At 46.0% G+C, this 122,768-nt stretch overlaps 2 protein-coding genes and 4 non-coding genes across 11 annotated transcripts; 2 read left to right on the top strand and 4 right to left on the bottom strand.

Annotated features, from left to right (window-relative positions):
- Positions 1-6,184: 6,184 nt before the first annotated feature.
- MIR9-1 (microRNA mir-9-1) lies at positions 6,185-6,274 on the bottom strand. The gene has a single exon (NR_030833.1). It is a non-coding gene; the product is annotated as a microRNA mir-9-1 (primary transcript).
- Positions 6,275-40,447: 34,173 nt separating this feature from the next.
- Positions 40,448-40,520, bottom strand: TRNAR-UCG (transfer RNA arginine (anticodon UCG)). The gene has a single exon. It is a non-coding gene; the product is annotated as a tRNA-Arg (tRNA).
- A 593-nt stretch (positions 40,521-41,113) lies between these two features.
- On the top strand, positions 41,114-58,528 carry POLG (DNA polymerase gamma, catalytic subunit). 2 transcript variants are annotated; one of them, XM_010816986.4, is made up of 22 exons: positions 41,119-42,420; positions 45,253-45,448; positions 46,340-46,504; positions 46,601-46,747; positions 46,895-46,974; positions 47,785-47,967; positions 48,073-48,227; positions 48,452-48,578; positions 49,497-49,733; positions 50,647-50,767; positions 50,920-51,006; positions 51,309-51,416; positions 52,851-53,011; positions 53,725-53,778; positions 53,883-54,000; positions 54,390-54,525; positions 54,615-54,861; positions 55,810-55,932; positions 56,048-56,216; positions 56,338-56,546; positions 57,333-57,493; positions 58,014-58,528. In XM_010816986.4, exons 1-22 carry the CDS (start codon positions 41,810-41,812, stop codon positions 58,070-58,072), a joined length of 3,654 nt encoding a protein of 1,217 aa, XP_010815288.2. In that variant the 5' UTR covers positions 41,119-41,809; the 3' UTR covers positions 58,073-58,528. The 2 variants fall into 2 exon arrangements, with proteins under 2 accessions (XP_059735257.1, XP_010815288.2); XM_059879274.1 differs by lacking the exons at positions 57,333-57,493; positions 58,014-58,528 and adding an exon at positions 57,035-57,326 and having other exon boundaries at positions 41,114-42,420.
- Positions 57,755-122,362, bottom strand: FANCI (FA complementation group I). Of its 5 annotated transcripts, none has more exons than XM_005221829.5 (38): positions 122,277-122,362; positions 118,359-118,460; positions 112,496-112,568; positions 107,362-107,492; positions 106,778-106,934; positions 106,640-106,697; positions 105,159-105,200; positions 104,713-104,836; positions 104,219-104,304; positions 102,563-102,689; positions 99,173-99,262; positions 98,366-98,502; positions 95,259-95,439; positions 93,806-93,893; positions 87,926-88,056; positions 87,396-87,466; positions 86,490-86,604; positions 84,765-84,887; positions 80,975-81,043; positions 77,277-77,378; positions 75,980-76,150; positions 75,782-75,903; positions 75,105-75,269; positions 74,350-74,529; positions 70,810-70,976; positions 70,398-70,474; positions 69,318-69,434; positions 67,162-67,213; positions 66,203-66,330; positions 66,035-66,103; positions 65,756-65,849; positions 65,290-65,477; positions 63,828-63,881; positions 63,688-63,747; positions 61,379-61,447; positions 59,749-59,844; positions 59,353-59,457; positions 57,755-58,438 (listed from the first exon to the last, which is right to left on the bottom strand). In XM_005221829.5, the coding sequence occupies exons 2-38, from the start codon at positions 118,440-118,442 to the stop codon at positions 58,358-58,360; spliced, it is 3,984 nt and encodes a 1,327-aa protein (XP_005221886.2). In that variant the 5' UTR covers positions 118,443-118,460; positions 122,277-122,362; the 3' UTR covers positions 57,755-58,357. The 5 variants fall into 5 exon arrangements, with proteins under 5 accessions (XP_005221886.2, XP_005221887.2, XP_010815265.2 ...); XM_005221830.5 differs by having other exon boundaries at positions 65,290-65,474; XM_010816963.4 differs by having other exon boundaries at positions 67,162-67,204.
- On the bottom strand, positions 98,793-98,866 carry MIR2363-1 (microRNA mir-2363-1). The gene has a single exon (NR_030947.1). It is a non-coding gene; the product is annotated as a microRNA mir-2363-1 (primary transcript).
- MIR2363-2 (microRNA mir-2363-2) lies at positions 98,794-98,865 on the top strand. The gene has a single exon (NR_030953.1). It is a non-coding gene; the product is annotated as a microRNA mir-2363-2 (primary transcript).
- Positions 122,363-122,768: the final 406 nt, after the last annotated feature.

The raw sequence follows: 122,768 nt of genomic DNA, 5'->3' as shown, positions 1-122,768 counted from the left end.
GCTGAAGAAGTAGGGTGAGACCAGTGGTCTGTGATAGGGTTTGCAATTTTTTTGTGGGGGCAGGGGTGGGGGTGGGATGAGGAACTTAATGGGTTTGAGGATTAGCGAAGGGAAAATTAACCCAATTCTAGAGAAGAGGCAAATATGCAAGCCCGTAATCATGTATCGATGTGGACTGTGTGTATTTAAACACCAAGAGAGCACACTTTGTGATAAGGAAGCCCAGGCGTGCACACATGCCACATGCATATTTACACATGAATCTAAAATATGCAAATCAGCAGAGGCCCAAAGAAAATAGGCTCTGGGCAATTAAAAATTGAAATAAAAATGGAAAATGTGATACACAGAGTTCTGTATCTCTTCAAAGTAACTTCTTCCTACTTATTCTACGTTTCAAGTGGGCAAACATGGTGCAGAATGTGGAAAATAATAAGAAAGGTAGAGAGGGTTTCCTTCACTGGTGACTACTTGGGAATGTTCCCTCCAGTACACACAATGGACCATGAAAAACAGGTCTCAATCAATGCAATGTTTGAAATGGGAGTGATCTTTTTACAGCTCTTCCTTAACCCTGCCGCCATCCTTTTAACATAACTGATTGTCATGTAAGTGTATGGTTCAGTTTACAGATCATATATATACAAAAATGGGTATACTGTACATACGGATGTTCACTCATTTGGTCCACGCACACACATATCTGGTACACCTCAAGACATAAAGCTCCAAAGCATTTATGTTATTATCTACAATAATGATAGACTTATCATAATACAATTAATGCTTAATTTTTAATGTAAAGAAATAGTTGACCCTTCATTTAAAAACAATAGGAAAAAGTACCTCAAGATTCCCTGTTTCCCATCTCTGTCTTGCTTGCTCATACTCAGGGTGGTGTAAGGACATTTCAAGAGACAGAAGTGGGTTACCTTAAGACCAACTCCACTGCCTGCCTCAAGAAGAGACCAGGATTCTCCCACAGTCTATAGACTAAATTTGGTCCAGCTCTGGGGTCAAGAATGAAAACTCAGTGATTGCTGGTTTCTCTTACTGGATGACTGCAATGGAAAAAAACAAGGCTGCTCCTCAAATAAGGCGGGCCAAAGGCGCAGATAAAGGGGCGCTTTTCTTGGCATAGCCATGTGTGTGAGAGAGGGTTAGTAGAACCTGCCTGCACCCATGAAATGCCTTATAATAACTCCCTGCCCTCCAACCAGAGGGAAATCTTGGCCATTAGAGCAGGATCATCAGCTGGAGACACCTGGCTCCCAGCCTTTTCGCCTGGCTCCAAGATCCTCAAGCCCGTCTCCTTAAAGCCGTGGCCTGGCTCTGGCGTGGGAAAGGCAGTTTGGAGCTTTTCACAAATCCAGTATCCCCTTGAACCAAAACCAATTAGCCTGGCCCAAGGTCCTGTCATTGAGGCCCTGGCCCTCTTTTCAAACCCCTGCGGCTCAATTGCGGTGAGGGGCTGGCCAGTGAATGCCGGGACCACTTAAAGTGGTGCTTAAGCCAAACCGGCCTGGAAGGAAGGAGCCAGCACTATAGGAACTGCAGCGGCCCATTCTCAGAGCCACTGACCAAGGTTTTGTTCCAGGCACAGCCCCTCACCCCCAACTCTATTTTGAAAAACCCTCCCCTCCTCTCCAGTTCCCAGCTGTCTAGAAGAGAAATGAAAAGCTGGCTCTAGGAAGCCATGAGACACCCAAACTTGGCTACCCCAGACAGAGAAGACATCCCTGAGTTCTGTCCCCAGTCGTCTTGCCCTCCCTGCTAAAGGAGGAGGTCTAACATTGACAGAGCTCCCACTATGCACTCAGTATGTTCCATCATGAGCCAGCACACCAGCCCACCTTATGGATGATATTAAATCTAAGAGGAAGTGACTTCCCCAAATCACAGCACCTAAGACAAGGCAATTTGGTGGGGGGGCGGAATCTCTGAGAGCCCCAGAACACCACTCTCTGAGGAAGAGAGACACAGAAGAGGGTAAGAGGTTGACCAAGATGAGAGACAGAGGGGAATACCACCTGGAGGAATGGGAAAACCCCTGAAAGAGCAATTCCCAGCACAAGCTCAGGTCTCTACCAAGGCACTGCCCACGTCATCCATTCTCCCCCTGCCTGACTCAAGCTGAACTGACCCTACAGAGAATGGGATAGGAGTAAGGATGAGGTGCCACAGCCTTCCTCCAACCCCCCACCTGTCACCACCTTCCTGTCCAGGCGGATTGAAGACTCACCCTCTGTGATGGGCGGCACTGCCAGGGCGCCCTGACTGTCGCCATGGTGACGCGCATCCCACCCTGGGCCGGAGCTGATTGGTCACTCCATCCAGGCTGATGGAGGGGGGCTAAAGTCTAGGTGGGATGGGGGACCGAGACACCCCGACACACACGCACACACACACACACACACACACACACACACACGAGAAAGAGAAATGCCAAGGGGGAACTGAAGGCTATTAAAATGGCGCCGCGGCCTCTACGGGGCCGCTGTTCTGGGTGCGCATAACCGGGTTGGAGAAATCCGGGCGGTTTCCTTGACCGCGCCGCGTTGCCTGGGACCTGGAGGGCGCATAAATCCCGCTGGGGCTGCTCCGGGGTTCGGGGCAGACTACTCCCTGCCTCTCCCCGACCTAGGCGTACAGGACTGCACACCCCAGCTGGCCGGATCCGCCCTGCGCACGGCACGTTCGGGCTGGGCGAGCGCGGCGGATTAGCCCTGAGCCCGCAGACCCGAGGGCGCGGGGCCCGCGCGTTTGGGGGTGTGAGGGCGGGGCGGGGCGGCGGCCGCGCCTTTAATCCCAGCGCTGCGTGTGGGAGCGGCCGGATCAGGGAATTAGCGCTGTAACTTCGGATTAGTAACGCTCGCTAAATGAGCGCCTAATTCCGACCCTTCATGCTTTTCAGCGTCGCGGCTGGGCCCTGAGAGGCCTTCTGGCCTCGCTCCCTCCGCGCTCAGGTCCCATTTCCCGGGAGGTCGGCCCGCGACCGTGGAGAGCTCCCTGACCAGCCTAGATCAGGCCTCTAGCCGCGCCGCAGCCTGATTTTCGGCGGCGCCCAGCGATGCCAGCTTTTCATTCGCTGGGCAGAGATCCCGGCAGGCATTCCCGGTTGGGAGTTCGTGGACTACTGAGAAGGCAACCCTTTATGTCTCACTCACCACGGTGGCTACCCTGATCCTTGCCCTACTAGTGGCTTGCCGTGCGACCTTTGGCGAGAAACCGGGCCTTACCGAGCTAGCTGTTATAGATGTCAAATGAAAGAGGTTAGGTAAAGAGCATCTTTGAGACACCAACCACTCCCAGCTCCCAAGCTCCATCTTTAATTGCAGTTCTCAGGCTCCCTAAAGCCTTTTTGAGTGGGTAGCGGAAACATGGGGCAAAAATGAAGCCCAAACATGGGGAGCCTAGTGGCCAGAGGAGGCTTGGGGGAAGGCCTCCCTGGGGCATGGAGAGAAGAGTCAAGAAGGGCCAAGGCCCAGCCGGCTCCTCCAGGCCCGGGCAAGCCAGATAAGGTTTGATGGGGTGAGGCATCGATTTTGACTCTGTGCTTCAGGCTTTCAGTGTCCAGAGGGGATGTCAACATGGCTCTGTTAGGGCCGGGCATTCATACTCTGGAGCGAAATCCGGCAGGTTGGCCTCTTTACGAGGGCCACTTCTTAGTGGGTGTAGGGTGGGGTCCGGGAGATTAGGATGCAGGCGCTCTCTGTCTGCCAAAGCCCCGCCATGATCCTTTCCCTGACCCAGGGGTTTGCATCAACGAATTTTCGTAATAAGCGGAAAGAAAACCGTATTCTCTCCTGCTCAGACTCCTCCTCCCCTGACCTAGATTTCAGGACTGACCAGAGGATTTGGGACCCTAGTGTTTAAAAACAAACAAACAAAAACTCATTTGAATTGTGTAGACACAGCTGTGAAGGTGCAAAGCCATCAGGCTACTAGAAAGACTAGTTCTTGCAAAACAGCAAAGGATAGGGATGGTGGGAAGGGAAGATGGAAGCCCGGGACCCAGGGCCAGCTGGCTGGGAACGGAGGCAGGAAGGGCTGTTCTGGTTTCTTCCGAAATGGGGTCACGATCATTGCACAGACTCCCAGGTGTGCTGAGAGGGGAGGGCCGACTCCAGGGATGCTGCCTGTGGCCTCCAGGATCCTGAAACAAGATAGCCATCCCCTCCCTGCCTCTTCCCAGGAAAAAAGGGGAGAATGGCCTTTAAAAATGGGAGGCAGATATCACACAGGATCCGTGAAAACCTTCTACCTGGTGATTATCTCTAGGGAGGAGGAGAAGGGGGACAGAGGGAGGGCAACTTGAACTTCCCTGCCTAATCTTTTGTTTTCTTCTTTAATTTTATGTTCAATAACTAACACATTCAAGTGGTTCATAATTCAAAAGGTGATGTAGTGGAAAGTCTCCGTCCACCATTCATCTCAGCCTCACAGTTCCTGTCCAGAGGGCTGATGGATTTCCCTTCTGTACTGTTTGAATTTTTGCATTTTACACATATAACCCATTTTCAAAAAAAATTTTTTTTGTTAAGCAAAGACAAAACAAAAAGGCTTAAAGGGATGAAAAATGGAAAAAGATTTCTGTAATTAAAAGAGGACTGGGCAGGTTCTGGGTAAGAGGATGGGAATGATAAGCCATATAAACACCTGAGGGAGATGGTCTGGGGAGTGAAGTGGGCAGAGGTGGGAACAAGAGCTGGCCCAGCTCCGCAATTCTGAGCTGGGAGACCCTGCAGGAATCACTCTAGGCCTCCTGATTTGTTTCCTCCTGTATAAAAGGGAAATAGGATGGAGGGCCATGTTTAAACAGTGGCTCAAGTTCATTCCAGCCTGCCTGTCATAGCACTCACACACGTACATTCCTAGAAAGCCCCCCAGACCATCAGGAGGTCTGAACCCACATTGGCTTCTTTCTTCTCTGAAGCATGGCAGGGTGCAGGGCTGGGTCTACAGCCACTCATCCCTGGGAGCCCGGGAGGTTCCAGGGCTTCCAGGACAAGTCAGTTGCCAGGGAGGAAAGTGACCTGGAGGCAGATGAGGACCGCAGGAGGGACCCCAGTGCTGTGTGCTGTGTGGGAGCCTGATGCCCATGCAGTGAGCAGGGGTGCATCCCCACACCCCCACACCCAGCTAAGAGGGGCTGGGAGCCTGAGTGGCCGGGTGTGCTGCATTGGGTTGCCATGGGAACGGAATGCAGATTTCCCCCAATTGCTTTTTTATTTGCTAGACATTGTAATACATCTTATGTTGCAAAGGGGTGGGGGGTTAGGGAGAATAGTGGGAAGGCGCCGGGAGCCTGCCTGCACCCTAACCACTCCGGGAAGCTGGGGAGGCGCGGGCAGGAATGGCCGAGCCAGGGCTAGTGCAGAGGTTGGCGGGGTTGAGCTCCGTCCTTCCCGCCCGCTGGCTGGCCAGCGCTCGGTTTGTATGCAGGGCAGAGCCGGCCCGTCGGGGAGGGAGGCCCCCCACCCCAGCCCCTAGCCATTGAGCGCACTCCTCGCCGGTTCTGCTCCGCTTCACGCTGCACACAGACCCCCCAACTGCACACAAAGGCAGCTGCCAGAGCCCGTGAAAAGTGATCAAATTATCAAGAACTTGACCTCACCGAGGGGCGAGGCTCCGGCAACCCCCAAGCCGTATGCTAATGACGCTCAGGGACTGACTCGTCGAATAATTCGATAAAGGGCGCATTGTTAGCGGCAGGGCAGCCCCCCTGCCCACCCTTTCACTTCTCCCCACTCCCACCCCCTACCGGCCACTGTCTCTCTCCGTCCACATTTGCATCCCAAAATCCCCGTCCGCAGCTCCGGGAGAGGATTGTTCCAGCCTGATTTATGGGGTGAAGGCGAAGGCTGGCGCCTTCCCCGCCAGCGACCCCTCTGCAACCCCAACCCCCTCCCTTCCCCCGGCCCTCTCCACTTTGGGGTTCCAACTTCGGCGCTGGGGGATGGGTGGGGGCGGGGAAAGAGGAGGAGGAGGAGTGGGGAAAGCGGGCGAGTTCCTCCAGGGTTCGGAAAGTGTCTCGGGAGACAGCCGAGGTCAGGTACCTGGTCCGGGCGCGGCCGTTCCGCCGGGCTGGAGTCCGCTGGGCCAGCACTGGGCTCCTCCTGGGTTCCTCGGGCTGGTGGGGGCCGGGGCGGCCGGCGGGACGGGCGCTCGCACGCAGAAGTTGTGAGAGTCATTTCTACTTTCGGTTATCTAGCTTTATGACGGCTCTGTGGCACTCATACAGCTAGATAACCAAAGAGAGAAACGGGCCTCCCTTCGCCACCGCCGCTGCCGCGCCGCTGGCCCCACGTGCCGCTGCCCACCGGGCGCGGAAACTGGAGCGGGCGCCGCTCTGAGAGCCGCGGGCGCACGCGGAGAGCCGAAGGGGACCGACAGACACACAGACACACTGACTCCCAACAGCCGAGGCCGGCAGCCCCCGCCCAGTCCCTTCCACCCCTCCCTCCTTCGCCCTCCTAGAGCGTTCCTGCCCGGCTCCCCGCGCTGTGCGTCCGGGCACCGGCGCCGGCTGCCCGCTCCGACGGCTCCCCGGGGCGCACCGAGGGCACCCGCGCGGCGCGCGTCGGCAGCCCCGGGCGCCCCGGCCGCCCCCAGCGCTCTGGACTGCCAGCCCTCCTCTCTCAGGCTAATCGCCCCGCGGGGAAGTGACGTCAGTCCAGGGGTTGACCAATCACCGGCTCTCATTCAAATCCCAGCCCCCTTCCCGCGCTCCGTACCACCCAGCCTTACAATGGCCTCGGCGTTCACAGCTTCCCCTCGGCGAGCGCAGGGAGCGCCCCCTCTGCTCTCAAAAGCGCTGGGGCTCTGCGCCTGGGTGCGCACCGTCTATCCTTTCCCCCCAACTCCTTTGCCTTCCCCCAAGTCCCTGGGAGCCTGGCAGCCACCGCGGACCAGCAGAGTTAGGGAGCTATGGTGACAGGTTTTGGGGACGCGCTCGTGGGGCGTGGTGAAGGTCTCCCTAGAACGGCCAGAGATACGCGCTTGGGAGGCCGAGAGCCGAGACTAGGCGCTATTTCACCTTTAACTTCCCTTTCCCTCCCCCACGCCCTACCCCTTACAGTCGACCCAGCCCACGCGCCTGCCGAGACTGAGTGAGAAGGGAGGGAGGAAGTAAATGTCCTGGTGCGCGTGGGTCGGTGTCCCACCCATTGGTGCGTGCCTGGCACCCAGAGGCTCCGGAGCCGTGCGACACTTGGGCCAGGCCCTGGCGCTCAGTACCAGGCTGCTGGGTCCCTCCTCTCTCTGAAAGCCTGGAAACATACAACCGATTGTGCCCGACCCCTTGGAGATGTCCTAGGCCCGAACTACGATTCTGGTTACATTTCTGTGTCAGTGAAAAATGAAAGCACAAAGCCTTGCCTCGGCCCTCCTTCTAGGACTCTCAGCACCCGCCTGGCCTACTCACTGCAAGTAGCTCCACAGGGGAAGGGGCTGCCACCCAGGACCTCCCAGAATCACCCCCAAGTAAGCCTGACACAGACCTGGAGGCCCCACTGTAGCCTTCCAGAGGTGCATGGCCAGGGGCGGCCCTTCTCACTCACTCCAGCCATCATCCCTTTCCTCCTTGATGCTGTGGCTACCCTCCAACCTTAGGCACTGAGATTCACCTTCCCACGCCAGCCATCCCAGGGAGGCAAAAGATTAAATGTGAAAAAAATGTGTTATATTTGCTCCCAGATACCCCCGGGGCGGGTAGTGAGTCCAACAGCTAGGGAGAGATTTAGCAATGGACTAGGCAGGTGGATTCTCCACTTTCAGCAGCCAACACACCAGTTTTCTCCGAACAGAGACTGCTGCCACTGAGCAGAGCACCGGGGAGGTTGTGCGGAGGTACCCATGAGGATCTATTTTCCTGGGATGCAGGGGTGCTGAGCCACTCTCAACCAGGCAAATCTCCACAGGATGTGTTCCAAACAGGAGGGCCAAAGCGGGTGGCTTGGAAAGGATTTCTTGATTTTTCTAAATATCCCTGATCTCCCTGATCTTCTCCTAAAAACATGACACATTTCCATTTTTCCAAGTTCTCAATTTTGTCAGTTCCTGTTGCCCCACCACTTGTCTCATCCTGAACCTAAATCCAAGGCAGCCTGCATCCCATTCCCATCCCAGTCCACTTTTGCCAGACCAGACCTGGTGTTTACATATCTCCCCCCAATCCCATTTTGCACATACATCCCTTTTTTCCCAGAACGTGAACAAGAACTAGACAGAACCACAACGGGTGGAGGAACAGAGCATCTGACAGCAGCCTCCGGGAAGGAACCACCTGAATTTGGGCCTGAGACAGTTAATTCCAAAGGATTACCATAATTGGGAGGCGCCCCTTGCTTCCCCTCCTCCAGCAGCTCCAGGAACCCGCACCATCTCCCCTTCTTGGTGTGTGTGTGTGGGTGGCCTCCAGAGCCCTAGTCCTCTGGGCCACCCCAGGGTGGGAAGGGTGGGGCTGCAGAGGCAGGAAGGGGTGGAGAAGCACTGCTCACCTGCGGGAGAGGAAGGAGAGAGAGGGAGCGTGGGGGAAGAGAGCGAGAAAGGAGCCCCTCGGAGTGTGATTTAACCAGGATGCTGCACAAAATGGCTCCTCAGCGAGGCTCACGGTAACACAGCGGCGGTGCCGGAGGCCCGACTGGCCTGCTGAGGGCGAGTAGGGGCTCTGGGAGGAAGAATTAAAAGCCTGATTTAGGCTGAGTTCAGATGTGAGAGGCCACTGTCTTCAGGGCCACGTATCCACTCCCTTTCTGAGAAACTGAGTCCCTTGGCGGGGAGCAGATGAAACCAGCCAGCAAAGGTCCCAGGCCCTGCCTGAGCGGGATGCTCCCAGAATGAGCGACCCCTACACTTCACTTGCAGCTGGCCCTTTGAGCTCTGCTCCTAGGAAGGAGACTACAGAAAAATCCGACCTTGAGGGCACAGGCATTGGGAAGGAGACCACTCTGCGGGGTCAGGGCTGACCGTGTTCTCCTCAGGCTCGTGGCCGGCCTCCACGCACAGCTTACACTGGGGCCCAGGAAATGGTCCAGGTTGGAGCCCTTCCGGTGGAGGTGCATTGTGTGGGCCTGACACGGACAACTGAGGTGGCAGGCTGTTGAGCAGGCCGATTCCAAGCCCGACTGGGGAGAACCCCATCTGCCCTGGCCCGGATTACTCTCTTCTCTGCACAGTGGACTGGGTCTAGCATCTACATACTTTGTCCCACGCCAAGCCTTGGCGCCAGGGCCCCAGCACAGGCCTTATGGGGAAGCACACACTGGGGCTGACTTGAGTGCTGGGCGGGGAGATGCAGGCGGCAGTGGTGCAGCTGGGCCCTGGCCATGGTGCTGAGAAGCACCGGCCGGGTCTCTCTTGCCCCCACTCCCTTTGCCCTGATTGTCTTCAGCCGCTTCCCCAGTCCTAAACCAAGCTCCAGGGACACAAGCAGCTACCAGGAAAAAAAGGGAGCGACTCCTGAAGAGAGTCCTGTTGGCAAGTGACTCCTCAAGAGGAGGCTTCCCTCCTAGGCACCTCCCCCAAGGGCCAGAGATTCCATTTTTCATACTTGAGTCTAGCCAAAGGACAGAGAGGCTCATGGGCCCCTCACACCTGCATCTACAGAAATGCTCATTCCTGCTTCAGCCACACGTGCCCTGTAGCCCTGCAGAGCCACGCAACCCGAAAACCCCACCTTCAAAACCTGGCCCAGGCACCCATCTAGCAGCCGGCCTAAGGCAGGTGGCAGGTCCCTTGCCCATCCAGGCACTTCTGTGCACCAGCGTTCTCATATCCACTGGCAACCTCAGCTGCTAGGGCTCCGAGCCGGCTTTGGCCCAAGTTCCTGTTTCCTCTTGGTTGTTATACCAGTCAGTGTGAGGGCCCTAACCATCCCACAGGAGTGTGACCCCCACTTTAAGACACAGTGAGTTAACTGGTTACATGGAAGGAGAGCAAGCAGTCCTGACTCCAGCCAGCAGCCTGTGCCAGGCCCGTTTTACCTGCTGCCAGACTGGCCCTTATCCAGAGGCTGGGAGCCTGAGACCCACAGGGCTCCCCAAGCTCCAGCCCAGGCAGATGCAGCCACCGGACCTGACATTCAGCCTGGCTCTTGTGCTCCCTTCCTGAGCTCTGCTGGGACTTAAATAGGAGATGACATCCCTGGTCACAACCCAGGCCAAGTCCAGAATGCCCTTTTCCCACTCCCTCTGTTCCTCCTCCCTCAGGCTCAAGCTTTGATTAAAATGATATTCCTGTTGTCTGGAGTCTGGAAGTCCAACAGTGAACTGCCTCGGATGGACCCAGCTTCCTGCACCCAGGACCTCCACATCACCTTCATGTCCACGTGGTCAGCAGAGCTGTGGTGCTCTCTATGGCTGCCACATCCAGCCTCCCTTTCCTCAGCAGCTAAAGCTTAGACATCCAGGGTGTGGGCGCTGGGGTGACCCAGGAACCCGGAAACAGCCCTTCTGAAAAGATGTGGGCAGAGCAGCACCCCTCTCCGAGGTCCAGCTAGCATCTTTGATAGAAGCTCCTGCGGTGGAGCTTTGCATATTACCCCCACCTTAGTGCCCACCTGTCTCACCTTCTGGCCTCTGTTCCTTGATTGAAAGCCAGGCCTCCAAACTCCATTCTCTCCCTCTATGTAGCTAGAGAAACCACCTTTTTCAGGGTAGGGGTGGGGGGAGCTCAGAAAGGAGTTCCCTTTCAGCCCCAGCATCTGTTTTTCAGTCACAAAGAATCACACTGTGTCTTTTCGGATGCATGTACAGTTCCCATGAACTGGCTGGGAGCCACTCCCAGCTTCTTCTACCTCCCTGCTTTTCTAGGGGGCCAGCCTGGCTACCGCCCCCACCCAGACTTCTCCCAGAGAAGGCCCTCACCAGAGCCTCAACCTCCACTGGCACCCTCATTCTTTCTCAGTTCACTGGAACCCAGGCTGGAGAAGGCTGCAGACACCCCCAAACAGATCCAAGAGGCCTGCTCTGGGGCATGGAGAAGGGAACAGACCAGAAAGGGTTTCCCCACAACTTCCCATTACAGAAGGGGACAGCCTGCCATAAATCTTGTCTAGAGTGGGTGCTGTGGGTTGCAATAGTCCTTAAAATATTTTTCCAGGAAACCACTTTCTGGATTGTTTTCTGTGAGGGGGGGGGGGGCAGGGATAAGAAGGAAGAGGAGCTTTAGGGGCGGGGGTGGGGTGGGAAAGGGGGTGGGTCGGGGACTCCAGGGAACCTCACTTCCGAAACATTGCCTCCTCTCTGCTCAACCTGTCGGCCATCCCACAACTTCCGTCGGCCGTGCGCCCCTCCCCTCCCTGCACACCCAAAGTCCTCACCTCTGGGCTCTTCCCACTGCCCCATGACCCTTGACCTTGGCCTGGGTGATTTGTTGGGGATGGAGGGGGGCGGTCAGGCTCCAGATGCCGATCCTGCCTTCCACCCGCAGTCGGAGCGCACCCCTCACCCCGCCCGGCGCCAACGGGAAGACTGGAGCCGCCCGTGCTGCCCAAAGGGGCTGAGCAGGGGCGCCCCAGGCCCCTCTCCCAGTCCAGACCAGCTTTCTGACGCTGCCCTAGGCGAGGCTACCGCCCTGGCGCCCGAGACCCGGCTCCCCAGCTTCACTGACACACAGCCGGCAGCGGCACTTACGGACCGGGAAGGGGGCCGGGGGCCCGCGAGGCGGCGGCGGGGGTGGGGCGGCTGCGGGGACGGCGGCTCCGCGGTCCCTGATGTGGCGCGTCCCCGGGCTCAGGCCCGGCTCCGGCCGCTCTCCGGACGCCCCGGCCCCGGCGGACGCACGGCCAAGAACCTCCGGAGGCGAGCGTGGCAGCGGTGGTTTGGGGGCTCCCGGCGGTACGCTGCTTCTCCGGCTCCTCCGAGCCGCTCTCAGCGCCGCCTCCTCGGGCGGGCACGGCCCGCAGTGACGTCAGCGCGGCTCCCCCCCGCCCCGTCCCCCCTCCCCTCACCCGGACCAGTGCGGAATGGAGGGGGCGGAGGCAAGCAGCGAGGGGCGCCCAGCCCCGCGCCCCGGCGCTTGCGCCCCCCGCCCGGCTCGCCTCTCAGCTTTTCCCGGGGAGTCGCGGCGCCATTCGAGCCCTCCTTTCCCCTCACGCCGCCTGACTCGTGCAGAGCCGACAACTGGAAGCAGCGGGCTGGAAGCCTCGCTGGCAGCTCTGAGCTCAGGGACCCGCGGAGAATGGAGAGCTGGGAAGATGGGGACGTCTCCTCTCCGGGCTGGAAGGGGACGTCTTACCTTGATCCCTACGCGAGTGTGGGTTAGGGTGAGGATATCCACGATGATAGGCCGGAGCCCCCGTGGGAGCTCAGAAGGGGTGTTTTAGCATGGGGAAACGTGTCCCGTGCGGAGCGCAGAGAGCCCTCCAGCCTGGGTCTTGCCTCTCCAACGCCCAAGGCCTCCGCCTCCTCTTCCTTGCCGGCCCGCCCGGGGCTGTGCACCTGCAAACTCCACGCGCTCGGCCGACGGCGCCCCGGAGCCGCTGTCCAAATGCTGAACCCGGCCTCCTTAGAGGCTGGCTCCTGATGCCTCGTTCCCCTCGCCCAGAGTGCTCACAGGCGCCGGCAGGGGGTTCTGGGACACCCAGCGCGGAGTCCCGGGAAACTTTGGTGCTCCACGGAGAGGTCGGAAAGCTTCAGGGAAGGAGGCGAGCGGTTAAGGAAAGGAGGGAGCCGAGAGGGCAGGCAGAGCCGCGCGCCGTGTCGGTCGCCCTGCCCTGTCGCCGAACCGCCGTCTTTCCCCGCGCGCCCTGGCCGCGCGTCCCGGGTCCTCACTGCTTGTGTGTTTCTCCCGCCGCCACAGCAGGGGAGGTCCCTGCGGCTGAACTTGTCAGCGGGTTTCACCATCCATCACAAGCCAGACAGACAGGCCAAGTTCACGAGCAACGCTGTTAACCCCTTGCAAACCGAGCGCCTCCCATAAGAAGCAGCTGCCTGGCTGGGGCGCGCTCTCTCCGATTCTAGAGGGATTCATTGCCTCCCCAAAGCTGTGGTCGCCACAGCACTTTTTTTCTTTCCCATTTCCCTCTTTCCTGAATAACTCGGGAAAAGGGCTGGAAGAGAGAAAGAGGATTTGTCTCCCCATCCCACCACCCCCAACGCATTTCCTGACCATTTTCCTCCATCATTTTGTTTACTGTTTTGGTCTCCATAATCTCTCCAGGTTCTCTTCTTCTAAATTAGTTTGACAGCAGTGTAACTGAGTGCTTTTCTAACTGACTCCCCCTTTTTCTGCTTTATGACTGTTCATGGTGGGGGGAAATGAGATTTAGAAAAATATGAGATAAAAATAATAATTGGCCCTGATTTCTAGCCTAGAGGCCTGACTTTCAAGGCAAAAGATATAGAAAAAAATATTTTCATTAGAAGAATCTCGATTGCTGGTCCTGTGGGGGTGGGGGTGGGGTGAGCCGAGATGGGGAGGGCACCCATCCTTCCTGAAACGGATGGAGAAAGGAAAACAAAAATAAGCTTTGAGGAAAGGATCATAGAGGGAGACCTCTCCAGATACATCCTGCTAGAGGAGCCTCGGAGAGAAACGGGGAGGTAGAGGGCTAGACACAGGGACCCAGAGGGAGAGGGTACATTTAGAATCTGTACTGGAGAACAAGGGCCGGGCCCAGTCACTCCATCCCCCCTGCCCCTTTGAACTCTAGCATTCAAAGTTCAAGAGAAGCTTTTGTAGCCTCTCTGGGAAGCCCAGCTCCTGAGTCTGGTCCACAGAGAAAGCCTGGGGTCTGGATCCCTGCACTGGGCAAAGACTCAGTCCTGCTCGGGAACCCTAGCTTCCTCCAGGAGAACTTTCTCAGCCTCTCCCTGCCGTCCGGCAGACTTGGTCTCCCCCCATCCCCATTTCCTATTGAATTCCTGGCGTCCGGTAGCTGGCGGCAACTAGGGCGACCTACCAACTTTTCCCCTGGGCATTTTCTCACCCCCTCCTCCACCCCCCAGTGCTTTCTTTTCTTCTCCCAGAGCTCTTTTTGAAAGGAGGCACCCAGGCCCAGAACGTGTTCTGCAGTTTAACTACTTCCAAATTCTTTGTTCAGGTCACCCCGGGACTCCATTGTCCGCTATTGAGAGCTGGGGCAGGCGCTCTCTTGCCGGCGGGCCTGAATCCATTAGGCCGCTGCTCGGGTCCCTGCCGCCCATTGAGTCACCCGCCAAACCCGGGCTCCTGCCCCACTCTGGTCCTCTCCACTCCCGCGCCCAGCTGCCCTTTTTGGAGGCCTCGGTGGAGTCCGCCCAAGGTTATATGGGTTTCTCCCCTTCCGGAGGGAATGGGCGCGGATGCAGGCCTAGTATGATTCTTGCTGACCCTGTCCCAGCCTGCGGGTTCTCACCCTGGGGGTTGCTGAGACCCTGTCGTCTGCCCCGCGGGGCAGCTTTTGAGGAGGCCGCAGTCTCGGCCTCAGGACTGGGCAGTGAGGGGACAGCCAGCACACACCACTGCGACTTCGCCACCCTCCCCTGCTCTCCTGCAACCCGAATTTCCCTTCCTCTCTTTCCTCCCAGCCCAGACCCCCAGCTTCCAGTCAGTTCAAGCCTCTCCTGAGTTAAGGGTGTGAAAAAAGGCAGCCCAGTGTTAGGGGAGAAGCACAGAAGGGCACATCAGCTCTGTCCTGCGCCCGCCTGGCGCCCCGTGTTCCCTTCGAAGGCCCGTCTCCTCAGCATGACAGGTCTCTCAGATCACTAGGAAAAGGATGAGAGAGAGATGCTCTGGTCTGAGGCATGACTTTCAGGCTCCCAGGGTGCCAGAGCGGGCTCCCCAGTGGCCTCACCTCTCCTGCCTCAGGACCCGAGGAGAGAGAGTGCCCAGGAACCCCTCTGAGAGCTCAGCTCGGTGGTGCGAGCCTGGGAATCCGACTCCGATGCCTAGGGCCTACCGAGCACTCCAGCGAGTGTCCCTCCCGGTCCTACAGGAAGGTGTTTGCACTCTGAGCCCCTAAAAGCCCAGGAGAGACTGAGAGTTCAGCTTGAACCCACGGGAAAAAACATCGAGATTCCAGAACCAGTGCCCACTAAAGAAAGGGTCGATTACTGTTAGCACTTCTTTTCCTGGCTCCCAGCCAGCCCTCCAGCCAGCCCCTAGCCTTCCAGCAGCCCCCAGCCTTCCAGCAGCCCCCATCCTACCCTTCTACTCCAGGACTATGGAGTCCCTGAGCCCAGGGTGAATAGACGCCTGGCCCCAGAGGTCACTCAAACCTCTGGCTCGACCTGCTTCGTCCATTTCGAGGATTGGCACGCCCTTCCCAGGAGCAGAACTGGAGGGAAAGCGGTTAGATGAGCTCATAGGCGGGCCGGGGATAGGAGGACCAGACCCTTCGTGGGAGAAGGGCCCGGGAGCGCAGAGGAAGAGCGCTGGATAGTGGTCTACGCAGGCCGCGGAGGGAGGGAGGACGGGTGGGCGACCTCTTTTGCACGATCTTCCCCAGGAAGCCCCGCGACTCGGACCCCCGGGCGGGGACCCCGGAGGGACGGGGAGACTTCGAGGAACCGACTGCGGCCTAGATGGATGGCGGAGAGGCCAGACTAGCGCTCCTGGAGTCTCTGCTGCAGCCCGCGCAGTGCCACCTGGTCATCCTCCTTGCCACAGGTTTCAAGACCCGAAGCTGGAGAGGCTGAAGCCCGCTCACGCCCAAGACCTGGCTATGCAATGCCAGGACTCTTGCAGGACGCAGGAGTTATGAGGATATCCCGGCCTCCCACCCTAAGCCCTCCTCCTGTTCTTTCCGTGTGTCCGCTGTCCTCCTGTTCACTGTACTGACCTCGCCGCCCTCCGGAGCGCGGCTCGGCGCGCTGTCCAACAACGCTCTCTGGCGGCAGTTTCCGGGAAGTACAGGCGCACTGTGGCCCGTGCAGGAAAGCCTCCAGACCAGCCTGATGGTTTAGGGTTGTCTCTTCTCACCCCTGGCTCCTCTAGTCTTCTCAGCCTGCACGTACATCACCCGCTCGCGTGCACCGGACCCTCTCACGGGAAACAGGCACTCAGGTAGTGGGAACAACAGTGAGGCAGCCAGTCTGCAAGCCTAAAGCTCACCTGTTCTACCTGGGACTGGGGTCTCTGCTATCCTAGCCTCCTTCAGGAAGATCCCATGAAGACCGAGGGGGATCAGGCAGTCTCAGGACTTCCCCCCCAGGGTTCTTGCAGCCAGGCAAACTGTGCTGCCCGTCACTTCCCAGCTTTCCCCTCCCCACCTCTGCAAAAAGCCTGAGGAATGAGATTAGGTCTGAAGAATGAGAGATGGGCCAAGGGAACGGTGGGACCTGTGGGCAAAGCCTGGGGTTTGGAGTCTTGAGTTCTAAGAGAGTTGGAGAGTCTAGGCTCACACCTCCAGTGGTAGGAGCATCTCTGCCCCTGCAAGCATGGTGTTCTGCTTTCTGCCTGACCATGTTTTGATAGGTTCTTGACATGTATTCAACAGAGCTGAGCTCCAACTACATGCCTCTGGGGACAAAACTCAGAGAGGGGAGGTAACTTGCTGGAAGTCACACAGCTAGAAATTGCTGGAGCCGGGATTCAGCTTCAGAAGCATGCCACCCTACCTCCATCTCTTGTCTTTCACCTGAATGATTTCAGAGGTCTCCCGGCTGGGGCTCCTCTTCAGAACTCAGCCCCCTCCAATATGTCATCCACACTTCTGGATGAGGACCCTTCTAAGATGCCAGTCTGATTGGTCATGTCTCCTCCTTGCTCAGAATCTTTCAGAGGGTTCTGTTACTTTCAAAATAAAAGCCCACGTTCCTCAGAAGCATTCAAGCTCCCCCCATGACCTGATCTGTGACCTCTTCTCTGGGTTCCCAACACTCCCGCCATCTCAGATGTCTTCATTTCCCCAAGGCCCACACTTTTGCACCACTCACTCCCTGCATTTGTGTGACCAACCCTTCCTCTGCCTGTAATACTCCTCTCTCCTGAGTATCTTTTGGAATCTAGGCAAATGTCACCTCCTGCATAAAACCTTCTGACTCAGACATGGCTCCCTTCAGATAAAAGAACAGATGGGCCTAAGCGGCCAGTTGGGGCTACTCTCTAGTTGCAGAGTGCAGGCTGCTCACTGTGGTGTCTTCTCTGGTTGCAGAGCACAGGCTCTAGGGCACGTGGGTCTCAGTGGTTGAGGCATGTGGATTAGTTGCCCTGGTGCACGTGGAATCTTCCTGGACCAGGGATCGAACTTGTGTCCCCTGCGTTGGCAGGCAGATTCTTATCCACTGGTCCATCAGGGAAGTCCTAAGTGGCCATGTCTGCACCTCCTGCATTCTTTCTTCTCCACGATGATCCATTGATTATATCAGGCATGGCCACTGGCCCCCTGAGGCTAGTTTCTGGCCCAGGTGGAGTCTCTCCTGAGCACTGAAGTGAGAGTAGGCTGAGCAGGTCTGCATGGGCCTGATGGATGCTGCATCAGCCCAGGCAATGGGAGCAGAGACGCTGAGAAGAGAATGGAGCCAATGGACAGAGAAAAGGTCCCAGGGCTCCAGGATGAGAGAGCCTGAGACTTCTCAGAGGGTTTCCGCCCCTCCCTGGCAGGAGAGTCTTGCAATAAGCCTGCATCCATTGGCCTGATTGGCATAGGATTCTGTTCTCTGCCCCTGACAGCTTCCTGACCCAGAAAAAAAACCCTCCTGTCAAGCCTGGCCTTCCTCCCTCGTGTGCGTGGGCACGTCCTGGCAATGGGCACATCTCGCGGAAGCGGCCCTCCTGACCACCTGGCAAGAATCACACCTGGCGTAATGCGGGCGCTTCTGTTGCGCCTGCTGCATAGCGCCACCGTGTGGCAATTCTGAGAAACACAGCCTGCCGTCCACTCGAGAGCCAGCCCGGGAAAGATGTGCTTATTGATTAACGTTTAAAATGTTTTAGGGTTTGCATTTTTCAGATTTGTTCACGGGGTGAGAGTTTGCTAACAGTTAATTGAGTGAGAACAAACCAGTCAATCCTAAAGGAAATCAACCCTGAATATTCATTGGAAAGACTGTTGCTGAAGCCAAAGCTCCAATACTTTGGCCACCTGATGCAAAGAGCTGACTCATTGGAAAAGACCCTGATGCTGGGAAAGACTGAGGGCAGGAGGAGAAGGGGGCAACAGAGGATGAGATGGTTGGATGGCATCATCGACTCAATGAACTTGAGTTTGAGCCAACTCCTGGGAGATGGTGAAGGATAGGGAAGCCTGGCGTTCTGTAGTCCATAGGGTCACATCCAACACAACTTATCGACTGAAGAGCAACAGTAATTGACTGAGTGTGCTGTCCTAGCACTTTATGATTAATCTTCACAGCCATCCTTATTCCAAGAGGTTCTTTCTCTCCTCATTCAACAGATAGGGAAACCGAGGTACAGAGAGGTTAAGTCGTTTGCCCCATCACAGGTATTCAGTCAGTGGCTGACGGGATGTGAATCCAGGGTCCACGTTCTTTACCACTACATTACACTGCCTCTTAGTAATAGTTTTCCATTGTTCCACTTCCTGTTCAAATCATCCAAATGTTCTTTTAAAAAAATAAAAACCAGGCAACACTTTTTATTGTTGTTGTTTAATCGCTTCAGTTGTGTCCAATTCTTTGTGACCCCATGGGCTGTAGCCCGCCAGGCTCCTCTGTCCATGGGATTTCCCAGGCAAAGTGTACTGGAGTGGGTTGCCATTTCCTTCTCCAGGGGATCTTCCTGACCCAGGGATCAAACCTGCCTCTCCGGCATCTCCTACATTGGCCGGCAGATCCTTTACCTTATCAGACTCTGTTGTACACCTCATCTGTTTGCTCTACACGACTGTGAGCCCAGTGAGGGAAGAAATCCTGTCTCATTCATCTCCACATTTTCGCTCCTAACAAGAAGACACAGGCAGCATCTCTAACAAATTACTTTTTTTTTTTTTTTACTCTTTTATCGATGGCTGCTCTGAGTCCTCGTTGCTTCTCGAGGGCTTTCTGTAGGTGTGAGCAGGGGGAGCTCTTCATCGTGGTGCGCAGGCTTCTCATTGCGGTGGCTTCTCTTATTCTGGGACGTGGGCTCCAGGGTGTGCGGGCTTCAGCAGTTGTAGCTTTTGGGCTCAGCAGTTGTGGCACACGGGCTTCAGTTGCTCCCACACATGTGGAATCTTCCCAGACCAGAGATTGAACCCGTGTCCCCTGTATTGGCAGGTGGATTCCCATCCACTGTACCATCAGGGAAGTCCAGGCAACATCTCTAGAAGCTGCACCCTTCAAGAGATAAGAAGCTGCCGAGATGCTCTGCGTATTTCTGCTTGTTTTCATTACTCCCGTGGCAAATTCTGGCATTTCTCTTCTAGAGACAGCAACAAGTCTTTGAATTATTGTTTGTAAATTTCTTCACGTGTTGTACTCTAGAGGAAAAGAAAAAAATCGGAGTGGAGCCTCCTTGTGGACCACGGTCTGCCCTCTCCTTCTTAGTGCATCCTGGGAGACTAGGATTATGCAAGTCAGAGATTTCAGGAACTTGATCTGCACAAACAGGAAATGGGCTTCCTGATGAGGTAGTGAGCTCCCTGTTGTTGGAGGTATGTAAGCAGGGTCAAGAGGTTGGGGGAGACAGACAGGGATGCCCTCAGGCCACAGTTCATCTGGGGCTTCAGGAACCGTGTTGAAGTTCATGTGTTAAGCATCCAGCCCGTGCAGACCCCTCCTGGCTTCATTCTTTAATGGGTTGCTGGTCTCCATCTCCTTGCTTTCATGCCCTCATTTTCTCCCTGCCAAGCCCTTGTGATTTGGCTGCCTCTCTGTCCCTTTTGGTGATTGAAGTCACCCTCTCAGCGAAGGCCAGGGGATGCCAGCCAAGGCCTGGATACCTCCCTCAGGCCTGAAACAAGGAGCCTCAGGTCCTTGCTCTGGCTTCAGAAGGAGCCTGGCAGGCACTCTTTCTCCCTGTCTGCAGACATCTCTGCCTGTCTTGGTGATTACAGCCCCCACACCTTGACAGTCCAGCTTTGACAGCTTGTAGAGCAGTCATGTTCAGCTAGGATTTCCTCCCAAGCCAGGGTCACAGTTGCATAGGTTAGGTGCTGCATTTCTCCAGGGGGTGCCATTCATTTGCACCCCAGTACTTCCCCCCAGGGTTGCATATTGCAGAGGGAGGGAATCCTATCAGAACAATGGTGGTGGTTTGGTCACTAAATCATGTCCAACTTTCCGACTCCATAGACTGTAGCCCACCAGGCTCCTCTGTTTATGGGATTTTCCAGGCAAGAACACTGGAGTGGGTTGCCATGCCCATCTCCAGGGGATCTTCATGACCCAGGGATGGAAGCCGGGTCTCTTGCATTGCAGGCAGATTCTTTACCACCGAGCCACCAGGGAAGCCCCTTTACTGCTGCCACTGCTAAGTCCCTTCAGTCGTGTCCGACTCTGTGCGACCCCATAGATGGCAGCCCACCAGGCTCCTCTGTCCCTGGGATTCTCCAGGCAAGAATACTAGAGTGGGTTGCCATGTCCTTCTCCAATGCATGTGCAACCCCATGGACAGCAGCCCACCAGGCTCCTCTGTCCACGGAATTCTCTAGGCAAGAGTACTGGAGTGGGTTGCCATTTCCTTCTCCAGGAAGCCCCTATAGATAAGGAGAAATGTCATTAAAAAACATATATATCCAGGGTCTTCCCTGGTGGTCCAGTGGTTAAGAATCTGCCTTCCAATACAGTTTGAAACCTGGTTGGAGAACTAGGATCCCACACGCCGAGGAGTAACTAAGCCTGAGCACAACTTCTGAGCCCACGTGCTGCAACTAGAGAGTCTGTGCACCACAGCAAAAATCCTGAGTGCTGCAACTGAGACCTGATGTAGTCAAATAAATCGATAATATTTAAAATATATATATATCCATTATTGGGATATAATTACCTTTTCAGAAAAATTAAATCCTTCATTGTTTAGGCAAAACAACCATACAGAGTAAAGGTGGACTAAGTCTTCTCTTCTGATGGTTCTGTGGAGAAGATCTTGATTTTCAGTGGTGTGTGCAGCTGGCAGGGGAGGGCAGGAGATGTTTGTGTCTGTAAAAGGTGATCAGAGGGGCTTCCCTGGCAATCAGTGCTTAGGACTCTGGGCTTCCACTGCAGAGGGCCTGGATTTGATCCCTGGTCAGGGAACTAAGTTCCCTGCAAGCTGTGTGGTGCAGAATGAACCCCCCCCCCCCAAATAGTGATCATAGAAAAATGTTGAGAAATCTGGTTGTCCCAAAGAGTGGACAAGCTCCTGGCTGACACCTCTGAGTGTCCAGCAGGAAGTGAATGCATTTTGGAGGGCACTGGACAGGCTGGGTGGGGGCCAAATGTGGTAAAAAAGCAGGGGGCCCAGCCACCAGCAGGAGAGGTCAGCCAAGGGGTAGCTTTAGGCCCCATGTAACCTCCAACAGCCTTCAATAGCCCCCCCAAAGCATACCGATAATCACAATCCTACACCGTCTAAAGGAGGAGGAAGAAAAGAACCGGCAGGGTGTTCCTGGCAGGGGTCACGTCAACCTATCCACGCTGCATCTTGCGTGCCCCACATGGTTCCAAGAACAGAGTCAGCACTTCGCAAATCAGAGTTGGTTTCCCCTGAGGCCCCCTCCTTGCGGATGGCTGTCTTCTCTTCCCCAAGTTTTCACATGGTCTCTCCTCTGCACTCTCTGTGTCCTGTCCCCTCTTCCTATCAGAACACCAGTCAGACTGGATTACAGCCCACTCTGAGGACCTCACTGCAACTTGATTACCAGCCTGTCAGGGCCAGTGTGGATTTGGGACAGAGGGGTCATCACCATGCAAAGACCATGGCCATCCATGTCCTAGGGCGTGCAGTCCACGTCCACAGGTCTTACCTGGTCACCAGGTCACTGGACTCTCTTGCTCCCTCTCCCCCGCGAGTCCCCACCAGCATCCTTGCCTGAAGCCTGGTGTGTGTGGCTCCTTGAGGGACCTGCTGTCATTTCCTGATCTACACTCACCTGTCCTCACCCTGCATGTGCTCAGAAATCTGCCATCGGCTCCTGTTAGCCCTCAAGTCCCACATTCACCCTGGAAACTGGGACGGTTCCAGGCTGACCCTGGCCCTGGTTTCAGCCTGGTTGAGAAGAGAGATTCTGTTATTTCATATTTCCCCTGTCCCGTCCCTGCTTGCTGGCCAGCCAGGGCCAGCAGTGGGCCCCACCTCACTCCTAGCTAGAGCAAGTCATAAGATGCATCCCCCCAAAGGCCTGTTTTCATCTGTCCAAAGCCCTTCTGTCCTAGAGACAGGCTGGTTCTAGATCAAGACAGATTTTATGGCATAAACCCGGGCCACATTCCCAGCAGCCTGTGCAGGTGGCATCCGTGGGTGTTTGCGTCTCAGCTAAAGGGAAAGGCAGCAATACCACCCTTCTGTGCCACTCGGGCGGCTCCCAGCCCTGCTCACGAGTTAGTCATCACCTTGGCAGAGCCCACGGATCCACATAAACCATCTGGAATGAGGAAGGCCAAGTGAAGCGAGAAATCAGTGGAAAACAGCAGAGTGTCCAGGCAGTCGCAAATATGCTTGTGTAAAAGAGTACGTGCAGGCACAGAAAAATAATCACTCGATAGTGTCAGATGACAGACAGGGGTGTGGGTGCACTGCTCACACTGAAAATGACAAATATAGCAACTTCACAAAGTGCACCCACCGAAGCGTCAGCTGTGATTATCTCCGGGTGATGGGCTTGGAATATTTGAATTCTCTTTTTTTTTGTTTGTCAGTGTGGGGGTGGTGGTGAGGACCAGCTTGGGTCTAAATGGGATTCAGACAGTCTGGGCTGGACTTGTGGACTAGGCTATTTGCATGTGACCTCTGGGAACTACAGTTCTAGTTCCGCAATCCCTCCAACCAGGATTCTTCTTCTTTTTTTAACATCTATTTGTTTATTTGGCTGCTCTGGGTCTTAGTTGGGTCATGCAGAATCTTTGTTCTGTGTGTGTGATCTTTACTTGCACCACATGGGAACAAGTTCTCTGGCTAGGGATTGAAGCCTGGCCCCCTGCATTGGGAGTGCAGTCTTAGCCACTGGGCCACCGAGGAAGTCCCCACCAATCAGGATTCTGGTCACTGTTTCTAGTGTGTGTAGGGAGTTCCCCCTCATCACCTGGCAATTTGTTGCTCACTAGCTGGGTGTCGTGTAATTCCACTCAATATGACACTGTGGAGATAGCATCAGATTCCACAGGTTAAGGGCTCGGTCCCACAAGATCACCCTCCACTGTGGGTGTCCCTTGCAAATCCATGTTGTCACCTGGGCTTCTGACCAACTGGCTATAAATCAGAGGTTTCCATGACCCCTTCCTTGGGTTTGATGAATTTGCTAGAATGGCTCACAGAACTCAGGAAACTCATTGACTCACTAGACCACTGGTGTGTTACAAAGGACATTAAAGAATGTGAGTCAACAATCAGGGGAAGAGATTCACAGGACAAGACCCTGAATAAAGGAGTCTGTGTCCTCGAAAAGTCTGGGGAGTTTGGGGCCCAGCAAGGTAGCATGTGGAAGAGTTCTGGTTCATCAACCTGGAAGCTCCCTGAACCCTCTCCTTTTGGATTTTTCTGGCAGCTTCATGGCATACGCAGGATTGATTAATGCATTGATCATTGGTGATTGATTCCTCCTCCAGCCTCACTGTCCTTCCTGGAAATCAAGGGGTGAGACTGGAAGTTCCACCTCTCTGTTCAGTGTTGGTTCCTCTGGCCACCAACTCCCCATCTTTAGAGGATTTCCAAAAGTCACCCCATTAGCATAAACCCAGTGGTGGTGGAAAGGGGCTTGTGAATGATGAGACAAACATTTATCTTTTACAGCTCTGAAGTCATTTCAGGAACTGAGATTGGCTTGGTGATGTTTGGTCACTAAGTCGTGTCCGACTCTCACATGGTTCTCACGTGAAAGCTGTGAGCCAGGAACCATGGATAAGGACCAAATGCACATTTCTTACAAATCACAACATCACAGGAATCTTCGAAAGTTTACAAATTCTATAATAATAATAGCTAACCTCATTATAAGGGTCTAGGTATTTGCCAAGCAGTTTGTTTGATTTTGATGCCTACATAACCTTGGTATGCTTATCTTACAGATGAGGAAACTGAGGCCAAGAGAAGTTGAGTAGCTCATCCAAGGTCACACAGTGCTAAGAACCCAGCTTTTAACCACTCACTCTGCATCTCCATGCTCAGTCATGTCAGACTCTCTGTGACCCCATGGACTGTAGCCCACCAGTCTTCTCTGCCCATGGGATTCTCCACGCAAGAATACCAGAGTGGGCTGCCATTTCCTCCTTCAGGGGATCTTCCTGGCCCAGGGATCCAACCCACGTCTTCTGTGTCTCCTGCATTGCAGGCGGGTTCTTTACCCACTGAGACACCAGGGAAGCCCCACTCACTCTGACCACCCTTCAGGTTCCCCCGTGGTTTTGAGAATGACCTCCCTCCATCTTCCCATCAGAGAAGCCAGGCACTCGGGGTGCCATGCTGGGGGCCAGCTGGCATGCAGACAGGCCTCAGTGAACTGACGGTGTGCCTTGTCCTTGAATCCATGTGAGATGCCCCCAGAGGTTCTGAGGAGTACCTGGGGGTAAGGGCTGGGGTCATGGGTGATCTCATCCATCAGAGGGCAGAAGGAATGAAAACCACAACCACAGAAAACTAAATAAACTGATCACATGGATCACAGCCTTATCTAACTCAATGAAACTAAGAGCCTCACCAGGTAGGGAGAATCAGTAATGTCAGTAATTCCATCTGTACCCACTAGGTGCCGCCACTAGCAGAAAGAGCTTACTGCTTTATTTATTTTTTTTTTTTTCTGTTGTATGGAACTTTGTTCAGTCGCTCAGTCATGCCCAACTCTTTGCGACTTTGGACTACAGCGCGCCAGGCTTCCCTGTCCTTCACCATCTCCTAGAGTTTGCTCAAGCTCATGTCCACTGAGTCGATGATGCCATCCAACCGTCTTGTCTTCTGTCGTCCCCTTCTCCCCAGTCTTTCCCAGCATCAGGGGCTTTTCTGATTCAGCTCTTTGCATCAGGTGGCCAAAGTATTGGGAACTTCAGCTTCAGCATCAGTCCTTCCAATGAATATTCAGGGTTGATCTCCTTTAGGATTGACTGGTTGGATCTCCTCGCTGACCAAGGGACTCTCAAGAGTCTTCTCCAACACCACAGTTCAAGAGCATCAATTCTTCAGTGCCTAGTCTTTTTAATGGCCCAACTCATCCTGATCCATCAGAGGGCAGACAGAATGAAAACCACAATCACAAACTAACCAAACTGAGCACATGGATCACAGCCTTGCCTAACTCAATGAAACTATGAGCCGGGCCGTGTATAGGCCACCCAAGACAGACAGGTCATGGTGGAGAGTTCTGACAAAGTGTGGTCCACCAGAGAAGGGAATGGAAAACCACTTCAGCATTCTTGCCTTGAGAACCCCATGAACAGTATGAGGAGGGATGGAACTTCAAAAATTCACAAAAGTGACACACACCTCTCATAACAAAGCAGAGGTGTATAAAGAAAACACTTCATCGTCCCCTCACCCCTTATTCTTCCCCAGGAAAGTCAGGTTGAACCTCTCCACTCTTCTCTGAGCTCCAACAAACATAAAACACAGAGGTGGAGGATTAAAAAAAAACTTTGCTTTATTTGTTTATTTACTTTTTACAATATGGGGTCATCCTGTGGTCAGTACTTTTCAGCCTTCAGTCTTCACTGAACTGTCACGGGCATACCTCTAAATTAGAGAGCAGATGATGCTCATTATCCAGTCGTCATGCTCTGTAAAGACTCTCGAAAACAGGGAAGAAGCGAAGGCTGACCCAACTCTCCTAGGGTAACGTGGAGTTGGATTCTTGCCAACCTTGGGTCACTGTATTTTTCTCAGTGGATCAATAGGTAAGTATATAGCCTTGTTTGGGGGGATGTTTCTACTTAAAGACATCTTTTTAATGTGTACTGCTGGTTCATTAATGTTGCACTCAGGGTCAATAGCTCTATGACTTATGTCTGAACAGAGCTAATTGAATGACCATATTTTCGCCTTAAGGCCCATCGCATGCTGAGTCTGCTTAGGAACACCTGATGGTACTTCATTCACCTTTAGGCTTGGGGGTTGTTATAAAGACCAAAAGGGAAAAGGGAAAGGGAAGTCGCTCAGTTGTGTCCGACTCTTAGCGACCCCATGGACTGCAGCCAACAGGCTCCTCCATCCGTGGGATTTTCCAGGCAAGAGTACTGGAGTGGGGTGCCATCGCCTTCTCTGATAAATCACATACCAAAAAAAATGCATAGATGTGAAAAAAGATCATCCTGCATAAAATACCAAAAGGACACTTGTTTGGGATCTGAGAGCTGAAAGGAGAAGGCAGAACTCTGTCTTACTGGACCTCAGCTAGAAACGCCAGCACCTGGCCACTCAGGTTCTTCTCAGCTCTGCCCATGTTGGAGAATGACTGTGAAAATCCCACAGGTATCGATCTTGGGGGTTACAAGTAAATGCTAGAGAATGGGTGAATTCACAAACACAGAATCCATGAATCCACGAGTATGGATTGTGTTTTTTTTTTTCTTTTTTTCCTTTTTTGGCTGCTCTGGGTCTTCCTTGCTGCGTGTGGGCTTTCTCTGGATCCAGTGAGCTGGGGCTGCTCTCTAACTGTGGCTCGCGGGCTTCTCATGGAGGTGGCTTCTCCTGTTGCCGAGCCAGACTCTAGGTGTGCAGGCTCAGCAGTTGTGGGTCACAGGCCTGGTAGTTTGGGGCATGGGATCTCTCTGGACCAGGGATTGAACCAGTGTCCCCTGTATTGCCAGGAGGTCTCTTTTCAAAAAAGAAATGTGTCTATTTGCTTTTGGCTGTGCGGGTCTTCGTTGCTGCACAGGCCTTCGTTGCTGCACGGGCTTTTTCTCTAGCTGTGGCGAGTGGGGGCTGCTCTCTAGCTGTGGCGCTCAGGCTTCTCTGTTGCAGAACACAGGCTCTATCTAGGGCATGTGGGCTCAGTAGTTGTGGCACATGGGCTTAGGTGCTCCTAGCATGTGAAATCTTCTGGGACCAAGGATCAAACCCATGTCTCCTGCTTTGGCAGGTGGATTCTTTACCACTGAGCCACCAGGGAAGCCTGGCAGGAGGACTCTTAACTGCTGGACCATCAGGGAAGTCCAGGATTGTATATTGATTAAGATATATTTTCAAAAATTTCTACAGTTCATCTGTGGGTTTTTTTTTTTTTTTGAATGGGAGGAGTGGTAAACAGAGAAAAAATATTGCTTACTTAATAAAAAAAAAAAAAGGCAAGGGTTGGGGGAGTGGGTGAGCTTTCGCCTCCGCTATTAATTCCATTTGCCACCCTGGTCCTCCATGCAGAATTAAAGTGGAAGCAGTCGCTTCAAATGGAGGTGGCCCTTGGCTTGGGCTGTGGCCAGGGCTGAGGGGGTTGGGGGAGTGGGAGGCCACAACTCTGTCCACAAGGCACAGAGAACTCTGATGAGGGCAGGGAGCTGGGCGGTGTCCCGAGTCTTCCACTCCTGAGGGCTCAGCTGGTTGTGAGGGAGGCAAGGAGGCATTTTCTCCCCATTCCACAGATGAGCGACGGTGGTTCTTAGAGGTCCCCTTCTGCGGTCACGTAGCACTGGATGTGGCCCACCACTGGCTCAGGCCTTTCACTGTGATGCTTTCTCCCAACATCCATGGAGTCAGTGCTGCTCTGGGGCCTCTGGGGGCTAAGGGAAAGTCGCTCAGTCCTGTCCAACTCATTCGACCCCATGGACTATCCATGGGATTCTCCAGGCCCGAATACTGGAGTGGGTAGCCTTTCCCTTCTCTAGGGGAATCTTCCCAACCTAGGGATCAAACCGAGGTCTCCTGCATTGCAGGTGGATTCTTTACCAGCTGAGCTACCAGGGAAGCCCTTGGAAAATTCTGGGGGCTAATAGTGGATTTTCCCCTTTCCTCCTAGGTGGGTCTGGCCTGGAGGGCCTAAGGGATTGCCCCCAAGAGCAACTGAGCCTGTAAACAAGGCCAAGTAGAGGCCTATGAACAAAAGGAGTTTGAACCCTGACACCACCTGTTGAAGCCGTGTGACCTCCAACAGAGTATGCTGGACCTCCCCAGGCCCGAGCCCTCCTCTCTAGAAGTGAGAGCTTGTGAGGTTTCACTGCAGTAACAGGGGCTGATTCCCTACTCGGAAAGGCTCTGGTTGTGTTCCCCCTTCTCCAGAGCTAGCTGGCCCAGCAGCAGGGCAGGTGATGGCAGGCTGGGGCTAGAGAAGGTGGCCAAATGCCTTTTCGTCATTTGGCCCATCCTTCTGAATGCAGTGTCCCAAGAATGAGCCATTAGGCCCGACACAGAGGGGGATGGTTTGTGTCATATCCAGGTCACACCCCGGCTCACTCCAGGGTGCAGGGCGTGGACTTTACAACGCCTGATACCAAAGCCACCAGGACACCCCCCTCCCCCACTCCCCAAAGCAGCCTGTCTAGCCCCTTTATTTTACAGAGGGCAAGACGAATCACTTACAGTTCTCTTGGCTGTAAGCACCAGAAACCTGATTCACACCAGTTTTGGCAAGACAAAGGGAAAATGTATTGGCTTTCTCAGCCAAACTGCAGAAAGGGAAGGACGACAGGAACCTGACGTCATCGGGGTCTCATCCGGCTCTCCTCTCCTATCCCCTCCCTGCAGGTCAGACCAGCTTTCTCCACACTGCAGATGCACGGCTGCAGCAGATTTGAGACCTGACCCCCTCTTCTAGCTGCCGTTTAAAGAAATTCCAGGCAAAGAGCCTGGTGGGCTGCCTTTGGTTCACCTGCCACCTTTAGATCAGTCCCTGTGGCCAAGGTGGGGTCTGCAGATCTTTACGGACCACCTGTGGGAATCCATGGCTCAAGTGGTAAAGAACCCACTTGCTCGGGTTCAATCCTTGGGTTGGGAATATTGCCTGGAGAAGGAAATGGCAACCCAGTCCAGTATTCTTGCCTGGAAAATCCCATGGACAGAGGATCCTGGCGGGCTACAGTTCATGGGGTCACAAAGAACTGGACACAACTGGACACACACACAGGCATATTGTGGGAAGCTGGGTGTGTGCTCAGGGTGGGTGTGAAGTATAGCATGGAGGGTCCTGCTTGAGGAACCATAGTGACTTGACCATTGCCTGCAGTTAAGTTGAATGTATGTTAACCATGGAAGTAAGTGAACGTTGCTCAGTCATGTCCAACTCTTTGCGATCCCATGGACTGTAGTCCGTGGAATTCTCCAGGCCAGAATACTGGAGTGGGTAGCCTTTCCCTCCTCTGGGGGATCTTCCCAACCCAGGGATTGAACTGAGGTCTCCTGCATTGCAGGCGGATTCTTTACCTGCTGAGCCATAAGGGAAGCCCTAACCATGGAAGTAGATAATAATAATATATGGAAGGGGGAAATCACTTCTTTTTCTCTTTAATCACTTCTTTCCTTTTTAGTTTTCTTTTTAGTATTATTTTTGAACAATAACAAGTTTATCATTCAACATTCAAGAGCTGGGAATTCTCTGAAGGTCTGGTGGCTAAGGCTCCACGCTGTCAACACAGGGGGCCAGGGTTCGATCCCTGGTCAGGGAACTGGATCCCACATGTCTTATATAAGAGTTTGCATGCCACAGCTAAAGACCCCACATGCCACAACTTAGACCTGGTGCAGCCAAATAAATACTTAAAAAACATTTTTTTTTTTTTTAATTCAAAAGCTACCGCAAGATTGAAGTGAAGATTCTCCCTGTGTCCCACCTGGGGGCATTGATGGCGCCAGTTTCTTGCATTTTGGGGGGAGGCGAGGAGCCCTGAGAGCTCCCCTCAGGACGTCCAGGGTGGAGGGGAGGTCACGGGGAGAACCAGGTGCCAGTGTTCGCCGCTCCCATTAGGCCCTGGATGTGTCTGCTTTCTTGGTGGCCCAGGCTCCCCAGTTGAGCCCTGGGAGAAGCGTGGGAGACCCTGGTGCTGTGGTGTGTCAGCAGCTTCCACAACGCCCTTCCCTTCCCACCCCTGCCTGCTGGGGAGCTTAGGTTCTAATTCCTAAGGCTGACCTGATCATGGCCTGCCCCACCACAGGGGCTCTTCACTGCCCTTCAGACCCAGGACTGGCAGGAGGCTGAAGCACCCAAACTGGTGGTCAGACTCTGCCATCTACCAGGTACGGGTAGCCGAAGGGACCAGACCCACTCAGGAGGCGCTGAAGCAGAACAGCCAGACCCCACACACCTCGATGGGTGAGGGGTGAGGAGCCCTGTGCCGGTGGGTAAGGGTGGCCGCCTTTGCTCTCTGATCCTGCAGCGAGGCCATCGTTTTCCCCTGGGTTCCTCCCTCTCAGACACCAGTCACACTTCAGTGACCTTGGCTTCCATTTGGGAGTCACTGAGTCTCTCTGCAAACCCAGGGAGGGGCAGCTGAGCCCTGTCTTCTCTTGCTGTGGGTCCTGGGATTACACACCCTGCCCAGGACCCCCACACTGGGGGCATAGCCCTTGTCTGGAACCACCAGGCTTCCCCAGCAAAGTCTTCTGAGTTCTTCTGTTTGCTTGAGCCAGGCCTGCCCTCCTGCCCACTTGTGTGCTCTGCCTTCCAAAAGGTCACTGGTCCCTGAGCAGAGCTGCCTCAGGCCAGGCCTTCAGCTGCTTTTCCTGCCGCCTCTCAACTCCTGTGAGTAGGGGTCAGGGGATAGGGGGTGGTTTGCTGGCACTTTTTAGGAGTAGCCCAGCAGTCCCTCTCCTAGATCCTCATGCTTGGGAACCCACAGAAATTTGTGTGAGAACTTGGCCAGAAACCTCAATGGAGCTCTTGTTGTCCTCAGAGCATGGGTCAGGCCCAGGGTAATGATGAAACAGCTCCTGCCCTCAATGCTGGGAGCCAGCGTGTAATTCCCAGAGGCCCTTGCAGCTGGGGTTCTGGCTGTAATTTATATTCTTCCTGTGAGACACACATACGAGAGGCCTGAGAGGCCAGGGAGAGGCAGGGACCGCCTTCCTGTGGCCTCTGCACAGACCAGCATGCTCTGGCTGACATGATGGCTGTCAGAGCCCAACTCCGTGTGTCACCCTCTAGTCGCTGGATTCGCATTGTGGCAGCAGCCACAGTGGTAGCCGTGGCAACACTGGCCTCCTTCCCTCTAGAATCTGGCTCCAGGTCCCCCGCTGCAGTGGTGTGACCTTGAAGCAAGTCACCCGAGATACCCACTCCGCCAGCCCGTCCGCCATCTTTATTCTTGCTGATGAAGTTCTGTACCGAATCTCCTCTTGCAAGAAATAGCCAGGGTGTTCTCTAGTTCCTACTCTGAATGATGTGGCTATGAAGGTGAAAAAGAATTTATTCTCACCGGGAGATTCATTGGTCCATGCAACAAATATTGGCCGGGCACCTTCTTCCTGCAGATTCTGTGCTGGGCGCTAGGGATGTAAGGGAAACCAGACACAGCTCTCAGCGAGCTTGTGGCTGGGGTGGGTGAGGGCAGCAGGGAACTTAAGCACCCCATGGTATGTGATCCACACCAGAGAGCGCGATGGGAGCCCAGAGGAGGGTCCTGGCATCAGTCAACGTTCAGTTTCAGGAAACAAAGGGCTTTCCAGATATTTCTGTTGTTTGTTCAGGCTCTTAGTCGTGTTTGACTCTTTGCAGCCCCATGGACTGTAGTACACCAGGCTTCCCTGTCTTTCACTCTCTCTCGAAGTTTGCTCAAACTCATGTCCATTGAGTCGATGATGCCATCTAACCATCTCATCCTCTGTTGCCCTCTTCTCCTCCTGCCCCCAATCTTTCCCAACACCAGAGTCTTTTCCAATGAGTCAGCTATTCGCATCAGGTAGCCAAAGTATTGGAGCTTCAGCTTCAGTGTCAGATTTTTAAAAATTTATTTTAATTGGAAGATAATTACAACATTGTGATGGTTTTTGCCATACATCAATATGAATCGGCCATAGGTATACGTGTGTCCCCTCCATCCTGAGCCCCCCCTCCCACCTCCCTCCTCACCTGATCCCTCCAGGTTGTCACAGAGCACCAGCTTTGGGTGCCCTGAGTTACACATCAAACTTGCACTGGTTATCTGTTTTACATACGGTAATGTATATGTTTCAATTCTTTCCCTTTCCAGATATTTTAATACACAGGGGACTTAGAGAAGGGAATTAGGTGCTTACAAATCTTAGGAAGGGCTGGAGGGTAGATTCTTAGTTGGGCCTCCGGAATGAACTTCCAGAACTGACCCTCCAGCAAAGCGACCATCCTGCCACAGTCACGGCCAGGCCGGCAATTCTGCATCACTGTAGAGCACCGAGCATCGTGGGGAGAGCTCACAGGGGTACAGCGGTAGCTCTGGTGACCTCGGGCCTCTTGTGTTCTCAGATGAGAATGGCCAGGGCCCTGTCACACTTCCTGAAAGAGGATGCAGCAGGGACACTTGGTCACTATTTGGTTTGGATCACCCCTGTGGGCTAAGCCTCACTGCATTGACATCTAGTCTCTTTCAGACCTGGCTGGTCCATAGCTACCTTGGCTCGGGTACCTGCCTGAGCTAGTCAGTTGTGGTCGGGGGAGCACAGCTGGTTTCCTGAGGGGTGGGTCTTTGGGCACGGCAAGTCTTTGGGCACCTTCTGGCAGGACCCCCTCCCCTGTGGCGGCTGACCCCACCAGCCACTAACCTGAGCTGCTTCCTGGTTCTACGCTCTAATGATTACCTGATCACAACTAACCTTGTTCAGTCACTAAGTTGTGTCTGATTCTCTGTGATTCCATGAACTGCAGCACGCTAGGCTTCCCTGTCCCTCACCATCTCCTGGAGTTTGCTCAAACTGATGTCCATTGAGTCAGTGATGCCATCCAACCATCTCATCCCCTGTCATCCGCTTCTCCTCTTGCCCTCAGTCTTTCCCAGCATCATGGTCTTTTCCAGCACAACTAACCTCTGCCATTTTAAAGTGTTTCTGGGACAAAGCAGGGAATAAATAAATAAATAGCCACGCCAGTCCAAACTGAATGGCACATTACAATTACCAAATATGTCCATCATTTCCCCCGAAGGACAACAGACAGAATCTTCTCTCGAAACCCTGACAATTAAATGCCAAGGCAGGATGACCATTTCCTTCCAAGAGTGGGGTACTAGAGATGTCCCCCTACATGAGAAAACCTGCTCTCAGAGTCTTGCTCTCATTTTTCCCCCATTGAATGAATACCTTGTTTGTTACTGGGATGGAATGGGGTGTGTCCTCTTTTAATAGGAGAGCAAGACTGTCTCTACAAAAATTCTTGGTGCTTGGAATTTAGCCCAGTATGACCCATAAATCCCATTACTGGGCATATATACAGAGAAAACCATAATTTAAAAAAAACATATGCACCCCAGTGTTCATTATAGCACTATTTATGATAGCCAGGACATGAAGTGAAAGTGTTAGTTGCTCAGTCGTGTCCAACTCTTGGCAACCCCATGGATTGTATTCCACCAGGTTCCTCTGTCCATGGGATTCTCCTGGCCGGAACACTGGAGTGGGTTGCCATGCCCTTCTCCAGATCTTCCTGATCCACGTCTCCTGCACTTCGGGCAGATTCTTTACCATCTGAGCCACCAGGGAAGCTTTGCCAGGACATGGAAGCAACCTAAATGTCCATCAGTGGAGGAATAGATAAAGATGTGGTTCATATATACAATGGAATATTACTGAGCCACAAAAAGGAACAAAATTGGGTCATTTGCAGAGATATGATAAACCTAGAGACTGTTATACAGGAAGTCAGAAAGAGAAAAACAAATATTTTATGTTAATGCATGTATGTGGAATCTAGAAAAATGGTACAGATGCTCTTATTTGCAAAGCAGAAGTAGAGGCACAGACATAGAGAACAAGTGTGTGGACACTAAAAGGGAACACAGGGTGGGAGGAGTTGGGAGACTGGGATTGACATATCTACAGTATTGATAGGATGTAGAACATAGATGACTAATGAGAACCCTACTTGATGTTTGTGATGATCTAAATGAGAAGGAAATCCAAAAGAAGAGGGGATATATATGTATATATATATATAACTGATTCACTTTGCTGTACAGTAGAAACTAACACCACTTTGTAAAGAAACTATACTCCAAAAAATTAGCTTAAAAAAGTAAAAGAGTTCAATCCAACATACTCCTCAAAGGAAATGTCTCTGCAAGAGAGAAATACACATTTCTTTTAATACCACAGCTTATATTTTGAGCATAAAGTCTTTAGAGACAAACTAATGGCAAGAAACGCATTTGCCGTCTCCGGCGGGCAGGTGGAGTGGCCACTGCGGGTCTAGGCTCTGTGCTGTTCTCACCCTGCAGGGGACACTGCTCGCCAAGCCAGGCCAGGCCAGGATCTAACAGATTAGGACGTGGGATTCGAAATTTTGCAGCTGGCAAAACATGCCACGGGGCCTTTGCCAGGGCTCCGAGCCCATGGATATTTCAATCCTTCAGGAGCTGAGGGTTTTGCCCTTCTCTGTCTGGAAGGACACATGGCACTGATGCCATGGCCCCCAGGGTGGATCCTTGTGGGGATTTTTTTTTTTCCCCAGCGATTTGTAGAACTGTCACTTCCAGAAGTTGGCATTTGTTTAGTATGTGAAATATGTGTAAGGATGCTAATGTCTGTCAGAGAAGGCAGTTCAGTTGCCTTTCTGGTGGTGTGTACATGTGGATTGAGATGCTTGGAGCTGATTAATATTATCATTATACATATATATATGAAATGAAATTATCTTGTTGACCCAGAATGTCCTCTTTATCTTAAACTAAGATATGTTAACTGTCTCCTTTCTGCAGAGTGTTCATAACATTTCATTCTTCTGATGGAAGAACTTACTTTCAGGAGTGTGTTTTTTTTTTTTTTTTAAGGATTTTAAAAAATAATTTTATTTTTGTCTGTGCTGGATCTTTGTTGCTGTGAGGCATACTCTCTAGTTGCGGTGCGCGGGCTTCTCATCACGGTGGCTTTTCTTGTTCCAGAGCATGGGCTCTAGGGCACAAGGGCTTCAGTAGTTGCAACGAGTGGGCTCAGTAGTTGCGGCTCCCGGGCTCCAGACCGCAGGCTCACTAGTTGTGGCACACGGGCCTAGTTGCACGCGGGATCTTCCCCAATCAGGGATCGAACTTGTGTCCCCTGCATTGGCAGGTGGATTCTTTAACTACTGAGCCGCCAGGGAAGCCCTCAGGTGTGGGTTTTTGTAAATCAGTTGAATTTCTTACTGGTGTTTGTTATTTTTAAATTTTATATGTTAAATTATAATTCAATGTATTTTAATGTATAAATTAGCTATTATATAGTCGTATATGTTGAAATTATATTTATGATGTGACAATTTTCAGCTTATGGTAGAAATAAATCGTTTTCTTTCTGAATGCTTCTCTGTATCAGAGATAGCTCCAGTATCACAAATCGTTGTGCAGCGAAGGTGAAATTAACAGCTGCAGAGCACATTGCAAATGGAAGAATCTTGTGTATTGGCCTGGCGAAATTTACTTCAGGGAAATTTAACTAAAGATATTTTTTAAAAAAAGCTCAATCATTTATTCAGCAAGTATTTAATGAGTGCTCAAGCTTGCTGGTTGCGACCACTGAGGCCCTGTGCCACAACTAGAGAATCCATGTGCTGCAACGAAAGATCCGACATGATGCACCAAAACCCTGTAACTGAGACCCGAAGCAGCCAAGTAAGTGATTATTGAAAACAGTTACCCCTCTGAAATATGAAGCACATTTTGAAACTAGCCTATGCCTCTCATCCCGATTTTTACACCCATGCCAAGGTGATCCCACGTGTGGTAGACAGAGACCTGGGACTCCACAGGAGCTGACCCCAAATGAGCACTCGACTCCCTTTACCATGTGTTTTTGGTAGAAACAGCTCAAGAGAGATGGTTGCCTTCTGCCTTCTGAAGCCTGGTAGTGAAGGCCTTGTTATTTCAGGGACAGACGCCCCGGAGGTGCTCATAACGCTGGTGCAGCTTTTACAGAGGTGCTGACGTAAGAATAATCACATGCTGTATTTTGTGAGCGATTACTCTGGGCCGGGCTGTGTTCTCAGAGCTTTACACTTAGAACTCATCTGACCCTCACAGCAACTGCATGGTGCTGATGCTATAACTGTCCCGTTTTACGGATGAGGAGGTTCATGAACTGCATAGTAAATAATATTTGGTTAAGACACCTCCCCTACCCACTGCTTCATCCTGGTCCTCTCGTTCAGCTCCTTGCGGGGGGATCCCACTGGGTCAAGCACAAAGGAGGAAGTCTCATGAAAAATATTGCTACATTCACATGTAGTACACAATGCTATCTTTAAAATGAATAACCAACAAGGACCTACTGTATAGCACAGGGAAGGCTGCTCAATATTATGTAACAACCTAAATGAGAAAAGAATTTAAAAAAGAGTAGAGACATGTATAACTGAGTCATTTTGCTGTATACCTGAAACTATCATGACATTGTTGATTAACTACATCCAATATAAAAGAAAAAGTCAAAAAAAAAAAAGACCTATATCACTCAGATACAAATGTAAAATGTTTTTTAAAAAATAAACTCACATTTGCTTTCTGACAAATATCAGAAGGGCCGCTATTGCTGTGACCTGGGGTCTTATGCCAGTCATTCTGGGGCGGGCTAGTAGCAAACCCAGGATCAGGGCTGGCTTTCTGTCTTTTCAAACTCGCTTTCTTGCTTGTGGGGGCTTTAGTGGGCTCGAAGAAATGCCTGGTGGGTTGGGAATCATACGGTGCTTGGGTCCTAAGCCAGGCCCTGCACTGACTGTATGATTTTTGGATAAGTGAGTCAACCTCATAGTTATTACTGGAGACTTTCTTTTCTTCCTCTGGTTCTCTGAGATGACCTAGAGGGGTGGGATGGGGAGAAGGGAGGGAGGCTCAAGAGGGAGGAGATATATACATAATTATAACTGATTTGCATTGTTGTAGGGCAGAAACCAACACAACATTATAAAGCAATTTCCCTGCAATTGAAAAAGAAATTTTTTTTAAAAGCAGAAAGACTGGGTATTAAAAAGAAAAAACAATGAACATCAACCATACCTTTCTAAGATTCAATTAGTCCAACCCCAAATTATTACTTTAATATAAATAATATTAATATAACTATTATAGTAATATAGTCATGCTAATAAAATAGTTAATATTGAAACAAACTAGTATTGTGTGCATGCGTGCATGCTTAGTTGCATCCAGCTCTTTGCAACTCCGTGGACTGTAGCCCACCAGGCTCCTCTGTCCATGGGATTCTCCAGGCAAGAATACTGGAGTGGGTTGCCATGCCCTTCTCCAGGGTATTTTCCCAACCCAGGGATAGAACTCAAGTCTCTTATGTCTCCTACATTGGCAGGTGGGCTCTTTACCATTAGTACCACCTAGGAAGCCCCATAAATATAGTAAAAAGAAAAATCAAATAATAATAGTACCCATGTGCTAGTGGTAAAGGACCCGCCTGCCAATGCCAGTTAGACATAAGAGACTCGAGTTTGATCCCTGTGTCTGGAAGATTGGCTGCAGGAGGGTATGGCAACCCACTCCAGTATTCTTGCCTGGAGAATCCATGGACAGAGGAGCCTGGTGGGCTACAGTCCATGGGGTCAGACAGAGTCGGACACCACTGACTTAGCACACACATCAATAGTACCAAAGGGGTCATTGAGCAGATGGAAGGAGAAGCTACTCTAAAGCGTTTAGCTTGGTTCGTTTGGCAGTGGTAGCTTTTGTTAAAGGTAGAACAGTGATAGTTTCTCTCTGAGGCAGAAACTGCTGAAGCTGGGCTTGGCAAAGATGACACAAAAAGGTCATCAGGAAGGAAGCTCCCTAGAGGGACCGTGGAGGAGAAGGCAGTGACCGGAGAGTCCCTTAGTCAGCAACAGTGATGCAGAGTCGCCCCAGCCTGCATCTCCAGCCTCAGCCTGTGTCTGGCCCACAGCCTAGGAGCAGGGGTCCTCAGCTTTCAGGGTTAGTGGGTGGTCACTGAGTAATACAGCAGAGCAGGTTTCCCTGGGTTCAAATCTTGGGGAAGCTCCACCACTTACCTGCTGTAGGGCTTTAGGCTCCCTACTTTATCTCTCTGGGCCTCAGTGTCCTCATCAGTAAAAGGGGATAATAACAGAATCTCTATCCTAGGGTTAATGCAAGGATTAATTAATTTAGATGCCACAACCTGACATCTTAATATGTGCTAGTAGTTATTACCAAGCTCCAGCCAGGTCCTGGAGCAGAGCATCCAATGAGACACAAGGTCAGTCTTCCTGGGTATTTAACAGCAGTGGAAGGGGAGATTAAAAAAATAAAATCAGCTTTTGTTACACCTGAGATTCGTGCTTTGCAAGAAAGTACAGAGTGTTTCCATCTGGGCAGGGGGTTCCTAATGAATTTGTCTCTTGCTCTGTGGGAGGAGAGGTCCAAGAAATTGTAGGGAAATGTATGTGGTTTCTCAGGTATTACTCCCTTGGACAGCAAGAAGATCAAACCAGTCAGTCCTAAAGGAAATCAACCCTGAATATTCATTGGAAGAACTGATGTTGAAATTGAAGCTCCAATACTTTGGCCACCTGATGAGAAGAACTGACTCAATGGAAAAGTCCCTAATGCTGGGAAAGATTGAAGGCAGGAGGAGAAAGGGATTACAGAGGATGAGATGGTTAGATGGCATCATCGACTCAATGGACATGAGTTTGAGCAAACTCCAGGAGATGGTGAAGGGCAGAGAAGGCTGGCATGCTTCAGTCCATAGGGTCACAAAGAGTTGGACAGGACTGAAGCTACTTAGCACAGCACAGTATATATACTAAATACATCTAGAACAATGTATAAACAAGGTTTCTTTTCTTTCTTTTTTTTTTTTTTTTTTTACAAGGTTTCATACTTAAAACTAAAGAAAGGGGAAATGTATGGGAGGATCTAGGTTCAGTGCTACTGTGCAGTCTTCAAGCCTTGTTCTGGGGCTTCTCACTGCTTCCCTGGGCGCGATCAGTTCACAGGACCAGCGGGGCAGCGTGTTTTCCCCCTTGTTCAGTGGCTAAGTCGCATGGGACTCTTTCTGACCCCATGGACTGCAGTGCACCAGGCTCCTCTGTCCTCCACTATCTCCAGGAGTTTGCTCAAATTCATGTCCATTGAGTTGGTGATGCTCTCTCACCATCTCATCCTCTGCTGCCACCTTCTCCTTTCCCTAGATGTCCCCAAACCACACCCCTGAAAAATACCGAAGTCCCTTGCTCAAGTCAGTCAGTTCAGGGTGTCCTGGCACACCTACGGCCTAGGAAGTGGGGGCCGACTTTCTGCGAGGCCTGAATTTTGTCCCTAATCAGCTGTGTGTCTTCAGGCGTGTCTCAAACCTCTCCCAGCCTCACTTTCTTCATCCGCGCGGCCGAACCTCCAGGATCCAGCCTCCAGGCTCTCGTCGTCTGCGTGGGCCTGATTCTCTGCAGCACTTTACAGTATATCAGAGGCACGTGGAGCAACAGGCGGTGGATTGCAGACAGGAGACCGCGAAGATGGAAGGCTACCTCTGGTGACTCCTCGGGCCGGTGGGGTGAGCCAGAAGCGTTGGCTGCGGCTGCTGCTGCTAAGTCCCATCAGTCGTGTCTGACTCTGTGCGACCCCATAGACGGCAGCCCACCAGGCTCCTCCGTCCATGGGATTTCCCAGGCAAGAGTACTGGAGTGGGTTGCCATTGCCTTCTCCATAGACGCGTTGGATGAGAGCTTAATACCCGGCGACAGATTCGGCTTCAAGGGAAGGCAGTATTTTTACTCATCAGAATTGTCCAGGATGAACAGAGGGAAGGGGCTTGCCTTCAAATGTGAATCTCTGTGATTCCCACGTATCAGTTCAGTTCAGTTCAGTCGCTCAGTCGTGTCCGACTCTTTGCGACCCCATGAATCGCAGCACGCCAGGCCTCCCTGTCCATCACCAACTCCCGGAGCCCACCCAAACCCATGTCCATTGTGTCGGTGATGCCATCCAACTATCTCATCCTGTGTCGTCCCCTTCTCCTCCTGCCCTCAATCCTTCCCAGCACCAGAGTCTTTTCAAATGAGTCAGCTATCCGCATCAGGTGGCCAAAGTATTGGAGTTTCAGCTTCAAATCAGTCCCTCCAATGAACACCCAGGATCCAGTTGATTTAAAATCGGAGTTCCCGCAAAGGATGCTCCTGCTTCTCTACCAGTGTGGGGGTATGAACACGGATGGTACCTTTTTAGAAATTGACCACCACTTCCGCTCACCTCCATGTAGCTGTAGCAGGTAGAGGAACAATTTCACAAGGACACTGCCGGGTGGGATGTGGGTGCAGTTACTTCTTCAGATCTGGGTGTTCCCAGACATGAAAGAGGGGTGATAATCCGCAACAGCGTTTCCCTACGGTCCTATTACTTGAATTCCTAAGAAATGATAAACCAAAAAGCAACTTTCCCCTTTGCGACCGCGGCAGGACTCGAACCTGCAATCTTCTGATCCGAAGTCAGACGCCTTATCCATTAGGCCACGCGGCCGCCCGCTAGCTAGTACTCTTTGGACAATCTAAAAAGTATTATTACCGCCCACCGGCTTGCCTGGGACTAACCCACCTGCTTCTTGAGCAGGGGAGGTCGGACCTTGATTCCCAGAGTTCCGCAGGGGAAGGTCCATCCGGAAGTCCTTTTTCCCCCCTACGGGCGGACCGGTCTACTTGTGGCTCTCCTATTGGTCGCGCTAGGAGTCTCCGGCCTGCCTCTTGGGTAGCCGCGGGACCTAGCAGGGTACAGACGGGAAGTTGCCCCTGCCTGTGAGGCGGATCGTTCGGGTGGAGGCCACAGGCCACCCCGAGGCTGCACAGGCCGCGCGGAGGGAGCCGGGGCGTCGCCAGCCTGGGTTCGGGAGCCGCAGACCAGAAGGCACCGGGCGGACTGAGGTTTCCGGCGGGTTCGGCGCAGGGGGGCGGGCGGCCGGGTCGCTGAGCGGCGGCGCGGCCCCTCCCTCTCCAGTCTAGGAGCGCGGCCCTGGGCTGGGCGGAGGCTCGTCCCAGCGCGCACCGCGGCGCGGCCGCCGGGCTCAGGCTGGCGGCCGAGGGCCCCTGCGGCGCGCTGGGCCAGGGCTCGGGCGGGGGTGGGGGCCCCGCGGGACTGCGGCCCCCTTGGCGGGCTCGAACCCGGGCACCGGCCCCTAAGGGCGCTAGGCCCTCGGGCTGCGGCGATCGGGGGGCACCGGCAGCCACCGTTTGCTGAGCACTTGCCGAGGGCCGTGCCCCGCGGCAGGTTCGCCCTGTGTCACCCGAACAGCAGTCCTGTATGACCGGTAGAACCCAGTCACCCCATTTTACAGAGTAGGGAAATGGGGGCCTAAGCCGCCTGCCCAAGGTCAGACGTCTCGGAAGAGCTGGAGCCGGGATTCAAACCCTGGTTGTCCCCACCAGAGTCTTGCGCTCTTAACCACTACCGTCTTCTTCTCTGATGAACTTAACGTGAACCTCGGTTTTCCGAGGGGTATTGGTATTTCCCAAGGTTGCTTGATGATCAACTGAGAACATGCACCTAAAGGCGCTAGTCACCCTGCTTTGGGACGCAGGCAGTGCTCGCGGAAGGAGGGCTGTTAAGATCGCACGTGCTCTGCATGTTGGTAACACTGTACATCTGTCTCCTTTAGGATTTGTGGGTGGAAGGCAGGCATGGTCAGAACCATTTCCCTGGCAGGAAAGCGGAGACAGGACGTGTCCCTCTCCACGTCTCTCAGCCAGTGAACGCTGCCAAGCTGGAGCCCAAAGCCAGGTGTCCTGACGCCCACCGAGGGGCTCCCTGCACCCACCATGAGCCGCCTGCTCTGGAGGAAGGTGGCCGGCGCCACCGTCGGGCCAGGCCCGATTCCAGCTCCGCGACGTTGGGTCTCCAGCTCCGCCTCCGACCCCGTCCCCAGCGACGGGCCGCCGTCGCCGCAGCCAGTGCCATCCTCGGTGGGCGGGCAGCTGCGGCACAACCCCTTGCACATCCAGATGCTCTCGAGAGGGCTCCACGAGCAGATCTTCGGGCCCGGCGGGGAGAGGCCCGACGAGGCCGCGGTGCGCCGCAGCGTGGAGCACCTGCAGAAGCACGGGCTCTGGGGGCAGCCAGCCCCGCCCTTGCCCGACGTGGAGCTGCGCCTGCCGCCCCTCCTCGGGGGCAGCCTGGACCAGCACTTCCGCATCCTGGCGCAGAAGCAGAGCCTGCCCTACCTGGAGGCGGCCAACTCGCTCTTGCAGGCGCAGCTGCCCCCGCGGCCCCCGAGCTGGGCCTGGGCGGAGGGCTGGACCCGGTACGGCCCCGCGGGGGAGGCCGAACCCGTGGCCATCCCCGAGGAGCGGGCCCTGGTGTTCGACGTGGAGGTCTGCTTGGCAGAGGGAACCTGCCCCACGTTGGCGGTGGCCATATCCCCCTCGGCCTGGTGAGTAGGGAGGGGCCAGGGTCAGGGGACTTGAGCCCTCGAGGGGGGCCCCCACTCTGTGTCTGACGGGTGGGTTTCCAGGGACTGTGGACTCAGTGGTGAACTGAAATCAGCTCGACCCCAGCTTTGATAGAGCTTACTTTATGGTGGGGAAGGTGTGGGTGGTAAAGGACACCCTAGCAAGTGTCAGGTGGTGATGGGCTCAGCAGAGTCCCAGTAACATGTACTTGAAGCTGACTGGGAGACCATTTGAGATTACCTTGATTTGATGCCTTTACCCCTTCCCCTAATAGCTTCCTGAAAAGTTAGTCCAAGACATTTGAACAGTGTTTCTGTTTGGGGATGTCTGGTTATTTTGGGCAGGAGAAACTTCCCTTTGGTGGGAATGTCCCAGGCGGTATAAGACACTTAGTGTCCCCAGCTGCTCTCTTAAGTGCCAGACCAAATCCCGCTGCCCCCCCATTTCAGTTTCCAAATACCCCTCCCCTCAGGTGACACCTTGCTGATCACCCCTAGTTGAGAAACACTTCTTCCATCTCCCAGCCTCCCAAGTAGGCCTGCAGGCATTTTGGTCCCCCAAATGTATATTCAATCACTCTTTTCTTTTTGAGTAACTTTCTAAGTGCTACCCAAGTTTCTTTTTCAAACAATGATGGCAGTACTGTTTCTCCCCTTTTTTTATTCTTCATTCCAGGATTAAAATACTATTTACAACCTTAATGCTTTCAGGCATGGCCAGCAAAAAAAAAGTTGGCAGTTTCTTTATTCCTATTGGAAGCTACATCTTTGTAAAGAAAGCTGCGAAATGTTAAATATGCAGTTGAAAATGGTGAAAACATGGCTAAATAGATAAGGTAGGCATTAATGGCTGAAAAGAGCAAAACCAGATGATTCCTTATTGATTAGTTCCAGTTAAGATGAGAATCTCAGAGCTTACTATGTAACTTGATGGTCAAACTAGAGGGAATACTCTCCATCATTTGAGAAAGTAAAGTAGGCTGTGGTGGCTGAAAGGAAATTAGGAAACCAGTGATAAGAACTGTTTTTTGATCTTTCGGTCATTCTTGGCCAGTTTACCTCTAGTCCCCTTTTTCTTTTCTCTTCTTCCTCTCCTGACGTTTCACCTCTTTCTCTTCCTGTCCTTTCCATCATCCTCTCATTCTCATACCATTCTTGCCAGTGGTACTGGGGGGCACCGCTCAGTTTGCCTGGCAGTGGAAGTCATTACTGAGGACCGGGCTCATACAGGGCCTTCCTCCTGGGAGCCTGACTGTGGTGGGGGCAGAAGGCTGGGGCCCTGACAGCAGCCCACTTAACTTTGGCATATCCCTGGCACCTGGCTGTCTAACGTCAGATGCCTGAGCAGCCCGCGGTTTCCAGTGGAAGGGAGAAGCCTTGCACAGGCCAGAGGGCAGCTTTCCCAAAGGCTGCAGGTGAGGGCTTTGGTCATGAGACCGGAGGGACACTGCACAGGCTGTCAGTGCCAAGCTGAGGCTCACAGGGAAAGTGTAGTGTTAATGGCGTTGGTTCTGACTCATCTTAAATATGCCAAAGGTGTTTGCATTTTGGCTTTCTTCTTTTTTATCACAAAAATTTGACAAGATGGCTCTCATGCACAGCTGCAGACCCAGATCTTGACACCAGTCTGGCTTTTTATTGCAACCAAAGTCCCTGTCATCCCTGCAGCCTCTGATATTTGACATCCTTCAGCCTTTTCTTCCGTGTTATTAAGGGCTTTGACATGCTGAATTGAGAGGGAAGGAGGTTGCAACTCGAGTTCCTGAGCATTTTCCCATCATTTGGGGTGTGGGTTAGATCTCACCAGGTTTAAAATTAGGAACCACTTTTTGCTGGTAATGCTCTCCCCGAGAGAAACTAGTTTTATGTTTGTCATTAGCTGTTGTGACAGATAACCCCTCCTCCCCTCCATAAGGGACACAGGGAGCTTGCTTGCAGCTGTGGTGGCCACACAGGTGGCCTCGTCACTCACTTTGGTGCTGAGTGGCCTTGACCCTTTGGCGTGATCCATGGTTCACAAGAGGCTTTTTGCTCAGTGGCCGTTTCCCTACACTTATCCTTGTGGATCTTGAGCAAACTCCGGCCTTTTCCCGAGTCAGTGTCAGGCCCCCAACAGACAGCACTCACCCCCTGTCCACCCCACCCCCCAGCTCTAGCACGTACTTCTAGAACATGTGCATACATCTCCTCCTTTCTGGCACTTTCCCTGGTCTGTCACTGGGGGTGGTTGCTCAGAGGCCCAGCACCTTCTCCAAGGTGCATGACTTGCTCTTTGTCCTTCGGAATCTTTCCAGCCGTCAGATGATTCATCCTGTACCTGTGTGCAGCGTTTGTCTTTTTTTGTTTTTTTTTTTTGCCACTTTCAATTAAAAAAAAATTCCACTTTGGGTCCTATTATAATTGTCTGTCCCCTTTATTAGCTCTTTGAACATGAGCTGTTTCATGCTCATAGATGTGAGGGGTTGGTAACATTCATTAAGACATCTCAGAGCCAAGCACAGACTTGGTGAGCCCCAGACCTAACAGACATCTTGATGGCCAGGCTGCATGCCCGTCTGGGACACCGGGGACTGTGGCGCGTAGCTGCCTTCCTCTCTGTGGAGGTGGAGAAGTAAAGAAGGCTTTGTAACTCCTCCTCACTCCCAGCACGGCCCCTGACAGCACCCCACCCGACCTCCAGCTCTGTGAGGGTTAGGAGACCTTGTCCCCAGCTGCTAGCGCAGGACCTGCATGTGGTGGAAGGTGTGCAGTGGGGCTTGAGGAGCGGGGCGTGCACGTCTCTGGGCTGAGCCTGCCTGCCTCTCACCTCCTCAGGTATTCCTGGTGCAGCCGGCGGCTGGTGGAAGAGCGTTACTCTTGGACCAGCCAGCTGTCGCCGGCTGACCTCATTCCCCTGGAGGTCCCTGCCAGTGCCGGCAGCCCTGCTCAGCGAGACCGGCAGGAGCGGTTAGTGGTGGGGCACAATGTGTCCTTCGACCGAGCCCACATCCGGGAGCAGTACCTGATCCAGGTAGGGATCCTGGGGCTGACTGCAGGTCCTGGCTCGGGGTGGGCTCGGAGCCCGGCTTCCAGTGGCTGGGGAAGGACTGCGTGTCCTGGCTAGTGCCTCCATTGCCTTTGTAGCAGCTCCAGGGCCCCCTGCTGACCAGCCCTGCCCGTGGTCCTTGTGCCCAGCTCTTGGGTCCCCAGCATCCCTGGCACAGGACCTGAGCTGTCACAGTACTGATGGCCCTTGTCTGTATGCGGCATTTTAGAGCTTGACCTGGGCTTTGGAGGCCGTGGGCCCCACAGCCTGGGCAAGCGTCCTGCCTCAGCCACTGGTGAGCAGCATGTGCTTCTTGACACCCCTGAGCCTCAGTTTCCTCTTTTGTAAAAAGAGGGAGATAGCAGAAGTTGCATCAAAGGATTGCTGAGAGGGTTTGAACAGTGCACATGTCAGACACCCAGAACCATAGTGTGGCACTTCCTGAGTTTGTGGAAAGTGCCCCAGGAGAGGTGGGGCAGGTGGGAGCAGCCTTGGCCTCCAGCTGCAGATGCTGAGGCTCAGACAGCCTTGTTAACTTGGCCAGGGCCTCATAGCTGGTGAGTGGCAGGGCGGGGCAGCCAAGCCTGATAGCTCGGAAGGCTTGGTTTAGGCCCCTCTGTTCCCAAGGTGCCTCTCAGCGCTGTTGCTGGGAAGGGCCTTGTGTTGGGACTGAGCCTGGCCTGTGCCTTCCAGGGTGGCTAGGATCTAGAAGGCAGGCCCCTCACAGGTGGAGGAACAAGCACCAGCAAGTTTGAAGACACTGCGTCTTGAGCATCTAGCTGTGTGCTGGGAGGGGGGCTATGGTGGGGCTGGTGGGCTGAAGCACTGAGCTGGGGTAGGCAGGCCCCTCCGCTGCAGCCTCTCCCTACTCCTCAGGGTTCCCACATGCGCTTCCTGGACACCATGAGCATGCACATGGCCATCTCGGGGCTGAGCAGCTTCCAGCGCAGTCTGTGGATGGCTGCCAAGCAGGGCAAGCACAAGGCCCGGCCCCCTACTCAACGAGGCCAGAAGTCCCAGAGCAAAGCCAACGGCCCACCGGTGAGGGCACAGTGGGCGTGGGGGGACCCCGTCACAAGCCTGCCCATCTGGCTCAAGGCCACGCTGACCTGCCATGTCCCTCGCTCTGGCCCCCAGATCTCGTCCTGGGACTGGCTGGACATCAGTAGTGTCAATAACCTGGCAGACGTGCACGGCCTCTACGTGGGGGGGCCTCGCCTGGAGAAGGAGCCCCGCGAGCTGTTTGTCAAGGGCAACATGAAGGACATCCGTGAGAACTTCCAGGTATGGCAGGGGGTGGGGTGCTCCGGGGGTGCGGGCAGGGGCAGGCCCCTAGAGGCCCTGGGAGTGTAGCTGTCACACCTGACCCTGGGCCCCAGCGGCAGTAGTGGGATGACTGCCCACCCTGCGCCTTCCTGTCGCCTGTGCCAGGACCTGATGCAGTACTGTGCCCAGGACGCGTGGGCCACCTATGAGGTTTTCCAGCAGCAGCTTCCACTCTTCCTGGAGAGGTGAGGGAGTGCCCCTCTGGGAACCCCTGGGGGTCAGTGGGTTCCCGGTGGTACCTGGGCCCATTGTAGCCAGGTGCTGCTGGGCCTTTCTCAGGCTGGGGCCCTCAGCCTTTCTGGCCTGAGAGCACGGAGCTGCTCTGTCCAGGGGTGGCCACCTGGGCCTTGGGCTCTCGGGTGTCTACAGAGTCCTAGAGGAGAGGTCCCAGGCTGTGCTTATTTCATGGTCTGCTCAGCGCCCTCTCTGAACCCAGATCCTGAGCCACGGGCTTCACGTCCATCTTGGTTATGTGTCCTAGTGAGTCAGTCTGATGATGCGGTCAGAATTGGAAGCCTCAGCCAAACCCGGTTCTGATCTTAATTGTCCGGTCCAGCTCATGTGACCTTGGGCAGGGCAGTTGGTTTCTCTGAGCCCTGGTGGTCTTGTCTGTGAAGCACACACAGGCATACTTGACTATCCAGTTGTGAGGCTCTTGTGTGACACTTTGTGTGTGTGGAGTTGTTAACGCAGCGTCTGGCTCCTGGTCATTACTCAGCATGTGGCAGCCACCTCCATTTTTGTGAGCTGTCATTCCCACATTATCCCTGAAGATGGAATGATATCCCTATTTTATAGATGAAGGAACTTGGGCTCAGAGAGATGACATCACTTATGCAGGGTCTCATGGCTGGGAAGTAGGAGAGAGCTGGGGTTTAAACCCCTGTCTCTCTGATGTGGGTGGTTGGGTTGAGGATTGCCAGGCCGGCTCAGGGCTTGGGCCAGAGCCTTGCCTCCCGTGGTCATTTATGGCAGCCCTGGTGTTTGTCCTGAAGGTGTCCCCACCCGGTGACTCTGGCTGGCATGTTGGAGATGGGTGTCTCCTACCTGCCCGTCAACCAGAACTGGGAGCGTTACCTGGCGGAGGCCCAGGGCACCTACGAGGAGCTCCAGCGGGAGATGAAGAAGTCGCTGATGGACCTGGCCAACGACGCCTGCCAGTTGCTCTCGGGAGAGAGGTAGCCAGGCCCTTGGGTGGGCAGGGTCCTCCTACAGGGGCCGGGCAGTGGGAGGCCTGGCCTCTGGCGTGGCCTTAGCCCTGCCCTGGTGAACTGGCTGTGCAGGTACAAAGAGGACCCCTGGCTCTGGGACCTGGAGTGGGACGTGCAGGAGTTCAAGCAGAAGAAGGCGAAGAAAGGGAAGAGGAGGGAGCCGGCTGCAGCCAGCAAGTTGCCTGTCGAGGGGGCTGACGCCCCTGGGGACCCCAGGGATCAGGAAGGTGGGGAACATGGGCGGGAGGCGGGGAAGGGAGGGGCCCTGGGAAGGGCCTGGGACCCTGGGGTCCCTTGGCAGTGGTGGCTCCAGCCTTCCAGAGAAGAACCCACGCCCCCTGCAGTGGAAGCACAGAATTCGAACCACTGGACTGGACCGCTGGGCAGGTCCTGGGAGGGTCTTTCTGAGATACCCTTCCCTGGTCCTGATTGTCCTCCCCACCCTGTGCAGACCCCGGCCCCCCCAGTGAGGAGGAGGAGTTCCAGCGAGATGCCACAGCCCGCACCTGCTTGGAGCAGCTGAGGGGGACCACAGAGCTCCTGCCCAAGCGGCCCCAGCACCTTCCTGGACACCCAGGGTGAGCCCTTCCCCTCACATGTCCAGAAGCCACCCTATCCCTCCCTCCACCTCGAGACACCCGTATTCTGGGCCCCAGCACAGAGGGTAGTATGCGTATGCGCCCCTGCTAACACGCTGCCATCTGTTCCTGCCATCTTCCTGTCCTGCTGTCACCCCTGGGTCCCTGGGCTTGTTCACTACAAGTGCACTAAGCACCTGCTGTGTTCTGGGCCTTACTGCAGCCTCTGAGGGGCAAAGAGAAGCATAACTCCTTTCTAGTAGCTTCTTCCTGGGAGGAGCCAGCCTGCGCTGGAGTTGATATCCATCATGAGACAGGAGAGTCATCAGTGTCGAGGCAGAACCTAAAACTCTGCCTGGTGAAATCAAGGAAGGCTTCCTTGAGGAGGTGACCTTCATTCTCACCCCACAAAGTGGCAGAGATGGGAAAATAGGGGCATCCAGACCGAACAGCAAGGGGCCAATTTTGTGTTTCCCTGAGAGGAGGCCCCCTTAAATCTGTGCCCTGAGTGCCTCACTTGCCTAGCTCTGGCATTGGCTTTGGTGAACAGCCCGTGAGGGATGGAGCACTGGGGGCCCTGGTGTGCTTCTGGAGCAGCAGAGGTCGGGTAGACCTGTGCGCTGCTCTGGGCAGTTCCCCTGGTGAAGTGGAGCTTGGCGAGGAGTCTTGCCCTTGGCAGTGTGTATGGGTCCTGGAATAGGGAGCTGACACAGGATCTGTCCTTGGGGAATATTTGAATTATTCTAGGGGCCTCCATGGGGGTCCTGGCTGAGTCCCAGTGGGAGGGGGTGGTAATGTCAGGCTGAGGTCACCAGCAGGCCTTGGGATGGGTGGGCATTGTCACGGGTGGAGAGAGCCTTCCTCGTTACATGCTGTCCTCCCCTGACTGCTGTGACGCACTCTCTGCTGGCGGTGTAGGTGGTATCGGAAGCTGTGTCCCCGGCTCGATGACCCTGAGTGGACCCCTGGCCCCAGTCTCCTCAGCCTCCAGATGCGGGTCACACCTAAGCTCATGGCGCTGACCTGGGACGGCTTCCCTCTGCACTACTCGGAGCAGCATGGCTGGGGCTACCTGGTGCCCGGGCGGCGGGACAACCTGGCTCAGGTGTCGGCCGGCAGTACTCCCACGTCGGCTGGGGCGGCCTGCCCCCACACGTAAGGCTCTGGCTCGGGGAGGAAGGGGCTGGCATCTCGGGACCCTTCCCCTTGTTGGAGAGGCCAAGCCCAGCTCGGGCTAGGGTGAGGAGCCTGAGTTGGAGTGTCTGGCTTCTAGTTCTTTTTTGATGGCAGTCTTTCTGTCCAGGCCTCCGAGCCCTGTTGAGTTGAGAGCGTGGGGTTGGAGTGGGAAGGGCTGAGGCCCTGCTCAGGAGCCTGCAGCCCGGCTGTCCGCACAGGAACACGTAGAGGGCGGGCTGGAGGCTGTTGAACGTGACGGGTCTATGGACTTCGTGTGCCTCCGTTGAGTATCATTTATCGAGCACTGGTTATCTTCTGTGTTAATAAACCCATTACAGTGCTTCCTCGTTTGTTCCCCAGGCAGCCGCATGAGACAGGGTGGTTATCTTCATTTTAGAGCTGGCAGAAGAAAAGGCCATGGGGAAGTCTCTTGTCTGAGAGCCCAAACCCTTGAGCCTTTGACAGGCAGGTGCTGGGGAGAAGCCATAGTGCGTGAAGTGGCCCAGAACTGAGGGCCCTGGCTCAGCAGGGCATTCTGACCCTGCCCGCCTGTGGGGCCTGAGGACAGAGGGATGGGGGTCGGCCTGCGCCTGTGAGCTGAAGAGTGGGTGCAGGAGCCAGCCTGGGGTGGGCCTGGCCCTGACTTCCCGCTGCCCTGCTCCCCACATGCTCTTCTCCCGAGTCAGCCTGGGCCTCGAAGCCCAGCCTGCCAGCAGCGTGCTGTCGTTCTCAGCTTGTCCCTCGCTATCTATGAGCTGGGGAGAGTGCTGTCCATTCCTGCCTCAGGGCCGCTTCTGGGGACTGAACAGGGAACGGTGGAAGGCACCCGGCGAGCGGCCTGGCCCGGAGGGGGCCCGCGGTAATCAGGCTGCGGCTGCCGTTCTCTGCACAGAGCCATCGAGTCCCTGTACAGGAAGCACTGTCTTGAACAGGGGAAGCAGCAGCTGGAGCTGCCACAGGCAGACCTTTCCGAGGAGTTCCTGCTGTCCGACAGCGGTGCCATGTGGCAGACGGTGAGGGCGGCTCTGGCTCCAGGACGGGGCAGCCTCTGGGTGGGGGCCGGGCGCCAGGGGCACTCATCTGCTCACTCACCCCAGAGTGGGGCTGGCGGACGTGGGCCAGCCCAGCCCCCTGCTTTACTCGCTTGGTACCTGGGCCCCTCCAGGTGGAAGAATTGGGCTGCTTGGAAGTGGAGGCCGAGGCAAAGATGGAGAACTTGCAAGAGGCAGTCCCAGGTCAACCGCTAGCTCCGGTGAGCTGGGCGCCTGCTCAGGGCTTCTCTGGGTGGGTGCTGGCTGGCCACGTCCTCCTGTTGCGCCCAGGTAGTGCTTTCCCCCTCAGTTCCCAAGGTTTTGGGGGGCTGGGAGATGACCACCATGCCCTTAGGCAGCCCCACCCTTGTTGGAGGCCAGAGAGGGAGCCTGAGACCGCATGGCCATCCTGTCTTTTCCCAGCTGCATGCCATTTCAGGCCCTTATTCCCACCCCTACCCCATGGCCCTCGCTGAATGCAGGTGCTGGAGCAGGGCCTGATCTAGGTGTGTGGCCCCCACAGACTGCTGCTGGTGGCCCCAAAGCCAGCCAGCCAGCTTATCACCATGGCAACGGACCCTACAACGACGTGGATATCCCTGGCTGCTGGTTCTTCAAGCTGCCTCACAAGGTGTGTGTGCTGGTTCACACCCTGTTTCGTGGTGTCCTGGGGCACATAGTAGGCCTGCAGAGTGACTCAAACCAGGAGACGGCCTTGCTGTGGGAATGCCAGGAGTAGAGGGGCAGAGCATGATCTCGGACAAAAGTTGCCATCTCTCTGAGCCTTTGTTTTTTTTCTAAAAATTGGGTGGCAAGGGGCCTGATGGCAGAGTTAAATGACATAAGGCTAGAAAAAAGAGAAAAATGACATGGGGCATCTCTTTGTGACCCCATGGACTATAGCCCGCCAGGCTCCTCTGTCCATGGGATTCTTCAGGCAAGAATACTGGAGTGGGTTTCCATTTCCTTCTCCAAGGGATCTTCCCCACAGGGATTGAACCTGGGTCTCCTGCATTGCAGGCAGATTCTTTACCATCTGAGCCACCAGGGATGTTTTCGAGCCTTTTTCTAAAAATTGAGTGGCAAGGGGTCTGGTGGCAGAATTAAATGACATAGTGCGAGAAAACAAAGATCATCGCATCCGGTCCCACCACTTCATGGGAAATAGATGGGAAAACAGTGGAAACAGTGTCAGACTATTTTTCTGGGCTCCAAAATCACTACTGATGGTGACTGCAGCCATGAAATTAAAAGACGCTTACTCCTTGGAAAGAAAGTTATGACCAACCTAGGTCGTATATTCAAAAGCAGAGACATTACTTTGCCGACAAAGGTTCGTCTAGTCAAGGCTATGGTTTTTCCAGTGGTCATGTATGGATGTGAGAGTTGGACTGTGAAGAAGGCTGAGCGCCGAAGAATTGATGCTTTTGAACTGTGGTGTTGGAGAAGACTCTTGAGAGTTTCTTGGACTTCAAGGAGATCCAACCAGTCCATTCTGAAGGAGATCAGTCCTGGGATTTCTTTGGAAGGAATGATGCTAAAGCTGAAACTCCAGTACTTTGGCCACCTCATGCGAAGAGTTGACTCATTGGAAAAAACTCTGATGCCGGGAGGGATTGGGGGCAGGAGGAGAAGGGGACGACAGAGGATGAGATGGCTGGATGGCATGACTGATTCGAGGGACGTGAGTCTGAGTGAACTCCAGGGGTTGGTGATGGACAGGGAGGCCTGGCGTGCTGCGATTCATGGGGTCGCAAAGAGTTGGACACGACTGAGCGATTGATCTGATCTGATCTGGGCGAGAAAAAAGAGAAAAATGACATAGAGCATGTCAGGGGCCTAGTACCACATCTGGTGACTGATGGCTGTTACTGGGAGGGGAGCTGGGTGTGTGCCTGCATGTGAATGTGTGTGTGTTTGCGCCCATGTGTGTGTGTATGTTGCAATCAGGGATTTGCCCCAGACTGCTCTGCTGGTGGGGCAGTCTGGGCTCAGTGTTGGGCAGTGCCTTGGGCACTGGGGATCGCAGCACACCTCCAGGCCCCGCTTCCTCTGCTCTCCGCAGGATGGCAACAGCTGCAATGTGGGCAGCCCCTTCGCCAAAGACTTCCTGCCCAAGATGGAGGACGGCAGCCTGCAGGCTGGCCCAGGAGGCGCCAGCGGGCCCCGGGCCTTGGAAATCAATAAGATGATCTCATTTTGGAGGAACGCCCATAAGCGTATCAGGTGGGCCGTTGGGGAGGGCAGAGACTTGCTGCTATGCGTGCCTCTGACCAGGTCACCGCTTTCCTGGGATCCCTTCCCCTCCCCCCTCCCTACCCCCCCAACCCCGGGGCCCTGACAGCCTGTACTACAGCACAGGGCTTGCCCGGTCTGGAGGCCAGGCTCTCTGTGGTCCTGTTGCCGTGCACCCACGGACCAGGCTCTTTCCCTCTCCAGCTTTAGTTTCCTTGTTATGTAAGAAGACTAGTACTGTAGGTCCCTGAAGGCCCCTCCCAGCCCTGTGAGGCCCCTTCTGTGAAGGGCTAGTGGCCTGTAAGCTGTGTTGGGGGCTGGGTCCTAGGCCGGGAATGGCAGATGGATCAAAGTCTAGTTCCATGGTGGAGGTGGCTGCCAGCAGCACGCTCCTGTGAGAAGAGTCTGGCAAGGGCTGGTGACGTCTGCCCTGAGCGTGGAGGAGGCAGTGGTGGCAGGGCTGCAGCGGGGTGCCTCACGGTCACCCCAGGATGCAGGCAGAAGTGGCCTCAGCTGCCTGGCCATCTCCTTGAGGGCTTGTGCTTCTGAGTGGTAGATGGCAGGGCCCAGCCCGAGTCAGGTCAATGGAGAGGGTTGAACCGGCCGGGCACAGAGGGCACGCAGCAGAGCAAGGTAGTTGAGAGCCGTGTCGTGAGGGGGTGGCTCCTGCCCCCATGGCTGTGCTCAGCAGCGTGTCCCCACAGCTCCCAGATGGTGGTGTGGCTGCCCCGGTCTGCGCTGCCCCGGGCCGTGACCAGGTATGTCCTACTGGGGTTGTGGGAACAGGAAAGCTGAGTGAGGCGGGTCCTAAGACCAAAGCCAGCTGTGGGGATTCAGGTCCTTCCCCCCGACACCCCCACAGGCATGCCAACTACGATGAGGAAGGCCGCTACGGGGCCATCCTGCCCCAGGTGGTGACGGCTGGCACCATCACTCGACGGGCTGTGGAGCCCACATGGCTCACTGCCAGCAATGCCCGGGTACGTGTTCTTTGTACGTCTGGTCTCCCTGGCCTTCCTCTCCTGTCTCGAGAAGCTGGGGTTGCAATGAGCCTGTACTAAGATCTGAGTCTGGCGGGACTCAAGTCCAAATCTGGCATCACAGCCCCTCCATTTGTTGGGCAGATAAGTTCTGGGCACCAGCTCCTGGCCAGGCATGCGTGGCACAACTTTTGTGGAGTCTGCATGGGGCTGAGTGTGAGCCAGGCATGGGGCAGGGGATCTTTACCTGGAACTAGCAGAGCTGGCTGCATTCCCTAAAACCATGCCTTTGGGAAGGGCCACCACATCTCAGTCTAGTCAGGCCCCGGGGTGAGCAAGAGGAGTCTCACCGGGTACCTACGTGGGGTATGACCTCCCTCTTCCCACAGCCTGACCGCGTAGGCAGTGAGTTGAAGGCCATGGTCCAGGCCCCGCCTGGCTACGTCCTCGTGGGTGCCGACGTGGACTCCCAGGAGCTGTGGATCGCAGCTGTGCTGGGAGATGCCCACTTTGCCGGCATGCATGGTGAGCGGGAGCCAGGGCTGGAGCAGAGTGGAGGCGGCCTGATGCCTGGCCGGCGGAGCCGCCTCTCTCACTGTCGCCCTGCCCCCCAGGCTGCACAGCCTTCGGCTGGATGACCCTGCAGGGCAGGAAGAGCAGGGGCACTGATCTGCACAGCAAGACAGCAGCCACCGTGGGCATCAGCCGTGAGCATGCCAAGATCATCAACTACGGCCGCATCTATGGGGCCGGGCAGCCCTTCGCCGAGCGCCTGCTCATGCAGTTCAACCACCGACTCACGCGGCAGGAGGCAGCTGAGAAGGCCCAGCAGATGTATGCGGTCACCAAGGGCCTCCGCCGGTGAGTGTCCCCCCTTCCCTACCCCTGGGCCTCAGGCTTGCTTTATTGTCTTTGCTGCGCCTGTCTTTTTGACCTTCCCGTTGCCTGAGCCCTCATACGGCCTCTGACCTAGCTCTAGGTGGGTTGTCCTTCGGTTGTGATGTTTGCTCGCTTCACAGTCCGTTTTCCTCATAGCCGTGAGTTATCACTGAGTGGTTGCAGGGTGCGTGCTCTGCTCCTGCAGAATAAACAGTAATGTGGGGGTTGCAAACCCACATGCTCACAGGGCATGAGAGCAAGTGAGAGGGGGAGCAGAGTGTTGTCCAGGGAGGTGAGAGGGGAGACGGGGTCGGGAGGATGCTCTAGGGTAGCGTGTACTGGCGGAGGCAAGGCAGTGACAACAGACATGGCTGGGTCTTAGTCGTGGAGACCTTTGAAAGCGTCATGGTGTGGACTGAGGGGTGGTGGGGAAAGCCTGTTGTACCTGTGAGCAGGTGAGTGACATGACTGGCCAGCAGGGGACTAGCCTGGTGTCGTCTGAAGCCGCAGTGAAGCTGTGAGTCTAGGGCAGCAGGGACCGAGAAGGGTGAGCCAGGCTGGCTGTATGTCCTGTCTTCTGCCTTTCTAAATGCTCTTCCCACCCTCACCCCAAAATGCAGGGTGATAGCCTTTGCTGCCTGCTGGACTGACATGACACCTGTTGGTCACTGGGCAGTGCAGGGTTGAAGGTTTAGGACAGTAATGGTCCCCTGTCCTTTATCGGGCTACCTTCAGGAAGCCCACAGAATCCTGGGATCCTGTCTAGGCTCTGTTTCTGCCTGCTGTGTGATCTCAGAGTCACTTAGCATCTCTGAGCCTTTTGACCCCAGGGCGGTTGTGGAAATGGAGTGGAGTTGAACACGCCTAGCCCAGGGTTTGGCACAGAATAGGCATTCCCGTGGAAATGACGGTTGTGACGCTGCCCCCCAGGTACCGGTTGTCAGATGAGGGCGAGTGGCTGGTGAAGGAGTTGGACCTCCCTGTGGAGAGGACCGAGGACGGCTGGGTTTCCCTGAAGGATCTGCGCAAGATCCAGAGAGAAGCTTCAAAGAAGTGAGACCCTTCTGTGTGTTCATGTCAGTGGGAGGGTTTGGGCTTGCCCGGGGAGAGCTGGCGTGCTTTTGCCCTGATATGGTGAAACACAAAGCTTGCCCTCTTTGTTCCCCAGATCGCGATGGAAGAAGTGGGAGGTGGTTGCTCAGCGAGCCTGGATGGGGGGCACAGAGTCAGAAATGTTCAACAAGCTGGAGAGCATTGCCACATCTGACATACCGCGTACCCCGGTGTTGGGCTGCCGCATCAGCCGGGCCCTGGAACCCTGTGCTGTCCGCGGGGAGGTATCGCCACCCTCGGAACGGGGCAACGGGGGCCTCGGAGGGCAGGGCTCCTGTGCCGCCTCCTGCTCAGGAGGGAGCTGCTTGTGGTCTGGCCCTCCTCACCTGTGCCTTCCCTCCCCAGTTTATGACCAGCCGAGTGAACTGGGTGGTGCAGAGCTCCGCGGTGGACTACCTGCACCTCATGCTTGTGGCCATGAAGTGGCTGTTCGAGGAGTTTGCCATTGACGGGCGCTTCTGCATCAGCATCCACGATGAGGTTCGCTACCTGGTGCGGGAGGAGGACCGATACCGCGCGGCCCTCGCCCTGCAAATCACCAACCTCCTGACCAGGTAGGCAGGGCCCACGGCTCCTCCGGCCTGAGCGTCTGTCAGCTACATGGGGCTTGGACCACACTGAGCACAATCTGAATTTTCATGCCCCCAGGAATAAGTGTTTCCACTTTTATCTCTGATTTTTAAAAACTACGAAGTCTTAAAAAGACTGGCTCAATATTTAGAAAAGATTTTTGGAGACTGAAAGTGTTGTATCGCCAGACTAGATCACTGGGGTGGTCAGGAGGTGGGAGGGGAGTTCTCAAACTGTGCTCCCCTTGGAATACAGCTTTGTTTTGAAAATCAGATGACAGGCTTTTCTCCAAGTATCTCAGAAAATTGAGGTACTTTTTCATTTGTAAACATTTATTCTTAAGTGCCAAAAGTTTGCTATTCTGTTAGTAAACAGAAAACATCGTTAACAGGGAAGCTCAAGTATACATATTGAGTTAATTTCCTTGTAGTAAAATCCCTAGTTTATATGATTGTATTAACTGATGTTACAGTTCCATGTTGATCTGCCACTAAGAACCAGTTTGGGAACCATGGCCTGTCCTGATTAATGGGTATATAATGAATGTTTACAATGATCAATACTGCTGCCCTCGTCTTCTGACCAAAGTGGGAAAAAAGGTGTGTTTTGAGTCCACAGTTGTACGCGAGTGTCTCAGCGGGAGGTGCTGGCCCATCAGCTTTCTTCGCTTGCACAGAGCCGGCTGGGCAGGCCCTGCAGGCCACCTCCTGGGAGATGGGTCTTGTTCATAGCGGGGGCGCGACTGCTGCAGGGGATCGGGTCTCTTTCAGGTGCATGTTTGCCCACAAGCTGGGTCTGAATGACCTGCCCCAGTCAGTGGCGTTTTTCAGCACAATCGATATTGACCAGTGCCTCAGGAAGGAAGTGACCATGGACTGTAAAACCCCTTCTAACCCAACTGGGATGGAAAGGCGATACGGGATTCCCCAGGGTGAGCACAACACCTTCCTTCCTTATTACACATGGGACGGGAGGTGGACTAGAAAGTGGTCTCAGACAACAGAGGCTTGGGGACTGGAGGGTAACCCCTATCTTGGGCTATGTACTGGGCTGGTTCGGTTTATAACGGGCCCTGAGTCCAAAGTGAGCATAATGTTCAGATCACAAAGGCATGTGTTTCTAGAAAGATGTTCCTAGTAAACGAAGTGTTTGACTCCGGTTTCTTTCTTCTTTAACCACACACACACACACAAAAGATTTAAACGAGATTTATTTTAAAGTCACAGTGGGTTCTTAGGTGACAAAATTATGCTCTGAATGCCAAACAAATTAGAAAGCTTAAAGTCTATTTAAAATGTATCTAAGACAAACATTTTATAAATAAAGAAAACAGATCCTCCCCAAATATGACCCTACCATTCTTGGCAATCCTTTTTGACCTTAACATTAAGCGTTTCTCACTTCTGACTGCTTCGTGAGGGGGCATCCTAACGAATTGCACTATTTTTCAGGTGAAGCGCTGGATATTTACCAGATAATTGAACTCACCAAAGGCTCCCTGGAGAAATGAAGCCAGCCTGGACTATAGCCCTGCCTGGAGGCTCTGTATTTGCTCCCATGGAGCTTCATTGGGGCAGTGCAGGCTCCTAAAACTCAGGCTTTCAGCTCTGCTTTTTGCAAAAGGGCTGGCCTGAGGCCAGCCATTTTTCAGTAGCAGAGCCTGCCAAGAATGATTGCCTCTAAACTGAAGGTGCAATTGAGTTCAGAACCAAGATGCCAATGTGGTGCAGGCAGCAGGACAAGGGGGCATTGTTGCTTGTTGGGTAAAAAGAAAGCAGAAGCCCCAAAGTTCACATTAACTCAGGCATTTCATTTCCTTTTTCCTTTTCTTCTTGGCTGGTTCTTTGTTCTGCCCCTCATGCTCTGATGCAGTGCCCTAGAAGGGGAGAGAAGTAACGCTGTAACATGAGAAGCCTGTTCAGAGGCAGTGGAAATAAAAACAGAAATCCTTTATCTTCTCATCAAAGCCTGTGTTGGTCATGCTTTCTCCCCCGTCCCACTCACGGGAGGTAACTGTTGGAGATGGGGGCAAGCTCTGCAGTAGAGCAAGGTGGTGCTGACTCCTTCCCTTTGGACTTCTGTAATGACGCAGGGAACACGGTGACAGAGAAGGGGCATCAAGATGCTGCAGAACTCCCCTGAACTCAAATGCCAGGGAGGCAGAGGCAGTGGACAGGGCCAGGTGTATTATGGCTTAGAGTGTGGTAAATGGAAGAATGTAGATTCAGGATTTTTTGAGAAGCTAGAAATCCAGGGTGGTTGATGTCAACTTCCAGTTTATCTTGGATATATGTAAGGTGATAGAAATTCTGGGCACCAGAGGTAAGGAAACACTGGGTTCTGCTTCAGAGATGCTGTAGGGCTCATAGCGTGCTGTTCCTCTCCCTTTAGTCTCAGCAGAGGGGAAAGGAGGCTAAGAAATGTGCTGACCCTCATTCAGAGTAGTGGCCCTACTTTGAATGACAGCATGGTAGAAGAGGGAAAAACTGGTTTCTGAGCCAGAGTGCTTAGGCTCATAATTTTCCAATGGTTTAAAAGGTTATGGGGAGAAGACCCACAGTAAGACCTTGTTTTCAACATTCCCTTTCTGGAAATGTCCACCCTAAAGGTATACAAGCCTGGGAAACTTCGGGGATGGTTCACCGTTTACAACCTTTCTCTTGAGAATGCTTAGTTTCGTCTTTGACCACCTTTTGGCTCTTTCTCTGTGGCTGCTCCCTGACAGGCTACTGACAGCCAGCCAGGAGGGCAGCTGAAGCCTCCTGCACTCTAGTCTGAGCAGGCACTGACCTCTTCATTTTCATCCTCCTCCTGCCGAAGAACCACGTCCAGGATGTTTCCCTTGATCTTGAAGTCTCGTGAGGTGCTGAGCTTTATATGCTTCATCAGGTTCACCTGGGACAGGATTGTAAACACAGGCACAGTTTGCCACCAATAAAACCTGCCCAGGACTGCCTAAGCCATCCCGGATAAACCCTTCAGTTCCTAGAGAAGCAAGTACACACCCACTAGACTTCACATCAGGTCCCCTGTGTCAATGTTTGGCTTCAGGCCATCAGATCAGAAATAGCAAAGAAACAAAAGAAACGCAGTCGCCTCCCCCCAGTGCAGTTGTGTTGCTTCAGTTTGCCAGGTCCCCTCACAGGCTAAGTGGAAATCAGTAGAAAAATTACAGAATATGCTTACCTTTGACCTCTTAGAAAGGTGGATGAGAAATTTTTCATACTGTTCAATGGCAAAGATGAGATTAGGAATTGGCTTGGTTTCCCGAAGAGCTCTGGCCTACAGGGCAAAGAAGAGAAGACCTAAATTTGGGGTTCAGGGGTGGTAAAGTGCTCTGAAACTGCCTATAGCAGAACTGCTTGTGGCTTTGAGGGAAAGAGAGTCTAACTTCCAATGAAATGCAGTTTTACTTATACACCAGTCATTAAGATTTTTTTTTGACAGTTCAGTTTCATCAAAGGACCTAAATGCTAATGGAGATGGCAATTAATCCTTTCTACTTGTAATTCCTAAACCTGTGTTTTCTAGAGGCTGGCTGAGGGAAGGGCCGTGGTGTGGGTGTCTGGCTGCCTCTCTGACTTGGGATTCTTGTGATGATGAGCCCCTCTGCACTGGCTCTGCTTCCGCTCTAGTCTACAGATGCGTTTTCATAGCTGCGATTCTCTCTCCCCTCAACTTGAATTGTAGCTTGTAGATCCTTCCATATGTTTCTTATGCATATAGACATGTTTTTATATTTTTTAAACTACAAATGAAGACACTTTACATCTTTTTTTTCTTTAACATTATCTTAGAATTCTGTATCTGAACATTTAGCTTTGTATTTTTTCATGTCTGCATAGTTTGTTCTACAGTATAAATATACTGTAAAAGCCAGCCCTCTATTGTGGGCATCTTAGTTTTCCCAGTATTTCACTTTTACTTACAACATTACTAGGACTGAATATACACAGGCCTTGACAATAGAGATATTCTACAAGTAGAATTGCTGCATTAAAGACTGGTGCATGTGAACAGTTATTGCTAAATGTTCCCCTTGAGAGAGGACTCAATTCTTACTTTGCCAGCAGTACCCTGGAGAATCCACTTTCCGGCACCAATCTTTCACATCCTTTAAGGGGCACCTTTTGCACTCACTAACTTTTCCTAAAATCAGCTCCTTCCCAGTGGTTATCCTAAGCTATTTCTATTTTTGAAGAGTTCAAGATTTCCTGGTACTTCCTGAATAGAGCATATACAGAGGAAAAAGATGTTCCATTTGAACAAAGTCCATGAGTTGAGAAGCAGCCATACACAAATAAGCACATTTTCCCCAGCTTTACTGAGATGTAATTCACATACCAGCCATTTACCCATTATATTGCATGCTTTTTTGTGTGTGTTTCTTTGTGCATTCACAGAGTTGTATAACCATCACCATAATTTTACAGCATTTTCACACAACCCACCTGCACAAGAAATCCTATACCCATTTTAGCAGGCACCTTCCCAGTTTCTCTAACATCCCCCTAACCACTCCTGCTCCCCAGTTCTAGGCAACCACTAATCTTTTTAGATTTGCCTTTTCTGGGCATTTTATATAAATGGATTCATATAACACCTAGTCTTTGTCCGACTGGCTTCTTTTACTTAACGTATTTTCAAGGTTCATTAGCAACCTTTTTTTTTTTGTTGTACTGCACGGCATGCAGGATCCTAGTTCCTTGACCAGGGATCAAACTGGTGCCCCCCTGCAGTGGAAGCGCAGAGTCCCAACCACTGGACCACCAGGGAATTCCCAGTGGCCACGTCTTGGTCACTGTCAGCAACTTACGATGGCTGTGGGGCCGGCAGCGGTTTTCTCCTTTTCTCCGGTACATTTTAGGCTCCTACTGTGCTTGTTCTAAAGAAAAGGAAACAAGTTCTCTCATTCCTGAAGGTTTTTCTGTAGAGCTACCAGGCTAGTGGTAATTTTCTAATACGATGATTATAGCGATAACGGGAGAACTCTTAGGGGGCCAAGTCTGGGTGAAGAGATTCTCCTGAAGCAGATGCTGGGCAATGGGAAACATTCTGGGACACTTCATAATCCTCAGATATTTTCCCGCTTTTTGTTGTTGGGAGATTTACAGTCTTGCTCTTGGATGGGTCTATCACAGGGAAGTGAGGTTAGGACCCACCGTTATTAACACTAGGGCAGCCAAGGGACTCATGAGCTACAAAGAACTGTCAAGGGGGGAGTAGGACTAGGTGTTCACTACTGGGATATTCGCTAAAAGGGCTAGAGAAAAGATAGGAAGCTGGAGAGGTTGTTCTCAGAGCCATGTGTCTCACATGACAAGTGGTTACAGGCTCCAGGACGGTTTAAAGGTCATAGAAACACTTTGTTTCCCTATGTTGCAGATAATCAAAATAAAGGGCTCCTGGAGAAAGGAACAATCAAGAAGGGGACCAGGAAGTACAGGATTCTGATAAGGCAGGAGAGAAGGGACACGTGAGGCAGAGACCACCCAAGTGTGAGGCACACAAACAGGAACCTTTTACTTGAAGGGGAGTTCTGTGCCCTCTAGGAATGACAGACCACGGCCCATGGGACAACTAACAGTTAAAAACAGAGGCCTGCAAACAGAGAGAAATCACACTACTACAGCCATGTGAGAGAGAGGAGGCTTGGTTCACATGGCATGTTCTGGAAAATAAGAAAATGTAGGGATCCCAGAGATGCTGGTGTGAAGAAACTTATTTTTGGCCCTGGAAGGCAGGGTAGAGGGTGAATACTTTGTAGGGGAGGGGCAGAGAAGCAGCACAGGTAGTAGAACTCATGTGACCAAATGGGAAGTGAGCCATCTTCCTAAAAGTTGTACCCCAGATGGGACCTTGTTGAAACTCCCTAAATCAATCCCAGCTATGGCCTGTTTCTGCTGATTCAGGCAGGACTAAAACTGTAGTGGGAAGAGAAGTATCTTTTAAAGGTATACAGTCCTGAGCAGGATGCTAAGCTACGGGTTTTGGAGCAATGGCTTTCACTGCTTTCTTCTCACTGAGATCCAAGGCTATGGGAAAAAAGGAGCTAAAAGAGAATAAGCAGCTCTTTGAAAGATGTGGCAAATGCAATCCAGATTTCTAGATAAAAGTTGGAGAGAGTTAATGGAACCTTGGGCTCTTGACTCATTAAGCACATCTCACAAAGACAAAAAGTGCCTGTGGATCAGCTGATTTGTCAAATAAGGCTTTAAGTCAAACACAGATTGAGAAGGGGAGAAATATCCAAGGAAGAATACATAAACCAGTTTTTGTGTAATGTAGAAAAAAAGATAGTCTGGAAGGTGCCTAGTGATAAGCAGAAGAAAAGCTTGAGAATGGGTCAAACACAAAACCCCAAACCTCCCAGCATTTTACAAGTCAGTGAGTGTCAAGTATGCTTCCAGAGCAGGGGCTGGCCAACTACAACCAAGAGGCCAAATCCAGCTCCTGCTTGTTTTTCAGAAGTTTCACTGAACACAGCCAAGCTCCTTCATTGTATATTGACTATGGGTGCTTTTATTCCACAACGGCAGAGTTGAGTTGTGACAGTGACTCTATGGCCTGCAAAACCCAGAGCATTTACCATCTGGCCCTTTGCAGAAAGTTTGCAGACCACTGTCACGGAGTCAAAGAACCCAGTTCGAACCTCAGCTTTGCCCCTTTTTCTGGCCGTACCACACAGCACGTGGGATGTTAGTTCCCCAACCAGTGATCAAACCCACGCCCCCTATATCAGAAGCTCGGAATCTTAACCTTTCTGTTTTTGGCCTTATGTCTGACAGCTTGGGAAATGATGCTCTAAGGTCATGTTCATTTTATTGGAACAGCAAATATTTAGAGAACACCTGCCTGGTGTTGTGTTAAGCACTTTCCACAAGTTACCTCATTTAGCCTCACCATGCCTGCTACTACTTCACTCACATTCCCAAAGGAGTGGGTTTGGAATCACCCAGAAATAGACCAAGTCACTGAGCCTAAGGATGCATGTTTCTCCTCTGCTCCAAGTGCAAGCATACCAAACACTTTTTCTCTCTAAATCAAACTTAGTGATCAGTCCCCTGGGAATACAAGGAGTCCTTTCTCACTTGAAGATACACTGTGATACAGACAATCACTTACCTGTACATAAGAAATAAACGAATAGCATAGAGGGGTCAGATGTGAACCAGACAGCTTCACCTGCAGCAAAGGAGAAAGAATTCAGTAACTGTAGGAATAAGATGCTTTCCCCATTCCTAGGAAAGGCATTCTCAACTCACCAGTTTTTCCATATTTTTCGGAATTCCTGTGGAGGGCTGATACACCTGGAGATACTAACAAAAGATTCCAAGATTCAGTATTAGGCAATGGCAGGACACCCACTTCTCTCAAAGGTTTCATAACGTTCTAGGGGAAAGCGTTGGAATCTTACATGCATGCATACTCAGTCATGTCCAACTCTGTGACCCTATGGACTGTCGCCCACCAGGCTCCTCCATCCATGGGATTTCCCAGGCAAGAATACTGGAGTGGGTTGCCATTACCTACCCTGGGGGATACTTTCCAACCCAGGGATTGAACCTGCATCTCGTACGTTTCCTGCATTGGCAGGCAGATTCTTTATCACTGAGCCACCTGGGAATCCAGATTTAGAATGCTATTCCTACACAGATGTCCCATGAAACTACAGGTAGTGACTCAGTGAGCACATGGTGTATGACTATTGCTCTGGCTGGAGAGAGGAAAAGAAAATAAGCTACCCAGATTCGTGCAGAATCTTAAGACTCCAGGCTTCCTTTTTTCCCTCCCCTAAGCTCCAAAGCTTCCCAGACAGGAGGCAATGAAAGATTTAAGTTTCTGACTTGTTCCATTTATTGCTTTAAAAATCCTTCAGGGTGATAGTCCCTGAATCTAGAAAGCCAATGACTTTGCTGTTTTTCTTTTAGAAAAAGCCAATAAAGATTATAGAGGTTCTCCGTATTTCTACCACAGAAGCTAGTTAGCCACACACTATAGCCAGAGCGGCACCTTCTCAGAAATGGCAGCGCTGCTGTTTGGGTACATGGTGTGAGGCGGTCCACCATCTTTCTTTGGTTGTCCGTGCCTTCCTAAGTAATGTGGGTCATTGCTAGAATCAGATCTAAATTACGTAGTTCCTAGCACTCTTGAATGTCTGCTGAGAATCAAAATACTGCAAATACAAAAAAAGTTTCTTGTTAACGGATACTAAGAAGCATTAACTTAAACTCAGGGCAAGTATACCTTGTATTTTCAAAAAATAAACTTATTCCCTACTCGTGTACCTGACCTGTGAGGCATTTAACACCTACTTGTTAAAGGACAAATACCCTTTCGGTGTCCAGACTGGTCTGAAATTGTCTAACTTTTTGTGTAATTGGAATCAGATTAAATTCTATAGCTAAAGTTTAGACTGAGTCTTAGAAGGTGTTTGAAAAGGCATTTATACTCAATTATACTCAATTAAGAGGCATTTACATTCATTATACTCAATCATATGAGCAACATGCTCATATGCTAAAGAAATATGGAGCTCTAAAAACAGATTTAGAATTATGCCTCAACTGTTATTTCCAGGCCTGTGGAGTCACCTGCCATCTACTGGTCAAACTGTGACTTGCAGAGATGTAGACATGGGTTCTGCCCTGGGGTGTTCAGCACCAGGGGCAGTGTCCTGGCTGGGTGGGGCAGAATGATGGTGGTGACTGACTCTCCGATACTCACATATTTGACAAGTGCTGTAAGAGTGGTGTACATTTTGCCAAGGTCCTTTAACAAGGTGTCCACACAGCTGCCTGATGGCAGGGCTGTCTGCACCAGCTCGTGGAAAAATGTGAGCAGAGTTCCCAACTGTATGATGGTGGTTTTCTCCATGGGATGGTTTGTTAGGGCTGCCTGAGAAGAGGCCTCTTCTGAAAGGAAATGAAGTTAATTAGCACATTCAAACCCAACTGACCTTATTTTCTAGTTCAAGTCAAAGAGATTTAGAAACCAACTAAACATCATTAACTAGGAAGTCTGGATGCAGAATACATTAATAATTATATCTTCTACTTTCATTACTTAGGAAGTCTAGCACAAACAAACAGACAGAGCTCAGGGGCTCTGCCTTTATGTCTCTTCCAGTTCAGGTTTTAGTTGGCTTTGCTTTGATCACAATTCCTGGAACCCCTCCCTCAACCCATGTTACCTGGTATGATTTTTTGATTTGCTTGTCCCTTAAGCTTGGTGATCAGCCAGTCCACTTCTTCTAGGACCTTCTCAGCTTTACTCAGAACAAGCAGCTGTGAAAGAAAAAAACGCCTGGCATGGCTCACTGCACACAGCTGCTGGTGTAACATGATAGCCACGGCCACCAGTGGGCGGGTTAGAGGCCTCAGGACTTTAGCCACTGTAATTCACTCCTCACAGGGAATAAAATGGAAGGGATGACAAGGCTATTTCCCAAGTGCCAGGGATCAACACTTACACAGACAGTAGGGGCAGCTGTTTTCAAATTCACCAATGCAAAGTTGTTTGTTTTCTCCACTTCCACATCCTGGGAACGGAAAGAGAGGTGAGATGTAATGACAGTAAGGCTGTTCCCCTGGCCTCTACTCCCAACTCAGGGCTCCATACTGAAGGCTCACTACAGTACCTCGTCTATGTCTCCAAGAAGTCCATGGATATCCTGGGACAAGTCACGCAGCAGACCAACAGGACTCTTACACGAAACATGGAGGTTGAAGAGCAAACTCAGCATGCCCTTGCAAAAGGAGGCATCCTCTAGGAGTAGGAAGGAAAGAAAACTCAGTTATAACCCAAGTCAGTCCTGTAGCGGGTGGGGGTGGCCTGGCTGGAATGCTAGCCTGTCATGTTTCAGGCACAACATCCCCATGCTGCACACACTCCAACCCAGGCAGCGGGTCCACAAAGGTACACTTCGACCCACAGGTGCAAATGAGGGGGATGTTTCCCATTTATTAGTCACTGTCAACATATAACTAGCATACGGGTCAAGAAATATCAGCACCCCAGGACACTCCCCTCCTCACCAAGGAAACTGTCATTCTGCCTTGTAACCTCATATCGAGTTTTGTCTGATTTTGAACTCGATCTAAGTAGCACCATGCAGTAAGTCCTCTGTCTGTGTCTGCCATCTGCTGAGTGTCATGTGCGCCGGACTCCTCCATGTCACGTGTCAGTGGAGTCTGTTCACTCCCACCGCCGTCCAGTGTCCCACTGCGCGCACAGTGCAACCCCTCGACCCATTTGACTGCTGACAGACGTCTGGGTTTGGTTTTGCCTATTAGAACAGTACTGCTGTGAGAATTTTCCCACCTGCTTATGCTGGGAGTGGAACTGCTTGATCGTAAGCCTATGTTTAATTTTAGTAGTTAAGTATTGCTAAATAATTTCCCAGAGTGGTTATACCAACTGACACCTCCAGCAGCAGTGAATGAGAGGTTCAACTGCACTGTATTCTTACCAACCCTTGGGGCTGGTTTTGTGTATTTGAAGTTTTGGATACTCCGGTGAATGTGTAATTTTCTAAATGTTGTTTGGTGCTGATGATTTTATATAAACCTGAAAAAGGAAATATGGCAGGAAACTTACCGCAACTGTTTTCCGTGCAAATCTTAGATGTCCAGGATAACATCTGCACAAACTGGAGATCATTAGGATATTATAGAAACATTCAAAAGACAGACCTAGGTGCTATCAGACTAAGAGAGCTCTAGGCCTTTGCAAGTCTAAACAAATCACCTACTAAAACATATGCCTGGATCTAAAGTGGTACTCTACTGAAAAACAGCATAAAAGTAAGTCCAAAGTTACGAGCTGAATTACTGATTCTTTTCTTAAATATAGCCTATGATTCAATTCTCAAATGCCCTCATTAAGGGCCAAAGGTCCTGGGGTCTGGGCTGTTATTTGAGCTTCCCTGGCCCCTCCCACCACAGTTTGGGGCTAAAGTGCCCTTCTTCCTCTTCCCATGCCCAGCACTCTCTGCATCTGAGACATCTTTAAGAATACTAAGCTAATAGAGGCATAGGAGAATAAGATCCTGGCCACAGTGACAGTCAAATTAGCCTTTAGGAACCAAGAGGCCACAGGAGGTTAAAAGGGAGCAGGGGGAAAAAAAAGAAAAGGGGCAAAAGAAAAGAGTTGGGGAAGCTTAAGGCCTTGGACTAGTAGGTCATGTTTCACTAGACACACACTCAGCTTTCTGCTTCAGCAGTTATTTGGGATAGGCTTCTAGCCACCAAGACACTGAAATGCAGTGATGTTTAAAGGTAAAATGACCAGTAAGAATTCAGGTTTTGATCTGTCAGGGAAAAAAAACTTCAGAGGCTAAATGAAAATTCTCTGTGAACTGATATAAAAATATTTCCCAGAATACAGTGATTACTGTAGAATACAGATGTCCAGAATACAGTGTTAAATGTAATAAATAAATAAAGCAGGATGCTGAAAAAGCTTTTGTGTGAAGAGGGTAGGGTTGAGCATAAGAAGCTATATTCATATTGCTGTACAGGAATAAAAGAATTCTTTACACAAGACACTAAAAGATATTTAGCTACTGGGGGAGAAGAACTGAACAGATGGAGGACACGGATAGAAAGGTGACCATTTCCTGCAAATTTTTTTATAATGTCTGGTTTTCAAATCATTGAACTTTATTACCCATTCAAAGTTAAATTAAAAATTTTAGACACACTACCCGAAATTATGAGGGGGTGGTAAAATTTTAAAAATTTCTTCTTTATATTAGCCTTTCCAAATCTATTTTCCTTCAACTGTCCCCATGTTCCAATTCCCTGTGTTTCTTTCCTAGTCTTGGGCTCCTTGCAGCAAAAGTAGCAATATGAAAGAATGAAGCTGAAAGTAAAGTGGGATGCGTTGTTCCGATCTAGGATGAAATAAGTAGCAATGGGGATTTTCTTTGGGCTACCTGGAACTAAGACAACAAGAAAATGAAGTTTGCTTTTTCAGTGCTCAAATGTCGTAACATTCCAGGCTATAGTCTGGCTAGCTCTTCCTAAAAGCAAGGGCTTACACAAGGAGGCCTGCACCTCAGCACTCTCAACTTGTCTCCCCACAGGTCAGGAAATAGATGTGGGAGGACCACACAGCCCTAGTCTCAAGAACTCTCTTTATCATCCTTTAGGGAAATTACTCCTGAATGGAACAAACCCACAGAATATGGCTTCTCTTATTGCACATGTGTGAATGCTCATGTGGGTACATATATTCTTCGTGTACATGTGCAAACCCAAGCACATATACCTAAAATCTATCTGGGTAGAACAGATTCTCTTTTAGGACTATAATTATGCTTTCTGACTTATCACCTTTTGTTGAATATCCCCCAAACTCAGAATCAGCTAATTTTGATGAGAAGGTTAACTGCTGAATGTCAGCTACCTTGATAATTAACATACTTTCATCTTAGAAGGGGGTAGGGAAACACAAGAAGGTTGAAGGCCCCACAGATAAACAAGACTTTTTTTTTTTTTTACAGTGCTTATTGTTTACCCTTGACAGTGGCCAAATAAACAAAAGCAGTTAACTACGTCATGGTAGAAACACTATGTACGGGGCAGGGGTGGGTGGAGGTACATCTTACAGATCTTATATTAATTCAGGAGCATAACTGGATACATGATTTTAAATAAGCCAGATTTCAAGAGGACATTTAGTTGTACACTGTAAGATGTAGTATTCTGGCCTTCTGGGGGATGCAGAGTGGGACTGATTGGTGCTCATACCTCAGCAGAGATGGGCTTCAGCAGCTTGGACAAGCTGGTGAGAACAGTGGCCAGAAGCAGGGCTTCTTTGCTCTTAAAGTCTTCCTCTTGGCTGCTAAGTAAATTCAACAAGGACCTCTGAGAAAGGACACACAGAAACATTAGCAGACATGATACTAGCAAAGAGAAGAGACATCCAGCCAGAGATTCCTAAGGCTGGGACAGAAATGACTCAAAAATACCAAAAATCCAAGAGGATAAAATCTGGAAATAAGACCTGGATTGAGCAGGTAGTCTCCTACCCTTTTGTGATCAGACGTCTGAGTGTTCTCTTGAGCGCTATGGACTCCTCAAACCCCTGCCACATGTACATTAGGAATGAACTGTGCACCCAGTTTTGTTTATTTTAGGCTGCACCACACAGCTTGTGGGATCTTAGTTCCCTAACAAGGGACAGAACACGGGCCCAATGAAAGTGCTGTGTCCCAACCACTGATCGCCTGGGTGGTTCACAACTTCCTGAGGCCCATTCACTGACCTGAGGGCTAGACCATACCCCAGCACTGGCATTCCCTACACACTGTCCATTTCCTTTTTCTTTGTTCCTCTCTCACCACCCAAAACACTGTCTTTGGTCCGTCAGTCTCTTCCCACTATGTAAGCTATGTGAGGGTAGGGTTTTGTCTCTTATTTCTTGCTAGAACTTCAGCACCTGAACAGTTCCTGGCACATGATACGAACATTAAAGAAATCCTCTGGGATAAAAGATCCTGATACGTGACAGCTAGTGGTTAGAACCATCTGACAGACAAAGCCAAGTTACACTCCCTGCACGAGTGGGCTCCTGGCCAGCTCTTTGTATAATATCAGCTCAGTGATTCTTAGAGGCAATGAGTGCTGTAGATTGGGGTGGCTTGACACACATCCTTCCTTGAATGATGCTTTTAAATGCATTACCTTTCATTCTCAGAGCTGTCAAGTTGCTTGAATGATGACCCAGGAAAAACTGCTGTCCTACTTGTGGACGGTCTGCCTGTTCCCAGCTGGCCTGGTAACAGTCCCTTTCTGAGGACCCTCACAGCAGTCTCCTAGGTGTCTCACCTGAAACTGACGGATCTGGAAAGCTGCTCTCTCACTGACACTGACTTCCTCCTCTTCTTCCTCCTTATCTGTGGCATCTAGGAAAAGGAAAAGAACGCTATCTGCTTTGAAAGGGGCTTGGTTATTTTTTTTTTGCCAAGCTAAAATTTTAGGAGGCCAAAAAAGCCTGGAGGCAGCTTTAATTATATTCCTAACATTCAGCAGCTTCTTAAGGCTATATTCAGTTTCCCAGTCCCATCTGTGGTTAAATGGAATCCAGTAAGTGCCGATTCTGAATCCACTAGATGTCACTCCTTAGCCACACTGGGACTCTTCGCAGGTGTCCTCTGCTGGGCTAACAACTGGAATTGAGAGGTTTGGTTGAGAAAGAGAAACTCAGATCGAGCCAAGTTATCAAAACTGAAATGCCCACCCAGAGCCTTGAGAAACTGATGACACTTGGGCTGGTAGAACTGCTGCACGGCACTGAGTATCTTCTGTATGCCCTCCAAGCACAGCAGCGAGATGTTCTTTCCTTTCTCTCTCTTTCCCGACTCTTCCACTGAGGTAGGGATTGAAGTGTATCTCCAAAGCAAGACCCTGGGGAAAAGTGATTTTTAAAGTCAAGTTCACTGAGATACAATTTACATACAGTAAAATTCCCATCCTGTAACTGTATGGCTCTGCTGACTCACTTCCACAGTTGTGTACTCATCCCCCTCAATCTAGGTATTTCCATCACCCCAAAAGTTCTCATGTGCTCCTTTGCAGTCAGTTCTTTCTCTTTGATTTCCCAGGCAACCACCGATCTGTTTCCTGTCCCAGCGGTTTTACAATTCACAAACTATCATATAAGAATGGTATCATTCATTCTGTAGCTTTTGAAGTCCGGCTTTGCTAACAGCATGTAGCTCTGAGGTTCACGTCTGTTGTTGCACGTACTGGCAGCCTGTCGCATTTCACTGCTGAGCAGTATTCCAGGGTATGAATACGCCACAGATTGCATAGTCACCGATTTATCATCTTTAGGTTGTTTCCAGATTTTGCTATTACAGGTAAAACTACTATATACAAACTTTTATAAAAACATCTGCTTTCATTTCTTTTAGGTAAATACCTAAGAGTGGAATGGGTGTACCGTAAGATAGGTGTGTGCTTAACTTTTTAAGAAACTGACAAATTATTTTCCAAAGTGGCTGCACCATTTTACATTTATGTCAACAGTGTATCAGAGTTTAAATTCTGGGCATCCCTGGAGGCTTAGTGGTAAAGAATCCACCTACCAATCAGGAGACCTGGGTTTGATCCCTGATCTTAGAAGATTCTACATACAGTGGAGCAACTAACTACTTGAGCCTGTGCTCTAGAGCCCGGAGCTGCAACTACTGAAGCCTGTGTGCTCAAGAGCCCGTCCTCTACAACATGAGAAGCCACGGCAACGAGAAGCCCGTGTACCTCAACTAGAGTAGCCCCCTCTCACTCAACTAGAGAAAAGCCCGCACAGCAAGAAGACCCAGGGTAGCCAAAAATAAATACATAAATAAACATTAAAAACCAAAAAACAAAGAGTTTAAATTCTTCCACATCCATGACAACACTTTGGTATAGTCAATCTAAACTTTTAGGCATTTTAATAGGTGTTTACATTGAGGAAACCAGAATTGAAAGAGACACGTGTACCCCAATGTTCATCGCAGCACTGTTTACAATAGCCAGGACAAAGAAACAACCTAGATGTCCATCGGCAGACAAATGGATAAGAAAGCTGTGGTACATATATACAATGGAATATTATTCAGCTATTAAAAAGAATGCATTTGAATCAGTTCTAATGAGGTGGATGAAACTGGAGCCTATTATAGAGTGAAGTAAGTCAGAAAGAAAAACACCAATCCAGTATATTAACGCATATATATGGAATTTAGAAAGATGGTAACAGTAACCCTATATGTGAGACAGCAAAAAAGATACAGATATAAAGAACAGACTTTTGAACTCTGTGGGAAAAGGCAAGGGTGGGATGATTTGAGAGAACAGCATTGAATCATGTGTATTATCATATGTGAAATAGATCGCCAGTCCAGGTTCGATGCATGAGACAGGGTGCTCAGGGCTGGTGCACTGGGATGACCTTGAGGGATGGGATAGGGGGAGGGGGGGCGGTTCAGGATGGGGAACACATGTACACTCATGGCTGATTCATGTGAATGTATGGCAAACCACCACAATATTGTAAAGTAATTAGCCTCCAATTAAAACAAATAAGTAAATTTTTAAAAGAAAAAAAATTAGGTGTTTAGTGATATCTCATTGTGATTTTAATTTGCACTAACCTAGTGACTAATTATGTTGATCACCCTTTCATGTTCTTATTTGCCATCTATATATCTTATTTGGTAAAGTGTCTGTTAAAACACTTTATCCATTTTCTCAATTTGATTGTTTTCTTAACAAGTTTGAGTTCTTTATATACTCTGGTTACCAGTCCATCATCAGACACGTGTTTTGCAAATATTTCCTGTTAATTTGTGGCTTGTCTTTAAATTTCCTTAGGAATGTTTTTCAAGGAACAGAGTTAAATTTAAAAAAAATATTGATTGTGCTTCTGGTATTATACCTAGGAAATTTTTTACCTAAAACAAGGTTGTAAAGGTTTTTCTGTCTTCTAGATGTTTTACAATATTTGGTTTTATACTTATGCCTCTGATTCATTTCAATATTTGGTTATAACATGAGAAATGGATCAAAGTTCAATTTTTTTTCACATCAGTCGCTCAGTCGTGTCTGACTCTTTGTGACCCCATAGATTGCAGCATGCTAGGCTTCCCTGTCCATCACCAACTCCCAGAGCTTGCACAAACTCATATCCATCAAGTCGGTGATGCCATCCAAACATCACATCCTGTCTTCCCCTTCTCTTCCTGCCTTCAATCTTTCCCAGTATCAGGGTCTTTTCAAATGAGTCAGTTCTTCACATCAGATGGCCAAAGTATTGGAGTTTCAGCTTCAGCATCAGTCCTTCCAATGGATATTCAGGACTGGTTTCCTTTAGGACGGACTGGTTTGATCTTGCAGTCCAAGGGACTCTCAAGAGTCTTCTTCAACACACCAACTGATTCAAAAGCATCAATTCTTTGGCACTCAGCTTTCTTTATAGCTCAGCTCTCACATCCATACATGACTACTAGAAAAACCGTAGCTTTGACTAGACAGACTTTTATTGGCATAGTCATGTCTCTGCTTTTTAATATGCTGTCTAGGTTGGGCATAGCTTTTCTTCCAAACAGCGTCTTTTAATTTCATTTTTTCACATATTCCTGTACAATTGTTCCAGAAACACCTGTTTGAAAAGACTTTTCTTTCTCCATTCCATTGCCTTGGCACCTTTGTCAAAAGTCAAGACCATACTTGTGTAGATCAGTTCTGAACCATCTGTTCCACTGATTCTGGCAATACCTCACTATCTTAAATACTTATTTAATGTTCTATAAATATTGATTAAAGTCAAGCTGGATGATAGTGTTGTTCGAGTCTTCTACATCCTTTCTGATTTTCTATCTAATTCTACTGATTACTGAGAGAGGTAGATTATTATTTGTGTATTTCTCCCTCAGTATTACCATTTTTGCCTTAAGTATTCTGAAGCTGTTATTAGGTGCTATTAAGTACATATACATTTAAAACTGTTCTGTCTGCTTGATGAATTATTTAGTCATTATGTAATATCCCTTTTTATTCCTGGTATTAGATTAACATTTTATATGTGGCCAACAATCCACACCAAAACAGGACTAGGAAAAAACCCCAACATAGTGAGTGACTGCACTTCCACCTTTGGGTATGCCGAACTTCAAACCACCTTTCTCCCTACCCAACTTCAAACCACCTTTCTCTCCCCACCCCCGTCGTCGATTTCCTCTCTTGGAGATGCCACAGCAAGTGGAACAGGTCTCTAAGGGTGTGTGGGGCTTACCGAGTTATGTCACAGAGGTTCTGAAAGACCTTCTCTGGGTTTTGGCCATCAGGGCCACTCACATGCCCTGTTTCCTTTAGCTGCTGGACCTTCATCAGAGCCACATTCACTGCGTAGCGCATGAACTCATTGCTGGACCTCAGAACAGACAGGCTCTCTTCATGACTCTGGGTACTGTCCCTAGACAGGAAAAAAGAGACAGAAAGATTCCCCTGCTACTGGGACTTGAAATTACGTTTTCTAGGGACAGTTCACAATAGCACCCAGCCAGTTCTAAAAGACAGACTCCAGGCAGCCCACACCAAGAGTCACTGCCAAGGCTGTCTTTCTACAAATATTATTCTCAGCGTTACCTCCCTTTCTCCCCCTTCCCTCAATCCTTTAACTTTGATGAAATTTAAAGGTCAGTCTTAGTTAACTTTCTGTAATGTTTTTTTTGTTGTCACCCCCACCTTTTTTTTTAAATTCAAGCTTTTCTTTCCCTTCTTTTCATGCTACTTAGGTTGATTTCTTGGAATCTATCCTATCTTTTCATCCACTAGTTCACTGTTTCTGATGTTCCCTTTAGTAATTCAAAGCATCTCTTTAAATGCCTATGTGTCCTGCTTTCAAGAAAATTACAACCCCGTTGACTTACTTTTTACTGTATATATGCTAAGAATTGTGAATCCAAACTAGGTAATATCAGTGACCCTCAGTAGGTGTTTTTAACCCTCACCTTAAGGCTGTCTTTAAGCCCTGTGTTAGAACCTTACCTGAAAAGAGCTGTGAGAAGATCAGACACAAATTTCATGGACAAAAAACTATCGGTTGGTCGGTTGGCCATTTTTGTTTTGCCTTTACCAGATTTTTCATTAAGGATGTCGGAGAGCTTCTTGTAACACATAAATAAGCTCAGAATTGTTTCAAACTTAGTCTTACTGTATAAAAGGAAAGAGTCCACCAAGGACAGGCATCAGAATATTATGGTTTACTTTCAAGACAGTAATAAGGAAATCACAATACTTCTTTAGATGTCATACTTTAGACCCAATATTACAAATGAATCGATCTTCACTATTAACACAGTACTCCTAGGTAATACCCAACTGGGTCATTTCTTTTCCCCCTTTATTTGTATCAGTCATTGCAGAGAATGAAAGTTCAATACTACCACCAATCAAAATTTCTCTATTAAAATCAGGGGTTGTTATGTTCAAGGTCTGGGGAATGTTCAGTAAAGTAAAGCCTGATGGAGAGACAAAATTCACGAGCCTGTTTGGCATGTGCTTGGATGTTCCCTGGTAGAAAGAACATAGTTTGGTCTTAGGCTAGAGGTCCATCTAAGAGTGTCATGCGCTGTAGTCTGTTCATACCTAGCCTATTGTTAGTGTTAAGAAAACACACTCCCACACACAAAATGAACTACAAGTAGAGTTAGAGTATACCCTACCTGAAATTACTTATGAAGAAATTATATTCTATTAGAACCTCACAAATTCCCATAACAAGAGAAGCGCAGATATTATTTTTGATGCCAATACCAGTGCTCTGAGAAAAGTCTGCTGATTTGTCCTAAAAGACACAAGATAAAAATTAGTAAGCTACTAAAAACCTCCATTACTCAACACAGCTTAGACTTAGCAATTACCAGTTCGAAGTCCTCTAGTTCACTCTTAATCATTCTATTCGTAATCGACTCCAACATATCATCTAAGTATTGGTAGAACCCCTCTTCCTCCTCCTCTTCTTCTTGCTGTAATGGTACCACTCTGCTCTTATACCAGGCCAAACAGTGTTGAATACAACATAGCAGATAATCCTGTAGAAGAAAAGATAATAACTGAATATTCTTGTTAAAGGATAACCTATCAAACTGTTGATAACTGACAAATAATCCTTATCTATAAGGCTAAATAAAGTTATTCATTAGCATCACAAATTAAGTCAATCTGGAGTTAAAAACAAAACAAAACAGAAAAAAAGAATGGAACTAACAGAGGCATTGTTTTCTGGCCTTTCCCAAAGACAGTGGTTTCACAAGTAGCTGACACCTAAGAATGTAACATCAAATGTGCTATCTCTGATCTGGTACAAATACCAAGGAGCCAGGTTGTGAAATTAAATCCTCTCCAGCACCTTTGCCTGGAAAATCCCATGGATGGAGGAGCCTGGTAGGCTGCAGTCCATGGGGTCACTGAGTCGGGCATGACTGAGCAACTTCACTTTCACTTTCACACACTGGTGAAGGAAATGGCAGCCCACTCCAGTGTTCTTGCCTGGAGAATCCCAGGGACAAGGGAGCCTGGTGGGCTACTGTCTATGGGGTCATGCAGAGTCAGACACGACTGAAGTGACTCAGCAGCAGCAGCACCTTTGAGTCCCAAAGGCTATTCCAAACATATGGATTTAGGTTAAGGGAATCTTTGGGAGACCACCATAGCTTCTCTCTAGGCTGAGGACATCTGTTGTAAGTCACTCAGGAGTTTCAGTTTCTTTCTTCCCGCTAGATGAGAATAGAAAACCAACTGTCCCAGTTTCTCTGAAGGTTCAACAGAATGCCAGTTCTAGCTCAGCCTAAATCATACACTCCAGACTAATGAAGCAGATCGCCTGGGTTCACCTGCTTCTGGGTAACCTCCTTCTTCCAATTCTAAAGTATATCTGTTTAGTACTTGCAATCAAAGAGCCATTAATGGGAGGTAAAATGCTCCTTGGGAGAAGTGATAGATGCCTTGATTATTAGTCAAGTGTTGATATGCAGATATCTCACCACCAGAACCAAGGTGGTGATGGGTCAGGGAAGAGTCAAGAGTAAAAATTCACTGGGAGTACCAGGTGTTTCACAGAGAAGTCATCTCTTTCTGAAACTCAACCATATCAATAGGGCTGGTAGTTTTACTTAAGAGTAAAAATAATGGTTATGGGAGGAGGAAAGAATGGCTCACCAGTGGTTCCTGTAGAAAGACCTGATCTCCTTGGGTCAGAATACAAGCTTCTAATTTCAGAGGAGGCAGTACATCAGGTTCTGGCTCATAGAACTGTTTCAACTGTGTATGGGAAAGAAAAAGACATCACGGTTCATGAATGCTTTTCACTTTTTTAACTGGTCAAGCTAATGGCAACTTTAATGTTTAATGCTTTCTAAGACATTGTTTCCCAACTGTCCAAAGAACACTGCAGGAAAATCTGTTGCTTTGGCTCAACCCTGTCCTTCCTTTGCCCTTGCATCAGGCAGTGCACTGACTGACACCTTTCCTAGTCCACTTCATCACCTCTCCTATAAAACACCATGCTCTCTCACACCAGTTCCTTAATTTGTATAGGCTATCAAGCACTTTCAGTACAGCTTGGTTAATAAGAATAGAGGCTCCAGAGTCAGACTGACTGAATCTAAAATCCCAGTACCACTACTTATTAATTCAAGAAAGGTAGATGTCTTGGTTCCTCATCTGTGAAATGAGGATATTATTAATATAAGCATAAACATTTGTATACGATTAAATGTGCTAACACATGTAAGGAGCTTCAAATACTATTTAGCACATAACAGAGCTCAAAAAAAGTTAGTTAACTCAGCCATAAAAAAGAATCAAATGATGCCATTTACAGCAAAATAGATGGACCTGGAGATGACCATACTAAGTGAAGTCAACTGAGAAAGACAAATACTATATGATATCACTTATATGTGGAATCTTTAAAATGATACAAATAAAACTTATTTACAAAATAGAAATAGATTCACAGACCCAGAAAACAAACTTATGGTTATCAAAAGGGAAAGGGGGTGGGGAAAGGATAAATTAGGACTTTTGGATTAGCAGAAACAAACTATTATATATAAAATAGATAAATAAGATCCCAGTGTATAGCACAGGGAATTATATTGAATATACTGTAATAACTCATAATGAAAAAGAATATATATGTAACTGAATAACTTTGCTGTATACCAGAAACAAATACACTGCAAATCAACTATACTTTCATAAAAAAAAATGTTAATTGCCATTTTCCTCTTTTTAACTTTTGGAGTCTATATAATTTTATTGGTCCACATACTAACCTGAGTTGGGAAGCACTGCTCTATGCTTTCAGTCATAACTTGCCATGTTAATGTGCAAATGTAGATGGACTGATCATTAGTTTGAAAGATAAAATATAACAAGATATAAATTTTATATAAGATCAGGTCCAAGGTCCACTGAAAAACTTTTGATAGTGTAAGACCTTCCAATCATTTCTCCACTTCCAAATGGAGCTTCTTTAGCAGAATTAGCACAAAGCAACGGCATAAAAAAGGAGGAAGAGCGAGAGGGGACGAGAAGTACCATTTATAGCAAAATGGTGGGCTAGGGTTTAGAGAAACCCTCGCAGTAAAGAATAAAAAACACTGCATTAAAATTTTTATATAGATACATTTATTAAATAGATAGCTAAGATAAAAGGAAAGTAAAAGAAATCATGAAATTAAAGACAGAGCCTAGGGTCCGCATGGGGTTGTATCAGAGATTATATCTAGATTGTATCAGAGATTGTATCTGAGATTGTATCAGAGACCTTCACAGAAAGCTGGAATTCTCAAAAGCAGATATCCTTAGTGGATGAACCTAAAAAATAAATCCACCACATGGAGGAAGATAGTGAGGGGATATGTACTTACCTACCTACCTCTGACTTCAGGTGAAGGGGGAAAAGTCTTCTCAGGGACTTTCTAACCATAAGTTAGTTAGCTGAGGCTAGAATTCACATGACTTCAAATATAGGGTTATTTTAGAGTTAAGACTGTCCAAATCATTAGACAATATAGCTGAAAGTTTAAAGAAAGTGTTTAACTTTGAAACAAGTAAGGGGGGAAATGGAATAAAGGAAATTTCAAATTTTACAAAAACCAGAAAAAGAGGGAACATCCCCAATCATTTTACTAAGCTCATACTAAACCAAAGAAATTCAGTATGAAAAATGAAAATTATAGGCCATTCCTTCTTGTACAGATGTATGTATGTCCTAAATGGAAATCAAACCCAGTAGTGTATAAAAAAGGTAATATAATCAATTTGAGTTTATTCTAGGAATGCAATGTTTTTTTAAAAGATCAAATAATATAATTCATCACGGTAACAGATTAAAGGAGAAAAATCATATGGTCATCTCAATAGATACAGAAAAACATCTGATAAAATTTAACATGCATTCAAGAGTAAAACAACAGAACTGAAATGGCAGAAGAAAGTAAACTTGAAGACAGATTATGAGAAAATATAAAATCTGAAGAAAACAGTGTAAAAATATTGAGGAAAAATGAACCAAGATCTGTGGAACAGTATCAGGCATTCCAATATACATACCACTGAAGCCCCAGAAGAAAAGGAGAGAAAGAGGGGATAGGAAAAAATAATCTGATGAAATAATGAATGGACATTTCTCAAATTTGGTGACAAGCATCAACTTAAAAGATTCAAATAGCTTAATCAACTCCAAATAGGAGAAACACATGCTTCAGCTCTTGAGCCAGATCTGAGTTCAAATTCTAGCTCCATCACTTATTAACTGTGAGACCTTGGGCAAATTAAATTACTTAACCTCTTGGAGCCTTAAAACATACATCTGTAAAATGGAACTAAGCAGTTATTTCACAGGGTTTTGTGAGGACTAAATGAGATCATCCACCATATACCATTCATAAATTGCTTGCCCCTCTGTAAGTGCTAAACATTAAGTACTGTTGTTATTACTATTAGTACATAATAGTCTCTTGAACTCTCTCAACATATATTAAAAAAAAATATATATATATCATACAATGAAATATTATTTAGCCATAAAAAGGAATAAAGACTGATGCACCCTACAATATGGATGACCCCTGAAAACATCATGTTAAGTGAAAGAAGTCAGTCATAAAAGACCACACATTGTTTGACTCTATTATATGAAATGTCCAGAATAGGCAAATCTATAGAGAGAAAAATAAGACTGATGATTGCTTAGGGGTAGAAGGTTTGAGGAAGGATGGGAAAATTAAAGGGGGGGTAGCTAAACGGTGTGGTTTTTTATGAGAAGATAAAACGTTCTCAATTGACTGGTGATGGTTGCACTTTGTGAATTCACTAATTCAAATAAATGCTTAATAATAAATGCTGAGAGTAAAAAGGTCTTATTCACATTAGAAACTCTTCAGCTAAATTCTTCTCATCTTGATGGTCCTTTGAAATATTTCATAATTTGCAGCTTTTTAAAAAAGCTGAGAAATATAGAAAATAACCTAAGAGACACTCATGAATATGTCACTCAGATTTGAGAAATGTCAATATTTTACTGTTTTCTCCAAATCACTCTTCTTTATCAGAAATAAACATAACAGATACTACTACTGATGGCCTTTGTATAAATGGTTCTACAAAATGCCCTTCTGACTTAGGATGTTAACTGAGAAGGTTAATTGTCAGACAATGGCAATATGGTAGACAGATAAACAGTGATTAAAATAAAACAACATGAAATAGCATCATGTACCCTAGGCATGTTTACAACGTACCAGTGGACTACTTAGGAATTATTTTATATTTTGAAAATTATTAAAAATGTCAATTACTTAATGCCTTGGTACCTGTTCCCTTATATCCATGAAAATATAATTTACCTGTGAGAGCAGAGTTTGCATGACTGAGTTAGCCAGCTGAGAATTCCTTCGAAGGACATCATAGAACCCCTAAAAGGAATCAGAGGACAAATAAGCTCTCTATCAGAGTCACTAGTGATTTGCACAATCTTAACTTTAAAATAACTTTGTGTTTCTTTACCTATTCTCAGCTCTCTGAAAAAAAGATGGAGGCCGTATATGCTAGAGGGAGAAACAATTCAGAAAGTTTAGGTTATTGGCCTACGCTAATGTGAGATCTCTGACAATGAGAACTGGATTATAAACTGACCATAATCCTCACAACTGTTAGACATCAGGTCTCGTCTGGCTTTGGGGTACTTTTCCCTTTCCCAGACCTCATTTTTTCCTCTTATCATACATTAGCAGCCTTCCTTTTTAGGGCACTCCCCTACTCTCCAGTGATTCAAAAGTGCCTCCTGGACCTAAGCACCCTAATGTGAATGACTATGACATTTCTTCCCATCCAAAATTTCCCAGTCTTAGTTTAAAACTGCTCAGATTAAAATCCTGGGGACGCTTTTCTTTTTGGAACCTGAGACAGAGGTTATACAGTCTACCAGTGAGAAACAGAAAATGAGAATTGACCACCCCCCCCCATTTTTTTTTTAAAAAACAAAGGATGATCAGCCCTAATAAGTATTAGGATATTTTATAAAAGTATAATGGTAATAAAAAGACAACTGTGTTCCTGGCACAAAAATTACAGAAAAATAAAGGCATAGCATACAAACAGAAAGACTCAGTACACATGAAAGAGGCAATATATTATACCTGAAAAAAGAAATGGCTAATCTCGGAGGAGTTGGGTCTTTATATATTAATATAAAAACTGCAGAAGAATTTAGTTAAACAAAAGCATTAAAAAAAATAAAAGAAAATGCTAGTAAATATTCACTGGAAGGATATGGACTCCACACAAAAGAGACAGTAGGTATCTCAAAGGTGAAGATTACAACCAAACTGTAAAATCTAAATTTCTAGCTCTAAAATGATTATCATTAAAAAAAAAAAAGCAAATGGCAATCTGGCCTGTACTTACAACAAGTATGACAAAAGGTATTTATGTTAATAATACGTAGAGTTTTTTACAAATCAAAAGTACTAACTTAAGTCTTTGATGAATAAATGAATACCAATATCCTAACAGATTTAGGACTACGAGACATTACAAAGTAATTTTTTAAATTGGGAGCTAAATAAGGGTTGAGGATTTCTTCTTTTTAATACAGATGACTGTGGAGAAGAGTTAACTTAGTAGTCTGAGACTGCTATCCTTGGTAAGGTCCGCTTCCATGGAAAGGTTAGCCCTTTGGCTGGTGGCTGTGAATCTGGCTGATCAACAGTTTCTTATACTGATATAAAACTCCCAAAACAATGAGAAGCTTACTGTGCCTAAACTGTATAAACAATATAGTTTATGTTCTTAAAGAGGAATCTGGTTTCCTGAGGACTTTCCTCTATGAGCCTCTTGCTTGTGCTATTTTTTGCTTTGTATTCTTAACTATAATCTTAGCCATGAGAACAAATACATTCTGTTTTATGACTCCTAAAGAAATTTTTAAATAGAGGTGGCTTTGGGGACCCCCCCGCCAGTACAATTGTTCCAGCATTGTTTGTTGAAAAGACTATCCTCTTTCTATTGAATTACCTTGGGATCTTTGTCAAAACTCTACTGACCAACTTTATACTTTTCAATTGTGCTGTTCATCTTAGAGGTGCTTACATGCCATATAACTTGTAGAATCAACTTCTTAATTTCTACCAAAAAAGCCTGGGATTTCACTCAATTTACAGATCTTTCTGACACTTAAAAATATTGACAATATTGATTATTCTATTCTGTGAACACTGCGTATCTTTCCAATTACTTAACTCTTCTTTAATTTCTCTCAGTGATATTTTGAGGTCTTCAGTGTACATATCCTGCATATACTTTGTGGAACCTCTCCTTAAGTATTTTTCATCTACTATAAATACTACTTTCAATTTTGAACTGTTTGTTGCTAGTAAGCAGAACTATAAGTGACTATTACATGGTTACTGATCTTGTATTCTACAACCTTACTATATCATTTTTTGTAGACTCTTTGGTATGGTCTATGTACACTATGTGAATCAAGACAGCTTTACTTCATACTTTCAAATCTATAAGCCTTTATTTCTTTTTCTTGCCTTGTTGCATTGGATCAGACCTTCACTTCAATGTAGAACAGAAGTTTTGTGAACAAATATCCTGTTCCTGACCAGAGGAGAAACGCATTAAGTTCTCTCACTATTTAAATTAGATGTAGGATTCATAGACCCCTTTTATTAAATTGAGAAATTTCCCCTCTAATCCTCATTTGCAAAGAGTATCTGCGATTTTTCATCACAAATGTTAAAACAAAGGTATTCTTAATCATTAAAAAAAAAAATTCACTGCTTGACAGCATATGCTATAGACTTGAAAATGTTGTATCTTTAACCCGCCAATGTGGTCATTCACAGTGGTACATTACTGTCAAACAGTCAATGTGGTACAACAATATTCATAGTGAAAAACTGGAAGCCACAAAAATGCCCCCAAAATAAAAAAAAGTTAAATAAATTACTGTATACAAAAAGAGCACTTTTTAGCATTCAAAATTATGTAGGCAAAGAACATTTAATAAAATAGGAAATGCTTACAGCATAATATTAAGAGATAAAAAGCTAGAGAAATCTATGATTCCAATTTTGTGTAAGTATGCATATGAGTGGTAGGACTAGTAATAATAAAAAAAAATTTTTTCTATACTTTCTATATTTTTTACAATAAACCTGAAAAATCCAATGTCAGGTGTGGTGCTTGGCAACTACAGTAGCTCAATAAATGCTATTTTAAAAATGCCAAATGAAAGTATAGCTGTGCTCTGAAATGACTTGCACTTAATCTACCTGCTAGATTACCTAATGTTCTCCATCCTATAAAATATGTGTGCTGAAGCACAAAGCATACTAAATGCTAGAAATTGTACTGCAGTCTCCCATGACTGCAGACTTTTGTTCCACTGGCTGAATTATATCCTAATTACAAGTCAGTAGTAATATTTGTTCCATTCATTTTTTGCTAATTGTACTGTCATTACGTAATCTACTCAAGACATTCTGTAAACTGTTGGAAACCAAGAGCAAAATGACAAGCTGTCTGGGGGAATTCCCTAGCAGTTCAGCGGTTAGAACTCTGCTCTTTCATTCCTGAGTGTGTGTGTTCAATCCCTGGTCAGGGAACTAAGATCCCACAAGGCATGCAAGCATGGCCAAAAAAACCCAAAACCCACTAAAAACACAAACAAAAAACCCCAAGAAGTTGTTTTTATGAAAACTAAGTTGAATATTTTGGAAATATTTAATAAAAGTAAATCTGTAAAACTGATTTCTGATGGATTGGGGGAGGGGTAAGACAATTCTAAAAACAGAAAAAACTAAACACATTTAGAAGATTTCTCTACTAAGACTAATCTGGAGTATTTTTCATACTCAAAAGCAAAAGAACTTTTCCTTAAAACAAAAGGCTGGTAAATTAACAGTACATTTAAATATTTCAAATGAAAACATTTAACATGTTTCAACTATTCTTTATGCTTCCTCACCTTCAATGAATTTTTGGCCAAGCATCAATAACTACTAGTCCTCACTGCACTAAATAAGAGCATATCTACTGTACTCTGGTAAGAAAAATTATTAAAATTAAAAGGATCAGTGGAGTTGGGGAGTGGAGTACTACATCTCTTTCACCCTATTGATTTACCTCATAAAGCATGAGTCGAACATCTGCCTGCTGACCTAAGCATCTCTTCAAACTATCCATGATCTCAAGGCAAAAGGTCTCATTGGCAACAGAATTGTAACGGCTATGGATATCCACATGGACCTGAAAGGAAGAGAGGTCAGTTCATGAAGATCTTACCTGAGTAAGTATTAATAGTTCCATTAAGGAGTAAAATGAGCTGGTATTTTTGGTTAAAGAACCTTACATTTAGCTTTCCCCATATGGCAAAACCCAGGGCTGAGGCAGACACTATAATCATTATCAAGCCATGATAAGTATCTTATTCTATTTTGGAATAAGAATTTTCAAGCACTTAAAAAAAATTAACTTACTCATTCCTTAAGATTTTCCTTGGCAATGTGGTACAATATTCCTAAGTCACCTACTTAGGAAGGCACACAGATTATTTCATGCCACTAGAATTTAGTAGTCATAATAAACTTAATTTTACTTAAAAGGCTGAGAATTGAGCTCTTCTGAGGGTTCCATGAACTCCTGAGAGGTTTAGAGGCAGGTAGTTTTGTTTAGATATGGACATGACAAAGAATAATACTGCCTGTTTGATTTACATAATAATTTCAGCAATTATAGACCAAGAACCCTAATCCTTATTTCAGGCATCTTAGTGAGGTAGTTTAATACTGCTGCTGCTGCTGCTAAGTCACTTCAGTCGTGTCCGACTCTGTGTGACCCCATAGACGGCAGCCCACCAGCTCCCCCATCCCTGGGATTCTCCAGGCAAGAACACTGGAGTGGGTTGCCATTTCCTTCTGAGGTCAAATCCTAGTTCTACACTTTACTGGCTATATCACTTAGGGCAAATTATTAACCTCTCTCTGTCTCAGTTTTCTTATATTTAAAATAGGGATATTAGCCATTCATAAATGATATCCAGTGTTCCTAATATTTAATCTATGGCATAAGTTATAAACAAAAGTGGTGAGCTGTTGTAACAGCAATAAAGGATTCCTAAAGAAACTGCTATACAGATGTCTCTTATTTACAAATCATATTAGTACTGAATTTAAATGACAATTTTACTGCTGCAAAGCCTAGATTATCATATTATTGTAAAAAGCTTTGTTTTCTTAGATTACAGGTTTTATCAGGTGTGCAAATAAATAAACTATTAAAACTGAGGACAGTAACAGTATTTACCTAGAGAACTGCTGTGAAGGTTAAATGAGAAAATAAATGTAAAGCACTCAGAACAGTGTCTAGCACAGTGTTGTCCATTAGAAACACAATACAAATTACAAATGCAAGCTGTATATATAATATTAAGTTTTCTAATAGCCAAATCAAAAGAGTAAAAAGAAATTGGTGAAATTAATTTTAACATTTTACTTAGCCCAACACAGCCAAAATATTATCTCAACACATAATCAAAATAAAAAATTATGATATATTTTACACTTTTATCTCACACTAAGTCTTCAAAATCCAGTGTGTTGTTTTATATATACAGCACAACTCAATTTGAACTAGCCACATTTCAATCAACATACAGTTCAAGAGCCAACTTGAAGCTAGAGGCTACCATACAGCAAATTTGCCATCAGTAAGTGATGGCTGATATTATCATCATCAGATCCTCAGTTTCAGGATCATCTGTACAACCAGAACCCGAGTAAAAAAATCTTTACATCATCAACTACTGCATCAGTACACACATGATAAGCTGGTGTGAAAAAAAGTCCTTACCTGGCTAACACCAATAGACTGGCTGCACTGAGAAGACGACAAGCTGCCTAAAACTTTGAAGTTCTTCAATAGCAGTAAAAACCCAGCAACTGCAGATTTTCGGGCATCAAGCTGGCTAGCTCAGGAATAGACAGAGAAGAAGTTACCAAACAGTACTGATTTCACAGGAATAAGCTTTTGTGTCAGAAAAATCCAGTTAGTTTTATACAGAAAAAGAATGTGTATTAACAATGAAGAACAGAGCAAAATAAACATACTAAACAAGGCATAGCTGTTCACATCAATTAGGAAGGACAGGAATTCAGCTGAAGTTTTCATCTACTTAACCTCATGACACCATCTCTACTCTTCTCTATCCTGCTGACAAGCCTTTGTGGGCAGTGAGAACAAGAGTCCTGAGAGGCTGCACAATGAGTTGATAAGTCAAACATAAGTACTAAACAACAAAGGAAATTGTTGATTTTCTGAGTCTAAAGGAGACTTCCCTTCTACTTAGAGGAGTGCAGTGCTTGGCACCTTGTAAACCCTCCATCCAGAGAAACCATTCATCTCACTGAGACTACAACATACAATGCTGGCCTATCACACACGCTTCTGGGAAAGGACTAACAAAAACTGTCCGCTCTACAACATGGAGAAACAGCATTTGGCTGCTTACTAGTTGCTCCTCTGAATACCCATGAGTGTACTATAATATGGACAATGTGACAATAATTTGGTATTTTATCCTTAAAGTAGCAAATTCTTTCCACAGTACTCATCTCATAATCCCTTTAGGAGATGGTACTGTCATCTCGATCGTGCTTTAGAAATTTGCATGACTGCTGTACTAGAGGTGACTGCAGAGAGGACTTTAGGTAACATTAGAGAGCGTCATTTCCTAGGATCTCAGGGGATGCTACATACCTGGCAAACATGGCTTTCCGAAGGACAAGTATCAAGGAGTCTCTTATTGACATGCTGACTTTGAGAAGGGGCTGAAAGAGGAAGAATCAGTGTTAAAAACAGCAATTTGTTTATTAGCCTTAGCACATTTCTATTCAATACTGTCACCATTTGGCTTAAGAAAGCTTGGTTCCATTTTATAAACACGCTGCAATGTTTATTGCACTTAGTAATAAGAAGAGTTAATACTAATGCTAAATTGAAACTAGTTGTGAATACCTTTATATCTATTGTCTTCAATTAATAATTTCCTAAGAGCCTTTCAATTACTTCACTGACTTGAAACAGAATCAAAGGAGAGAGAATAGTACTATGAAGAGGGGATAAACTTGGAAAATAAACCCTAGCTCAGTGCTTCTGCTCTTTTAATAGAAGGTTCTGTCTTAGAATCAAGGGAAACAGGATTTCTTATACATACGTAATTATGAAGAAATACATCAGACTTCCACTGCAACCTTGTTCATGAGCTGCTTAGGAGTCAAAAGACTTACCTGCACTGCCTTCAGCAGTCCTTGTACGGTTTGAACGGGTAGAAAGGACAAATAGTCAAAAGTTTCTGTAACTTTAGATGAACAACTTTGAAGAACTAATGGTGAATACTTGATGATATCTGAAAGTAGGTCTGAAAAATGGAAGCTATGATCAGTTGCCTCAAATAACTAAAGAGGTTTTAAATAAAAGGAGCATAAATATAGAAAAAGAAATGATAAAAAAGTTTTCTGCTCCTTTCTCAAATAAGGCAAGTAATATACATTTCTGCTGATCCTATATACTGTAAGGTCAATGGTAACCAGATACTTTTAAAAAATTTTATGTCCAAAAGGAAGGAAGAAACTCATTATAGTGCCTGAACAACCAGCACACATTGTCTTCATATTTCCAAGCTGAAATAAATCAATAAATATTTATGAATTTTTATTATAAACAAGCATAATTATATGGTCCTACAAGGAATATACAGAAACACAAAACACGGTCTCTCTTCCTTCAAGAATGATAATTTAGATGAAAATCAAGAAAAAAAATTTTTTTTAATTTTATTTTTAATTGGATGATAATTACTTTACAATATTGTGCTGGTTTCTGCCATACATCAACATGAATCAGCCACAGGTATACTTATATTCCCTCCCTCTGAAACCTCCCTCCCATCTTCCAAGAAAAAAATATTTTAAAAGAATGAAAGAAGTAACAAAATCATATCAAGTATCTAATAATTCCAAACACTGTTCACTGTCTATGAAACAGTAGAGAATTTAAATAGGAGTGTAAAGAAAGTGATCATTATGGGATGGTATGCTTTAGGTGAGCAAAGAGGAAAAGGAAATTTAAGTTATATTCTAAAGAATGCACAAAGAAACAGGGAAAAGTCCAAGTAAAAGTACAGGAAGGTAAGTGTAAGACATATTCAAAGGATGGTGGGGAACTCTGTGGAGGTGGGGTGAAGGATTCAGAAAAGTAAATAATGGAAGTTAATGCTGGAAAGTGAGATTCAATCAAATTGTCAGGGACTTTTTTGTTTTTTTTTGGCCATGCCATGTGGCATCTAGGATCTTAAGTTTCGAAACCAGGGATGAACCCAGGCTCACATCAGTGAAAGCACCAAGTCCTAACCACCGGACAGCCAGGGTGCTCCATCAAGAACTTGAAGTAAGAGGATAAAGACCTGGTAATTTATGAAACAAGGTACTGGTGATTTCTGGGTGACAGACAGATGTTTTGGGAATACTGTTCTGGTAGCAATTTGCAGGGTGAATTGCTGCAGAGAGAAAAGAAAGCAGGGAAGCCAGTTAGGAAGCTGCTGCAGTAGCCTAAATGGAAGGTTATAAAGTTGGGAATTAGACAAATTGATGTCTGTGTGTGGCAGGGAGGGTATAAAAAAGAAGATAAAAACCATGAGGGAAAGAATGAGAGAACTTAGGTACCAAATGTATTCCAGAAGACTAAAAGAAATTCTAGCCTCTGGGACTCAGACATCCATGTTTCAGCTAACAGAAATAGGGACAAAGAAAGAGGTTGTTCGAAGGAAACAGTATTACATTTGAAATAAAAGAAAAAAAAAAAAAGCTAAATGGAAACAGCTAGCAGGAATGAAGGCACTCAGGCACTGAACTAAGCAAATAGTCCTGACATAAAGATTTGGGAGCCATGCCCACAAAAGCTCCCCCCCCAAAAAAAAACCAAAACAAAACTGAAATCGTGAGAACAGAGGTGATGATATCTACAAGTAAGAGAATGTATAAAAAGAGGAAGAGACACTTTCCACCACGATGGAGTAACACTAACCAGTTATCTTCACTTTAAACACCTACAACAAAACAAGCCAAATTACATAAAACAACAATTTTCAAACACTAGATAATAAGCAGTACACAAAATGATCCCTGAGAGAGGGAAATACATGAGGAGAGGCTTATAATTGTCCCATGTTACTGCCTGGAGAGCTTCTAGACAGGAACACAGAGAAAAACTCAGAAGCCAGTGGTCTTCCTGAGTTAGAGACAGAGTTGAGAATTCAGGAAAGCCAAGGCAGCTAGCACTAGAAAGGAAAGGGCTGCAGTGAAAGCACCCTGGAGATGTGCAGGGGGCTCTCCTTGCATGTGAGCTGAGTGCTCCTCAGCATATGTATGTGAAAAAACAACCTGAGTGAAGCTAAAAGTTACTGGCAAGGAGTAGGCAAATCCATTCTCTGAGGTCATAAAGGGCAGGAAATAGTTCACATTCACAACACCCACACTGTACACACCTCATAATATACAAGGAACATTGCCTTAATTGCAGCATCAAGTTAGCCCTAGATTAAAAGCTGAATGGTCTTTCATTACACAACACAGAAATAATCATCAAAAGGATTAAATACTTTCCAAGAAACAAGTGAAAGTGAAGTCGCTCAGTTGTGTCTGACTCTTTGTGACCCCATGGACTATAGCCCACCAGGCTCCTCTATCTATGGAATTTTCTAGGCAAGAGTACTGGAGTGGTTTGCCATTTCCTTTTCCAGGGGATCTTTCCAACTCAGGGATCAAACCCAGGTCTCCCACATTGCGGGCAGACGCTTTACCATCTGAGTCACCAGGGAACTTAAAGCTCAAGAATATTTGAAGGAAAAAAAAATCCAGCAAATCAACAATGTGAAACTCATAAAGTCTGCCATCTGATCAAAACTTATTAATGATGCAAAGAAGCAGGAAAACACAACTCATGATGAAGACGACATAAATCAACAAAAACATATCAGAAACAACACAATGATAGAATTAGTAGACCAAACCTAAATAACACACTTCTAAATAACCCATGCATTAAAGAACAAATCACAAGAGAAATGAAAAAGTATGTGGAACGGAATGAAAATAAAAAACAAAATTTATAGGATGCAGCTAAAGCAATGTTTAGATGGAAATTTACAGTGTAACGCCTGTATTGAAAAAAAAGAGAAAGACCTCAAATTAATGACACATGCATTTAACCAAAGGTAGCACAGACTAAACCCAAGGTAAGAAGTGGAAAGGACCCAAAAAAGCACACAAATCAATAAAAACTAAAAACAGAAAAACAACAGAGAAACTCAATGAAATGAAAAGCAGGGTCTTAGAAAAAAATCAATAAAATTGATAAACCTCTTGCTGCTGCTGCTAAGTCACTTCAGTCGTATCCAACTCTGTGCAACCCCATAGACGGCAGCCCACCAGGCTCCCCCGTCCCTGGGATTCTCCAGGCAAGAACACTGGAGTGGGGTGCCATTTCCTTCTCCAATGCAGCAAAGTGAAAAGTAAAAGTGAAGTCGCTCAGTCGTGTCCGACTCTTCGCGACCCCATGGACTGCAGCCTACCAGGCTCCTCCATCCATGGGCTTTTCCAGGCAAGAGTACTGGAGTGGGGTGCCATTGCCTTCTCCGAAACCTCTTGCTGGTAAACACAGTATTCCAATAATACTATATTTTATGGACTCTGAAATCTAAAATTTTCATGTATCAGAAATATTCTTCTATTGATTTTTTTCACCCACTTTAAAAAAGCAAAATGAACCCAATGCAAGCAAGAGGAAGGAAATAATAAAAAGCAAAATTTGGTGAAATTGAAAATAAAAAACCAATAGAGAAAATTCAAACTAAAATCCCATTCTTTGAAAGGCTGTAAGCTGACAAGTTTCTAAGCCAGATTGATAAAGAAAAAAAGACAAATCACTGATATCAAGAATGCCTGAGTTTGCAGATGACGTGATTTCTATGTAGAAAATCTTGAAGAATTGCTGAAAAGCTACTAGAACTAATAAATGGGTTTAGCATGGCTGCAGGGGATAAGGTCAACATTAAAAAAGCAACTATTTCTACATGACAACAGTTAGCAATCTACAAATTGAAAAATTTTTAAATACTATTTACAACAGTGTCAAAAAAATGAAATAGGGATCAACTGACAAAAGATACAAGATACACACACTAAAAATATAGAACAGTGTTGAAAGAAATTGAAGACCTAAATAAATGGAGAGATATACTGTATTCATGAGTTAGACGACTCAATATGGTTAAGATGCCAATTCTCTTCCACATTAATCCATAGATTTGAGGCAATCTCCATCAAAACTTGAGCAGACTTTTTATAAAACTTGACAAACTGATTAGTAAATTTACTTGGAAATATAAAGGACCTAGAATAGCCAAAATTATTTTGAAAAAGAACAAAGTTAAAGGACTTACACTATTGATTCTAAGACTCAATATGAAGCTATAGCAATCAAGACATAACATAGCTCACTGGAATAGAAGATTCCTAAAATAGATCCACACATTATATAGTTAGTTGATTTCAATAAAGAAGCCATAGTAATTCAATGAAGGAAAGATAATCTTTTCAAAAAACTGTGCTGGAACAATTGGATAGCTATAAGCAAAAAAACAAACTGTTATATTATACCATACACAGAATTTAACAAAACTGGATCATATATTTAAGTACAACAGATGAAAATATAAAACTTCTAGTAGAAAATATAGGAGAAACCTTAGGGACCTTGGATTTGGCAAAAAAATTTTTTAAATACATGACACAAAAAGCAGCAACTATACAAAGAAATTGATGAACTGACAAAAATATTTGCTCTTCAAATGACATTGTTACAAAAATTAAAAGTCAAACCACAGACCAGGAGAAAATATTTGCAAAACCTGTATCTGACAAAGGATTTGGAAAAATTTCAAAATTATGCTGAAAAAACTAAACCAAAAGGAAAAAGAAAAAAAAAGGTACATATTGTAGGATTCCATTTACACAAAATATTTAAAATTTATAGTGACAGAAAGCAGACCAGACTAGATAGGTCAGGGAAGGAAAAGAGAGATGCAAGAATACATCAGAAAAAGGCACCAGGAAACATTTCTGGGTGATAGATAGGTTCATGGTCTTCCCCAGTGGCTCAGCAGGTGAAGAATCTGCTTGCAATGCAGGAGATAAGGGTTCAATACCCAGGTTGGGAAGATCCCCTAGAGGAGGGCATGGCAAACCACTCCAGTATTCTTGCCAGGGAAATCCCATGGACAGAGGACTCTGGCAGGCTATAGTCCAGGAGGTTGCAAAGGGTTGGACATGACTGAAAACTTAGCGCCCACACAGATATGTTCATCTTGACTGTGGTGATGGTCTCCATTTCACGGGTGTACACACACACCAAAAGTCAAACTGTTATACTGTAAATATGTGTACATTACTGTACCTCATTGTATTTCAGTAAAGCTGAATGTAAAGAAAGAAAAAGTAGAATGAAATGTCAAGTATAGAACTTTGGAGAACCTTGACATTTAAGGATAGAAGAAAGAAAACCAATCTCTAAGAAGAAAGAAAAACTGATCAAAGGCAGGATAAAAGATGCAAACTATTACAGTTATCAGAGAACTTCAGGAGAGTTATAAATAGTGTAGAATGAAAAGGAAATTAAGGAAGTTGATGATTAAGATGAGTGGATTTAGGCATTAGGAAATATGTACGAAAAAAACAAAAAATTCAGAGGTCACCAAAGAGACCAAAGAGGTCACCAAATGACCACTGGTCACTCTGACCAATGAAGTCAGAATGTCAAGGGTTAAGAGAGTGGGAGGTCAATAAGTAGACAGCAGAAGGACAGGACTCACTTGACAATTATTAAAACAAAAAAGAGAGAAAGCTGATGCAAAGTAGAAGTTTCACTCATATGCTCCTTTCCTTCTTGACAACCATAGACAATATAAAAGAATTTATTTTTACTGGCATCATAATCAAAGATCTTGCATTAATCTACTATATCATTAAGGTTTTTTCCCAGGATCCAAAGCATTATGACATTTAAATAAAAATATTCCTGACAACTTTTCCCACCCTTTCAAAGTTCAATACCTAAGAAATGATTGATGGGGGAGGATGCTCTGGTAACAACCCTGTTGAGGACCTGCTCCAGAATTTCTTGTCTGATCATCTCATGGATCTAAAAGGAGCAGAAGAATCAATAAAATATTCCTTGGTGAACTTCAGCTTACAATTGTATTAATACCTATTAGGCAGAATAAAGAAAAGTTTGAATATGGGTAAAACTGGACTGCTTATTTCAAAGACAAACATTATGCGAATCATCTGGAAAGAATCATTGAATTATCATCCTGTACTCAAATGATTCATTAACCAGGCAAACTTTTATTAGCCTTATAGAGAGATCATATGAAAGTACTGCTACATGTAAGGTCCAGCAGCAAACAGGAATAATTCTACCTAGGTATCTACTATTAGGTCAACGTCCATATTTCTGACAGTATGCACAACTTTCATATTAAAATTTAAAAGCCCATAAAAAAACCCTGAAAATCTAGAAAATCTTCAATAACCCTGTCCTCAGTTTCTAGAAGCAGAGTAGTTGCCTTAAAAAGGACCTGTTTTGAATTTTTACTTGAACTTTAGCTAAATTTCATACCTGAACTTGATTACTTTCGGTAGAGACTGATTTCTTTCAGACTCTGGATTAATAATTTGATTATTAGTAAATTCTATGTTCTACAGATACCGTGACAAGGCCAACAACTGTGTGAACCAAGTAGAACCTTGATTTAAAAAAAAGACTAATTTTAAAACAAAAAATATTAAGTCTCTTATTCTAAGAATGTTTTAAAATCAGATTACTGTTAAAGAGTCATGTGTATCTAACATACAACCCTCAAGGACTATTATATGGTATTCACTTTACTTCTGGATCAGAACATCAGATTTACATTTAAATTGACCTCCAAATAACACTGTTAGCAGATACTTTTGGTATGTAGATACACTGAAGAATGGATGTCAAGATGACTTAGAGAAATCACTAGCAAAGCAAATTTGTTTAGCCTCAGATATGATCTTATTTAGATTGAGATAACAATCGTAATATGGTAATGAATTAAAAGAATATGAATTTCCCATTTGGGGTTCTTCAAAAACAATAAACCAATAGGCATGATTCTTCAAATTTGATGTTCTACAGCGACCTAAAAGATTATTTTTTGTATAAGGGTATAAAAAAAAATTCAGAAATGATTTACTGCTGGAGGAAGAAGAGGAAATCATAAGGAAGCTAACCTATATTCAAACTTCTAAGAAATGGTCAGAAAGAACAGAAATTAGAATAGATGAAAAACTCAGATAAAGACTGAGAAAGTATTCATCAAACTGCATCTATTAATGTTTCAACTATTATCCCAGTTTCTGTTCTCAGAAACTGCTACATACTCAAATTGCCCAGTCCCCCAAACTCCCAGGTGAATGTCCTATTTGTAGTATAATACAACAAAATGAGGGAATGGTTGCTGAACTCGAGTCTCACCTTGAAAGTTTCCAATAGGATATTAGCTCCCAGCTTACAAGCATGCTGGTTTGGCATTCTAGAAAGACCTGAGCTGGTTTCAGCAGTTTTTCCATCAAGAATCTTCTTTGGCCCATAGGAATCCATTAAAATGAAGCCAAATTCTACCAAGCCCTGAGTAACATGATCCCAACTATGAACACTGCAGGAAAACAAAGTTTAGTTAAGAAGAAAAACTTAATAAAACACCTTACCTCTACACTCTTTGCCATGTTACACATTTCCCAAACCTGACCTGTATAACCAACACCCCACATGAGTCTTTCCTTTTCATGTACCCTTAATCTGGCAAAATTCTGAATTTTTGGAGGAACAGTAATGGGGAATTGGTAGGCAAGCAATCTCTACCGACAGATCACCATGAAAATCCAGAAACTATGGAACATGAAGCAACATATGGAAGAAACTGGAATATTTCAGTGTACAGATCATTAGAGATTGCCACTCAAGATTTCATGACTACATTTTAATTTCTGCTTCTACTATTCCCCTCATGCCAATAACAACACATATACATATGCTTACAAGTTTGTCTTCCTCTCTAGATTGAGATTCTCTATGGTGGAGAGCACACTGTAGTCATATTTTTGCTCATAGAGCCTAGCACAAATTCTGGCATATAGAAGGTACTCGGTAAATATTTATAATAGGAACATTTATATTCATATTTATTTCATATTCATATTTATAGTAGGAATTGGTCTGATGAATGACTGGATTTCAAAAGCATGAAATAAAACTACAACCAACCTTTGGAAAGCAAGAGAATCCCTGGTGATTTTATACCACTTAATGTTACCCACTATAGTGGAAATCATGTTTATAATAACCTTTATATCATTACATCTACCTGCTAAACAGCAACAAATTATAATGCAGCATTAAAGAATGAAAGAGTTGTGAATAGATTCTCATAACATTCTGACAGATTTTAACAACAGTCACACTCTGGGGATCTGGGATCAAGATAATAAAATGAGTACATGCTCCATTTTTCCCAACCTGAATACTTACAAATGACAGAAAAGATAGATATAACTGTGTGTGAATGTCTATATGTGGTGCATGCATACAATCCATGATAACGTGGAAAAATAAGAGGTGCTTTGACTGTCTAGAAATTATGAAGAATCCTTAAAAAATGAAAGTAATAGAAGGAAAAAAGAAATCATAGACAGCATTATGCAGACTGAAAGGGTGCCTCCAAAAGCGGATGCCAAGGGTAGGTATGCTGGGAACTGGAAGGAACCCTGGGGCAACTTTTGTGGTGACTGGCTAGGATACCCCTGGATGAAGTTCAGTACACATCAACCTTCTCCACCTTTTTCTCCAAGACCTCACTGCATCTGGGGCCTGAGAGGCAGAGCAGCACTCTGAGAGGATGACAACATGCTGAAGGATGAGGGAGACACCATACCTAGAAGATCAGCCCCTGGTACATCCTACTGCTACCCTCGTATCCCTGAGGTAGAGTGTGTTAAATAAATACAGCACTCTCAGACAAACTAATGGGGAACGTCAAATATGATAATAAGGAAATAAGTAATCACCAAATACAAGAAAATAATACGACCAGGAAAGAGAAGCACCAAACTCAACAAAGAGAACCAATCCTATGGGAAAAGATTAATGGAACAAATAGAAGATTTTAAAAGTCTAATGAATATTCTCAGAGAAGAAAGACTATTGCAAGAAACAAAAAATAAACTGTTATGAAAAAACAACCAAGTGGAAATTTTGGAAATAAAAAACATGATGGATAGAGTGAAAACCTCAGCAGATGGCCTAAGAATAAAATGCACAGAACTGAAGAAGTAACTAAAGAATGAGCTCAGGAATTTTTATTTTATTTTGGCTGTGCCAGGTGTTAGTTGTGGCATGCAGGATCTAGTTCTCTGATTAGGAATCAAACCCAGGGCTCCTGCATTGGGAGCATGGAGTTTTAGCCACTGGACCATGAGCAAAGTCCCAGGAATTTTTGTAGAACTTGACACAAAAAGACAAAAATACATAAAGTATGAAAGAAAAATTGAGACATAGTATACAGAGCAAGATATTCCAAGAGAAAAAGGAGAGAGTACTCAAAAAAAATGAAGAAAAACATTTCAAGAGGAAATACATGAATCCTTATAGTGGAAGGGTACATTAAACACCAAGCAGAAATCAGATGGGCCAAAGTATGAGATTCAAAAGATAAATGCAAACAAAGAAACCAGTAAAATAATGAAGTCTAAGTAAGTATTGCTTGTTAGTAATAATGCTGAACAAGAAGGAAGTGGAGAAATTGTGCCCTAAAGTTCTCATTTTGGAGAGAAGAGGCAGTTACAATCCATTTTGCTACAAAATGTCTTATCTGTAATGTGAAAGAGTTCATATGTGATTGGTACAGATGGGAGTAAGTACAACCTAGAAGTTGTATTGGTTCATAGTGATTTTTTTCCTAGTACATTAATGTTTTGCACCTTCAGATTATCTGCAGGTAAGCACAGAAATTGTCAACAGAGCTAAATACAGCAAACCAAAACCACAAAAAAAGCATGACTCAGTAAAGAATATTATAACGGCTGATGTATACATGTATACAATGAAATACAACATTAACCATGAAAATAACAACCAGGATGGTAACCAGTTTTTTTTCTATTTTTTCTATTTTTACTTCTATATTTGGTTAAAGATAGATTTGCCTAAAACTGCTCGTCAGTTGTCTAAAACTACTAATTCAATTCCATCCATCATTCCCAAACTCCAACAGTTACAGTAAAAAAATCTGTTTTTTATTTACCTAAAAAGCCAATGAAGACTTAGACCAACAGAGCAGTAATAGTACTAAAGGAGCCGACTTCAGTTTCGTATTCTTGCTAACAAGGTGGCCAAGAAATCAAGCCTTGGGATTTTAGAATCTGTTGATACAGGGGAAGTCTGCTTGATCAATTTTAAGGGATTTAAACCTTGATATGTGAAGTCAACAACTATAGTCAACAGTTTTCTCTGATGGGCCATAAGTATGGTACCGCACTGCATTTTCTAGCACTAAATAGCTTAAACCTTATGGTTCATAAACTTACCTATTATTTACCACTTCCAAGATCATGGTTGAAATACAACATTCATTAGGAAATAGACTCTGAATATATTTTGAGCCTTGGAGAAGCTGAAGATCCTTAAAGTTTTTTATAACTGAAGACTTTAAAAAGTCAAACACCTAACATAATGAAAGAAATAGGAAAATGAAGCAAAAATGTATAGCCCATACTAGAGAATCTTAACCCTGTAACTGTTCCTACTTGCTGCCACACACTCATATCCCTATAACTGTTTCACTAGATGAGCATGACGCAAAAATTATAACTTTCAGTGAGAACTTAAAAGGAGCTGAAGACATGCCTGACTTGAGAGAAAAATGGCTAAAAATCAATATTACCCACACCCAGGGAAACACGTATGAGAAAAAAGGGTAAAGGATTTTATATTTTCATTCTTGCAAATAATATTTCTAAGAAATATTCCTTGACCAAGTTGAAACCTATTCTCATTAATTTCAACTTGGTCAAGGAATATTTCTTAGAAAGCTACAACATAATACGACTGCTATGAATACCCAGCTAAACTTGCCATTCTTGCTACCTGGACTGTGTGATGTTCCCACTGCTATTCCCATCTCAGCCTCTGGCTTGCCACATAGTTTGAAACAGAAGTATAAATCAAGTATCTGAAGAAGTCTTCAAGCAGCTCCCAGAGAAGAGTGTGGGCCTACATTCTTACAGGGGAATTTGCTGCTGGCAGGATGGGAGTGAAATTATTTAGGAAAGGATAAACAGGCTCTTACACTCCTTATCAACTACAGAAGGAAACCAAAAGTCACTCATAAATACCTGTTCCTCAAATCTTTGTATTCTTGTTACAGAGAGCAAGAGGGCGATGCTGAAAGGACAAATACTGCTGAAATCTCCTTGCTGTGTTGCCTAGAACAGACAAACCAAAAAGAAGTCATAACTTACATTTGAAAAATACAACATATTCTACTTAATAACAGGTCCTTAAGTGGATCAGAAACCTAAACCTAAGAGCTAAAACTATAAAACTTTTGGGACTTCGCTGGCAGTCCAGCAGTTAACTCTGTGTTTCCAATTCAGGGAGTGCAGGTTCAATTCCTGGTTGGGGAACTAAGATCCCATATAACACAGTATGACCAAAAAAAAAAAAAGCCTACAAAACTTTTAAAAGGAAACACAGCTTGGTATTTTAAATCATAATTTTTTCACATGTGAATTGAATAAACTTGGGGGAAGTAATGTATAGCTTACATTTGGAAGGATAGAATTTGTTTATATATAAAGAACTGGAAACAAGAAAAAAAAATAAAAGGAAACACAGCAGAAAATCTTCAAGAGTTCGGATTAAAGATTTCTCAGATACAATGCCAAAAATATAATTTATGTAAGTAAAAAACTGATAAACTGGGCCTCATTAAAAATCAAAACTCTGGTGCTTCAAAAGAAACACCATTAAGAAACAAGCCACAGACTGAAAAAAATATTTGCTAATCACATACACGATAAAGGACTTGTACCCATAATATACAAAGAAATCTTAAAACTGTGTAAGCCATGCAATCAAAAGATGGGGAAAAGATTTGAATAGACATTTCATCAAAGATTGTTGATGTTGCTGTTCAGCTGTTAAGTCATGTCTGACTCTGCAATACCAAAGATATTAGAATGGCCAATAAGCTGTTTTATAGCTATCAGAATAGGTATAAAAAAACAGACAGTAACAAATGTTGGCCAGGATGTGGGAAAAAAAGGAGTCCTCATACAGTGCTGGTGGCTATGTAAAATGTTGTAGCCACTTTAGAGGACAGTTTGGTAGTTTCTTTAAAATATAAACATGAATGTATTACAAAACCCAGAAATTCTACTGGTAGGTATCTATCAAGAGAAATGAAAACATATGTCTCTACACAAAGACATGCATTTGGATGTTCACAGCAGCATTAGTCCTAATAGCCAAAAAGTAAAAACAACTGCAGTGTCCATCAACTGGTGGACATCTAATCAACGGACACACACACACACACACACACACACACACACAGTGGAAGACCATTCAACAACAAACAAGAATGAAATACTGGTAAATGCTACAACATGGATAAAAACCTTGAAAAATTATGCTCAATGAAAGAAGCTATACACAAAAGATTATATATTAAGTGATTTCATTCATATGAAATGTCTGGGAAAGGTAAATCTATAGAAACAGGCATGAAGGATCTTACAAGGTGATGAAAATGTTCCACAACTGAATTATGATGATGGTTGTTGCACAACTGGGTAAACTTAAGAAAAATCACTGAATTATACTTTAAAATGAGTGTATTCTATATTACATAAATTGTAACTCAATAAAGTTAAAAAATAGGTTTTTGAGCCCTAAAAGAAATGGCAGACAACAAAAGAAAAAAATAAATCAAAGATGAATAAAAGAGAAAACCAAAAAACAAAAATAAAACAGTAAACAAATACAAAGCTTGTTCTTTGAAAAGAACAGTTACTAGAAACCTAAATAAAAAAAGAGTATATAGACACAGAGAAGATAAAGGAGCTTTAAAGGCTACTTTTCACATTTGGTCTTTAAATATCTTCTCCTACAAAAGGGACCTGAGGCTCCTTGGAGAAATCAGATGCAATAAGGAAAGCACAGGTGTGTTTTGGATAGCTTACGCCATGGAAGTGCTCAAAGACTAACATGGCCATGTTAGAAGGACACATAAGCCAACCTCAGGGATCCAAATGGCCAAATATGGATCATTCTGGGTACTGTTTATGAGTACATGGAATTTTAAAAGGTTCATGGTTGCATAACAATATTCAAAAAAAAAAAAGAGGGAGGTGTGGGGCTCTTTTCACAGAAAACCAACTAGAAGGAATGACCAATAAAAACTTCTGATTTTAATTCTACCATTTTGCAACTCCCAGTATAATTACTGATTTAGGACAAGAATCATTAATAGATGGGAAACCAAAATCCACTGTGTGGAAGATTGCTAAGGAAAGGATTTTCACATGTCTCAAATTATGACCCCATGGATTAATTTCTAATTACAAAGGGAAACATATATCTTTGCAAGTGAAGAAAACTGCTGGTCCTTGTCTTAATAAAATGATTTGGCTAAGACTGCCTGATACTATGAGCCTTTTGATGTGATGCAATAGAATTAAAGCCTCTGGGACAAATCTAGCTCACCACCTTTTTTTGTACAGCCCATGAGCTAAGACTGCTTTTCACATTTTTAATTGTTGAGGGGAGAAAAGTCAAAGGAGTAATAGTATTCCATAACACATGAAAATTAAATAAAATTAAAACTCAGTGCCCATATAGTTTCACTGGCCCACAGCCACACTCATTCATTCATGTGTTGTCTCCAGCTGCCTTCTTGCTACAAGAGTAGTGTAGTGGTGACAGAGGCCATGTCATCCGCAAAGCCTGAAATAGTTTATCTGGTCCTTCAGAGAAAGTTTGCTGACTCCAACAAGAGAAAAAACACAACAGCACTTGAGACATATTCTCACCAAAAATGTTTAACTTGAATCTAATCATGGGGAGACAATAAGACAAATCTGACAATATGAGACACAAGAAAACTGGGCAGGATTCTTAAAAAATTCAATAAAAAGGTATTAATCCTTATTCTTATGAGACACATGTGGACATATTCAGGCACTGAAGTGTCAATATTTCTTCTTTTAAATGGTTCAGAAAAAATATACTTGAGAGAGGTGAGATAAGGTAAATGTAGCAAAATACTTAAGAGTTCAAAACATTTCTAATTTTTATCTTACTACTTCACAAATATTTAACAATGACTTAGCTTCACAAAACTCCATGATTTACTATGAGAAAGAGACAATTTCCCCAATTTGCAAATAAGGAAACAAGTCAAGAGTGAAGTTCATATAATAATGGAGCTAAGGCTAAATTTTGAATTTCCTACAGAACAGTCTTCATCTTTAAACAAACAAACAAACAGAAAAACACTAGAACACTTAAGGTCTGGTTTTAAAAAGGGACTTGCTTAAAAATGTAGTGGTATCATGTATCTTCCACTTTCAAAGTTAAAAAAGAGACCCTCTAGACCCAGGGTCTTTCTATAGTATTTCTATGTATTGGTTTCCAGTCATTAAACGGCATAAAAAGAGGCTTGAGTTCAAACGTCCTTGTTTCATAGAGATCCTGGATCACCTTAAGAGTCTGGTTACTACCTTCAAGTGTCTCAGGAGTTCTCTGCCTAGCTCAAAATCCAACTTGATGGCAAACACAATATGTAGAATAATGGTGCCTTCCACGTGACGAAGTTCATCCAATGGTACAGTAATAAGATCCAAGTACCTAAAAGATTCAACAGAAAGGTTTGAGCTATAGCTTGACCAAGAGACAACAGTGCATTTGCTCATATGAACGAATAGAAAAACTCAGGCTGAACTAACAGGATCACTGGAGGCAGGCAGAAAGTACAAAATCTACTTATTCTTTGCTCCTTTTCATGAAACTTCCTGAATGAACTGTCTATGGTCATTATTTCCACTTGTTTACCTCTCCCCAGTTAAATCCAACTCAATTAAGCTTCTGTGCCCTCCCTAACCTCCCTTCCAATGCTATTTGATTATCCTTGCAAGGGCTACAAATGACCTCTACATTGTCAAAATCAATACTCAAGTCTCACCCTAATTAAAGCCTCAGTAGATCTGACACAGTTAATCCCTTTCTTTCTGGAAACATGTTCTTCTCTTAGCTCCTGGGGCACTGTCACTGGCCTCAAATTATTTGTGCTGGCTCATCCTTCAAGTGGTGGAATGCCTCTGAGAGTTCAATCTTGGGTTCCTTTTCTCTTTTCACAACTTCCCCAGGGACCCTAAAGAGCCTGCAGGCTTCAGTCCCTTCCAATCTGTATCTCTGGTCCCAACCTCTCCCTGAAACTCCAGACTGCCTGCTCAGCACCTTCATATAAGATACTAATACATATCTCAAACTTCCATGGTAAAAACTGAGCTTCTTCTCCTCTAAACCTGCTTGTTCTGTCAGTCTTTCCTGACTCAGTATACAAGAACAACTTCTCATCAACTGCTCAAGTACAACAACTTAAAATTGTTATTCCAGGTTAGTAGATTGAGATAGGATTAAAAGCACAAATGCTGCAGACAAATTGCTTGCATTCAAATCACAGCTCCACCAATTTATGGCTATATAACCCCAGGAAATCCCTTAATTTCTCTGTGCCTTGGTTTCTCCATGTATAAAAGAGAGACAAAATGGAGTTGCTGTGAAGTTTAAAGTGCTAAAAAACAGTACTTGGCACACAGCAAGCATTCTACAAATATTTGCTTCAAAAACTCTTTTCCAGCCATACCGTGCTGTGTCCTGCCTTTGGACTAACTCTTCCACTGAGAATGTTTTTTTCCTTGAGCTACATATTATGGCTCTTATCCTTCAGGCTTCAGGTAACACAGCACATTCTCAGAGGTTTCCCTGACCCCTCAACCTAACGTAGCCATGCTGTCACTGTCACATCATCCACTTGAAACGTATGCATAGCCCTTTCCACTCTAATACTTTTCTTGTCATTTCTTTTCTTTTCTCATTAAAATTTCTCCATGAGAGCAGGAACTTTGACTGGTTCATCACTGTCCCAGGTCCAATAGCTTCTGGCACAGAGTAAACACTTAATAAATGCCTTTGAAGTCTATAACTACAGAGTCATTATTGCTGTTTTCCAGGAAAGATTAAAATAAGAGTTGAGGAGACTACACTATTTTTTAACTTTATTACTGAGCAGCTGAGGGGAAGGTAGGGACTGAAGAGTTAGATAACGAGATGATGAATTTGGAAAAATGATTTTATTTCTATACTCTTTGACTCACTCATCACCACTTTGTTCCTCATTGTGTTGCTGATCTAGCTTGTTGAAGAAAGCTATGATTCCTACCAAGACCCTCTTCCGGCTTCCCTGAAAAAGAATAAAACAAAATAAATAAGGGCAAGTTAAACTACTTTTCAACTTAAAGAATTTTCAAGTATGAATTTAAATAAATTATAAGCTAGACTCACACTAAGAATTTATAGAACACTTTCATAAAAACACTTTTTGAAACAGAGTTTGAAATACATCTTAATATCAGACTCTAAGGGGCCTACAATCCACCCTTTCAGAGCTCTTCATCCCTCTTCCTACCACACACACGAGACCAGAGATAACACACATTCACTCTGAGGACCATGACATTTTTAGTAGACCAAATTGTCATATGTGAAATGAAAGTTTCTATGTCCTAGTACATAAAATAAAGAGTATGAATAAACTGAATGGTAATAATTGGTCATTACACCAGAGTTTAAAAAAATATTTTATTTATACCTTTGAGGAGAGAACCAGAAGTTGATAGACCAAGGGTGGTATTTCTTGAAGATTCAATTTGGAGAACACCTTCAACACTTTTTCCACCACAAATTCCACCTCTTCTGTAGTCAGAGGGACAGCCCTGTGGATCAAAGATTCTAAAGGTTAGAGACCAATTTGGGAGATATCAGAATGTTGTTAATTGCGTCTTTTGATTTTTCTCTAATGGAGAACCTTAAAGGAAACCAATAATCTTTCCTCAGCAAAGTTATCTTGGAAATAAAACATCATATACTTTAAATAAGAAATTAAAGCAAAAAAGGGTGGGGGGAAATCTTGTAACAGAAAACAGAGGTATCAATACTCTTACTCAGGAACAGTGGTATTTGAGCTTACTACATTTCAATTTCTAGCAGGTAAGTTCTCACAGCAGGATTAAAAAAGAAGGGAATGATGATACTTACTTGAACATAGAGGTGAGTTGGATTACATACTGATGATCCCATCTGATTAAAAATGAAAAAGAAAAGTTTATGTTGTTTTAACTTATTTACATGTTACTTTATAAAATTAGCAAGGAAGAAAAGAATTAGGGCCATTTCAAGTTTGATTTGCTGCTACTGGGAAATAACATCAAAGAAATGACATTTAAAACAATGAAATAACAGCTTTTAACCTACTGGACTGGCACAATCAAAGCCTGATGACATTCAGTGCTGGTGAGATTTTGGTGAACAAACACTTCACATACTATTTTGTGGAACATACACTGATATAATCCTTCTGGGAAGACAAGTTGGCAATACTACTTACCGACTTTAAACATGCACATAACCAAAGAGCCACCCAGCTTACTATTAGGAATATATCCCATGTACATGCTTATAAAAGGTCACCCAGACATAAAAGAATGTTAACTGCAACATCTTTTATAATAGCAAAAACCCAAATAGCCAATATTATTTACTGGCAAAAACTAAATAATCTAACAATTAGAGATTAGCCAAATATTAGAATACTATGGAACTATTAAAAAGAATGATGTAAAGTAGTATATGCTGACATGAACATATGTGTTAAATGAAAAATGCAAGGTACATTACAATGTAGAATGAATAATATTTTGTGTAATTAAGAATAAATGGATAAACATACCTGAGCTGATACATGCTTAAAATTATTTCTGTAAGAGACCTTATGAACCATGAAAGCAGTTATCTCTGGTTTGGATAATCTAGTTCCTTTCAACATATTGAAGTATAATCACAGTATTATGTAACTTAGTATTCTATTCATTTCAGGCTATATATATAAAAACACGTATTAAGGATTTACTATATATATACATATATACACAAAGATCTTTCATCTTCGCTATATGTCTTTATATATTTCATTTTTAATGGGTATAAATTGCATGGAGTGGCTCTTTTATAGCTTACATACCACAACTTACATATCTCTATTATTGTGTCCTTAAGCTAGTCACAAATTTCTGTATTGAAATGTTCATGTATGAAGACTTTCTTATACAATGCAGTTTTTCCTTAGCATAGACACTTGTATTTCAGGTTTAAAGATACAAATATCAGGCTTAATGATAAAAATATCACTTATATATCCCCCCCGCCCCAAAATAAAAGATAGTGGCAAGGTGACTTTCTAGCCTTGAAGACCCTGGGACTCCAAATAATACTATAGGGCTAAATTGCTGTGTTAGGATGACAGTTAAGTAAGTAGAGACTATATGTATAATGTTAGAATAAAGAATACAGCAAATAACCTCTCTCAAAAACTCATCACAGACTAAATGGTTTTATAGTGGTAAATCATAAACAAAAAAATGGACTAAAACTTCAGTGATATAAATTCCCAAAATAATGGTATTCCTTTTTTTGGTGACTTATAGTCCTGAGAAAAATTCTTCATATTATTAAGGACTTACCTGCCAGAACAGAGGGTGTTAATCAACTGCTTCTTACATTCTTCCCCACTTAGTTCACCTAGAAATGCAAAATACACTGAAGAATAAATCCGATTAAGTGAAGAAAGAACAAGCCACTGAAATTGGAAGAAAAATTACCTTTTCCATAAGTCAGATTTTCCTTTTTGGTACCAAGGGCAGTGAGAATGACGGGCAACAGCTCCAAAGATTTTCCGTTTGTGAGCTTGCCTTCATTGATAGCACTAACAAACTCATTGGCTAATTCAACCAATAGCTGTCCCGGAAAACGGTGAACCTAAAGTTCATGGGGTTAAAAAACATTCAGCAGATATCTAGATGTTTGATACCTCTTTCCAAAAATCAGTCTTTTGCTGAGTTGACAGAACTGGCATTGAAGCCCAAAACGGGTTCTAAAAGTGATTCAGGGAATCATTCTGCTCTGGTAAAGGATTTCAAAAGGTCAGGATCTTCCATTAGTTCCCTGATGTTCTTAAATATTCCAGCTCTTGAAAGAGACACATGTCCATGATACTGGAAACGTAACATAAACATCTAGGTGGTTTATGGCTCATTCATCGGCTATTTTGTTTTAGAACGGTAGTTCTTACTTGTAAGTAGGAACTATGGTGGGTCTGAGACGTTTACATTTTCCCTCCCTCAACATATAACCAACCCCGCTCCAAATTCAACCAAAACCAAAACAGTTTTGTTTTCCATCTCACCTCCAGCATTAGCAATCCTGTGATTTCAGATGCTACTTCTTTCTGTAAATCCCCTGATTCCAACAACTGGATACAACAACTGTATATCTTAAGTCTCTTAAGAGCTCCAGCTTCCTCAGAACAGGGTAAACCTTATCATTTTCAACAGGTAGCACAGAAACAAAGAAAGAAAAAAGGAAGAAGTCTGACAAGGTTGAAGGGCAAACAGGAATAACAAACAGCTTTGCAGTTGAATACAGAAACAGAATTATCAAAATACTTACTATGGTACTTAGAACAGCCAATATTTAGGAGCTTTGAAAAAGTTTTTTAATTTAGACAGAAAACTGAAATACCAGTTTTTCTGTACACTTCCATCCATGCCATTAATTTTTAAAATAATTTTATAGTGCAGAAGAAGGAACACCTTCTAATATTTCTTAAAGCTTTTCGGGATCCAATAACCCAAATTAAGTAACATACTTCAAAACATCATCACTGAGTGAAGTCAGCAGGAAAAGAGAGAAAAATACCTTGAGGTGAATGGGAAGAAAAAAACACATTCCAAAAGTTATTGAATACAGCTAAAGTAGAGCTTAAAACGAAACCTACAGTTGTAAATACCTACATTAAAAAAGATCTCAAATCAATAACCCAAGCTTCTACCATAAGGAATTATAAAGAGATGAAACTAAAGTCAAACCAAGTGAAAAGAATATAAAAATAAAATCAGACATAAATGAAAGAATAGAATAATAAAAATCAAGGAAACCAAATCTTTTTCTTTGAAAAGATAAACAAAGTTGAAAAATCTTCAGACTGACCAAGAAAAAAAGAGAGAAGAATCAAATTACTAAAATCAGGAATGAGAGTGGCATTACTACTAATCTTGCAGAAATTAAAAAAAAAATAAAGTAATACAATAAACAACATATGAAATGAATAAATTGCTGTAAAGACACAAAGTTATCAAAATTGACTAAAAAAGATAATAGAAAACCAGAACAGACTTATAAATAGAGACTGAATTAGCAATAAAACCTCTTCTACAAAGAAAAGTCCAGAACCAAATGGCTTTACCGGTGAATTCACCAAACATTTAAAGAATTAACAGCAACTCTTCCAAAAAAACAGAAGAGAAGGTAACATTTCCAAACTGAGTCTATGAGGTCAGTATTACCTTTATACCTAAACCAGACAAAGACCGGAGAAGGCAATGGCACCCCACTCCAGTACTCTTGCTTCGAAAATCCCATGGGCGGAGGAGCCTGGTGGGCTGCAGTCCACGGGGTCGCGAAGAGTTGGACACGACTGAGCAACTTCACTTTCACTTTTCACTTTCATGCCCTGGAGAAGGAAATGGCAACCCACTCCAGTGTTCTTGCCTGGAGAATCCCAGGGACGGGGGAGCCTGGTGGGCTGCCGTCTATGGGGTCGCACAGAGTTGGACACGACTGAAGTGACTTAGCAGCAGTAGCAGACAAAGACATTCTAAGAAAACTATGAATGATATTCCTTGTGACTACAGATGCAAAAATCCTCAACAAAATATTAGCAAACTAAATTCACCAACATAAAACAAAGACTGTACTCTCTAACCAAACTGGATTTAACCCAGTAACACAATACTGGTTCAATGTATGAAAATCAATTTCATATACCACATAAATAGAATAAAGGATAGAAGTCACATGATCACCTCAGCAGATACAGAGAAAGCATTTGAAAATTTCAGTACTGTTTCATGATTAAAAAAAAAAAAACACTCAACAAACTAGGAATAGAAGGAAAACTCCTTAACCTGATAAAGGGCATCCATGAAAAAACCACAGAGGTTAAAGTGTCTGCCCACAATGTGGGAGGCCTGGGTTCGATCCCTGGGTCGGGAAGATCCCCTGGAGAAGGAAATGGCAACCCACTCCAGTATTCTTGCCTGGAGAATCCCATGGACGGAGGAGCCTGGTGGGCTACAGTCCACAGGGTCGCAAAGAGGTCGGACATGACTAAGTGAGAGACTTAACTAACTTAACATCATACTTGCTAATAAAAAACTGAAAGATTTCCCCCTGAAATCAGGGAAAAAAACAAGGATGTTCACTCTCAGCATTTCTATTCAATACTGTACTGGAGGTTCCAACTGAGGTAACTAGGTTAGAAAAATAAAAGGCATCTAGATTGAGAAAGAGGTAAAGTTACATCTATTTGAAGATGACATAATTTTGTTTATAAGGGCTCCACAAAAAAGAAACTACTAGAACTAATCAGCAAGTACAGGAAGGTTGCAAGATATGAGATCAATATACTCATCTACTGTGTTTCTATACACTAGCACTGAACAATGAGAAGATTAAGAAAAGAATCTCATTTACAATCACACTCAAAGAATACTTCAGAATAAATTTAATAAAAGTAGTGCAACACTTGTACTCTGAAAAGAACAAAATATTGTTGAAAGAAATGAAAAAGAACCTAAGTAAATGGAAAGATATGTCATGTTTATTAATGGAAGACATATAAAGATAGCAATACTTTCCATAGATAGATTCAACATAATCCCTACCAAAAACTCAGTTTCCGTTTTTGCAGAAATTGACAAGCTAATCTTAAAATTCATATGAGAACTCATGAGACCCAGAATATCCAAACTAATTCTAAAAAAGAAAACAGTGGAGGACTTACACTTCGCAATTTTAAAGCTTACCACAAAGCTATTCTAATCAAGACAGTGTGGTGCTGACACAAAGAGACACATCTCGATCAAGGGAATACAACTCTGAGTCCAGAAATAAACCCTCGCATCTATGGGCAATTGATTCTCAATAAAGGTACTATGGTGGTTCAGTGGCTAAGACTGTGCTCCCAATGCAGGCGGCCTAGGTTCAATCCCTGGTTATGGAACTAGATCCCACATGCTGCAACTAAGACATAGCACAGCCAGATAAAATAAATATTTTTTAAAAAGAAGAAAAAAATGGGGAAAAATGAAGCTGGACTCCTACCTCACATCATATACAAAAATTAACTCAAAAATGGATAAAAGTTTTACATGTAAAAGCTAAGATTATAATCTTGAAAAGAAAACACAAGAAATCTTTTCAAGAAATCTTGAAAAGGTATAAATCTTTGTAACTTTGGATTAAGCAATGATCTTTTAGATAAAAACCAAAAGTGCAAGCTACAAAAAATTAATTTTTTTTAATTAAAAAAAAATCAAAATTTAAAACTTCATGCATCAAAAGATACCATTAAAAAAATGAAAAGAACCTAAAATGGAAAAAAACTTTGTGATTCATACATCTAATAAGGGACCTATATCTAGAACATTTAAATATTACAACTCAGTAATAAAAAGACAATCAATTTTTAAAAGGTCAAATAATTTGAACACACATTTCTCCAAAGACATACAAATGGTCAGTAAGCACAAGAATAGATATTCAATATCATTAGCCATCAGCAAAATGCAAATCAAACCCACAATTAGATACCCCTTCACACTCACCAGAGTGGCTAGAATGAAAAAGACAATAACAAGTGTTGACAAAGGATGTGGGCATTGGGAATTCTTATTCAATAGTGATGGAAACAGGATGCAGCAGCTTTGGAAAACAGCTCATCAGTCCTCAAACACTTAGACACAGAGTCACCATGCTGCCACTGCTACTAAGGCGCTTCGCTTGTGTCCAATATGACCTAGCAATTCTACTCTTAAATATTTACCAAACAGAAATGAAAATGTTTTACACAAAAATTTGTAGCAGGATTCATAATTGCTAAAAAGTGTAGATAACCTAAATGTCCACCCATTCATGAATGGAAAAGTATGATCTATTCAGATAATGGAATATTATTCAACAGATAAATGAAATACTGATACAGGTTACAACATGGACGAATCTTAGTAACCTTACAGGAAGTAAAAGCAGCCAGTCACAAAGGACACATACAGTATGATTCCACTTTTATGAAATATCCAGAATAGGCAAATCTATAGACAGAAAGCAGATAAGTGGTTTCTTAGGGCTGGAGTGGATCAGGAATTTAGGAGGTGACAGCTAAGGAATGTAAGGTTTCTTTCAGGGATAATACAAATATTCGAAAATTTTGACAGGCGTGCATCTTGGTGAATATATTAAAAGCCGATGAATTGATATTTTAAGTGGGTGAATTTTATGATGTCAATTACATCTCAATAAAATAATATATACTTTAAAAGGGTGAATTTTTTAGTACATGGATTATATCTCAATTTTATAAAACGTATCATTAGCTAACTATTGGTCCTTCACAGCACTGATTTAACAGGATTAAAATAGTTATGAGGCAGTTTCCATAAATATTCGATAATTCATGCTAATTTGAAACTCAGATTTCCAAATCTATGATTTTAAATAAGGTAAAAATAAGGTTAGTTACACAAGTGGGAGCCATGATAATCTGTTCCCAGTTTTACTCTTATTACTTTCACTTAGTATACATAGGCAGCAGCTCCTGATTCTCTGTTACTTCCTGGTCTCAGATATTTCTACAGAACAGTCATTTAAAAAGTTTCCAAATTTTAAATATGTGTTTTTGAACCCTTGCAAGGCAAGACCCAATTACTTGAGGGGGTAAGAAAAATAAACCAAGTTAAAATAACCTCCTAAGAGTCTAAAGCCACTTTTAATTTGTGCTTATAGAATTTTATTCTACTACAATTTATAAAATGATTGTGAGTTACAATCTGCCACAATATAAAACTGGCCCTTGTTCAAGATACAGAAACAAATATTCCCCACTGGGAATTAAGCATCTCTAAATAAGTCAACTAAGGTATTCCATTTCTTTAACTCAGAGCTCCCTAGCCTCTTGTTAAACACAGATTAAGTATTAAACATTGCCGTTCTCCACAAGCTTAAAAGCACAAGTAAACCAAACCGTATTTTATGAAGTACAACCTTTACAGGTTCTAAAACTAGCAATACAATCTCAGATAGCCACTTCTACCTGCCTTAGAAAAATTATTTAAGTCCACAAGATAGTGCTATTGATTCTGTAAAATCCCCAAAACAGAAAAGTTTCAGCGGGGCTTCAAGCAATACAAAGAGTAGCAATAGGAGCCAAAAGTAAACAAACATACCAGTGAACCCAGAGAGAGAAGAGGCATTATTATTACCTTTGAAGATGGCTTTCAGCAGTGCTCCAGCAGTTTTTCCTCTCACCGCCTGATTCTGAAGGAGGTCAGTCAGCTACAAAGAACGGAAGGAAAAGGTACAAGTCTGGCAACAATTTCCCTATTTGAATGACCTAAACTCCCAATATGAAAAACGCTCATCTGTCAGAATCATATCTTTCAGAAACTCCAGGCATCAAAAATAAGATATGTGTTCACATTATAGAGGGTGGATCATAAGATGATACTGGGTGGTCAAGATGAAATTTATTCATACGTTCATTCTACAAACATTTATTAAGTATTTAATCAGCACTAGGTATTGAGCTATGTTCTTGGGGATATACATTCATTCAACAAATACTCTGAATATGTTCCTCTTCCTCAGCATTAGGTATACAAGAATGAACAAGACAGACACAGTCTGACTCAGTTTACAGTAAGACAGAAGCAAAAAGGATAACAGGAAAAAAAATCAGAAAAAGAAATGGTTGAAAAGACTGAAACAGATAGTAATTGAGGAAAGGGAGGCAACTTCCGCTAGAGTAGTCAGGGAGAAAGCTTCTCTGAGGTGGAGGACATTTCCATATAGAGAATTGGAGGATGAGAAAAAGCTGGTTATGCAAAGGGGGAAAAGGAAGACACTTCAGATGAAGGCATTGTTACACGCAAAGGTCCTGAAGGAGCAAGGCGTTTGGCAAGTTGGATGGCCTGAAAAAAAATTTTAAAGACCAATTTGGATGAAAAGTAGTAAGGAAGAGTGGCACAAGATGAATTTCGAGAGAACCAGATGATAAGAATCTTGTAGGCCATGGTAGGAAGTTCAGATTTTTGTCGAAATGCAATAGAAGTAACTAAAGAGAAAAGAGGAGAGGGACATGACAGATGTTTAAAAAATAAATCAGTCTTCCTCCTATGGCAGAAACTACACTATAGAAGGGTTTAAGAATGAACTAGAAATACGCTAGGAGATTGCTACAGTGATCAATAGAGAGATAATGGCCTACACTGACGTCATCAGAGAAGTCATGAGCTGAACTGTGTTCCCCTGCAAAATTCATGCTTAAGTTCTAATCCCCAGCACCTCAGAATGTCATTTTATTTGGAAACAGGGTCATTGTAGGTGTAATTAGTTAAGGTGAGGTCACATGGGTAGGCCCTAATCCAATATGACTAATGTCCTTAGAAGAATGGGAAACTTGGGACAGAAACACATACAAAGCAAGAACGCTATGTGAAGATGAAGGCAGAGACCACGGGTGGGTGATGCAAGGCCAGGAATCTCAAAGATTGTCAGCAATCGACGAGAAGCTAGGCAAGAGGCGTGAAACGGATAGTCACAGCCTTAGTAGGAACCAACAACGCCGACACTGTGATCCTGGACTTCTAGTCCTCAGAACTGTAAAAATAGCTACTGTAGTTTGAAGTACTTTGTAAGATGAAGTACAGGTGGTCCCCAACTTAAAACATTGGATCAACTTTGATTTTCAACTTTACAGTGGTGCAGAAGTGATACACTTTCAGTAGATACTGTATTTCAAATTTTTGCCCTTTCCTGGGCTAGTGATCAGCTTTGGGATCACAAGGATAAACAACCAATACACTTAAACCATTCTGCACCCATGCAACCATTCAGTATTTCACTTTCAGAACAGTATTCAATAAATTACATGAGATATTCAAGACTTTATTAAAAAACAGGCTGTTGGATGATTTTACCCAACTGAAGACTAATATTAAAGTATTCTTGGCACATTTAAGGTAAGGTTAGGCTACGATGTTTGGTAGGTGTATTAAATGCATTTTCGATTTACGATATTTTTCAATGTATATTTTCAACTTAAAATGGGTTTATTGGGATATAACCCCACCTTAATTTGAAAATCAGTACACTGAAGATATATTTGAGAGCTTGATCAGGAGGACTTTACTCGGGTCTGAATGTTTATGTCCTCCAAAATTCATGTGTTGGACTCTTCAGACCCATTGTAATGGTATTTGGAGGTGGAGACTTTGCCAGGTGAATAGGTATAAGGACGGAAATCCCACAAATGGGATTAGAGCTCTTATGAGAGATCCCACAGAGCTCCCAGGCTCTTTCTACCATATGAAGGTACAATGTGAAGCCTGAAATCCAGAAGAGAGCGCTTACTTGACCATATTGGAACCATCATCCAGGACTTTTGGTCTCCAGAACTATGAGAAATAATTGTTGTTATAAGTCACCCAGTCTACTGTATTTTGTTATAGCAGCCTGAATGGACTAAGACAAAGACAGATTTCCTCATGGTTTAGAAGTGAAATGGCTGTGGTGATAAAGGAAAAAGAAAAATTAAGGAGAACTCAAATTTCTGGCTTAAGCAACTAACTGGCTAGATGGTGACACCATTTACTGACATGGTGAAAATTTGGGATTAAGCAAGCATCTAAATCTTCCAGAGGGCTTGTTAAAACAGAGACCCTCACTTGCAGTTTCTGATTTAGCACATCTGATGTGGGGCTCAGAACTACTATTTCTAAGATATCCAAGTGGAGATGTCAAGTTGATAACTGGATATGCCAAAGTAGAGCTCAGAGAGGAAAGAGGTCAATGGGAACATGTAAGATCATCCAGGGAGAAAATGTAAAGATAAAAAAAGCACAAACATTCAGTGATTAAGCAGCAGCAGCCAGAAAAAACTGAGAAGATGAGGTTGATAATATCCAGACAAAGGACTACCACAGAAGCCTTCTACATGTGCCTGGTCTTTCTGACTGGAGTTTCTCTCTCCCTTCTTAAATACTTAATAAGGAAGTAGCTGACTGCTCCGCCTGGAACCTCCAATAGCCCTTGACATAACCCTTATTAGAGGAGAGGTTCCCAACCAGGGATTACCCCCTTACCTCCACCCCAGGCAGGGTATACAGGGCAATGTCTGGAGACATTTTTAGTTGTTATAACTGGAAGGGTGCTGTCACCTAATGGGTGTAGGCCAGGGATGCTATTAAACATCCTACAATGCTTAGGACAACCTCCCTCAATAAGGAATTATCCACTCTAAAATATACACAGTGCCAAGGCTGAGAAACCCTGACTCTTCTTGAAAAAATTCAGTTTTAAGAGAAGGCAACATGGCATACGGGGAAAAAACTGGCCCCAGAATCAGAAGACCCAGATATGAATCCTCGCTTTGCCATATATTAGCTTTACAACCTCAAGTTATCTAACCTGTTATGCGTGTCTAGTCCCTGCCTCAAAGCACTGCTAGAAGGGTTACATTAGATGACAGGCAGAGAGGACCCTGTGCAGTTCTAGTGCACAGCAGGTTCCAAACAAATGCTGGCTCTCTCCCATTCCTCCTGTCCTCTATTCCTGTTTCGTCCTCCTCCCTCTAGTTACATGATCTGCAGTCTTAGTTTTTGACCTTATTCAGTTACCTTTTTACTGCATTTTAAAATGCAAAAGTAAACCAAGTGTGTGTTAGTCACTCAGTCATTTCCGACTCTGTGACCCCATGGACTGTAGCCCGCCAGGCTCTTCTGTCCACGGGATTCCCTTAGGCAAGAATACTAGAGTGGGTTAGCCATTCCCATCTCCAGGGGATCTTCCCCACCCAGAGACTGAACCCAGGTCTCCTGCATTGCAGGCAGATTCTTTACCATCTGAGCCACCAGAAAAGCCCCAAGTAAGATTAAGTATCCTTGCTATATTGGAAGGCTTAACATTTTTTCTTTTAGTGGACAGACTGGAACTACCAAGTTAATGGCACCGTGAAAATAGATTTTTATAAGACAGGACATTCCTCATTTTCTGTTGTCTGATGCTTCCTCGTGAGTAGACTTGAGTTTACGCATTCTTGGCCAGAATACAAGTGATACTGTGTCCTTCTTGGAGTATTACACCTGGAGGCATGTGATACCATCTGTCCTTCACTGGTAGTATGAGTCTGATCACCCAGTCAAATGTGTTGCCTGATTTTCCCACTTTATAATTATTTTTTCCCCTCCCTTTGCAACCAGTATGCAGTTTGTGGAAGTAACTTTAAGACCATGCAAGTATCGTGTTCCTCATCTCACTTTCTCTTGTATAATGAAAAAGCCCAGCAGCAACCTCTAATATCAGGTTCTCAAAGTCAGCATCACCAGGTATGGCACATCACAAGCCCAGTGATATAACACACAGTGAAAAGGCATGGAGCCATTTCTGTGGTCTTTTTGCTAAGGATGCATGTCCTGAGTCCAATCATGAGACACATCAGACAGTCAGCAAAATAATGGATCAAAACTCTTCAGTGTTCTCAAAAGACAGAGAAAGACTGAGGAGCAGTTGCTGATTGCAGAAAATCAGGGGAAAATAACAATTAAGTGCAGTGTAGGATCCTGAGTGGGATTCTGGAACATAAAAAAAAAACGGGTATCAGTGAAAAAACTACCAGGTAGGGTTCAAATACTCTTTAGTCTCACTAAAGGTACTGTACAAATATTAACTTCCTGGCTTGTAAAATTTTACTGAAATTATTACGTAAGATGTTAACACTGGGGAGAGAACTATACAGAAACTCTACTATTTTTACAACTTTTCTGTAAATCTAAAATCAATTCAAAATAAAAAGTTCAAAAAACTGCTCCCTGGATTTAGCATCCACTGCTGCTTCTGCCTGATCCAATCTTGATCATGACTGTTGCCAAATGACGATTTTCTAACTTTATGGTAAGCAAGAACCTTTCCCACCATTTATTTTTTTTTTATCAATATGGACTCACAGATTTCTTTATATTTCAGTGGTTTATAATTCATAACTGAACTTGATTATTTTGATGTTCACATTTCACCAATGGAAGCCCCTTCAAGCTGTCTTTATCAGGAAGCTTTCCTTATGTATATACATACATTACGTAATATGTGTGCTCTAAAACAACTTGTGTAGCACTGGGACTATCTAGATCTTACCTCTGATTTCTAAAGGTTTGGTAGAAGCCTCCTGAAAAACTATCTGGGCCTGGTATTTTTGTTGAAGTATAACTGCTAACTTTTTTTCTTTTATGAAAATTGATCTGTTTAAGCACTCCATCTCAAATTGGGTTGATTTCATTAAACTGTATGTTCCCAAGAAATTATAGTTGTATAAATGTACACAAATGCCCTTACTGCTAAGCCACTTCAGTCATGTCCGACTCTGTGCGACCCCATAGACAGCAGCCCACCAGGCTCCGCCGTCCCTGGGATTCTCCAGGCAAGAATAGCGGAGTGGGTTGCCATTTCCTTCTTCACTGCAGGAAAGTGAAAAGTGAAAGTGAAGTCACTCAGTTGTCTCCGACTCTTAGCGACCCCATGGACTGCAGCCCACCAGGCTCCTCCATCCATGGAATTTTCCAGGCAAGAGTACTGGAGTGGGGTGCCATTGCCTTCTCCAAATGCCCTTAAGTAGTCCATATCTCTTCCTCTCCCCCATTTCTTTACATCTGTGCTGCTGCTGCTGCTCCTAAGTCACTTCAGTCGTGTCCGACTCTGTGCGACCCCAGAGACAGCAGCCCACCAGGCTTCCCTGTCCCTGGGATTCTCCAGGGAAGAACACTGGAGTGGGTTGCCATTTCCTTCTCCAATGCAGGAAAGTGAAAGTGAAGTCGATCAGTCGTGTCCAACTCTAGCGACCCCATGGACTGCAGCCTACCAGACTCCTCCGTCCATGGGATTTTCCAGGCAAAAGTACTGGAGTGGGGTGCCATTGCCTCCTCTGTTACATCTATGAGTTGTTATCAAATAAACCCTTGTCTCCTAAGGTGAGTGGGGGATAGATGAAGCGGCAGAATTAATTCTAACATGTCCCTTACATCTCTCATCATGCCTGGCATCTACTTTTGGCAGAACTTGCTTCCCAATACTCACATCATCTTCTTTCAGGATTTGAAGAAATTCCTGTAGGCCATCTGCTGTTTTTTCTGCTGCTAGAGATAAAATTTTCTGGTCCATTGTTGCACAAACAAGGAACTGAAAAGGAAAAATGTCAAGAGCTGGATAAAACTCCCAAAAGTAAACAAGTTTGATTTTTTCCCTTCTCTACTTGTTAACTGAGTATTTCAAATATGTTATGTACACAATGAATACTCAACAGGCTAAGGACTACCAACTGTAGGAGTAGGTGATTCTTAACCAAACCAAAGAATCTGGAGAATCCCCTGGAATTTCCTTATTAGAAAGCTGTAGTCAAATTAAGTCGTCTCATAATTCAATTGTTCACATTTTCTTTTTTTTTTTTTAAGTATCTACCCATTATGCTACCTAGAACAAAGCTGTCATTTAACAGTATTGCAAATATATACTATTATCTACACATACACAATAAATGAATAAAGCAATAGCACTGTAAACACATTTATACCAATTAAACGGTACAAAAATAAATGAGAAGTTAACAAGGCTAAGAAATAAAAGTGTGCTCAAACATCAAGCAGGCTTCCTAGCAAAGGAAACCTTGAACTGGAATTTAAAGATTAAATGTAGATAGTCACCAGAACCACATGGTGTACATTACTGGGGAGGAAGGTACTGTCAACAAAGGCATTCATAAGAGAATGTGAAAAACTTACTCGGGGAAAATGAGTACGTAGCCTGAGGTAGAGAGTTCAACTAGGGGAGCAGTGAGAAGGAAGGCTAGTAAAAGGGAGGGGCTAAGCTGTGCAAGATCTCAAATGTCGAATTAAGGAAGTTAGGCCTTATTCTGTAAGTAATAGTGACAAAAAGTTCTGGAGTAAAAGAGAATCTGACAAGACTGAAACAGTGTTTGAGGAAACTAAATATGTCATCAATGCGCAGATTAAAGTAGGGAGGGAATAAGGAAGAAGAGCAGAGGCTAAGAGTCTACTGGGAGCTATTTTAGTGGTAGTGACAAAGGCTGGTGTTGGGGCCTGACTCTGGAGACTGCAAAGGAAAGGGTGAAATGGAAGCACATTAGGCAGATAGGATTTAGTGAGCAGTGAGTAGCTATGGGAGTATTACGAGAAGAGGGCAATGCAGACTGGTGGAAAGAAAACCTCCTCCTGTATTTCCTGCTGCTTTCAATCTCCCTAAATTATACCATCATCCACCCAGCTGCTGAAACAAGAAACCTGGGCAACATTCTTAACCACTTCACCTTCATCCTTCACATCCACTACCAAGTCCTGTGTCCCCAAACATCTCTCAAGTCTACTTCTGAGATTCACTACTGCCACATTATTCCAAAGTCACCATCATCTCTCACCTAAACTACTACACAGCTTCCTAACTCATTCCCCACCCAGCAGCTAAAATGTCTTTGAAACACAAACCAGATTTGTGATTCATCCTCATCTTAAAAACTACTCGGTGGCTTTCCATTATTAGTCCAAAATCCTGACGTCAGGATATAAAGGTTTGGTTCAGTCGCTCAGTCGTGTCCGACTCTTTGCGACCCCATGAATCGCAGCACGCCAGGCCTCCCTGTCCATCACCAACTCCCGGAGTTCATTCAGACTCATGTCCATCGAGTCAGTGATGCCATCCAGCCATCTCATCCTCTGTCATCCCCTTTTCCTCCTGCCCCCAACCCCTCCCAGCATCAGAGTCTTTTCCAATGAGTCAACTCTTCCCATGAGGTAGCCAAAGTACTGGAATTTCAGCTTTAGCATCATTCCTTCCAAAGAAATCCTAGGGCTGATCTCCTTCAGAATGGACTGGTTGGATCTCCTTGCAGTCCAAGGGACTCTCAAGAGTCTTCTCCAGGTCTCCTCTCCTTCGGGAGAACGGAAGGACGCCTGCAGCCTACTCTAGACACCTCATCTCAGATTCACTGCAGCAAGTGGAACAAGCTTGGATTTGATTCCTTGAGACCCAGGAAGATGTCTGACCATCCGCATCCCCATCCGCATCCGCATCAACATCAGCATCAGCATCACCATCAGTGCAAGGAGCCCTGCCATCCACCTCCAAAAGTGTGCCCACCCAAGTGCCATGAGTCTTGCCCACCTCATCCATGCCCACCTCCACTAAGCCAGAAGAAATGCCCTCCTGGGCCACCATGCCCACCAAGCGAGCAGAAGTGTCCACCCAAGTGGAAGTAACAGCACCAGATTTCATCTGGACCAAGAAACAAGATCCAGGCTCTCCCATTGTCCTCCCTTTGGCCATGGTGATGGATTGTATCTTCCTTAATCTCCCTCCTGGACTGACAGCTGGCAGAGAAAAGGCTTGCTTCCTGAAGCTGACACCACGTTGTTGGAAGAGCAGCAGGATCATCGCTTGATCTCTCTTTGCCATCTGTGTGTCTGTATCTGCACTGTGATCTTGACCCCATGAGCAATTAGCGTGTCTATTCTTTGCTTCTCCAATAAAGCATATTCATAGTCCAAAAAAAAGAAAAAGAGTCTTCTCCAACACCACAGTTCAAAAGCATCAATTCTTCGGCGCTCAGCCTTCTTCACAGTCCAACTCTCACATCCATACATGACCACAGGAAAAACCATAGCGTTGACTAGACAGACCTTTGTTGGCAAAGTAATGTCTCTGGTTTTGAATATGCTATCTAGGTTGGACATAACTTTCCTTCCAAGGACTAAGCGTCTTTTAATTTCATGGCTGGTCCATGTTAATTCCTTTTCATCACTCTATATTCCAGCTACACTGAACTGCTCAGTCCTTCAAACCCCCAAGTTCCTCCTGCCACAGTCAATTCCACATGATTTTCTGTCTGGAACTTATATAAAAATAAATACCCCTTCTTTCATCCCCTGCCCACCGATCTTTTTATTGTTAATTCCTAAAAATCCTTCAGGTCTCAGCTCAATCCCACACTCCTTTACAAGCTCAGTCTAAACACTCCCCTATTACATTCTTTCAAGGCAACTGTAATCTCTCACCATCACCACACTTTTAACATTACACTTATTATTAGATTAAGAATTACATCTCCCACTCCATTACAAACTCCAAGAGGGCAGGGGGCCACCTCTGGTTTTATCACTGAATCTCCAAGACTTAGCACAGTAAGCTCGTAATAGGTGCCCAATAAATATTTGTGGGGAAAATGACATTGATCCTCACACCAGTCCTCTGAGGTTGGTGCTATTACTCCCAATTCAGATGAAGATCATTTGAGATTCAGAGAAATTAAGGAACGTCCCCCAAAGGTTAGAAGGCTAGTAAGTTGCAGAAGTAGAACTGAAACCTAAGTCTGTCCAATTCCAGACCCCAAAACCCATGCTTTTACGTACTACTGGGGACTCTTACCTACGATTAGCCCCTCTATTAGGGGCTGAATGGTAGAGGATTCAGAAAAGGGATATCAACCAAAGAAACGTCCAGCCCTAAAGGGAAGATGCTGAACTCCTTCTATTTCAGCAGGTACATTTGCTAAATTAGTCCTAAAACCAGAATTGAGTAGCACACAGATAGGTGGCTGTTAAGTCCCTGTGCGGATAGCAGACTCCTTGTCCAAAGGCCCTGAGGTTAGTGAGGCACCACGAAAGGGAGACGCCGCGGGTTTAGCACCCGGGCTTCTCGGAGAGCGAGAAGTAAACACAGAGAAACTATAAAACAAGGCAGCTGGGGATAATCGCTGTGACCGAGCTACAAAGGCGAAACGGGTTTAGAGAAATGTCTCAGACGTAGGAGCTGAACGCTGATGGAGAGGAAGAATTTAACGAGAGGGCCAAGGCTGTAGGCCGCCCGAGGAGCAGGAAACGCTAAAGGCCACAACGGGAGACGCCAGGGCACAGACTCTTTCGGGCCAAGGAAAAAGCCAGAACGCCATTCGGAAGGGGCGCCGTCCTGTCCTCCCAGACCCCTTACCTCCCGGGAGCTGAGTCCCTCCTCCCCTGCGACGCGCGAAGCTCCTCTAGCCGGTCACTTCCACTTCAACGCAGCCACTGAATTCCAAAAAACCCGCGCAACCTGCCGTTTCCGTCCTTCCGTTACCCTGAGCAACGGGTCCCGCCCCCTGCGGCTTATTTCCGTTACCCGGGAGCTCGTGCTTGGAGCGTACCATTAAGACAACTGGGGAGGGGGGGGAGCTGTGGAATCCTCGGACGTTCCCACTCAAAGTGGGGGGGGGCACAATCTCTGAACGCTAATTCGGGACCTCAGAATGAGCAGGGGAAGTGTGGCCCGGGCATAGTCACCACGATGTCCTGACCAGTTAAGGCTTTCCTATGTACTATTGGGGAAAGGGTCAGTGAGAGAGGCAATGAATCAAGTAATGCTTTGTTGCATGGGAAATGCCTGGAAGGCAGAGGAAGGCTCCTACTCCTTGTGCCGTAAGAGGTGCCAGTTGCCCCTGTAAAG

This window comes from Bos taurus, chromosome 21 (genome assembly GCF_002263795.3).
Source record: "Bos taurus isolate L1 Dominette 01449 registration number 42190680 breed Hereford chromosome 21, ARS-UCD2.0, whole genome shotgun sequence".
NCBI lineage: Eukaryota > Metazoa > Chordata > Mammalia > Artiodactyla > Bovidae > Bos > Bos taurus.
Note: the sequence above shows the minus strand (reverse complement) of the source record. Positions and strands in the feature narration are given on the sequence as shown.

What these genes read in the sequence shown, in the direction of transcription:
- POLG (XM_010816986.4), top strand. Translation starts at nt 41,810, where the DNA reads ATGAGCCGCCTGCTCTGGAGGAAGGTGGCCGGCGCCACCGTCGGGCCA. An exon ending in CTGCCCCGGGCCGTGACCAG is followed by an intron (nt 53,779 to 53,882) that starts GTATGTCCTACT and finishes ACACCCCCACAG; the next exon opens with GCATGCCAACTACGATGAGG. An exon ending in GCGATACGGGATTCCCCAGG is followed by an intron (nt 57,494 to 58,013) that starts GTGAGCACAACA and finishes ACTATTTTTCAG; the next exon opens with GTGAAGCGCTGGATATTTAC.
- FANCI (XM_005221829.5), bottom strand. Translation starts at nt 118,442, where the DNA reads ATGGACCAGAAAATTTTATCTCTAGCAGCAGAAAAAACAGCAGATGGC. An exon ending in TCCTATTGGAAACTTTCAAG is followed by an intron (nt 93,894 to 95,258) that starts GTGAGACTCGAG and finishes TGCTCCTTTTAG; the next exon opens with ATCCATGAGATGATCAGACA. An exon ending in AGTCTATTGGTGTTAGCCAG is followed by an intron (nt 84,888 to 86,489) that starts GTAAGGACTTTT and finishes TCTTCCTTTCAG; the next exon opens with GTCCATGTGGATATCCATAG.